Source organism: Elgaria multicarinata, chromosome 4, assembly GCF_023053635.1.
Source record: "Elgaria multicarinata webbii isolate HBS135686 ecotype San Diego chromosome 4, rElgMul1.1.pri, whole genome shotgun sequence".
NCBI lineage: Eukaryota > Metazoa > Chordata > Lepidosauria > Squamata > Anguidae > Elgaria > Elgaria multicarinata.
In genome coordinates, this window is record NC_086174.1 from 36,636,360 (window position 1) to 36,780,538 (window position 144,179).

The 144,179-nt window shown below is 43.6% G+C and overlaps 4 protein-coding genes across 6 annotated transcripts; all 4 read left to right on the forward strand.

Annotated features, from left to right (window-relative positions):
- Positions 1–248: 248 nt before the first annotated feature.
- LOC134397431 (mitochondrial amidoxime reducing component 2-like) lies at positions 249–10,590 on the forward strand. The gene is made up of 7 exons (XM_063124084.1): positions 249–534; positions 3,761–3,934; positions 5,265–5,427; positions 6,640–6,780; positions 7,691–7,752; positions 7,830–7,901; positions 9,188–10,590. Exons 1-7 carry the CDS (start codon positions 269–271, stop codon positions 9,312–9,314), a joined length of 1,005 nt encoding a protein of 334 aa, XP_062980154.1. The 5' UTR covers positions 249–268; the 3' UTR covers positions 9,315–10,590.
- A 1,976-nt stretch (positions 10,591–12,566) lies between these two features.
- On the forward strand, positions 12,567–31,531 carry LOC134398314 (mitochondrial amidoxime reducing component 2-like). 2 transcript variants are annotated; one of them, XR_010025409.1, is made up of 9 exons: positions 12,567–12,659; positions 19,215–19,388; positions 21,998–22,160; positions 24,191–24,331; positions 24,614–24,675; positions 24,838–24,909; positions 27,150–27,257; positions 27,711–27,793; positions 29,320–31,531. XR_010025409.1 is itself a non-coding variant. In XM_063125585.1 (8 exons), the coding sequence occupies exons 1-8, from the start codon at positions 12,649–12,651 to the stop codon at positions 27,730–27,732; spliced, it is 753 nt and encodes a 250-aa protein (XP_062981655.1). In that variant the 5' UTR covers positions 12,567–12,648; the 3' UTR covers positions 27,733–29,213. The 2 variants fall into 2 exon arrangements, 1 of the variants encoding a protein (XP_062981655.1); XM_063125585.1 differs by lacking the exon at positions 29,320–31,531 and having other exon boundaries at positions 27,711–29,213.
- Positions 31,532–31,756: 225 nt separating this feature from the next.
- LOC134398143 (mitochondrial amidoxime reducing component 2-like) lies at positions 31,757–49,713 on the forward strand. Its single transcript, XM_063125388.1, has 8 exons — positions 31,757–31,828; positions 32,747–33,141; positions 34,808–34,981; positions 35,133–35,295; positions 36,346–36,486; positions 43,297–43,358; positions 43,693–43,764; positions 48,757–49,713. The coding sequence occupies exons 1-8, from the start codon at positions 31,757–31,759 to the stop codon at positions 48,884–48,886; spliced, it is 1,209 nt and encodes a 402-aa protein (XP_062981458.1). The 3' UTR covers positions 48,887–49,713.
- Positions 49,714–102,111: 52,398 nt separating this feature from the next.
- Positions 102,112–112,279, forward strand: HLX (H2.0 like homeobox). 2 transcript variants are annotated; one of them, XM_063125586.1, is made up of 4 exons: positions 102,112–102,765; positions 105,243–105,422; positions 106,491–106,675; positions 111,233–112,279. In XM_063125586.1, exons 1-4 carry the CDS (start codon positions 102,213–102,215, stop codon positions 111,629–111,631), a joined length of 1,317 nt encoding a protein of 438 aa, XP_062981656.1. In that variant the 5' UTR covers positions 102,112–102,212; the 3' UTR covers positions 111,632–112,279. The 2 variants fall into 2 exon arrangements, with proteins under 2 accessions (XP_062981656.1, XP_062981657.1); XM_063125587.1 differs by lacking the exon at positions 105,243–105,422.
- The last annotated feature ends 31,900 nt before the right edge of the window (positions 112,280–144,179 follow it).

Sequence of the window (144,179 nt, forward strand, 5' to 3'; positions counted from 1 at the left end):
CGTTGGTGTCTCTGTGTGTGTTGAAACGAATCTGTGCCCTTCGGGAGGGGCAGCAGCCGCTCGAGTAGTAACTCATATTCCCGCCCAAATCCGCATCGGCCTGGCACAGCTTTCCGCTTTCTCACTGGCTTGGCAGGCGAGCGAGCAGCAACTCCCCTTCTCAAAACGGCGCTCAGAAGGGCGCCGCCTGCTTCCCCTTATAAGCCGCCCGTCCCCCGCCATGGTGTTGTTTTCGTCCGCGCCGCCGCCCCCCCAGTAAGCCGTCGCCATGGTAGACTCGGGCCTTCTTTCGCTGCCCAAGCCCCGGCTTGGCTGGTTCGGCGCCTCCGCCGCCCTGGCCTTGTTGGCTGTGCTGGGCACTGCCGCGGCTTGGCGCTGGTGGCGACGGAGCCGCCCTCGGGGCCAGCTGCGGCTGAAGCGGGTGGGGACGGTGTCGGGCCTCTTTATCTATCCGATCAAGTCCTGTCGGGGGGTGGCCGTGGAACGGGCCGAGGTGACCAAGCTGGGTCTCCGGAGCGGGGACATGAGCGACAGGTAGGTGCGCCGTGAGAAGGGCTTCCCCGCTTTCGTGTGGGCGTTGCAGCTACTCCCCCTTTACAATCCCACGACTATTGGACTTTCTGGTTCCCCGCAATTCTTGAGTTGGAAAATTATTGCATAATTTCAACTCCCCCCTTCCAAATCTTCCCAGCCTTTTGGGGACTGTGTACACGGGCATTTAAGAAAACGTACAGTCTGATGCATGTTCAATCTGATGCATGCATGCTCAATACTCTTCGAGGAGTGTGCATGAGATTGAGATCTTAGACATCGATGCTGTGCAACGCTTCCTCGGGAGTAAGCGCCACAGAAGTCGATGGGGTTTGCTTCGGCTCCGAGTAAACATGCGTAGGATCTTATGGGACTCCCGTGTTAGCGGTGGTTACTGCATAATTATTCCTCCGTTCTACTCAAGCGTTGCGGTTAAGGCACTGATAGGAAAGTGGCTTTTTCGCCATCTCTTGGCACCTTTATAGGAGGCTAATCGATGGGAGGAGCACTGGAAGAAGGTAGTTGTTGTTCCCAGTTATGTGGCTGGAATCCGTACCTCGATTATTGTACAATGTGTCTATTTCCCATGCTACTTTGGGGATTATATATTATGTCATTCTCTGCCAAAGTCCCATACACGCTTTCCAGAGAAAAAGTATTTTTGAACTCTGAGAGTAAATATGCTCTCAATATACAAAAGTACATTGTTGGTGATATATATATATATATATATATATATATATATATATATATATATATATATAAATAAATAAAAATGCTTGGGACCATGCTGTAGTCAATGGTAGTTCTTGATGATTGTAGTAGTACTAAACAAGTCCAAGTGTGATGTGAAGGTTATAACTGACTCTGTCTGTTTGGAAACAGAGAGGATTTAAAACAGTAAACAGAGGCACATACTCAGATCAAAATTCCTTTCTGAAAGTACTAGGATAAATTTAATCTCCAGGCAGGATTTAATAATAGTTTAGCCTGGGGCTTGTCTTGACAAAGGGTTTGCCCCGGGGTGGATTCACAGTAGTGACAGGTCATCTACATGACGCAGCCGCCATTGCGAAGCCATCCAGAGGCAAACCCCAGAAACTCTGCTGAAAAGAAGTCGGGCACTTACCCCAACTTTTTTGGCTGCGGAGGCATGTCACAGGTGATGGCATCCCCTGATTGGTCACCATCAACTGGACAGGGAAGGGACCTCCAGGAGCACAGCAGAGTCCCGTGCATCCCTATAAATAAATTTAAAAAAAAACAGGTAGGGGGAGTGAAAAGGAACGGCCCCCACGTGTCCTGCAAATTAAAAAAAGGGGGGGAGGAGAGGAATAGGGCCCGTTCCGCCCTCCCCATTTTTTTATCTGTATCTGCTAAGCTGCGCAGATACAGATAAAAATAATAGGGGGGGGGAGGAATGGGCAGCCAGAGGGAAGTCAGAGGGAGGAGAGGTGGTTCAGGTCCCTCTCTTCATCCCCCTCTGGCTGTCTTGTTCTTCCCCCCTCCCCTTCCTGGTGCTCAGTATGGCGGCAGTGGTGGCGGCAATTCCGTACTTGCATTCCTTCCCGTGCAGATGCTGGGAAGGAACGCAAATGCGGGAGCCCGAGGCCTCGCAGCACCAAAGCACCACCATCAAGATGAGGGCCAGGTTTGCTCAAGGTAAGATAGGGACCTAATCCTTCATTATTTCTTGGAATGGCAGCTTTTTGAACCTTAGGAACTTTGTCCCTGTTGTTCCTTCTTCTCTTACACACCTTTGTTAAGCACAAACTCAGCTGCTGGCATTTTCTTATTTCTTATTTTTGCTTTCTGTCCAGCTGGGTCCCCTATCCCTGGGGGGGAAAAAGCCTTTCCACTCTAGTTAATATGCCCCTTCCCCTTAGAGGTCCTGCCTGATCTGCTTTTCACCCTTTTAACAGAGTTTCAATATGCAGAAATCACATGCCCCCTAAACAATATCACCTGCCACATATCAAAGTGAAACCCTGTTAAAGGGGCATCTATAAGAGCTAGTTCAAAATTTGACAAACATTCCCCACCTGCAAAGCACTCTTTCCAAGTCTGTCAAGACTTATCTATGGAAACCCAGGGGGAATCTTCATGGGAATGCATTAAGAATCTCTTTCAGCTTCTCTCCATTCCCTGACCCCCTGAAGTTGGCTTTGGTCTGTTAGCAGCACACTAAACTGAAAAAAGCGGACTATACTCGTCCCAAACCAATCACTTTCACAGGTCACACTGCACTCTAATCCCCCCTACTTTGGGGTGAAGCAGGCAGAGTCCTACCAGTCTAAGTAAATGTCATTAAGTATGTATGAGAGGCTTCGTCCCTGCCCACCTCTTTCCCTGCTCAGGGACAGGAAATGTAAGGCATATCAGGCAACTAGAAAAAAGACGCAGAACTTTTTGTCTGGAAGTTTCCCTACATCCCACCGACAAATATGCGTGCCAGTCTGTCTCTACAGAAACAAGACTCCCATACTTCTAAAGCGTTAACTCCTTAAAGTGTTAAAGCAGTGAGTTTTCACATAGCCCAATGCTGGGTGAGAGTCTCTGTAAAGCCCACTCCCGCCCCATTCTGTGCACGTTTACTTGCAAGTAAGAACTAAATCTCACTCCCCTGTAGTGAATCTTTAACACATCCAAGTGCATACGGACCCTTGGTGTATCACCATATTGCTAAAGGGCTAAAGCAACTGAATTGAATAGGAACTGGATAGTTCACTTAATTATAATTGGCTGAACATGAACAAAGGTGGATTTTGTAACGCAGGGGTGTTGAATTGCTTTCATCTTGAAGGCTGAATTCCATTTTGGAGAAGCTCTCAGTGGATGCATTCCAGTGGGGGTCAGGCTGAAGGCAAAAGCGGGCAGGGTTGAAAGTAAAATTGGCTGGGGCCAAAATATACCCCCCCACACACACACCAGCAGCAGCACATTTTAGTTTAAAGCTCTAAGTGCCAGGAAGGAAAGAGGCATTTCATACTTTTAGAGTGGGTAAAAACTGCAAAAGCTGGGAAACCACTAAACCATTGGCAAGTGGGGGCAAAGGGTTAGGCCTGGGAAGAGGTTGTGGCTGTCTGGAGAAGCCCAGAGGGCCTGATTAGGACCCCAGGTAGGCCAGACTGGGCCAACAGGCCTCAGGTTCTGCACCCCTGCAATAAGGTTTAGTTGATTTTCAGTTGTGTTTAGTGTCTGTTTTTAATTCACTCTGTTTTTAATCCAGGTGTTGGCTTGTAATAAAGGAAGATGGGCATATGGTGACTGCTCGACAAGAGCCTCAGCTTGTGTTGATTTCTGTTACTGGTGAAAATGGTGGCCTAACTCTGAGTGCTCCAGAAATGAGTGACCTTCATATTCCTGTCAGGCCACCAACCGAAAACCCAGTCCATAACTGCAGGTGCTTCAGACGTCTGCCAGCCTCTTGCATCTTTTACATAATTTGTAATATTTCCAACCTCCAAACTGCAACTAGAGAAGTTAAGATGTTAAATGGTCTAGAATTGATTTAAAAGGCAGTCCTCTGTTTTAAAATTATCTACACGGCCGTGTCAAACTTAGTGAGAGGGCTCCAGTGAAGAAAATTAATCTTTGGCAATACAACTGGTTTAAAGTTTTGAGCCTTACTACCAGTTCTGAAGAGTTGCCAGTAGTGTCTCCATGAATTGTGCTTCCAAACGTATGTGTATCTATTGTGTTGCTGGGGAACCCCTGGCCCGTGGCCATATGCAGCCGTCAGAGGATTCCCATTCTGCCCCTGAGAAAGAAATGTTTCCCTTTTCCAAATCCAGCACAGGAAAAAAACACATTTCAATTTGCAATTTGCATTAGGAAAAGAACACATTTCAATGGAAGATTGTCCCTAGTGGGAGGAGTGCGACCCAGACTGTGGGGAAGGGGGGGGTCAAAGGGTTAAAGCACCTTTACTCCCACACACCAGGGTTCCAGTGTGGATTAGGCCCACATGGGGAAAATCATTCCATTGTAGTGAATGGGAGATATTTTCCAAATGCAAAGTCCAGTGGGTAGGCTTTTATATGTGTGTGTGTGTGAGTGAGTGACACAGAGAGAAAAAGCATGTGTTAGCTTGGCTGCACCCATTTTTGCCTCCATGCCCACCCACCACTGGCATGTGACCCCCCCCCCCCCAACATTATCTCAATGGAATAAGACCCTTGTGGGGGGAATGTTCCTCATCCCTTATCTATAGGTTTTCTACATTTGATCCTGAATGAAATCGTGCTTGTTGAAAAGGTAGAGTAGTAGTGTGGTACATCATAGTAATTCCTTAGATTCATGGATTTTTTTTACCCCTAACAGGGCAAATACCAGGTGAAGGAGGATTATATTTGGGAAATGATGAGGGGGAAAAAGACTCCAATCCAGATCTGTAATTCTAATCCAATTCACAATCCCCACAACAGCTTCTGAAAGAAATTTAAAGAGATGGGACACCTGATCACAGATTTGACATCTCATCTAGTTTTGCTCTTTATCAAACACTTTCCAGTATTAGAGGGTTTTATTAGTGTTGTGATATTCACTCAAAAGCTTGTGCTTTGTTCTCATTTAGTCCAGAATATACAGTGAATTTATAGTATAAACTGGAAATGGCATTTTAAAGAAGTCACATTTTGTTGTTGTTTAAAGTAGTGTCTGTTCTCATTTTTAAAAATTATAATTGCAGTGGCTAGCAGAAAACTCATTGATGCCTCTTGCAATTCTTTCAGGCTGTTTGGCACTGATATCCAAGGCAAAGACTGTGGAGAAGAGGCAGCTCAATGGATCACAGCCTTCCTGAAGTCAGAACCATACCGTTTAGTTCACTTTGACCCAAATATGGTTCCAAGGAATTCCAAAGATTTCTTTGACACTTTTCAAGCAGATGATAAGGTCAGGAAACAGTTTTGTAGTCATCTGTCTTGTGTGTCACAGCCATAGTTTTCATTGATCAAGGCATGTGATTTTTCAATGTATGTTCTCTCGTTTTATGAATTTGGAATGATAAGTTTATTGGTCATAATATGGTATTTTTAAAAAATGGTTTGCAAAATAATAAGGTTTACATGCAACACCACAAATTGCCCATCCCTGCTTTACAATGAGGGTAGGCTTCATAATAAATTTCCATGTAGCTATTGGCCAGGGCATTACAGACAAAACCCAAAGAAGAAATGGAACTAAAAGTGAGAAATCTCTCTAATAACTTCTGAAAACAAATCCCCCTTCACTAAGGCTGCAACCCTCTGCTCCCTTGGGAGGGTGTGGTTCCCACAAGATCCAAAGCCTTCCCATGCACATGCCCCCAGAATGGGGGAAGAATGTACGGCAGCCCTGGAGCTGGTGTTATTCACTTTCATTCCATTGTAATGAATGAGAAGAAAACTGTTCTAACGGGGGGAAACCCAGAAGGGGGTGGGAAGAAATGCCACTCCTCCTTCCCATTCTTTCACCATGTTCGCATGAGCCTGGTTGATCTTTGGAAGGTGGTTCCTCCATCTTCATATTCTATCCCCACCTGACCCTCGCTCGCTTTGCCTGTGATCTGTGATTAAAATTGTATTGCACTGTAATTAAAATTGGGTTGGGTTCCTAGAGGCCATAAACATGTAGTCAGAGGGCTTCATTAGTAAAAAGAATAAAAAACGGATCACAAGCAGGTCAAATGCGTTTTGACAGTTTTTTCTTCCTCAGTGGCCTACAGAGACACAATAAAAAGATAAAGAGAAAAATAAATACAATAGTAACACATTATCTGTATATCTTTTGTTATGGAGAAAAATAAACATGGATTTTTTTAGAATGTTTTTAGGATGTTTTAACAATGTATATTATGTTCTTAATTCAGTTTTATGTATTTCATATTTACTGTTGTTCCCCGCCTCAATCAAAATAGAGAGGCGGGAAAGAAATTATTATTATTATTATTAATTATTATTATTAAACTAATTGTGCTCGAAGCAGTTCACAAAACAAACAAATAGTCACCATAATTATCATGCATTACAATAACACATTAACTCAATTTCTAACATATCAAAATCAAAATGAACTTTACAGTTATTTGGTTGGCTTTATAGTTCTTACTTTTTAAAATATCTCTAGATTGTCTACCCTGATTGTAGTCCAGTTATGGTACTCTCTGAAGCTTCATTAGGAGAGCTAAATTCCCGATTAGAGAAGAAAGTTCAAATACGTAACTTCAGGCCAAACATTCTGGTCACAGGCTGTAGCCCTTACGAAGAGGTAATTTGTAAAATATATATTTTTACACAAACAGTAATGTTGTACTTTTTGTATGTATATGAATATTTAAATGCCAGATTTATTGATAAGTATTAGCCAGCTGATTGCATAATCTAGTGAGGGAATAAATGCTAGAGTTTTCAAATGTTTGACAGAAAACCTTTAGTACTGTTGTTCAATTAAATGGCCCAATGTCAGATATTTTTTCTTCTATCCTGAAGGTTAGAATTATCTATTTTATCCAAAGGCCACAATAAAGTTCCAGTCTTAAGTAGGTTAAGTAAATTAATTGTTTAACTGTTGTACAGCAAACAGGCTTTCATTTTCTTCTTATGGGGGAAAAAAACAGTGTAAGTGCCACATTTGTCGGGTAACTTATTTACCCTGAAGTATGTGAGAAGTGGGAGGCTTGCCAAGGAGTTGACAAGTAAACTGGAGTTGCAAAAGAGATTTTTTACTTACCTAAGTTTATACATATGCTTTGCAAATTGAACATTAAGTCTAATAATATCATAGCCAACTTAGATTTTAACATTCTTACATTTATTGCATTTGCATAAGAAACCCATCATGTGTATAAAACATGATTGAAAACTGTTCATGTGTCTTTATGTGTAGAAACTGTGTGTCTTTACGTGAAGAAAGCTTTCAACACATAAATGTTTTGTAAAAGTAAAACATTATAAAGTACAAAAGACGAGGCATAAACAAACCTAGAGCCATGAACTGGACCCATCAATGCAGTGCTACTTCTACCTCCGATATTTCTTACAGAATTTACACTGCTGATGCAGGAAATACCTTATATATTTAGTATATAATGATGATGCAAGTTGTATGTGCAGTAGAACTGCTTAGTGCCAATATGAAGTAAAATGCAATCTAAACACAAACCATTATATTTTCAAAGGATACCTGGAATGACATTGTAATTGGTGATGTAGAAATGAAAGGGAAAATGGGCTGTCCCAGGTAAGCATCTTTTGATTGTATTTGAAGGCAAACATTATCTGAGGTTGCTGTTATCTAATTCTGTACTATCCTTGTAGGTGTATTTTTACTACTATTGACCCAGATACTGGGATCATGGACAGAAAGGAGCCTCTTGAAACCTTGAAAAGGTAATAAAATCTTTTGGGTTTCTCTGCTACACATATGGCAGATAAACCAATGGTTATTGTACCCAGTTCTTCTTAAAAACAAGAACGGCTATATAAGAATTATGCACCTTGCGGTCAGTACTACAAATCTTTGTTTGCTAGTATGATATAGGATTATCTATCCAATTGGGGCTGAAAGTGGGAAAGTTGTTTGCTGACGTCTCTATTCTGAATGTTTGTTAATATGAAACCTATTTACGAAATGACTTGAGGTATTTTATATACTATATTATTGATGACAAATTTACTTTAGCATTCGTAATGATCTAATGTTAATACTTGAACCAAAAAACTATGTTGTTGTTGTTGTTAAAATAATAACAAAGAAGTTAGTACATGGGCTGGAGCATATTGTCTACTCTTCCAGGCAATAAGCAGAGATGGTAATGGTATGCTAATGTTGTACAAGATCAAGATGCCAATCACCACCAAGTAGTTTTCTTAGCTAAGATTTGAGCTGACCACTTTTAAAAATGTAAATGAAGTGCCCTAAGACTTGTAATATTAACCCGCTCTTTTTACACTATACTACACTATTTTGCAAGACATAAATATTAAAAAAAAAGCCTACCTCTAAAATAATTTGGTTTCACTTTTTCCTTAATGCTTTACACAATAATTCTGATTGATTAATCAACAATTTAGCACTTCATTCTTCAGGACCTAAAATGTAAGTAGGTCCCATTGACTTGAATGCAACTTGCTTCCAAAGAAATGTGCAATGCAGTGCAATTCTGAGCATATTTACATATAGGGACATAGAACGCAACTTTATGCTGAGTCAGACCACTGGTCTATCTAGGCCAGTAAAGTCGACATTGACCAGCAGTGGTTCTTCAGGGCTTCAGACTAGAATCTTTCCAGCCCTATGTGGAGATGCTGAGGATTGAACTTTGGATCTTCTTCATGTAAAGCATGCATGCTATCACTGAGCCACTGCCCCTCCCAGTAATACTCAGAACTCAGTCCCACTGATTTAAATGGAACTTATACCCTAGTGTGTTTAGGTTTGCAACCTTAATTTGGCAGTGTTTTGATCTAAGGAGATCAAAGGTGTATGTGTTCTGTATCTACTCCCAAAACAAGTTGTTTCTGTGATTGCCAAATTTAATAACAGCTTGGAACTTTATTTATGTTTAAATATCCTGGGTATGTCAGTTTCTTACAGCACATATGCTTTGTTACCTCTTCACCTGAAAAAAAGGCTATTTTGTAGGTGACTCATTGTGATCTAATCTTCTCTGCAGTTATCGCTTGTGTGATCCTTCTGAACAGCGTATCTACAAATCACACCCTCTCTTTGGGTGGTATTTTGGAATTGATAAAACAGGAACGCTTCGAGTTGGAGACCTTGTGTACAAGATAACCTGGTGATGTAAATGCCTCCTAAGTGGAAAGTACTTTTTTGTATGTTTGAAGTGCCTTTTGTGAAAACTGTGATTGAAATAATTGTTCAGCTGCCTTTCTACTGAATATTTCCTATTTTACATTCAGCAATAATGTATATAATATTTTATTGTACTGTGCAGTTTTAATTAATGAAAAGATCATGGAGTTTGAAGAGAGCAAATTATTACAATAGTAATCCTATACATATTTACATGGGGGTAAATTCCATTGATGTCAATAGGATTTACTTCTGGGTAGACATGTATAGGATTGTACTTTAAGGGTGCAATCCTATGTATGTTTAAACAGGAAAAAAGTCCTAAAACTCCCAGCATTCCCCCAGATAGCTAGCTGGGGAATTCTGGGAATTACAGGAATTTTTTTCTGTGTAAACATGCATAGGATTGCGTCTTAAGTGATCTGACTTGGGAAATACTATTTGAATGTATTTTTTATACACACTTTCCCCCCAGATTCTCAATAAATGTTTGTCTACAATCCTGTTTTGTAAAATCTCTTTTATAACTGCTGATAAACTAAATTATATATAATGTAGTCTTTATAGCTTATGAACTTGGTAAAAGGATGTGGTGTCCTTCCTTGTTGGTGTTTTCTTCACAGCCAGATTTATTTCCATTCATAAAAGGGATAAGTAAACCATAAGGCAAGCTTCAAACTTAGTAGGAATACTTAATAATCTTCCATAAGTATGTAGAATTAAGTATCTAAAGGCTTACACATATGCAACTGGCCTTCAAACACATACCATTTATATTTGTTTTATACTCTATCAGAGAAAAGGCTTAAATCTGTTTGACTTAACTCTTCTGTAAACACTTACCTCGAACTTTGTCACAGTTGCCCAAGTCATACCTAATGATTAACTATGGGTTAAACAATCCATAGTTAGTTGGGGGCTGTGTGGTAGCATGTGTGTGCTGCCCCCACTCCCCATTCTGCTTTGCATCTGCTTTCATAAATAACCCAGGAATGCCCCATACTTGGGTTGTTTGATATCTACTTTGAGGCAATAGTAGTATAATTCCCAGAAGATTGTCAGTGAGAGAGGGAAGTAATCACGGAACTGAGTTTTTGAATATAATTGCTTTTTTCTTTCTTTTCAAAAGCAGAAGTTAATGTAGCTTGAAAAAACTGATTTCAATGTAATTAAATAGGCAAATAAGCATTTATATACATGTTTATGCACTTGCAGTCCATAAGGGACTTATTTTGAACTAGCCAAGCCATATTCCAATAAAAGTAAAATACACCACCAAACTGCTCTAGTAGAAAAGGTTTATGCCTATTTAAACTTGCTAGACTTGTTCTGAGATTAGATCCCTATGATCTTCTAAGCTAAGGCCTCCGACCTGTTGGCTCTTCACCAAATGACACTATCCTATTGTGAAGTTGTGAACAATGTTTCATACTCATTGCATTGGTGTTGTGCCATGGCCCAATGAAGTTGTTGCTGGAGCTGCGTCATGAGTGCCCATAGAAAAGTCAGATATGGGCTAAAAGGGCATGAGATGGTTGGAGAGAAGGGTAATGATAGGCTTATGTTTTTCTATGTCATTTTGACCAGGTTCCCCCCCTCCACCCCCACCGCTGCAATCTTATCTGAGAACTTGTGCTCACTGCAACACCCAGTGGTGCAGCTAGGTTACTTTAGATCCTGGACCTAATGGTCTTATGGGGTTTCTTAGGTGATCATGTTGTTACTTCATTTGTGAAGTGCACAGCTAACATTTCTCTTCACACCTAACTGACTAGGCTTTGTAAGTGCTTCTGCATTCCTGATCATTACTATTGCTTGCCAACTTTGATTTAAAAGATAACTCTGAATGTGCAGTTTTGTATTTAAACAGTTAAATCCTAGCACTGTCATCGCTGCAAGGATTTTGGTTCTCGTTATCCCTAGTCATTTCAAAAGTGGCAGGGCTGAAGGGCCCTGGATTTTGGTCCTGAGGTTCGGCCCCAGCTGCACCACTGGCACAGACTCAGCCGTAAAACATGTGAAGAAATGATATTTTCTGAACATGTGCTGAGCATTTCCCCCCCACAGTAAATTCCCCCTTACCCATTTCACACCGTAGCATTACAGAAGTAGTTTCTGCTGGTTAAGCAGCTTGAGTCCTACACTGTAGTTAGTTTGATTATAGACACATACACACAATCTCTTGTTTTAGTGCACAGTGTGATCGATGCCACTGTTAATGAAAAACAAAACAAAACTAACCACTGCACACCCGGCAACTCCTATCAAAGAGCAAGGCAGGATGCATCCACCACGGACTACATTTAATGGTGAAATAGGTATTGCAATTTGTTCACTCCCCCCCACACCAAAACTTTTAGATAGGAGTATCTGAAAAGTGTGTGTGTGTGATTTCTATAATCCTCATCAACATCAATTTTCAAGGCAGTTGACAAACATAAACAGTGTGATTCTATACATGCTTACTTTGAAGTAAGCTTCATTGAGTTCAAGAGCCCAATGGGATGCTCAGATCAGTGCAGTTAGGACTGCAGCCCGATTCTATCAGCGGTGTTAATATGCTATTACCATATAGAGGGGAAAAAGTATTGGTGCACCTTTAACTGATTTACTGTGGCCAAAGCTTTTGTGGACTAGTGGCCATTTGATAAAGTGAGCCACAGTCCACAAAACTCCACAGTATAGGCAGTCTTATAACCCACTTCAATCACTGGGTTTTTGAGTAGGCATGTAGGGCGCCCCAATACTGGTGTTGAAAGTTTTTGTGTTTCCAGCATGTGACTCTTCGCCTGGAGTTTGGTGCAGAGGGTGGACGGAGTCCGTCTGGCTGGGAGAGCGTGTCAAGGGACAAGGAGGGGTAGGCAGGGGAGAAAAATGGCGCCGTGTTTGGGTTAGGTAAGACTTTCCGAGACGACCTCGCCTTGGTTTTTTAAAAGGGGGAAAACTCACCACCCGCACCTGAGAATAAAACCTTTCCCGCACACAGTGGGAAGGCGGGAGGTGGACGCCCAGGAGGAACCGCCCAGCAGCCACCAAGCGGGGCTCTCCTCGCTCCCTCCCTGCGTTAGCATGGATGAATCCGCTGGGCTCGTCCGGCTCTCGCTGCCTCAGGGGCAGCTTGCTTGGCTCTTCACCGCTCTCGCTTGCGCTCTGGGGGCGGCCGCGGCCTGGCGCTGGCAGCGGGGTCGTCGAAGCCGTCGTGGGCTGCGGCTGAAGCGGGTAGGGACGGTGTCGGGTCTCTTCATCTACCCGGTCAAATCCTGCCGGGGGGTGGCGGTGAAGCGAGCCGAAGTGACCAAGCTGGGTCTCGGGAGCGGGGACATGCGCGACAGGTAAGTCCGTGTGCGTGGGAATGGGCACGGGCAGGCGCCGCTCCTTCCAACCGATCTCCGCGTAGATGCGCGGACCGTGTGACCGCCACTCGTCAGCTCTGCGCTTGGCAGGATGATTCAGACGACCGCGTGATCCCGAGTCGAGATAGTCTCCTCTTTTGCTGGAGAGATTGATTGCTGGAATCAATGGGGCCGAGGGCGGCGGGCTTTAGAAGAACACCTCCAGAAAATAGGGGGGACCCTCAAGAGTTCCAGCACCTCCTCAACGTCGTTTCCTCAAATCCCGGAAATTTATTTATTTATTTAGTACATTTCTATACCGCCCAATAGCCGGAGCTCTCTGGGCGGTTCACAAAAATTAAAAACATTCGAAGTATAAAACAACAGTATAAGTATGAAACAACAGTATGTCTCCGTGTGTGTCCTTTGTCCCTCCCTGCTATACTTAGCCCCGTCCCCAAACACAGAGCCAGCCTGGTTTGGTTACAGCTGGGGTAGCCCCCTCTCTCCTCCCCATAGGCCTGGGGGGCTGCACGGATTAGCCCGCTGGATCGACCTGATATAAACGCGATGGGGGAGGAAAGCAGGTTAAGGTTAGGGTTAAGGTTAGGGTTGCTTCTCATAGCTTGTGTCCTTAGTACTTGAAGGTTACCCAGCGGTGATCATGATTGACCAGGCTGAGGCACGGGGAAAGAGCCTGGCTGGGATCGTAAGTGGAAAGTCAACAAAAATTATTATTATTATTAATTTATATAGCACCATCAATGTACATGGTGCTGTACAGAGTAAAACAGTAAATAGCAAGACCCTGCCGCATAGGCTTACATTCTAATATTTATTTCTTACCCACCTCTCCCTCTGGATCGAGGCAGGGAACATCATTAAATACAAAATCACAATAAAACTGGTTAAAACCTTATAAAGCTGATGCAATATTAAATAACAATTGGACATGTTAAAAAAGCATCTGGGTAGGCCTGCCGGAAGATATCAGTCTTTATAGCTTTCTTAAACTCAGCAAGACTATTAAGTCGACGAATCTCCCCTGGCAGGCCATTCCACAGTCTGGGAGTGGCGGAAGAGAAGGTCCTCTGGGTAATAGTTGTCAGCCTAGTTTTGGCTGACTGGAGTAAGTTCTCCCCAGAGGACTTGAGTGTGTGAGGGGGATTGTATGGGAGAAGGTGATCCCGCAGGTAACCTGGACCCAAGTCATATAGGGTTTTAAAGGTAATAATCAACACGTTGTACTTTGTCCAGAAACTAATTGGTAGCCAGTGGAGTGATTTTAAAGTCGGTGTAATATGGTCACCCCCATGTGTACTGGTGATCAACCTGGCTGCCATATTTTAAACTAGTTGAAGTTCACTCAGGTTATACCATGTGGATTTACAATGGGCAGTTGTAAACTCTTTGTCAAAGACAATAATTCAACAGTTTAATGTGGTGTGTGGTTGATTCCCATTCTAGTCTATGTATATGCACTGTGCCACTGACTACTGCTAGCCCTCTTATGTGGAGTCAGTTGTTGATAAAGTGAGTTTATGCTAATGCAGCCCACTCTTCTGTTTAGCCTCTTAGTATCTTCCAAACTAAACCATTGAGTTACTGACTTTAAGGTTTGGGCTTTTTGCTTCACGGTGGCTGAATGCAAGCCTCTTATTGCACAATTCTCTGTTCAGAAAGGAATCTTCTAGGCGACAAGTGTGTTTCAATCCAACTTGTATTTGTATTTCTTGAGATAGTTAGGTAAATGCACCATTACCCAAGGAGAGAGCTGTTCAAGGAGCTCAACCATACTTCTGCCCACCTTCAGAATGGTTCATATTGCTTGGGGCGGGGCTGCATGCTCTGCGCACCCACCAGTCATCCTTTGATTCATCCCTTTCCCTGCTGGGCACATTTGGTTTAAGAAGGATCCACTGACAAATTTGTCTGCTGCAGGGCTGTGGCCACCAGCAACTTGCTCATTCATGCCCAGTCTGGGGCAAATGTTACAAGTAAGATGCAGCATAAAAGGAAAATGAGTGATTGGGTCCATGGTTTGGGGTGGGGGGGGGCAGAATGTCAGGCTTGGTAGCTGAATCTGGCCCTTCTGGAGTCTCAATCTGGCCCTCTGGGGTTCCCTGGAGGGCCATGAATCCCTTCCCTGGCCCCACTCCATTACTCCAAAACACCAATTGTTGGGTGGTGTCCTGGCTTTTGTGTTGAATTTTCTTCATTCTAAAAGGTTGAAATTCCTCTCTTAAGACTTAGTTACTGGCAGTGGACCTGTTCAGACAACACGCTAAGCCATGGTTAGGCCGCTAACCTTTTTGTAGTAAGTGGTTAGTGAGTGTGTTGAATGAGCAAGTTGCTGGTGGCCACAGCCCTGCAGCAGACAAATTTGTCAGTGGATCCTTCTTAAACCAAATGTGCCCAGCAGGGAAAGGGATGAATCAAAGGATGACTGGTGGGTGCGCAGAGCATGCAGCCCCGCCCCAAGCAATATGAACCATTCTGAAGGTGGGCAGAAGTATGGTTGAGCTCCTTGAACAGCTCTCTCCTTGGGTAATGGTGCATTTACCTAACTATCTCAAGAAATACAAATACAAGTTGGATTGAAACACACTTGTCGCCTAGAAGAGGGCGGTGAGAAAACAGCGAAGAAATGTCACACACGTTGGAGGAAGGAACGCATTAAATTCACTTAAGACGGAGTAAATAACAGCGCTCAAAAGCTGGGAAACTGCGATTTGAAAGTAAGGCTGTGTGTCTCGAGAAGCTTTCGGGTGCGGAAGCGGCTTCACAAGTACGTGTAGATCGTCCCCAGATTTCTCTATGTAGAATTGGGGTTGGTTTTACTCTGGTTTTATATATTTTCGTTTTAAACTTAAAAGATTTATATTTTATCATGTTGTGGAATTGTATGGTTTTAAGTTTTGCCAGTTGCCCAGAGAGCTTCGGCTATTGGATGGTTTAAAAATATAATGTATTAATGCATCAAGAAATAATAAATAAATAATGCTACTTAAGTCACTGGCTCTTGCATGCCTGGATTGTGCAATTGTAAAAATGTCTTTTCTTCTCTCTCTTTCCCCATCATTGGCTTTTTGTTTACCTCTCTGCAACAGTAACACTCTGTTCCTGTGGGCTTCACATCTGACTGGAGGAACACCCCCTATTTCCCCCAGCCGACCTCCACCTGGGCTACCATGGCCATTCAAGGGCCCATTGGGGCTATCCATGGTTGCCACGTAGTCCTTACTTTAAAAATCACTTTATAGCTAGGGGGCCACCAACGAGTCATAGTTGCAAATGTTTTAAAAAGTTCTCTGTTTCTACAACACTGTGCTTATTCCCAAGTAAATCAGGTCAACAGAAACAACCCCATTTTATTGCTGTATTCATGATGGTGATATGATTTGAGCATAGGTGTGCGCAGAACATTTCATTAGGATATGCACCAGGGATTTTTTTTAAAGGCAAACATTGATTGAATATTTAATCATAAAGGACATTCTTTTTATTCATTTATTTATTAAACACTGTAGATACTGATGCCCTACTCTGCGTTTGGCTTGCCTGCCTGCAGGAGGGCTGTTGCAGGTGGGGGGGGGGAGAGGAGGTACTCCTCAAGCCACAGCATTTTTTGGGTTTTGTGGTGATGTGGTGACACTGGCCAAAGGAGGGGCTTCGAGCCTCCAGTATACAAAGTTCTTCTCATAGCTCGGAACCTCCAGCATGTCGTAGCTCAGAACCTCTGTGCATGCATTGCCATGCCACACCTTAGCATATATATATATATATATATATATATATATATATATATGGGTTTCCAGGATAGTTTACAGCAGCTACTGAAGGATGAACTGAGACTGCAGCAGTAGAGGAAAAGCCTGGAAAAAAAGATGTTATTTATTTGTTATATTTCTATACCACCTGTGACATTACCTGATGCTGCCAGCCCTTGTGACATGACCTGCCCTTAGGAATGTCTGCCTCTGCTTTAGGACAGCTGTCCTCACTGTCCCGCAAGCCTACACTGTACTGCTTTCGTCGCCAGCTGAAGACCTTTTTATTCACTCAGTATTTTAAACACTTAATTTTAACTTAAATTTAAATTTTACTGTTTTAACTCTGTATTTTAATCCTATATCAACTTTGCTGTGTGGTTTTATCCTGGTTGCGCTTTTTATACTGTATTTCGTAATTGTGTTTTAAACTGTTGGGTGTTTTACTGTGGTTTTAATTTTTGTGAACCGCCCAGAGAGCTTCGGCTATTGGGCGGTATAAAAATGTAATAAATAAATAAATAAATAAATAAATAAGCTTCAGCCCCTATATTCACCAGGTAAAAGAAACACCCAATATGCCTAATTGGTTCTCTTTACCAAATCAGGAGAAGTACTCAGGAAATATGAACACTACCGGTAGCACAGAAAGATGAACAAGATGTAGGATTTTATAATTTAAAAACAAACAAATTTCATTTAATACAAGAGATGTGATATATAATCAGTCATTCAGTTCTTGGTCTTATCCTGCCTATTCTACTCCTTCTAAGTCCCACTAACTGTAGAGCATCATCAGACAAGCGTTTTATAGCTCACTTGTTACTGGCCAGTCACAGATGTTCACGGGTCTTTTTGATGCCGCTGCCTGCCTGCCATGCTTCTCCTGCTCCTTCTGCTCTTTTTTCCTTCAAAAAAATAAGGCCCAGAAAATCTGATTTTTTTTTTACTATAACGAAATCTGCTGCCATTTCCTGCTGTGTGCAGGAGAATCAGTGCAATAAAAACGTCCACTGAATGGGCCTCATGGTTGTTGCTTGCTTCCTTTTTCTTCCCCGTGTGAAGAAAGAAGAAACTGTTCATCCCTATTGTGGGACAGAAGCAGGAGGGAAAGCAATGGTAGCAAAATGTACTTTTCTCCCTGTATGATGCGGTGGACTGTTTCATCAATCCCTAAGGCCCTATGGCCAAAATCCTATCTCTACAATTCTATCTCCTATCTAACTAAGAGCGTTGTCAGATGCGTTTTATAGCACACTCGTTACCGGCCACTCGCAGATGTTCGTGGGTCCTTTTGACAATGCCATCCGCCTCTTGCACATCTCCTGCTCCTTTCCCTCAATTTTAGAGTAACAAAATAAACCTCTTTTAACCTGACTCTTCTGAGGTTGCACTATAAAATGCCCACTAGAAGGTACTGTCCCCATTGAAATCTACAGGCCACGTGGTCGCTTGTCTCTTCTCCATGAAAAGTGCTCATTTCAAACGTGGAAGAGAACCAGAAAGAGAGCCCACAGCAAGGAAACACAATTTCCACCTGTCTAATGATCTTCTAACTGTCTACTCATGCCCTTTATATACTCAGTCTCCTCTCACACACTCAAGTCCCTCCCACCTCTCATTCACTCCTTGCCATACAATTAACCCTAAATTACCTGGATTCTATTTAATACAGCAAAAACATACATTAATTCAGATACAACATGGGCCTTAGCTAGACCTAAGGTTTATTCCAGGATCGTTCCGGGGTCCCTGCCTGCTCCCGGGATATCCTTACATGAACAGGGAAGACCCCGGGACGATCCCGGGATAAACCTTAGGTCTAGCTAAGGCCATGGTAAGCATTATGATTTTGTTGCACTGCCCAATAGCTAAAGCTCTGTGGGAGGTATAATATTATTTTTCAGCATTAGGTTAAAAACCGTTTAAATTTGTTGATGAAGTTGGGTGGCATTCCTGCATATTTTATGGATCTTCTTCCTTTTTTAGTGTGGTTTCATTAGCTTTTTTAATTTATAAAATTACATCTTGTAAACCATCCATAAAAGGTGGTATATAAATATTTTAAATAAATAAGTAACAAGAGTTACAACACTTAGATCAGACATGTGCCTTCTGTGTTTCCATGTACTAGATTAAAAAAAAGTGGGATCAGAGTCTAACATATCGAGTGGAAAAGAATTTTTGCAAAGGAGTTCTTGAAAGAGAATGTAACAATTCTTTGAAGGCATAAAGTCCCTCTTTTTCTTTCTACATTACACCGTGATACTTCAACAACATTAGCATTGTACCTCTTAATTTTATATGTTATGCCATGTTGCTGCATCCTGATGATGAACATATTATTGGAAATGAAGTCCATCTGTTTTCAAAGGATGCAGTGTCAGACCACAAGAAGAACCGTGCTGGATCAGACCAAGGGTCCATCTAGTCCAGCACTCTGTTCACACAGTGGCCAATGAGCTGTTGACCATCTGACAACTAGTACTATGAGAGAGGGAAAAATGTCTTCTCATCCACATTCTCCACATCATACATAATTCTGTACACCTCTATCATGTCTCCCCTTACCCTCCTTTTCTCCAAGCTAAACAATCTCAGTTGTTGTAGAGCATCATCACACAGGGGAAAACCGCACATCTGTAAGTGGGCAGTAGCGAGCGTGTGATAAAATGCTCATCTGATGAAAGCTCATAATCTTCCCAATGTGTTTCGGATTGGGTTGATAGTATGATATATAGGAGCTTTTAACTTAAAAACAGTATATACATGATTTCTAATTCAGGTGTTGGACTGTGATAAAAGAAGATGGGAATATGGTGTCTGCAAAGCAGGCGCCTCGCTTGGTGCTACTTTCTGTAACCTGTGAAGATGGCTATATAACCCTGAATGCTCCAGAAATGAAGGCACTGAGGATTCCTGTTGAACTCCCCAGCACAAACTCAGTCTGGAATTGCAGGTATTAAGGAGGATTATTTTCCCCTTACTCCATGGAAAATAGAGCATTTCTTTTCTTTTTTTTCCTTTTCTTTTTTTCAATAATTTTTTATTGTTTCATAGTTCTGGTTACAAAGGTCAAATAATACATCACCTTTGTAAATTCAGAGTTCATACAAATATATATATATATATATATATATATATATATATATATATTCATTTATTCAAGCATGGATATAGGGTGTTTAACATTGATTGATTTAATTTAATTCCATTTAAATTCAATTTAATTTAATTTAGGGCCCTCCGGAACTCAATTTGAATACCCATCGTTCTATATATGTCGATGGGAGGGGGGGATTCTCCCATCTTCTTCTTTATTCACATAATGAATTAATTTCCTCCATACCCCCTCAAATTTATCATCACTTTGTTGCCCTTGGACTTTCCTCAATTTTTGTGTCAGCTTTTCTAGGAGGGCAATCTGCTAAAACCTTTGATACCAATTATCAATATGAAGCCCTTTGCCATCCTTCCAATGTTTAGCTATCAACAATCTAGACGCCAATAATAGGTGGCTTATTAATACCTTATTTAAAAATAATAATAAGAAAATAGAGTATTTCTATTTTATGTTGTTTCTTTTTTAAAAAAATGTACTTAAAATAATTGAATGTCAAATAAGTATGCAAATGTAGAAAAGAAAACTTATTGTCAGTTTTCTATCATTGTAAATGTTTTACAGAAATACAATTAAAATAATGTAGTGTATCTTATATTGAATACAAGTGAAGAAACTATTAAATAGTTGCTATTATTGTTATTATTATTATTGATCTCAGCACTAGTGCTAATGATGTGCACTAGTGCAAACCAACACTTGTGCAACATAAGTAGCCCTTGCTAGGGCAAAGGAGAAAAGCGATGAATTTCAGCATCATTAATGTTAGCATTGAGGCACAGTTGTATACTATCCTATATATTCATCACCAACCTACAAATTTAATTAGTTTAATTCATTGTTCAAATATCCATTGCTGCTAACACTTCTGGTCTGCACTGAATATTGAATAAATATATACCAATGTTTCTAGAGAGTCTCCACTGAATTACACAGATATTTATAGCTAATAATTTTATTCATAAGCATTATTTTCATATTCTTCTTCATCATACCCCATCAGCAGGCAGTGTAGCTGTTCTCAGTTCCTTTGCCTATTATTATTATTATTATTATTATTATTATTATTATTATTATTATTATTATTATTATTATCCTGCCTCTCCCTCTGGATCGAGGCGGGGAACAACACCAAACACAATATAATACATAAAATTAGTTAAAAGAGCATATAAAACCAATACAATATTAAAATAATGTTCACAACATCTTAAAATTCTTAGGTTTAAAATTCATCTGGGTAGGCCCCACGGAAGAGACTAGTCTTTACGGCTGTTTTAAACTCAAAGAGAGATTTAAGCTGATGAATGTCCTCTGGCAGGCCATTCCACAGTCTGGGGGTGACAGAAAAGGTCCTCTAGGTATCAGTTGCCAGCCTAGTTGTGGCTGACTGGAGTAAACTCTTCCCAGAGGACCTGAGTGTCTTCTAATTTGTCCTCCCACGTAACTGAAGAGTGCTATTAATGGAGATAGTTGAATCTCATACCTATCCTATCACATCTTTTATAGCCTGAAAAATGTCCTTTCAGTATTGTTTAACAGAGATACGCCCTCCAAATGTGGGCATATCTCTTCCATACTACACAGGTATCTAATACGTTACCTGAGCAGGAATATGATACCACATATTTATTTATAATACCACATATTTATTTATTACATTTAATTTATTTATATATTTTGATGGTGTATCTAATGCATGCCCTGCTGTTTTAGTACACATATATTTCTAAATCAGATATAATAACATTAAATTCTTTCTACTAATACTGTTTTGTGGTATTGTTGTCCTCATTTGTGCCTTGCAGTATATCATATATTTGAAGTCCCTTTTGCTTATCTGATAGTCTTTTCAAATACCATAAGAAATCTACTCATATTTGTTCATCTAATAAAATTTTAAATGTAGGTCCTAATTTGCAGATATTGATAGGATGGCAGGTGCAAATCAGAGTCCCTTTGTACAAGCTGATATATAACATTATAACTTCTCCTGAGACATAAAATCTATGCGATAGAGAGGCATCTCTTGTTCTCTAAACCCACTTGTATTTATTACAGCTGTCAAAGGAGAAATACTCAATGCCAGAAATAACTTATATATCTCAGATTTTCATTATTGTTTTTCTAGTTTCATTTGAGTAAGTTTTTTTAAGCTCTTGCTTGGCCCAGATCCAATCTTCTAGTGGAATCTCTTTCCCTGTTTTTCTTTCCGGATTTAAAGATAAGTATTAGATTAGGGTTCATGTAGTGTGTATGTTAGAAGAGATGTCATATGGCTTCTCCCTTGCCTACTCCTCTATGATATGATAGTTCCAGTCATCCTCCATACATAAGCACAACACAGAAAGCCAAAACAGTGGGAGCACTCATAATTTTGAAATGTGATGAATTATACTGAATGCCCAGCTTTCAAACAGTTGCAAAAATGTGTCTTGTGATTTTAGACGGTTTGGAATAGAAGCTCAAGGTAGGGACTGTGGAGATGAGGCAGCGCAATGGATCACCACCTTCATGAACATGGTGCCGTGTCGATTGGTGCATTATGAAGCAAACATGTTAACGAGGAAGCCAGGAGATTTCCTGCCTGCTTTTCCACCTACAGATGAGGTCAGAAGACAGTTTCCCTCAAAAACAGATGTTTAATGTTTGCTAAAGTATTGAGTTGCCATTTACTTTGTGCTTCCTGAATTTGTGTATTAAAGAATGCATGTGTGATTATTAGTTTCAGATTGCTATCCGTAGCACTGCATACTTGGAAGTCAGTTCTGTTGAAATCAAGGGGATTTTTGTCTTAAGCTAGACCGGGCGAAATCCCAGGGCGAACTCCAGGATTGTCGCTGTGCGTCCACATGACACACAGGGGATTGCGGGATCAGGGAGGGATGATCCCTCCATTGCCCTAGGATCTCGCCCTCCACTTTGAGTCCAGTTTTTCTGCGGTCCCAGGCTGAACCCGAGACCGCGGAATGTGTGGCCCGTTGCCGTGGCTTGACCCAGCTCTGTGCAATTACTCTCGCGGAGCTGGGAGGAGCGCTGCGCCCATGGGGGTAGGGTGGGGGAAGCAGGGAAATTAAGTTAAAATTTAAAAAACCCTTATCTTTGCACACGAGCGTTTGTGCGCTCCGTCTTCTTTAAAAAATAAAAAAATGGCGGGCGTGACACCTCTCGTCCTGAGGTCATCGCGCCTTATGTGTAAACGGAGGAGGGATCTTGCATTAATCACAACACGAGAACTTCCCTCCTCCGTTGTGGGATATAAGGTAGGTCTAGCTAAGGCCTTAGTGTGTTTGGAATCATGATGAGAGCATTGTATATGGTTTCACTTGCTAGGAGATGAATGAGATCAATTACTTATTGGTGTAGATCAGCCTTGGCCAACCTTGCCCCCTCTAGATATATTGGACTATAACTCCCATGATCCCAATCAGCAGGTCCAGTGAGGGAGATGATTAGACTCAGAAAGTTATATAACTTGCTTATATTTGGGAAATCTAATTTCCACACATCTTTATTGCATCAGAGGAAAGCTCAGCTTCCAGGCTGAGGGTAAGATATTAGACTATGTAATTAAGCTCTAACTAATGGATTTTCTATGGTCATATTTTGTATGTCTTAATCATGTGTATACTGTGTATGTTATATCTGCTGTATTTTTCTAAATAAATAATAGTCAATTTATAAGCTAACTACACATGTTAAACCTTCTGTTTATTGTGTATCCAATGATAATTTGATTAGTAGGTAAAGCAGCAGTTTCTGCAGCTGAAACTCTCCCCACGGCCTGAGTTCGATCCCAGCGGAAGCTGGTTTCAGGCAGCTGGCTCGGGTCGACTCAGCCTTCCATCCTCCTGAGGTCGGTAAAATGAGTACCCAGTTAGCTGGGGGAAAGGTAATAACGGCCGGGGAAGGCAACGGCAAACCACCCCGCTATAAGGCCTGCCAAGAAAACGTCAGCGAAAGCTGGCGTCCCTCCAAGAGTCAGTAATGACTCAGTGCTTGCACGAGAGGTTCCTTTCCTTTTTCAGGTATCCTATACTTCCTGTCTAGTGAGATATCACAACATGGTTTAATTTGCTTTTAACTGTGTATATTTATTATTTTATACTGTATGTTTTTATCTGTACGCCGCTCTGAGATCTTAATGATATAGGGCGGGATATAAATGTTTTAAATAAATAAATAAAACACCTACACAGTTGAAGCAAAGAAAAGGTGACTGAATCCATAGTATAGTCATGGTGCAGAAGGAGATAGCAAAACTATCACACTGTGGTTAGAACCTGTCTTTAATTACAGGTTTAGCTATCCTCACACTCATTTTTTAAAATTTCTAGCAGAGGAAGGATATTGCAATGGCATGATCATATGGTGCCACTAGAGTTTGTGTTTATTTCTTAAGAAATATAAAATAGGTAAGGTAATGTCCTTTATTGGAGAAATTTCTGAAATAAAATAGTGCAGGTATTCAAGTTGCACAGAGCTCTTCGTCTGCTTATTGAAAAGTCCTATATAACTTAAGATTATATTTTCTTATATATGCTGGTTTCATGCGAAATATCATTTTATCTATTTTGTAGCTAAACCCTGAATAGCATGGCCATTGTCCATTCCTGTTTTTTTAATATTTATTTGTATAGGTTGCATATGCCGAAGGCAGTCCAATCTTACTAATTTCTGAAGCTTCCTTGGAGGATCTAAATAACCGTCTAGAAAAGAAAGTTGCAATAACAAATTTCCGGCCAAACATTCTTGTTACAGATTGTAGTCCATATGAGGAAGTAAGTAATGTGACTTGTGGATGCTGCTTTTATTTGAAATCCTGATTTCTGTGTTATAACATTTATTTTCCCCAGAAGATTTGTAAGAAGGTGTGTAGCTTCAAGAGAATCACTGTGTTTGTTCATAAATAAATAGCTTTTCTAATATGATCTAGTTAGTGTTTTACTTTTAGAAGCAAACTATGGACATAGCTGTCTGCTTTAGCTGGCACGAATTACCGGAGAAAGGTTAAATGCAAACAAGTTAGTATCTTCCATGATGCAATTTTTATTTTTCTGTAGGATGCTTGGGTTGAAATATTAATCGGTAATGTGGAGTTGAAAGGAAGAATGTCTTGTCCCAGGTAAGAGAGCAGAGTTGGGGTCTTTCCACCCGCTATCACTTGATCCCACATCTCCACCCATTACAAGTGCTTTCAGTATTTGTAGAAATGCTCCTTTTTGGATAAAATTAAAGTTGTTCTTGAGGGAATGCATGTTAATTTTAATGTTTTCTATCACCACAGATGCGTTTTCACAACAATTGATCCAGATACTGGGATCATGAATGGAAAGGAACCACTGAAAACACTGAAAAGGTAGTAGATATATAACTGTTTCTTTTCTGTACATTTGTGTGTCTGTGCAGGTTCATACTTTCAAATTTAGCAGTTGTGAATGAGGCAGTAATGCTATACTCATTTACCTGGGAATAAGCCTCATTTAACTCAGTGCAACTTACTTCTGATCCCTATGTGCCTTTGATGTTTCATTTTCTCTTCATCTCCGTTTTGGTGCCTTCCCTCCTTCTCTTTTGCTTTTCAATCAGCTGTATGATAATTTATCAGTGTTTAATAGCAGCAATCAGTCAAAACACAAACTATTTAGAATAAGTTATATAAGCGCTTGCAGCTTAGAAGAGTTGTATGCTTTTTTAAGGCATGTCTGCATGGAGCTCTTGAAAGGGCTCAGAAGAGCATTGATATATTTCCACAGCCTGCAATACAGACAAAAATGTGCTGGTTCAGTACTTCTCCCTTTTTGTATTCCTGACAGTCCATGTAATTAAAGAGGATTAGCCAACTTCCGGCACTTGATTGGTTTTCCAAATTTTTATTTATCTCCCAATATTTATGAATCACATAAAATTTATGTCTTATGGTGATATACAAAACAACGCAGTATAAAACCCTAATGAAATATTGTATATTATTATTGAATACTGAGGACATGATCACCATTATGGGAAAGCTTCTTACTGCTAGAGAGTTCCAGAGAGTTGAACTGTAATGCTAAAGACCCTGTTCTGAGCCAATTTTAATGGGGGTGGTGGAGATAATGCAACCTTTTGCTATATGCTTTTCATGCTTCTGATTTAGAACCAGAACACATAGTGCATAACTGCTTTGTAAAAGGTGTTTATATTATGCTCTATTAGTATATACTGTAAAACACGACCATTATTATTATTATTATTTATTTATTTATTTATTTATTTATTTATTTATATAGCACCATCTATGTACATGGTGCTGTACAGAGTAAAACAGTAAATAGCAAGACCCTGCCGCATAGGCTTACATTCTATTAAAATCATAGTAAAGCGATAAGGAGGGGAAGAGAATGCAAACAGGCACTGGGTAGGGTAAACAGGCACAGGGTAGGGTAAAACTAACAGTATAAAGTCCAAACAGCATCAAGTTTTAAAAGCTTTAGGAAAAAGAAAAGTTTTTAGCTGAGCTTTAAAAGCTGCGATTGAACTTGTGGATCTCAGATGTTCTGGAAGAGCGTTCCAGGCGTAAGGGGCAGCAGAAGAAAATGGACGAAGCCGAGCAAGGAAAGTAGAGACCCTTGGGCAGGCAAGAAACATGGCGTCAGAGGAGCGAAGAGCACGAGTGGGGCAATAGTGTGAGATGAGAGAGGAGAGATAGGAAGGAGCTAGACCGTGAAAAGCTTTGAAGGTCAACAGGAGAAGTTTATATTGGATTCTGAAGTGAATTGGAAGCCAGTGAAGAGATTTCAGAAGTGGAGTAACATGGTCAGAGGGGCGAGCCAAGAAGATGAACTTAGTGGCAGAGTGGTGGACAGAAACCAATGGACTGATGTGAGAAGAAGGAAGGCCAGAGAGAAGAAGGTTGCAGTAGTCCAACCGAGAAATAACCAGTGCATGAACAAGCATCTTGGCAGAAGAGACAGACAAAAATGATCGAATCCTGGCAATATTATACAGGAAAAAACAACAGGATTTAGCTACTGCCTCGATATGAGGAATAAAGGAGAGCGAGGAATCAAATATAAAGCCAAGACTACGAGCTTCCTTGACCGGAGTAAGCGTGACATCATTGACAGTAAGAGAGAATGAGAGATGAGGAGAAGGTTTAGGAGGAAAAACAAGCAGTTCAGTCTTTGTCATATTAAGTTTCAAACGACGATGAAGCAGCCAGGCTGAGATATCTGAAAGACATGCCGAGATACGATCGTGAACATCAGGAGAAAGTTCCGGAGATGAGAGATATAATTGTGTATCATCGGCATACAGGTGATATTGGAGGCCATGAGATTGAATAAGCTTACCCAAGGGCAGCATGTATAAAGAAAACAACAACAGGCCAAGCACCGAGCCTTGCGGAACCACTACTGAACAGCCTCTTTGCATACAAATGTTACATTCTAAGAAATGATTCTGCCATTGTAACACTGCTAATGAACTAGATGTTCTTTATCTACCTTATAAGCATGTTCATTCACAATCATTTTACAGTCCTTTTGTATTCTATACGTTTTTATGTCAAGATTATTTTAGCCTAATTCTATGTCATTCCCTTTTCTCTGATTATAGTTATCGCAAGTGTGATCCTTCTGAACAACATGACTTTAAAAATAATCCTCCCTTTGGATGGCTATATGGAATTGATAAAACTGGAATAGTCGAAGTTGGAGACCCTGTGTACAAGATAATATAGTCATGGAGATGTCTGTGTAGTGAAGTACACTTGTGCAAATAGATTCTGCACACGTTTTATTAAGATATCTTTCATACATCTGCTGGTTAGGAAGATTCTGTATGAAGTCTTTAGATCTTATAAAGTGGGTTGGGTTGTTTATTTGCCTCACACATGTGCCTTCATTGGTAAATGCTTTATAATTGTAATCACAAAAGGAGAATTGGGCCTTTCTACCTTATTCGTACTTTAATCAGTGTTTTTAACAGGTCTGTTCCACATTTATGGTGCATAGTCCACATGTATTTCCTTGATGTAGCATTTCTATAGCAGAATATTGCATCTGGGACCTTCACAACAGGGTTCCCATATTGCATGGATAGGATATAGTGCTGCATTTAGGAACTGGAGGAGTTTCATACAAAAGCTAAAGTATTCCTACTTTGCTTGATCACAAGGAAACAGCCTCAAATATGGTGAATGTTGCCATTTGGATCATCCAGAAAAGCTAGTATAAAGGAACTGAAATTTCAGTATAAAGGTAAGTCAAGATAAAAAAATTTTTATGATGCTTTGGTCACCTGTTACTAAACAAATGACAATTGTCTATTGTACCAACTTTGTGAAAAAGTGTATGGATGTTGAGCATCCTAAAGCTATGAATGTCAGCAAAATTTGAAAGAAAATTCTTTAAATAATATGTTAAGAGTTATTGAAAGTAAGGAAGAAGCAAGAGAGTTTCCACTCAATGGGGCAGCATCCAGTGGTATTCTGCAAACTTAAATAGTGCTAGCGAAGCTTCACCAGATTTTTCCATTTCACAAGTGGCTGCGCAATATGCTTGCACAACTGATTGTGCAACTGTAAAGTGCAATTGCTTGAGTAACTGCATTTGCACAAGCGCAACTTTAGTTGGATTCTCCTCTGGTGCATAGTTCAGAACCTAGTTTTTGCTAGTGCAACATCATTTGTGCTAGTGGAATGACACAGTTGAATATTGCCCCATTGAAATCCTCATCTCAGAGCCTTTGATTGTTCATGACCTGGGTTTCAATACATAGGACACAAGCTGCATTATTCGGTGACTAGAGAAACAATGACCAAGTTGCCAACTGGAGGCAAATCTAGTGGCTGTTACTCAGATTGCTTCAGAGTATTAAATGTACTGCAGAATACACAGCCCCTTTCGACCCAGTTAAAAAAACAGCACAACCTTCTGAAAACCTTATCCCCCCCAAAAAAAGAATAAAGTTTTCTAAGAGCACATTTTCTTAATTTTTTTTTTTAAAAATCCTATATATAAAATTCACAAGGTCTTGGCTACTAATAACTGAACATTGCTTTAGTACAATATACTCTCTTTCTTGCTGAATTTTCAATCAAGGTTAAGTATATTCTTTACTAGTTCCTCAGGAGCAGAAATGGCATAATGGTCTGTGGTTAAATACAGTAAAATTTATTCAAGTGGGTAGCAGCAATGGCCAATGTAATTTTGTGCATGGTTTTAGGGTGTCTATAATGATCCCTCCCCCCGGTCTATAGGACTTCGTGAAGAGAAGTAGGGGAACTCCAGGTGAAATATGGTGCTGCACCACCAGAAGTGGCTGTTTTTCACATTCTATTGCCAATTTGAGTGGGGGTCGTGGGGGTGGTGAGGAAAAGATATACCTTTGCACTGGAGCTAAGACCATTCAGTGCATTGTGCTTTATGGCTCATTTGTATCTTGTTTTATGCCATATTCATAATTATGTACTATAGATAGAATTTAAGAATCTGTCCCTTTGTATTTCTTTTTATCTTTTCTTGGTAATATTTCAACATATTGTCTAATTCTCAGGGAAACTGCTCTGTAGTATTTTTCAACTGACTGACTATTTCGAACATGCATCTTATGTTTTACATATGAATTACTCTGTTTATTTGATTCTGTTCAATTTAGAGTTTAGATTCTGCTCCTGTTATTAATTAGCCTGGAAGTAAAACATTACCTGTTAACATTTCATCTAAGAACTGATGATAGCTTGGCATAGTTATTTTTCTACATTTATGTTCACTCCCTTCTGTAGAGTTTTGAGAGCTTTGAAACGGCTCAGGGAAGTTGCCATGTGCCTTAAGAAAAATCTAATCTCTGGATCATAGAGACATCAGAGGCAGTGCTACTCTAGTGTGGTGATGGACAAATGGAGTTAAGCCTGTCACCTAAACCAGTAATCTTCAACGTTTTCAGAAGCAGGACCCACCTTTAATCCAAACATGCATTTGGGGACCCACTTACAGTATTCTTCTTATTTTTTACCTTCTATTTGCAAGCTGATAGTGTTGCTATTGTGATCCATCATAGGTCGTGATGCAGCCCGCTAGTGGAAGACTAATGTCCTAAGCCAAACTGTTATATAGAGGAGGCCCTTTACACGGGAGGCTTCTGCATATCTGTTTAGTTGAAGAGAGGGATTTGCATCACCTCTCTTGTTCACTGTTGTAGAGCTGTCTTAGCTGACTGTATGAACTAGGGGTAACTCTTTTCTAAAAGTGGCATCACACTTTACATGGCAGTGTCATTTGCCACAAGTATACCACTGTTTCCTACAACCAACACAAAGATAATTGCTGTGCATATACTTGTCCACTCAAGTAGATCCTTATCTACTTCCTCACATCTCACATACTTAAAACTATAGAATTTACTACCACAAGTTGTCGTTATGTCCATCAATTTGGAAGGCTTTAAAAGGGGATTTAGACAAATTCCTGGAGGATAAGGCTATCAGTGGCTACTAGTCCTGATGGTGCCAGTATCAGAGGCATTCTGGGAACATGACTTGGAAGATGCTATTGCACTCATGTCTTACTTGTGGGTTTCCTATAGGCAGCTGGTTGGCCATGGTATGAACAGAATGCTAGACTAGATGGATCTTGATCTGGCTTTTCTTCTGTTCTTGGACATGACCTAATCAGGGCCATGTACATCTATGTGTACACCCATGTGTTCATGGGTATTTTAGAAGCATATTCGTTATTCCACTTTGCAGGGTTCCTTTGGAAACAGTGTTGTATTAACAGCAAACATGACTGGAATGTAGGGTGCAAAACTGTTTTAAACATTTGGAACTTGCACAATTCTAGTAGGGGCCAGGTGAGCTTTGGGACAAGGGAAACTGATTAGGAGAAAACTTTTATGTACTTGAATTGTTAAATAAAACCTACTTGTCTCAGGGAAAATACCAAAAGAAATAAACTCAAATCTGAAGATAATTGTTGTAGATTTTAAGTGTTAAAATGTAATGCTTCAGTGGCTTATTAGTACCGCTTGTTACTGCAATAATAATCTCTAGTGCAACTGTGGCCTTAGCTAGACCTAAGGATTATCCCAGGCAAATGGAGGGGTTGTCCCTGCCTGCTCCCGGTATCCCGTTTGTCATTTGGATGTACAGGGACAATCCCGGGATATAGGCCTGGTCTAGCCATGGCCTGTGATTTCTGCGAGTGTGCTTAGAACTCCAGGTTTATATGTTGATCCTATGTATTTTTCTTGGAAGGAATTCTCAAGGAGTTCAGTCTACATAGGACTATTAGTCTTACAGTCTGAACATGAGCATGTTTACTGACAAGCAAGTCCCATATAATTCAAGGGAATTTAGTACTGCACCAATAACCAGTTTGTTCATACAAAGGGAGCTACATCAGCCAAGCGTTTTTTCACACACTCGCTGCTGCCCACTTACGGATGTTCGCACATCTTTTAGAGGACGTCATCCGCCTCCCACAACTGCCTCCTGCTTGTTTTTCCATTGCAAAGTAGACCCCTTTTAATCCGTCTTTTTTAAAAATGGAACGTGCTGCCATTTCCTGCTGTGTGTAGGAAAGGCAGTGCAATATAAATAGCCCTTGAATGGGCCACGTGGTTGTTGCTGCTGCTTCCTCTTTCTCTCCCCATGTAAAGAGACTGTCGCTGTTGTGGTACAGCAGCAAGAGGCCATAGTGATATTAGGAAAATGCGAAAATCCACCTGTCTGATGAAACTCAATGTCATCCTGTGGAAGTCGAAGTGGTTCATGAATTAGTATTGTGTTACTGCTGCCCACTGAAGTTGATTCATTCACTGCATTTTTCCCATCAAAGGAGCAATTTGCTGATGTGTGTACCTAGATACCTGTAATGTACAGAATGTTTTGTACATTACAGGGGATGTAATGTATAGAAGTCTAATATTACTCTAAAGCATATGGCATGATGAAAAACAACAAAAAACTTGTGGCACCTTAAAGACCAACAAATTGATGCTGGGGTATTTCATGAATAAATTTGTAAAGTCTTTTAATGTTCTTCAAGGCTCTTTGTTTTTTTTTCTGCAACAGACTAATATGGCTAACCCTCTGGAAACATATTATTTATTAATTATTTACAATATTTATATACCACTCCCTATTGAAAATTTCTGAGCGGTGTACAAGATAAAATAAAAACAGAATAAAACATTTTAAAATAGATTTTAAAAGAAGCAAAATGTACAGCGAACATTATGTAGGAGGCTTTGGAATTGCAACTCCTTATAAATGTATTCTCCCTTTTTGTGTGGTAAATACACTATGTTGTTGCAAAAATTGATCAGCCAACATATCTAGATTTGACCTAAGTCCCCCTCCCTTTTTTTTTTTGCAAAGAAACTGTATGTATATGCTATGTGTACATTTTTCCACACCGAGAAGGATCCTGGAACTAGAAAATATAGCATATGAATCAGGAAACTTCTAATTGGAAGGAAGAGACATCTAGCTCGGTGTTTAAACCATTTTTGTGCCTATACGGGAGCTGTCTTCAGTGCTGGAATGGGATGGAGAAAGAGTAGGGGGGGAGGTGTCTTCCATAGTTTATGTTTATCTCCCACTGGAGGTATTTGTAGTGAGAGTAGCTCTGAATGGAATTTGAAAGTGGCAGAATTAAGACATGTATAAAGTCCCACAGATCACCCTGGATAAGAAGGCCTATTAGGCAAATAGTATTTTGGCTGCCCTGGAAGGAAAGGGGCAAAAAGTTTCTCCTAGAGAAAATGGTGGAAAGTCACAGCAAAGATATACTAAAATTCTGGCCCTGTTCAGACAACACGCTAAACCATGCTGCTTAACCACAAAATGGTTAATGGAATCCAGCATGGTTTAGCGTGTTGTCTGAACAGGGTCTCTGATTTATTGGATTAATTATTATGTTTTTAAGTCCTGGGTATTAGCTATTTCCAGTTAAGCCGATGAGAGAGGAATTATTTTATTCTTGCTGCCGTTTGGAGCGAGTGTCCTTTAAAGAAGAAGGCTTCTGCAAAGTGATGGGGTTACAAGCAAATAATGCTTGTTGCCAAAGACACCAAGCCGGCTATAACACTTTAAAAACGGTGTGAAAACGGTATATGTAATGTGTCCTGGGCCTGAACAGTTGTCCTAACCATTATAAACCGTTATAAGCAGTAGTTTAGATGCCAGAACAAAAGCGGATCCCCGATAGGAAACCAGAGCAACAGCACGGATAGAGCCTGCAAAGCGAGGAGCTGGCGAAGGAAGGAGGCTGGCTCTGCTCAGGCCCGCCTCCGAGAAGTTCACTACCGTGCGACACAGTCCCCTCAAGCACGGCAGAGCCCTGGCTATGGGGTTCGTTCGCCTCTCGATGCCGGCGTCGCCGCTGCTTCACTCGCGCCTGGCTTGGCTCTGCGCCTCCGCGGCTGTTGTGGCCTTGGGGGCCGCCGCAGCCTGGCGCTGGCGGCGTCGAAGCCGGCGGCAGCTGGTGCAGGTGGGGGTCGTGTCCGGTATCGTCATCTACCCAGTGAAGTCCTGCCGGGGCTTGCCCGTGGACCGCGCCGAAGTGACCGGGCTGGGCCTCCGTAGCGGAGACATGCGCGACAGGTACGAAGGGGGAGGTGGTCGTGGGAGTTGGGCGCGAAGAGGGCAGCACCTGGGTTTTGTACAGGCTTTCAGTTTCCCATGAAAAGCGGAGGGGTCGAAATGATTCATACGCCTGTTTTGGGGCCTCCTTTCCTGCGTGGCCTGCCTGCTTTCCTTCCTTTCTTTCTCTGGATTGCATTTGGCTACAAGTCGTGAATGGAAAAACAGCCAACAGTCTTGTGGCATCTTAATGAGTGACGAACGGATTACGGCAGAAGTTTTTCGTGCTAGACTACAGATCACTTAGCGCCCTTTGATCTCCAGCACGCCTGGTTGTGGCGCTGCAATTTTTTCAGGTGGTGATAGGACCGCATGCAAAGCAATGAGGCCCAAGCCAGCACAGCCAATGGAAAGCTGACTTCATAGGCCCAAAACAAACATTACTTTTTATGTACGTCTAACAGTTACATTTCTTCCCTTTTTACACTACAGTAGGTCGTGTATGACCATATGCAAAGGAGGACAAGGCTCCTGTATCTTTAACAGTTGCATAGAAAAGGGAATTTCAGCAGGTGTCATTTGAATGCATGCAGCACCTGGTGAAATTCCCTCTTCATCACAATTGTTAAAGATACAGGAACCCTGTCCTTTCCATAAAGTCACCCTATTATGATAATCTACACCTCCACTATACTTCTGCTTCATTTCTGATGCATGCATAGACTAGGTTAGATTGCAGTGCCCAAATGGGAAAGGGATTTTTTAAAGTGTTCATCCCAAGTACCATCATAACTTTCTATCCTGCTACTAAACCCATGTTGGATTTTTTTTTTTGGCGGTGTATCAATGTTATTTGTGACATCATTAACTGTGGACACTGGTGTCAATATCAGAGCTATGTTGGACCAGGCCAAGGGTCCATCTAGTCCAGCATTCTGTTCACAAAGTAGCCAACCAGCTGTCGACCAGGACCCAAAAGCAGGACATGGTGCAACAGCAAGCAACTGGTGTATATAGGCTTATTGCATCCCTGTTGTGAGTTCCACAGCAGGGGTACAGCCTCAGAAAACACCCAGCCCATGTTGAGATGCAGAGAAAGGCTTCTCCATGCAACTATACTGTGCCAATGATGATGCTTGGGCAGAAGACTGGGATCTACTAGTAGATCTCTGAGTAATTTGCGTTCAAGGATCAAGATAGAGTTTCTGCCATCCAAGAGTTCTAGCAACGTCAAGTAAAGATAGAAGTAAAAGTAAATTGCTCTCTGCTGTGCTCTAAGTAAAAGCATTACTTAGAAGTAATTGCTTTTTATCAGCCTCAGTCTTTCTCACCTGTATAATAAGAATATTAATGTATTGCCTATGACCCGGTTTTGGGCAGCTCTGATGGTCAGTTTTAGAGTTTGTCTTAGAATACCTAATTTGTAGTAATTCCAGTGTAGATTTAGTGCCTGAATTGCTCATGAGGAGTGGTAGGTAATTGGCTGTGCTCATTGAACCACCATTTTTCATCTGGCTCTGCCTTTCCAAGTTACCATTTTACTCCTGGGTCTAGTTTTTGAAACGGGCTTCTAGAAAAACAAAACAGTTGATCCTACAAGCCTGAATCTGCCTACCCCCTTTTTTTCATGTCCTGCCAGCAATTGAAGTCTAAATGATTAACATGTTTTCTTCATATCTACTGATAGGTTTTGGCTTGTAATTAAGGAAGATGGACACATGGTCACAGCTCGTCAGGAACCTCGCCTGGTTCTGGTTTCTGTAAATTCTGAAAATGGCCACTTAATCCTGAAAGCTCCAGAAATGAAGGAACTGGCCATCCCTGTCAAAGTCCCTGGGAATAATCCGGTGAAGGATTGCAGGTGTTAAATGCAGCGGTTTTCGTCTCTGTTTTTCTTTCTGTGTTGCTCAAAATGTTATTTCTGTATATTTTATTATCCTTGCCTTATTTTTATTTAATGAAGGATTAGTCTGGACATATAACACATGGCTCTATTTTCTAATCTTCAACAGGGTGTTTGGGCTTGATATTCAAGGGCGGGACTGTGGTGATGAGGTAGCTCACTGGCTCACAACTTTCTTGAATTCACAACCATATCGACTGGTGCATTTTGAGACCCACATGGCACCAAGAAAATGTAACCTGATTGAGAAACCTTTTCGACCTACTGATAAGGTTTGGCAAATATTTTTTTCTCGTGAAGATTTCTCTTTTACTATCCTAGTTTTAAATAAAATTCCTTGCCACATATTTACATCTGAAATCATACTGATTTAAAGAACAAAAGATCATAAGAAAAGCCCTGGTGGATCTGACTAAAGGCTTATCTAGTCCATCATTCTGTTTGGCACAGTAGCTGACCCATGGGGAGTCTACAAGCAGAACAAGAAGGCAATTGCACTCTCCTGCTGTTGTTCAGAGTTTGCTGCTCCTGAAGTTAGCATATATCCATCATTACATTAACCATTGATTTAAAGAGCTGTTTGGTATTGTAGAAGCAGAGGACAACTGCAAAATGATTTCATCCCATTGCAGTATGTTTTGTAGGTTCCTTTGAGAGGTTCTCTTAATACAATTTCAACACTAAACTGGATACTTTTCTCTCAAAGCACTTTTCCTTCTGTAGCTCCCACTTTAGTAGCTTTGAACCTATGATGGTGCCAGTAAGCCAGACATCTTATAAAACAAAGGGGAGAATCTCTGTAGGTCTACCTGAAGCCTTAATTTTGGTCTTAACATTGTGAGCTGCTGTGAGTGTCAGTTTTTGATGGCAAGGCAGGATATAAATTAAATTAAGGGCTCTTTGTTCATGGATAAGCTTTTATGGGCTAGTCATTGCATGTTTATCCTGAATCTGGCAAAGTCTTGCATGTTTTCTAAGTGTTGAAGGGGTTGAGAAGCATGAACTGGTGGGACTTTGCAAAGCTAATAAGAAAAGACAAGGTAGATGGTTGTTGTTAAAGAATCCAACTATGGAACATCTTCACAATGAGAAATATTCCAGAGGTATGCCAGCGAGCTGCTAATGAATGTATTCTTGTAGACACAAAGCTAGACAGCTAGTGCTCTTCAAATGTTTGGATTACAACCCCCCCCCCCCCTAACTTCTTACCATTGGTCATGCTAGGTGGGGCTGACGGGAGTTGAAGTTGAAAACATCCACAGGGCACTAGGTTGCCTTCCATGCTATAGACACTTGGTAATATCTCTGTATCTTTGCAACAGATTCCTTATAGTGACTGTGGGCCACTCTTAGTCATCTCAGAAGCTTCAATGCAAGATCTAAATACTAGAATGGAGAAGAAAATCGATATGCGGCATTTCAGACCGAGCATTACAGTTTCAGGCTGTGGTGCTTATGAAGAGGTAAAGAAAAATAATTGTTCGTGCAGTTCTTAAAACAATTCATCCAAAAGACACTCTTTTTTATTTTATAGAAGCCTTTGCTGAGAACATTAGGAACATACCTGAGTTATAGCATAGAAACTGTATTATCTCAGGATGTGGTTAATTAATAGGATTTTACATTACTAAACTTTACAACATGTGTAGCTTAAGATAAAGCTATCGTTTTAGTTCCTGGTCTCGTTACAGGACTTAAGAAAAGTAAAATGGTCTTGAAATGGTTTGTGTGCCAACACTAGCACCAGAGAAGGAACAAAATAAGGGATCCTTTTGATTGGACTGACCTGTATTAGTGAAAGTGCAGGCATATTTGCAACCCCTAGAAGGGCTTAAAAGCTGAACATTTCATGACATTGTGCTTTAAAAAAAGGATCTCTCTCTTAGGGCTTGTGTACACATTCCATGTTACTCACCATTTATTGCACCAAGGTTAATGTTTACACAACTAGCAGCAATATCAGCAGATAGTTCACTAGAAGTAAGTAAGCCGCTACCATGGTGAAATTACAGCCCATATTATGTCGTGGCTCGTGGCAACTACTCTAGGGTAAAACTAGGTATGTCCTGGGTGAAAACACTCCATATAAGTACACAAGCTTTTAAAGGCTTCTTAGAAGAACTAAGAGCTAGAATACACTTTAATCCACTATGGGGGTACCTCTGAAAATGACCTCAAAAGTTCTTCACACACGTCTCCAATGCTTTCATTTTCTTTATGAGCAAATGCTTTGCAAATGGTTCAGATTTAGAATCCTCACAGCCTAAGGTTACCTCATTGGCCTTGAAATCCCCCAAAGTAGTGTTTTAGTTGCCGTGTTATCTTTGAAATGTTATAGGCCAGGAGGAATCAGGATTTTCCAGTGCAATATAACAGGGCAGCCTCCCAATCCAGTGCCCTCCAGTTGTTTGGAATTATAACTCCATCATCCCTGACCATTGTCCAGGCTGGCTGTGGCAGATGAGAGTTGTAGTCCAAAATACCTGGAGGGTGTTACATTGGGGGAAGCTAGGAACATAGGAACCCATGCCTTATACTTAGTCCATCATCCTAACCCAGTATTGTTGACGCTGACTGGAATCAACTCTCCAGGGTTTCAGGCAAGTGATTTTCCAGCCCTACTTGGAGATGTTGGGGATTGAACCTGGGATCTTCTGCATGGGAAACATGTGGGCTCCCACTGAGCTGTGGCCCTTCTCCCTGTGGCTATGATACAGCATGCCAAATCTAGGCCAAGAGCACAGTGCCAAATTGGCTCAGCATTACAAATGCTGGAATAATGTCATAATAATACTAGTCTTTGTAAGGTGTAGGAATAATGTAGAGAGATGTAGTGTGCAAAACAGAAACAGTGTATATTTGATCACTTAATCTCACCCCTTACTGGTTCAAAAGACCATAGTTTTGTCTGGAGACAGATGAACCCATCAGCATCTTGGCCAGGAAGTGAAGGTAGTACAGTGTCAGCACTGGGACAAATACAGCTGGGTATGTGGAGGGTAGAAGGTGCAAGTCCTGGAAAAATTGGGACCAGAGTCATGATAGATCACTGCATTGAGGGGTCTAGGCAGAGCCTAGGAAGCAGCTTCACATCAAGGTAGTAAAGGATATCAACAGAGATCCAAACATGATTGAAAGCAAGAGTTTAAGCTGAAGAGTCCAATTAAAGGGTTACGGGTAAAAAAGATATAGGAAAGCATCAACAGGAGGGTAGGTAGGTGCATATGGAGGGTGGTGGGTTGGGATGACAGTAGGCTGGTAACTAGGCAGAGAGACAGAGTAGAAAGGGTAGACAGAACATAAGGACCCACACAGGCAAGAAAATAGTTAGGCCTATTGGCAGCATTTAAAGCCAGTTGAACTAAGGAAGAACCAATGGGATAACTGTGGGGTAGAACCATACTAGGATCTGGGAGGACAATGCCACCCCTTCTTCCACTCTGCAGCCTTAAGTAACTCACCACAAAGGGGCCCAATGCACAATTCAGGGGGCTCCTGCTTTGAATGCTGGCTGATCCTGCCAGACAGGCTGAGCTGTAGAATTAAAAGCTGGATTCAAGTCACAGTCAGGGACAGTTGTGGGGTCAGGGACAGTTGTGGGGTATCACTTTCAAAGGAAATTCAGTTATGCAGTGTTCATAGAATCATAGAATAGTAGGAAGGCCATCAAGTCTAACCCCCTGCTCTCAATGCAGGAATCCACCTTAAAGCATACTTGAAAGATGGCTGTCCAGCTGCTTCTTGAACACCTCTAGTGTGGGAGAGCCCACAGCCTCCCTAGGTAATTGGTTCCATTGTCATACTGCTATAACACTTAGAAAGTTTTTCCTGATGTCCAGCCGGAATCTGGCTTCCTGTAATTTGAACCCATTATTCTGTGTCCTGCACTCTGGGATGATCGAGGAGAGAGCCTGCCCCTCCTCTGTGTGACAACCTTTCAAGTATTTGAAGAGTGCTATTATGTCTCCCCTCAATCTTCTCTTCTCCAGGTTAAACATGCCCAGTTCTTTCAGTCTCTCCTCATAGGGCTTTTTTTCCAGACCCCTTATCAACCTCCTTGCCCTCCTCTGAACCTGCTCTAGCTTGTCTGCATCCTTCTTGAAGTGTGGTGCCCAGAACTGGATGTAATACTCAAGATGAGGCCTAACCAGTGCTGAATAGAGGGGAATCAGTACCTCATGTGATTTGGAAGCTATACTTCTATTAATGCAGCCCAAATCACACTTTTGGCTCATGTTCAGCTTGTGATCTACAACACTTCTTTCTCGCTTGTAGTATAGCTGAGCCAAGTATCCCCCATCTTATAACTGTGTATTTGGTTTCTTTTTCCTAGGTGTAGAACTTGGCATTTATCTCTATTAAAGTTAATTATGTTGCTTTAAGCCCAGCACTCCAGCCTATCAAGATCATTTTGAAGTTTATTTCTGTCTTCCAGGGTGTTGTCTCTCCCACCCAATTTTGTGTCATCTGCAAATTTGATAAGCATTCCCTGCACCTCCTCATCTAAGTCATTAATAAAAATGTTGAAGAGCACTGGGCCCAGGACTGAGCACTGCTGTACCTTGCTCGTTACCTCCCCCCAGTTTGAGAAGGTACTGTTGATAAGCACTCTTTGAGTCTGATTCTGTAGCCAACTGTGGATCCACCTAATACTTGTTCCATCTAGCCCACTTTTAGCTAGTTTGCTAATCAGAATGTCATGGGGCACTTTATCAAAAGCTTTGCGGAAGTCAAGATATATTATGTCCACAGCATTCCCATAGCCCACAAGGAAGGTTACCCGATCAAAGAATGAGTTCAGATTAGTCTGGCAGGATTTGTTCTTGACTAATCCATGCTGGCTTCTGGTAACCACTGCCTTATTTTCAAGGTGCTTACAGATTGACTTCTTTATAGTCTGCTCCAAAATTTTCCCAGGGATTGATGTCAGACTAACTGAGCTATAGTTCCCAGGCACCTCCTTTTTGCCCTTTTTGAAGATAGGTACAATGTTAGCCCTCCTCCAGTCATCCAGCATTTCACCTGTCTTCCATGATTTTGCAAGGATAATAGACAGTGATTCTGAGAGTTCTTCCGTTAGCTCCTTTATTACTCTGGGATGCAGTTCATCGGGCCTTGGAGATTTGAACTTGTTCAAAGAAATTAGGTGTTCCTTGACGATTTGTTTATCAATCTCAAACTGCAATCCTGCCCCCTCAGCTTGTATTTCACTTTTGCCAGGGTTTTTTTTCATAGATTCGCTTTTGGGAGAAGACTGAGCCAAAGTAAGGAATTGAGCAGTTCGGCCTTTTCTTTGTCATCTGTTATCAATTTGCCATCCTCATTAAGCAGTTGAACCACCACTTCTTTCCTCTGTCTTTTACTTTTCACATATTTGAAGAAAGCCTTTTTGTTGCTTTTAGCATCCGTTGCTAATCTCAGCACATTCTCAGCTTTAGCCTTCCTGATGCCATTCCAGCAATTTTGTGCTACTTGTCTGTACTCTTCTCTTATAGCCCGGCTTTCCTTCCACTTCCTATATGTCTCTTTTTTTGCTTTCAGGTCATCTCTAAGCTTTTTGTGGAGCCAGATTGGTTTCTTCTGTTGTGTTCTATCTTTTTTCCTTGTTGGAATTGTTTGTAATTGTGCCTTTAAAATGTCCTTTTTAAAAACTCCCACCCAACTTTTCTCATTAGGGCCACTTATTTATTTATTTACTTATTTATTTTATATTTATATACCACCCCACAGTGGTGGTTCACTTGCCATGGGACCTTACTTATCATAGTTCTGAGTTTATTAAAATCAGTTTTCCTAAAATCCAGAGTATGTGTATGGCTACACTCAGCTTTTGCTTCCTTTAAAATGAAGAATTTAAGGGCTCATCTACACCAAGCAGGATATTCCACTATGAAAGTATATAAGAGGTAGGAGCCACACTACTGCTTTGTAGCGGTATTGAAGTGCACTGACAACTGTCAGGGCCCATGACACATACCATATACCCCTTTCATAGTGCTATATCCTGCTTGGTGCAGATGTGTCATGGTCCCCAACAGTTGTCAGTGCACTTCAGTACCACTATAAAGCAGTAGTGTAAATCCTGCAATTCACTTCAATACTGCTATAAAGCAGCAGTGTGGCTCCTGCCTTTTGTATACCACTTTCATACCGCTTTCATAGTGCAATATCCCGCTTGGTTATTGATGTGGTCACTTTCCCCCAGAGTTCCCATAACTGCCACTTTATCCACTAAGTCATTCCTATTGGCCAGTATAAAGTCAAAGATAGCTGATCCTCTAGTTCCTTCCTCCACTTTCTGTAGGAGAAAGTTATCACGCACACATGTCAGGAATTTCTTGGAAGGGCCACTTTTGGCAACAGATATTGGGGTAATTGAAGTCCCCCATCACTACTGCATCACACTTCCTTGAAGAGATCCTAGGTGTGTCAGTATGTTGCATGCCAGTGACCAGCTAAACAGTTCCCTGATCATCTAGGTCTTATTAAATAGCATTAGTGCGTTTTGGTGCCCTAATAGTAATTATGTGGGTCATGAGTTAAAGGACTGGGCAACAGAACCAAGAGATGTCTAACTTTGATTACTTTTCTGATAAAAAAATAACTATCAACATTTAAATATTTAATACCTAGCATCACCTTTTCTTATGTGAATACCTTTTAAAAACAGGTATTGGAAGTATCAGGGCGAGGTTTACATATGTTCGGTGCTCTTCTAGTCTAGCCTAATGTTAATGTGCAATTCAAAACTACATCCAGCATGTATGATATGGAACGAATTGGTATTGGTATCTTAATTTCAAGCTCCTGATCCTCATTTTGTAACAAATATGCTCAGATTGTAATGTGTCTCATTTGGGGACTGCAAATTAAGTAGTTTTAACTTTATATGGGTAATATTGCCATCTTGTGGTGAAGCATGTAGAAAGCAGCATTGGTGCCATGCCAAAGTGACCTCAATTTCATGCTCAATAAGCTCTAACTGGAAGTAGGAGAATGGGATAATTTTGTTGCTTTTTTAGTATTGTAGTAAATAAAAATATAATGGAGGTCTTCAGCATCTTCGTTGTAGCTAAGAGAAAGATGACAAAAGTGGTCTCTGAAAACCTATGTCACAGCAAAAACCTTTAGTATTTAAGGTACCACAAGACTCTATTGTTTTTTGCTGCAACAAACTAACACATGTACTCTTTTTGGAAAGAACATAGAAATATTCCTGTTTAACAACCTCTCCTATCCTGAGGGCCAGAAACTACCATTTTCCTTTTCTTTACTGTTACCTACATTAAGCAGTGGGAGATCACACCTTGTTAATTACTTTCTTTAAAGACTGACCACCGAGGGCGGCAGCTCAGTGGTAAAACACTTGCTTTGCATCAGAAAGTCCCAGGTTCAGTCCTTAGCATCTTCAGGTAGGTCTAGGATGTCATGTCGTACAGTCAAGGCTGGCCCAAGACCTCTTGCTGCCTGAGGTGAAGGACAAGAAGCTGACTGGACTGGCAGTTGACTCCCACTTCAACCATGTCTCCATCACACCTGAGGGCAGCAGGATAGTTTTGGAGACACAAGGAAAGTTGTGTGGCACACACAGTTCTGCCTTTCTACGTCTCGGTGACAGTCCCTGCCCCCACCAACCCACGCACTCCGCCTAATTATCTGGTGTCTGAGGTGGTAGCTTCAGGCCAGCACTGCCTATAGCTGTGATGTAAAAAAATATCCCTCTGTTGTCAGCTTTTCTTAGTCAGGGCCAGGCAAAGCTGGTAGTAGGCCTGGGCCAGATGGGAAACGTAGGCCCCATTTCACACTGCTCATTAAGTATTTTTAATCAGTTCTAAATATATATGAACTAGAACAATTTATTAAAAAGGTAATGGCAAACACTTTGCGTGGTCTGAGCACTGTCCGAACTATTTTATGACCCCTCAGAAACTGTCTAGAGGCCCTAAGTTTACTCCCTTACTGGCTTAGAAGAATGGTCCACATAACTTACTATCCATTCTGCTCACTATCTTTTCCAGAGGATGCAAAAAAACAAAACAAAACAAAAAGGTAATAATTTGCTATTTTAGTCCTGTGGTTTAGGAATTGTTATTATTTTTATATTTATTTATGTCCTGCCTTTTTCCCAGTAGGTATATCTCCTCCATTCAATAGAAAAATGAATCTCCATTTCAGGTTTATGCATCTGCACTTTAGCAAATGGAAAACATATTTGTTTGAACCTCATGAAATGTTTTGTGTGAAAGTCTAAGTTGTTGATTAATTTTCCTTAGGACACCTGGGGCAAGATTATAATTGGGGACGTGGAAATGAAAGAAGTGATGGCATGTGGCAGGTAAGTTTGTGGCTAGCTTTAAAAGGGTATTGGATAAATTCCTGGAAGAGAAGTCTATCAATGGCTACTAACCCTTATGGTTATGTGCTACCTCCAGTATCTGAAGCAGTAAGTCTGTGTGCACCAGTTGCTGGGGAACATGGGTGGGAGGGTGCTGTTGCACTGTGTCGTGCTTGTGGGTCCCTGGCTGGCAGCTGATTGACCACTGTGTGAACAGAGTGCTGGACTAGATGGACCCTCAGTCTGATCCAGAACGGGTCCCTATATGTTCTTAGCAAGGAGAATAACCAGCTGATCATACCACCTACAAAACCTTGTTTGCCATTCATTGCAGGTGTATTTTAACAACTGTTGACCCAGATACTGGCATCATAGATAGAAAGGAGCCCCTGGAAACCCTAAAAAGGTAAAACATGACAATCATTAACAGTTACATGTCCGGAATAGTGCTAATGTAGTATTGGTGGATCAGTGTGACACTGATTCTGAAACTTAGGCTGTCCTCTTGTGCACACTTACTTGCAAGTAAGTCCCATTGAGTTCAGTGGGACCTACTTCCAAGTAAATGTGTATAGGATTGACCTCTGTATGTTGCTTTATAAAACTTACAACTGTAGCCTGTATTTTTCTGGGTAAAATGTATTTGTATCCAGCAAGAGTTAGATTGCGCATCTGGCGATGGTAATACATGCTTTAATTCCATCACATCTGGATTATTGCCTTTGAAGAGTGCTCAGAAATGGTAGTTAGTCCAGAATATGGTGGAGAGATCGTTAACAGCATCTAGGACTCCTCTGCCGAAACATTTGCACTGACTTCCAATCTATTTCCAGGCAGATTCAAAGTGCTGGTGATAACCTTTAAAACTCCCAATGGTTTAGGGCCAGTATATCTGAATATCCCATATGAGCCTGCCTGGCTATGATTATCTTTGGAGGCTATCTTATATATCTCACTGTTTTCAGACATATGTTTGCTTGGGACCAGTCAGAGTACATCTTCTGTGGCTGTGCCGAAACTTTGGAACTCCCTCAGAGGGAGGTGTGCCTCCCCCCCCCATTTAATGGTTTTCTGGAGGTTAATAACAATTTCTTCTTAGGAAGGCTTTTGGCTTCTAGTTGGTAGTTTTATTGGTCTGGTTATTTAACTGTCTCAATTTTTAAAAATAACTTTTACTGCTGCTGTTGGTGTATTGCTGTTGTTTTTTCTTCTGTTGTTTTATTGTCTTAATACTTTTGGAACTGATGTTAATTTAAGGTTTTGCTTTCATTGTTAGCCATCTTGAGCTCTTTTGACGAAAGGCAGAATATGAATGTTCTAAATTAACTGCTGTTATCTTTCTTTCTTACTGCATATGTTGCTTGGGCTTTCTACATTATCTCTTACAGTAAAGTTTAAGCAAGTGTTCATAATTTGAGGGAACTCAGTTGGGTTTACTCCTGGGTAAGCATACAAAGGGTTGTGGTGCGAGTCCGAGATTATATTTTGCTTCTCAGTTTTGGATCCGGGTATTAAGATGTGGTCATGCTACCACCTGATGACAGTATCTTCCTTTGCTGCAACGTCATAGTTCATGAAACTGGTGCTCAGAAAGCAGGAAAGGCTGCAGCATGGGAAGAACTCATTGGCCTCATTCAGACAACATGCTAAGCCATGCTGCTTAACCACAAAATGGTTAATAGAATCCATTAACCATTTTGTGGTTAAGCAGCATGGTTTAGCGTGTTGTCTGAATGGTGCCATTCTGACACTGTTTCAGTTCATTGGCAAGAATTCAGTCATCTCACAGATGGCTCCAGATCCCCATGTATGGTTTGCATCTTTGCATAGCTGACACATCACATCCTCACAGTTCCATGCAGATTCTATGGCATATACCTGGTCCCCAACCAATGATTAAAATGGATGGAGGTACTATCTAAGGCAACAGTAAGCAATTTGCATCCAGCTCTGTAATTGTTTGATCTGCTGAAGGACCAATTTGGGGTGAAATGCAATGAAACAAGATTCAAATCTGGATCTGCTGTGGATCAGGGCTAACCCATGAGGGGGACAGTTTTTGCATGCTGGGGCGCCACACTCATCCCTAATGTTGAGTGGAGCTATCCATGTGGATGTTCCTAGTTACTCATAGGCCTCATTTACACCATACAGGATATTGCACTATGAAAGTGGTATATAAAAGGCAGGAGCCACACTACTGCTTTATAGTGGTATTGAAGTGCACTGACAACTGATGGGGCCCATTGACACATACATATACCCTTTCATACCACAATATCCTGCTTGGTGTGGCTCCTGCCTTTTATATACCGCTTCCATAGTGCAATATCCTGCATGGTGTAGATGAGCCCGTAGAGTATCACTGCCAGCACTGGTCATCTCCAATTACAACTGGAGCTGATAGGAAGCTCTCCACTAGAGCAACAGGCTCCACTTGGCAAATCATGCTAGATCCTACAGACAGAAGGTAGTATCTAATTGTGCCCCAGTGCTAGCACTAGCAGAAACTAATGCCTGTGCAACATAACTAGCACTTCCTAGGACAATGAGGAAAAGTGGTGATTTGCTGCTGAAGTTCAGTGTCACTAGTGCTAGCACTGGGCACAGCTGGATACTACCCAGGATATGGAGAGTTATCACACAGAAGCAACCTTTTACATGATATGTAGACCCGTCTCACAATGGAGTACTACTGCATTGTGAGTACTACTACTTAGCATCCGTAGAGTTGGTCAGGACTGTTCAGTACAAGGTCCTTAGAAGAGCAGAATACGAGTGGCCTTCTGTAGTATCATTGAAGTACAGTTGAATAAGTACAGTTACATCACTGATTAAAATTGGCCCACACCTATTATTCATTTATTCATTACATTTCTATACTATTCCACAATGAGGCTGTCTGAGCTTCATGATTAATCAACTTAAGCTTTAGTTGATTAATCACTGTAGGCCAATTTTGATCAGTCGGTCTTAAAATTAAGGTCACACTTTTTTAAAAACAGCTATGTTGGCTCTGGTAAATTATTATAACAAGAAATGTAAAAGAGCACATTAAATATAGCAGTTTCTTCTAGCACTGAATAGTGGCTTTTGTTTATTCAATTGCAAGTTATCTCACAGTTCCTTCAGTATTTCAAAAAAGCACTGATATGGAAGGTTTTGGTAATATACAAATGTATTTAATTTTATTGGCTACTTAATCATCTGCTTTTAAGCCTATTAATCAGCTAATGATTCTTTGATTGGTTGACAGGTCTAATGATAACACAGAGGATCTCCCAGTTTACCTTCTTGTAATCTGGCCTGTCATAGAGCAACATCCATCTAAATTTGCTGTAATAAAGTTTGACGATCTTATGTGGCAAAGTCAACGTCCAGGATTTTACTGAGCCTTTAAGCCATTATAAATATAACTGAGTGTAAACTTTCAAGGGGGGCACCATAAATTTGGGCAAGGGAGGGTCCTCCATGATCATCCCAAGGGCTCATCTGGCAAATGCAAAGTGCCTTCCGTGCCTGTGTGGGGGAGAGCCTAGCAAGACAGGACACTAAATCTCAGCTGGGTAAATGGTCAAAAGAAAATAATTCTCCTACCGCTCTATCTCCCAAAATGTCTAAACAGCAAAAGTGATTCTCACCCCCACACCCCCATCAGTTAATTGACAATATTGCAGCAGCTGTGGAAATAAATTAAAAGATAGCCCAAGAGGTTTTAAAAGCAGTTTTTAACTCTTTCAGCTCTCTTCATGGTTCCACTGTCACCCAATAGAATAAAATGAGACACTGTTCTCAAAAGATGGAAGATTTGACACATAGGTTTTAGTGTCAATGTGACAGCTACAGACTTGGGACTTCTTTGTATGTGAAACACTAGATTTTTATGACTGTTGGAACCAACACACACTGTTGTTATGTTCTGTCTGTGTGAGATTCTTAGCACCCTATTAGACCCAGTGAACCTGAATTTCCTGGGTCTTATATCTAAATTGTACTGAAGGCTATGAATTTAAGAAATGATTTCCTCCTAGTTCTAATAAAATCGGCAGTTATCTACAGTTATCTGCAGTTACCTGATTGAGGAGAATCCAGCAGCATTCTCAAGGAACTATCCAGCATGCTGAACCCAATCTCCAAAATAGGTTCAGTATTTTGCACAGCTCCTTTAGAGTTCTGACTGAAACCTAGAGCAGATTCAACTGACATCGGAGCCACCAACCTCCACTGTGGATAGGGAACCTCTGTGGGCCAGATTAATCCTGAGGGCTGGAGATTCCAAATCCTTGTTCTACAGCGACCATTTGGCAGCAACGTGGTAATGGGCCTTCTCTTGGCGTTGCCCACCCTCTGGAATGACCTTCCCACTGTGATACGTCAGGCACTGACAGTAATGCCCAATTCCAGGCCCGATTCAAAGTGCTGGTACTAACATTCAAAGCCCTAAACGGTTTGGGGCCAGGTTTATTTGAAGGAACGCCTCCTCCCATATACCTGCCTGGACCTTAAGATCACTCCCAGGGGCCCTTCTCCATGAGCTCCTGCCAAAGGAAGTGAGGCAGGTGGCTACTAGGAGGAGGGCTTTCTCTGCTGTGGCACCCCGGCTGTGGAACGAGCTCCCCAGAGAGGTTCGGCTGGCGCCTACACTGTATTCCTTCTGTCGCCAGCTGAAGACCTTTTTATTTTCTCAGTATTTTAATACCTAGTAACTTAAATTTAAACTTTGCTGTTTTAATTCCATATACCTATATCAATTTTTGTTGTGTGGTTTTATCCTGGTTGTGCTTTTTATATTGTATTTTGTATTTGTGTTTTTAGATTGCTGGTTGTTTTTATGCTCTTCATGATTTTAATTTTTGTGAACCTCCCAGAGAGCTTCGGCTATTGGGCGGTATAAAAATGTAATAAATAATAAATAAAAACAATAAATAAAATAATGTACTTTTTGACATTTATTAAAACTGTTGTTGTTGTTGTTGTTATTATTATTATTGCTGCCCTGGCTTTTCCCAACCATTAATTGATTAAAGGTGCAATCCTATCCAACTCCCAACGTTCTCATGGCTGGCTGGGGAACGCTGGGAGTTTTAGGACTTCTTTCCTACATGCGTAGGATTGCACCTTTAATTATTCCAAGCCTTCTTTATGAACCCTTGTAATATTGGTGGGGTTATGGCGCCAGCAAGGTTCTGCTGCAATTTGTAATACAGTTGCTTTTATAGTGTTTTATTGTTTTATAATCTACTGTAAAGCACTGCTGGAATTTTTGAATGGGAAGTGGTATATAAATATTTTAAACAAATAAAAATAAATACGTTTTTACATACCCTATGAATTCACTAGGGATTTGAAGTGGTCTTTTGCCACAATTTCACTGATAAAGACCCTTTGTTCTTTGCAGGTATCGTATGTGTGATCCAGCTCTGAAACATATCTACAAATCTGCTCCATTGTTTGGAAGTTTTTTTGGAGTTGATAAACCCGGAACCATCAATGTTGGGGACCCAGTGTATAAGATTATAGAATGTTAGGGCACGGGGAGCTTCTAGGAGGGCAGGATTGTTTCTCTTGAAATAATGCTTCTTTGTTCAATAGCTGCAATATTAAATCACCATAGGCTCAATCCAGCCAGATTTCAGTATTTTAAAGTCTCACTGATTTTACTGATGGAAAATTTAAGCACTTGCATATCTCTTCCATTTAAAATCATTTGGCTCGTTTGTGCACAGGTTCTAATTTTACATTGCTTAGACAAAAAGTAATAATTGTATCCTTTACAAATTTATCTGCTGTTCCCAGATAATTTTTAGTACTAAAATGTAAAGCTGATTTTTCAAGATGCTGGAAATGCTTTGGAAAAGTAACAGAGAGTCCTGTGGTACCTTAAAGACTAACACATTTATTGTTGCATAAGCTGTTGTGGGCCAGAGACCACTTTGTTAGTTGCATGGTTTTATCCTCAGTTTACAAATATGTGCTTTTTATTGTTTGATTTTAAACTCCTTTTATTGTTGTAAGCCAGTTTGGAGCCTCTGTTTTAGAAAGGTGGTATATATTTAAAATCTGTAAATGACTCACTCAATCAATATGAATGGATCACATCTGCACAGGACAAAATGACGAACTGCACTAAGTATGTTCAGATCTAATGTTTTAGACATACTACAGCCAATATGCTTCCCACAGAGCTTTGGTTGATGGGCGGTACTGAAATATAATAAATAAATAATTTCTTGCTACACGGAAGACCCTGTGCCTTGGCGGACAAGTTGGATTATATAGTTTTCTATGATAACTGGTAAACTGATGAATTAAGTATGTCTGGTAAGACGGTCTGTTTAGAGCAGCGGTTCTCAACCTGTGGGTCGGGACCCCTTTGGGGGTCGAACGACCCTTTCACAGGGGTCGCCGAAGACCATTGGAAAACACATATTTCCGATGGCCTTAGGAAACTGTATTGACTGAACTATGTCATGTGTCATCTTTTGTATTAAAGCTATTATGTACTATTTTCATTAGCAAACCATCCCATGACAATGGATCGTGTAGAGAAGAACGAAAATAATTTTATGGTTGGGGGTCACCACAACATGAGGAACTGTATTAAAGGGTCGCGGCATTAGGAAGGTTGAGAACCACTGGTTTAGAGGAACAGATGACACACATCCACAAGGTCATTTGAATTTAATTAACAACTACATTTACAGACACTATGATTTGATTTTAAAACAGGTGGTTCTTGTGTTTATATACTCTTTCAAGCCGTTTTGGCAATTTTTGCGTTGCAAGCCCAAAACGCAGATCTGGTTGAGCTCAAGAAGTATGCTTAGTAAGTACACCCACTTACCCCAAAGCAAGCCCCATTGAACTCATTGTTTACTTCTGAGTAGACATGTATAGGAATGCTGTGGCGATACCCACCTTTCTGTCCCTTAGGTATGTCGGGTTTGTATGTCTAGTGAGTGTGGAATGTTTGACTGAGTGGGTGTGGCTAGTGATGTAGTGAGAGAGGGGGAGGGAGGAGTATAAATAGGTTGGCTGAGGGGATTGTGAGCTTAGTTTTAGGTGTTTGGTTTGAGTGGGAGTTTTAGTCTGGGAGTTTTAGTCTAGCTTGTGCTTCGTGAGAGTGTTTGGTGTGAGGAGTGAGAATTTTAAGGGACTTGGGATTGTTATTTTGAATATAAAAATATGCAGGTTTGATTTAAATTGAAATACTAAAGATTTGTTAAATTTCAATAAACTTTACTTTGTGTTCTGTTACCACAAACCACGTGTCAGCTTGGAGTGATTACCTGCTATATTACACAGTGTAAAAATATCTAAAAATACACCTGCTGTTCCGTACCTCAGTAATAGAACCTATTTGCCAAAACCCTTCACCTTGTTCCCTCACATATAGGGCAGAGGTTGTGCTGTTTTTACCCTTTCCTCAGGCTTTTCAAGAAGTAGCGCTTAGCTTGAGAAGGGTGTGCTAGGCAAGGCCTTCTGTATAAGGTCGGTGTCGTCACAAATGCACTTGTGAAAGTGGCCTAACTTGAATGCAATCCAGTCTTTCCTGAAAGCTGCCTATACAATTGGTTCCAGCTGATATCCAAAAATATTAACTTTATGGGTACCCAGTGCTGGTTTTTTCTAACACAGAGAATCCTTTTCTTAAGGACATGACATCCACTTCGTTCTTAGTTTCACCTTGAGGTTTTTGACTCTTCAGGTAGGTCATCTGTGTATGACATCCTGAGTTACCGAAGTGCCTTGCATACATAGCTTTAGGATGCATTCCTATATCCACTTACTAGGAAGTAAGCTCCACTGAACTGAGTTTGACTTACTTTTGAGTATACAAGTAAAGAATTACACTGTTAGGGTGCAATTCTAAGGGTGCAATGTTTAGACAGCATGTTTAGAAAAAGTCTTGCAACTCCAGGAATCCACAGCCAACCATGCTTTATTTCTATCTAAATGGGCATAAGATTGTACCCTAAAACACTTATTAGGGGCTAAGCCTAATAAGAGGATTGCTTCTGCATAAATTTTATTTATTTAAAATTATTTTTAGGCTACCATTAAGGGTAGAAACCTCTCAAAGTGCCATACAGGATAAAAAAATCCCATACAAAAGTATACAAATATACAAAAGTATATACGGAGAGCTGGGTGGGGGTAGACGTTACCCAGCTTTGCCCACCTGGTTATTTGTTACAGCACCAAACCAAGCTGGGGGGCTGGGGAGAGGGAAGGAGTCACCATGATCAATAAAACTTCAATCTCATTCACCAGGGCTTCATCTTGATGAGCACAGGAGGAGAGTGCGTTGCTCTTACTCTCTGCAGCATGATGAAATCGGCTCTGCTCCTTCAGTGTTATACGGCAGAGCTGGCTGTCCCTAAAACCTGTAAAAACATACTTCTGGGTAGCGGGTGGGGCAGAAGTAATATCTCCCCCCTCCTCCCCCCATTATGCCCACTGTTCTGAGAAGAAGCAAAAATTCCAAGTTATCCAGGGCAGGATTTGAAGGGAGAATTTCTGCATTTGTGGAGGGAGCTTTTATCCTTTACTTTGCTGACGAACAGCTGTGCATCTCCATTTTATAAAAATAGAGATCTGCTGCATTCCCTTACAGTTTGCTCCAATGGGGTGAAATGGGGGGTGCTCTCCCTATGAGAGCACCCCCATATCAATCTAGCCCCAATAGAGCAAATGGTCAGGGAACGCAGCAGATTTCTATTTTTATAAACTGGAAATGCACAGCTGTGCATCAGCAAAGTAAACGATAAAAGCTCCCTCCACAAATGTGCAGTTTCGGTTATAAATTGGTGTGAATTAATGCAGCATCAGAGTAGTTAATTAACACAACCCTGCCCTCTGGCCAGCTTCTGGCAACCAACTGGGTTGCCATCTACCCCCAGCTCAACCCCAGAGCAAAGTCACATGGTGGAAGGGCTGTGGTGACCTCAGTTTGAAGGGAAAAGTTGGCTAAGTTTCCGGCTTTTTTACTGTGCAGTTTTGATAAAAAGCCCTGCGGTGGCTGTGAGTTGGTGGCTGTGTTGTATAACTGACCCAGCGCCACTGCAGAGCTTAGGAAACATATAGACAGCCCCCAGGAAACCTCTCTGTCCTGGGATAGGCTGTGAGGGCCTGTGCCTTGTATTGGGCAAAGAGACAGATTAGGGATGCTATTGGTGTACCACCCACTCTGCTACCCAATGTATTCCCTACTGAGTTGGCTGAGGGAGTCTTGCATGTGGTGTTAGAAAACCCTAGGACTCTGGTCCAGAGAGATTTCAACATTCATGCTGAGGCTGCCTTAACAGTACCAGCTTGGGACTTCATATCCTCCATGACAACCATGGGACTGTCTAGACTGTGAGTGATTCAACAAAGAGGGCAGAGCATACCTTTGACTTGGTCTTTGTTACCCTTACCGCATCCTCGAGTAGCCGTCCAGACGAGCTTTTCCAAGTGGTTTGGGGGATGCTTACATCAAATCCAGTGAATCCAATACTGGAATGCTTGAAGCCCACGGCAGTGAGCTTGCAAGACACTTCGAGGATAAAATCACTCATCTTCATGCTAACTTGAACACCTCTATTGATGCAGTGTCTCTTGAGATGTCCAGTGCATCGTTTTATGCTGCTCCATTTTACTACTGCTTGATGATGATGAAGATGATGTACTGTACTTGGAAGTGTTTTAACGCTGTGTTTTAATGTTGTGTTTAATGTTATATATTAATATTATATTTTAATATTGTGAACCGCTGATAGATTTTTTTTAAAAAATTAGTGGTATATAAATGCTACAAATAATAATAAATAGGCAATAATAGACAATAAAATACTATAAAACATGAAAGGATTGTTACATCATAGAAGTGTGGTAACCCCCACAAGTTTCATATGGATAGTTATGCTGGCATAAACTTTGGTGAGTAACTGCAGAGATAAGAAGAAAAGGAGGGAAAGCACCAGTACACAAACTAAAGGACAAATGAGTAGTCCCAAAGCAATTAGATATTTCACAAGGTGCTGTAAGACTAAAACACATTGGGATGGATCCAGACATAGTCAGAGTAGACCCCTGGAAATGAAAGAGATTGAAGTTAGTCATGACTTAAGGAGTTTTATTGCATGCTTGTAATTGGGCACTCACAGATTTTTGTGTGTCCTATTCACGCCTCCTGCCCCTTCTAACCTCCTTTGCACAACAAAAAGACTCCGGTAAATCCGATGAGATGGAACTTGCCACTATCTCTTGTTGCGTGCAGAAGAAGCAGTGCAATCAAAATGGGCCACGTGCACATTATTTATTTATTTATTTTAAAAAATTATATCCTGCCCTATATCATTAAGATCTCAGAGCGATGTACAGATAAAACTATAAATATGCACAGTTAAAAACAAACCACAAACCAAGTTAAAACAAAATATAATTTAAAAGCAGTTAAAACAGTTAAAACAATGTCCCTGAGAAACAGGAAGTAACAAGGGACAAAAGTGTAGGTGGAGAAGCGACGGTAAGGAAATGCGATCTCCCCCCTTGGGTTGACGCTCCCACTTAAGTCCCATGGATTCCAGTGGGTACACTCTAAAAAGTCATGGATCCAACTTTCTGCATTCTCCAGTATCCTGTGTTGCAAAATGATTCACTTAAGAACTCACTAAAATACATTGGCCCTTATGAATTGTCTGTCTACCTGCCTACCTACCTACCTACCTATGCACCTAGAGGTCTCCTTTTTGTTTCTTAACTGTAAATGCAGCATACTAGGAATGCTGGCATAAGGGTCAAAACAAAGACACTGGAATGGAGCCTTGTGCAAATCCACCATCCTTGCCTCTTGCTTTGTTAGATCATTTGAAATGGCAGCCTGAATAAAATGGACTTGTTAGCCTCTGAGCACATGCTTTGTGGGCTTCCTGTGACAGCTGCTGGGATCTTCTTTCTTTCATGGGGCTCTGGTTAGCATCACTTAAGAAAGCTTTTGGTAAACAACTGCCTAATTGATCGCTCAGCTTTCACATAGCTACCGCCGTGCTGTGCTCCCATCTGTGTACTGTTCCTGTCATCCTCATGCCACAACACTGGAGGAATGATGACTGTTTCTTGGAGATTCTTCTGTGGGCCCAGTTGCCAAGACCAAAGCTGTAATGGTTTGTTATTATGACCTTTTGTTATTCCATTAGGGGCTCAATTGCTTGGAGAAAAAAAAGATGTGTGCATACTTTAGGAAAGTTTTCACCCTTTCCATTGACCTGACATCACAGTTTATACTAGAAAATGTATTAATGACAAAGTAGTGTTTTCATGTCAGGAGGACCAACTTTAACAGCTATAATCTGCCCTTAGTCGTCATAAATATAAATGTATTGGTAAAACAGATCTTGTTAATGCAGCCAAGATAAATGCAAAGCTATATTTCAAACCGATTGAAGCACCCCGTGTGTGTGTGTGTGTGTGTGTGTGTGTGTGAGAGAGAGAGAGAGAGAGAGAGAGAGAGAGAGAGAGAGAATGTGTATGAGAATGTGAGACAGCTGAAACACTATTGTCAAATGGCTGTTAACATGATCTCACTCCAATATTACTTGGGCTTTTTTAATCTTTCTTTTGTAGAACAGTAATTATCTACTTTGTCGTTCTTGAAAGAAGAGACCAGTCTTTATGCTAAAGAAAAGACCACCTACAGAACACCCTACACAACTTCACATTTATAATACATGATTTTCTCTATCCCTTTGAGGAGTAACTCTATGGGCTTTCTGGTTTCCTCTGCTGCTGTACATTCTCCTCTTTCCATATTTTTTATTATTATTATTATTATTATTATTATTATTATTATTATTATTATTATTATTATTTATTTATTTATTTATTTATTTATTTATTTATATAGCACCATCAATGTACATGGTGCTGTACAGATTACACAGTAAATAGCAAGACCCTGCCGCATAGGCTTACAATCTAATAAAGTTGTAGTAAACAATAAGGAGGAAAAGAGAATGCAAACAGGCACAGGGAAGTGTCAACAGGCACTGGGTAGGGTGAAGCTAAACAGTATAGAGACAGAACAATATGTTCCTATGTGTTTCAGCTGTTTGTGTTAGGGACAATTCCTGTGTTCTGGTTATTGTTATTTGATTGCTTTTTATTTTACTTAAGAACAATAAAATCATCATCATCATCATCATCATCATCATCATCATCATCATCATCAAAAGGATAATATTTATTTATTTATTTATTACATTTCTATACCGCCCAATAGCCGGAGCTCTCTGGGCGGTTCACAAAAATTAACTATGTTGGATGGCCAGAGAGATCATGCTCACAGTTTCCATTTCAGAGAAGGACAATAATGTGGCCCATGAAATCACTTAAATCAAATAATTAAATATTGTCAGCACAGTAGTATTTTATGCTTCCTTTCCCACAACACAGTAGGAAGTGCAGGGGATCCTTACAAACAGGGCTGCTCTTATAATAAATAAATTGCCAATTTATTTATTTATTACATTTATATACCACCTCATAGCCAAAGCTCTCTGGGCGGTTTACAAAAGTTAAAAACAGTGAACATTAAAAACAAATATACAAACATTTAAAAGAATAAAAAGCAATTATTTATTATGGGTTGGATCCAGACAATGTTAGTTGAAAGTAGTTTCCAGTGAAGTTAGTCATCTTAATGTATGTCTCATTGATTTAATAAAATAGTCAATTGACTATTTTTCTTGAGCGATGAAGGCTTTCCTCTCCAGCTTGAACAGTGGAGTATAGTGGGCTAGAGTGGCAAAACATGCTCTAGCCCTCTATGCTTCATAATTTTTCAAGAATCTGAGAGAAATGGCAGAGTAAGGTGGGCCAGAGAAGCTTCCTCTCCTCTCAGGGAGGAGGACTATTAAAAAGTTAATGGGGAAACTGAAAGCAGTGTGTGTGTGTGTGTGTGTGTGTGTGTGTGTATAAAAGAGACAGTTAGACATTGATGAGGGACACACATTTGTATCTGTCTGTGTGTGGGAGAGATAGTGACCTGATTCAAATGTGACAATAACTAAGAGTATGGGTTGAATCCTGGGTTGTCGTTATGTGCCCACAACTATGGTCAACTATGGGTTAATTATGGGTTGTTAACTGAACAAACCAGGAAGAGAGCCCATAGTTTGTTATTAGGTTGTGAACTCTAGGTTGTTCTAACTGTGATTTATCATTATGTGTGAACCCAGAACCCTGATTTGTTCATTTTGCCAGGCTTCAGAGGTGGTGGGCAAAAGTGGTTAAAGAAAGAAAGAAAAAGCAACCCTGCCTGCTTTGTATACTAGTACCACACACCACAAAAGCACTTGGGATTCAGGGAGGGAGTGGGAGAAGGCGGAGGGAATCAAACAACCACAGAATTGAAAAACAACAACCTGTACGTTGTCCAATCATCTGGCAGACAAATAATGGATAAACTGGGTAAACTCAGCGTAAGGCAACGACCCATATTGACCTGGTTTGCATGACACAACAGGCCACCATAGCTTAGTTTACCTGCATTGTGCCTGGCTTGCTTTGGCTTGTTCTGTTGTACAAATACAGGCGGCAGGGGTTGTTTGACGGTTAGATAAACCTCAAATACTGTAACTCATGCCTTGATTTAGGGGTATTTTAGGGCTGTCCAAACCTCAAACAACTTCACTGCCTGAGTTCGCACATCACGACAAGCCATGGCAAACTAGGCACCTGCAGGTACCATGCAAAAATGGCACCCATGGATGCCCAGCACAACATGACACATCCCTTGTGGGTAAATTAAGCCATGGTGGACACTCGGGATGTGTGAACAGGTCCATTCTTGATTGTTGTTACATGTAAACTTGCTCAGTGACTGGGAGGAAGTGTGTGTGAAGGGGAAGGGGGATCACTGGCCACCAGGAATGTGCTGTCCTGATGTGGCTGCATTCTCTGTATAGCGAAATAATGTGGTGATTGGCTAAAGGTTATCATAGTTGTAGAGATAAGCCTTCACACGGACTCAGTTGCATGGTCTCCAGGCGATAAAAGATAATGTACAGACCAGCCCTGAGCAAGCCCTCAAGACTATGCGATCGGTTCATTTCTGTTTAAGGAGAAGAGGGAAGCACAGTGTGATATGATGGAGTACGTATGGGGGGAGGGGAAATAGCAAATGTGCCTTTGATTTAATGGGAATGACAAAGGACATATTTAGAGGCTCGGTTTTTAGACCTTAATCCCTTTGGAAAACAATACGCCTCTCAGGAATCCTGGAAGTAGAATAATGGGACTCTGTTTGTTTAACTGCTCTATTATTTAACTACAGTTACTTAAGTCTCTGGAGGGAAGGATGTAATAAATCTTGAAGTATTTGTTCTGGTTTATGGCTAAAGGGAAACTGTATGGCAGTAAATCAGATGGTGTAAACATTTGCAGTGGCATATTTTTCCTACATGGGGGCATCGTGGCATTGGGAAAGGCAGACTTCCAGGGCCTGATCCTCCTGATGTCTGTGTCCACAGACGTTTGGAACGTAATGGGTGTGTACAGATGTCATCTTCAGATTCTCGAAAATTTCATGGTGCAGCAATAATAATAAAAAAGCATCCTTGTCCAAGGGAAGTTATGTATAAGCCAAAACTCTGGGTCCACATCTGGAAGTTTGGATATAGACATGTCGAAAAAGAAATCCATGAAAAAAATCAGGCTTGTGCAGGAAGGTGAATGCGCGTCAATGTAAGCCCCTGTCAAATTTGCTAGGACTTATCTAGGACCTTTTAGGAACCTAGGAATACTGAGTCAGACCATAGGTCTATCTGGCCATTATTGTTGGTACTGACCGGCAGTTTCAGGCAAGAGTTTTTCCTGCCCTACCTAGAGATGCTGGGGATCAAACCTGAGACCTTCAGCATGCAGAACGTGCTGTGCCAATGCGCTATAAGGAGTGAGGTCTTCTATAGGACCCTCATCCCAACTATAGGGAGCCTCCCTTTTATGTAAGTACAGAGCTCTCTGAGGAGCTGAGCAAATGACTGGTCATCTAATGGCGTTGGGTGTTCTGGCAAGCAGGTGGCTGATGAGGCATGTCCCTCCCGTTTTAAGGTACTGTAGTTTGCAGTGTCCACAGCTTCTTAGCCCCAGCCAGACTGACAACAGCTGTTGCAGCTTCCAGACAGAGCTTACATGCCAAGCTTAAGTCCTGTCTGTGCTCCTTCTTCCTGCTGCATCCAGTCCCCTGAATGGCAAGGCTAGGTACTTGCTAATGGGAATACTTTCACCCTTACAGTGCCATTGAGGGATTCCCCCTGCTCAGAGAGGTGATTCTCCTCACTGCGTCCCGGCAGGGGGACATCTTCCACCTTCTCAGATCTCCCACCACCATCCCATTGCCATCCCAGTTGTCAGTTCAGGTTCTATCTCCCCTACAACCTCTCGAAACTCTCTAGGTTTGCATGCTTAGAACCGGCACAGGTTTGTTTTTTAAAACTGCAGTAGTTGCTTAACCCTTAAGGTGACATCTTTTGCCTCTTTGTATGCAGCAGGGGCACTCCCCTGCCCTTCAACACTGACTTCTCTTTACATTTTTCTTTGCACATCCACAGAGGGCGCAATTTCATTTCCCCTGAAAAACTCTGTGCCACTGTGGAAACTACATTGGCAAAAAGCCTTATTCACCATGGTTAAAGCCGTGGTTTAAGGTGTCTTCTGAACAGAGCCATCATATCTACACTTAACCTAACAAGTTCACTACTACAAGCATATGTGGTTGCCTGTCTTTACACACTACATTTTCAAACGTTAAGATATAGAGCATCGTCACACAGGGGGAAATCGTGATTGCTTAGCGTCCCTCCTCTGCCCACACATTTGTTCCTCATTACTTGCTCTTTTGAAAGGGCAAGTAAACAAACTGGACGTGGCCCATTCAGTGGGCCGTTTTGGTCACGCTGCTTCTCCTGCACACAGCCGAAGATCACGGCAACTTCCATCTTTAAAAATAACTCAGACTTACTGGGGTGTTTTTTGTCGCGTGAAGAAGACTAGAAGGGGTGGGAGGCACGCGGGAGCTAGACATTGTCATGAGCGGGACCCGCGAAAACCTGTGAGTGCCCAGTAAGAAGAGTACAATAAAACACTCGTCTGATGGAGCTCATAGATGTGTATACTTGTTCTTCTATTACCATCAAATGCTAGATGCAATGAGAAAGCTATGTACATGGAATTGTCACAGACTATACATTTTACCATTCGACCCCATACTTTTCTTCTCTTTATTTCCATGTGTCTATCTGTCTATGTATCAGTCTGTTTGCCTTTCTATCTGTCTGCTTGTTAACTGAGTACTGCACTTTATGCATCTGATGAAGTCCACAAAAGCGGAAAGCCCCATCACATCTAGGTAGCAGCCCACAGCTCCCGTCACTTCTCTGTCATCGCTCTGATGTTGCTTCCTGAAAACAGGAATAACAAGGCCCATTCAGTCCGGCAGGAGAGAGCAGAAACCAGACTTTTTCTGGGGGGTTTTGTGGTGCAAGGAAGGCCAGAAGGGGCAGGAGGCAGACACCGTCATGTTAGGGACCTGAGCAAACTGCGTGAGTGCCCAGTAACAAGCATGCAGTAAAATGCTTGTCGGATGGAGCTTTGAGCATGCTCAGTGACCACAGAATGCAGAGTGACTTTGCGGGTTTGGGGAGCGGAGCAGAGCAGGGGAGGAGTAATGGAACAGAGTAGCCTGAAAGAAGGCAGAGCAGGCTGGAGCACTGCCTAGGAGCAGTCCATACTCCAACAATTTGTTCCAGATCCCTCTTTTTTTTTAAAAAAAATGTCATCCTAGTATCATCTGAAAACAAAGGGAGGAGTAAGGCTTCCTTGCCTGCCCCCCTCACCCCCCTCAGCCCTGCAGGGACCACAAGTATGAGATTCTCAGCCACAATGCAAAATGCATCCCAGTACATTTTGATTTCATTCTGCAAACTCAGAGCCAAAAATGTCTCTTGCCTGACTGAAAAGGGCTCAATTTGCTGTGGCTTAAAATTCGTAGAGGATAAGGCTATCAATAGTTTCCAGTCATGATGTGTATACGTTACCTCCAATATCAGTGGTCACATGCCTTTCTGTATATCAGTTGCTGGGGAACATGCGTGAAAAGGTGCTCTTTCACTCATGTTGACTAAATTGGCCTTTGGTCTGATCTAGCCTGGCTCATATATACCAATTTGAGTTACAGTTTATTTCCCTTCTTCAAATGTAGAGGGCAGCCAAGCCCAGCAGAATTGCTCAAAGTAGAGCAGAAAAAAGAAGAAAAGTCTTCAGATGGAGCTGGATTTGTAAAATCTCCATATATTTTAAACAAAGTCTTATTTGGAGACAGGTTTATAGCATTCCAATGGGTTTCTGCTTCTCTTGGTCACAGGCTCATAGCCTCGGGTGCCCTGTGTCTGGACCTCCAGGTATTGAGGGTAGTGAGGATTGCTGTTCATGAACTGCCATCTGGTCAGAAGAAGACTCTAGCCCATTTTTGCATCTGCTGAATATGGTTCTGTTTCAACGCTCTTAAAATGAAATATGCTCTGTGGGATTATACTTACCCACCTGCACTACATAGATGTCAAATTGATGCCAGGGAATGGACAAGGCTGTTTCTGTTATTGAAATTGTGTACTGAAATCGTTTTTAGGAACTCAGATTGTTTTAAATTTCACGTATTAAACTTTTTTAGGCTATGTTTTATTATAATGTTGTATTTAGTACTGTTGGGTAGGGTTTATAATGTTGTGGTTTTGTGAGTTGTTGTGAACCACTCAGAGAGCCTTGGCTATTGGATGGTACAGAAATTTGTTGTTGTTGTTGTTGTTGTTGTTGTTGTTGTTATTATTATTATTATTATTATTATTATTATTATTATTATTGCCTTTCCTGCATCTACTAAACATGAGGAGGAGGAGGAGGAGGAGGAGGAGAAGAAGAAGAAGAAGAAGAAGAAGAAGAAGAAGAAGAAGAAGAAGAAGAAGAAGAAGAAGAAGAAGAAGAAGAAGAGTTTATTTCACCTTAACTCATTCCTCATGCTCATCTAGGGTGGACCATATGAAAAGGAGGCCAGGGCTCCTGTATCTTTAACAGTTGCATAGAAAAGGGAATTTCAGCAGGTGTCATTTGTATGCATGCGGCACCTGGTGAAATTCCCTCTTCATCATGACAGTTCAAGCTGTAGGAGCCCTGCCCTCTTGACCAGATACAAAAGAAATTCCCTTTTCTATACAACTGTTAAAGATACAGGAGCCCTGTCCTCCTTTCCATATGGTCCACCCTAGCTCACCTGCCACTTATTTCAACATAAACTTGTTCCTTTCCATTCCTGCCTGCATATGAAACAGGACCCCTGCCCCCTATTTCAGATCACATGCTGGTTATCTTTCAGCAACTTCTACTTCTCTCATTATTTGGGCATAACAAGAAGAAATTGCAACACATGACATTAAAATACACATCTTTTTTTGGCAACACTTTCAAATGTATTCAGGAGCAGGCCTTGAAATTTGCAGCGAATCCTGCTATCTCCCTGCACTTCAGTCTCTTAGCCCACTTCTCTGCTTAAATCTGAAACTAGTGCGCAGTTGGGGGCATGTCTACATGAAGGGTTTGCCCCGGGGTGGCTTCACAGTAGTGGCACATCATCTACATGACGCAGCTGCCATTGTGAAGCCATCCAGTGGCAAACCCCAGAAACTTCGCTAAAAAAAAGTTGGTCACGAACCCCAACTTTTGGGGCAGTGGAGGCTTGTCACAGCCCAGGGCACCCCAAGATAGGTCGCCATTGGCTGGACAGGGAAGGGGACGGAGCTCAGGAGACCCCTGTGTCCTGAAGAAAATAATAATTTAAAAATGGAGAGGGGGAGGAGAGGAACGGGCCCGTGCCTCTTAAAAAAAAAAAAAGGGGGAGCGGGGGGGAGGGGAGAAGAGGAACGGGGTCCTTTTCTCCCCCCTCTTTTGCTAAAAAAATTGTTATTATCTATATCTGCACAGCTGCGCAGATACAGATAATTAAAATTAAAAAGATGGGGGGGGGGGAAGGAACAGGCAGCCGGAGGGAGGTCAGAGGGAGGAGAGGTGGTTCGGGCACCCTTCATCCCTCTCCTCGTCCTCCTGGCTGCCCCTGGCTGCCTCATTCCTGTCCCCTCATTCCTTTCCCCTTTAGTGCCATGGGGAAAATTCGCACTTGTATTCCTTCCGGTGCAGATGGCAGGAAGAAATGCAAGTACGGGAGCTAGGCGCCTGGTGACACCAAAGCGCTGCCATCAAGACAGGGGCCAGATGACACCAACTTCTTTTCTTGTTGAACGGTATGATATTCAACTTAGCCTTTAAGATGTTGAGCTTTCACATCTCCCACCACTGGAATGCAACACACACACACACACCGCTAGAACTTCTCCAAAATTGAATCTGCTAGAGGTTCCCTACCCCTGTATTAGATAGTGTCAGGAGGCTGCCTCAGGCTGCAGATTCTTCTGTGAATAGAAGGTCACCATTATTATTATTTATTACTTATTGCATTTGTATACTGCCCCATAGCCAAAGCTCTTTGGGTGGTTCATATAAGATACCATTAGATACGGCCCTCTCCCCTATGAATGGTATTACCCACCCAGAGCTTTAAGAGATAATGGAGGTTGTATATTTAAAGCCATTTCATAGAATCATAGAATAGTAGAGTTGGAAGGGGCCTACAAGGCCATCGAGTCCAACCCCCTGCTCAATGCAGCAATCCACCCTAAAGCATCCTTGACAGATGGTTGTCCAGCTGCCTCTTGAATGCCTCTAGTGTGGGAGAGCCCACAACCTCCCTAGGAAACTGATTCCATTGTTGTACTGCTCTAACAGTCAGGAAGTTTTTCCTGATGTCCAGCTGGAATCTGGCTTCCTTTAACTTGAGCCCGTTATTCCGTGTCCTGCACTCTGGGAGGATCAAGAAGAGATCCTGGCCCTCCTTTGTGTGACAACCTTTCAAGTATTTGAAGAGTGCTATCATGTCTCCCCTCAATCTTCTCTTCTCCAGGCTAAACATGCCCAGTTCTTTCAGTCTCTCTTCATAGGGCTTTGTTTCCAGACCCCTGATCATCCTTGTTGCCCTCCTCTGAACACGCTCCAGCTTGTCTGCGTCCTTCTTGAAGTGTGGAGCCCAGAACTTTGTCCCACTGTATGAGATCTCTGGTCTTTGAAAAGCAAAGTGGGCCTCCTTAAAGAGGCCCGAGCACTTAGGGAGGCGATCTCATCTATTCCTCCCCCTGTGCTCAGTAGCCCCCCCCCTTTCACCAAGTAGTAGAAAGCCCATCGACGATGAAGGGAGGCAGCATTTCAGGAAGGCTGTTCCACATTTTATGATAATCTGCAGGAGACCTGTGCTTGTATTTCAGCAGGGCTGGCCCCACAGTTAGGCAGAGTGGAGTGGGCAGCAAAGTGTTAGTTACTTAAATAATTATAATTGAAATTTTACTGCCTGGAAGGGTGAAAGGCACTTTTGGGTCTGCCTCCCTCAGGCACCAAAATAACGTGGCTGGCTTTGGGTGCTACGCACCTTGAGAGTGGTGGCGGTCAGGGCCGGCGCTTCCATAGAGGCCAGTTAGGCGGCCGCCTAGAGCGCCAAGGTAAGCGCCCCCGGAAGTCGCCCTCCCAGCCTATCGCCCTGCTCCCCAGCGTCCCTGGCTTGGCTTCAGCTGGGCGCCCACCCAGCAGCCGTAGCCAACCCGGGACACTGGGGGGTGGGGACGGGCGATTCCACATTCTGACATCCGGCATGCGCATCGGACGTCAGAACATGGAGCCGTCTAACTGCCCTCCCCCAGCTTCCCGGCTTGGCTTCAGCTGGGGGCTCCCAGCCAAACCCAAGATGGGACGCAGGGCAGGGGGAAGGAACGGCTCCACGTTCTGACTTCCGGCGCATGCCGAAAGTCAGAACGTGGAGCCGTCTGACTGCCCTCCCCCAGCTTCCCGGCTTGGTTTTGGCTGGGGGGGGCGGCGGCAAATGGACGGAAGGACTTCAGGAGGACTTCAGCCAGGAGGACTTCAGGCGAGGGACAGGTAACCTGTCTCTGCCTACCTGGGGTGGGGGGGATACGGTGGGGTGGTGGTGAAAGCAGCTCACCTTGCCTAGGGCGCAAAAAAGCCTGGCACCGGCCCAGGTGGCGGTGAGGCATTTGCTTTTCCACCACAGGCAATGAAATGTCTTGTCAATCGCATGCTTGCCCATTCTTACCCCATCAACAGGGGCTTCCAGTCCATTCAACTCTGCCTGAGAGACTCACACGGGCCTCTCATGTCCTGAAACCCCCCACCCCTTGAATGGCCAGCTTTTTCAAGCAGTTCTGTGTTTGGTTTCTAATGCCAGCTGGTAGACATTGGGATTGGGTGGGATAGAAATAAAATGTTACCACTGGGATAAATAATCCTTGGTATTTAATTGGTGGAACTGGAGTGAGAAAGCCAGCAAGGGTGAAATGGGGAGATAGCCAGATTCTAAAGGCCAGGACACTTTATTTAGAAGGGAAGTTGTGTAGGGAACTTTTGCTATGGCGATACTGCTTATAAAACTGGATGTTGCGAAACCTTTGACAGTTTAGACAGCTTTAACTGCTCCCCAGACAGCTTTATAATCTGATTTAAAAATTGCTCCCAGCTGTTACAAATGTATTAATCGGCATGATAGTTTTGTTATGTTGCCTGTATTAATCGTGGGAGATCTGGGTTTGCAAACATCTGGATGGAAGGGATCATCAGAACAACAAAATTAAAATGGGAAATGTATTGTGGCTGATATTTTAGGGCACAAACTGCTGAGATATTTTCCTGTGCCAGCCCTAGTTAGGACATAGGAGTTGAACGAAAGTACAGTGTTGAATCAGTGCCACTTTCATTTCAGCTGGGCAGCAGACATCTTTGATTCTGAGTTTGCAGGATGTGATTGAATTATTTTGGGGCTGGTTTTGCATTATGGTTGAGAATTTAACATCTGTGGGCCCTGTGTTGTGCTAGTTCTTTGAGGGCCCCTCAATGCCCCACTTCCCTCAGCGAGTCTACTTTCTCACCAACAATGTCACCAGCTGGTCTTTCTCATTATTGCTACCTCTTGCTTGCTTGACAGGCAGAGAGCCAGTGAGTAAGGAAGTAGTAGGATCTACTGCTCCTGCTGCTCCTCCATTCTCTTGGCCAGAGCGAGAGGCAGGTTGCAAGCAGGTTGCAATGATGAAGAGGAGGAGCAACTCCAGGGGGATGTTGTTAGTGGGCCCCTCCTGGGATGTGGCCCTTGACAAAAGCCCAAGCGTGCCTAGCCTTTTCGTTGGCCATGGCCCTGTGGCCCTTGTTTCCTGCAGAGCTGGGGGTGAAGGAGCCTTTACTCCTCTCTTTGTTATCAGATGACACTAGGATGTGATTTTTAATCAGATATGTGGGATCTGTAACAAAATGTTGCAGTATGGAGTGCTCTTGTTCAGTGTTCCAGCCTGCCCAGCCTGCCTTTGTTTAGGCTACTTCATTCCATTCCTTCTCCTCCCTGCTCCCTGACCCCACAACACTCACTCTGCATTCTGTAGCCACTGAGCAGGCCCAGTCCTCACTGAGGTTCCCCCAGCACTTTACGGGATATCTCTGCAAATTTCAGAGTTGCCCCAAGCCTGCTAATAATTCCCTCTTGCGTATGGATGGTGCCATTTTGGCTACAAAAGCATCCACACTCAGAATGAATTTACTATGAGTATATCAGGTAGGCTGCTACTGACATGAGTTACTTGGGCCAGATCTACACGTCGTAGCGAAGGCGCTTCCGTGCGCCTTTTTAAAAGACGTAACCTAAAAGAAGCGCCTCTTTCTTTACTGTGTGTACTGTGAGCTAGGCAGCGCCGCCTGCGGAAGAATCTCTACCCCATTCAAAGACGCTGCTCTGCTCTGGCCGCTTCCCCCTCGCGTGTTCTTCCATTCGAATAATCCCCTCTCCCACCCGGCGGCTCTTCTGGCGCGTCCCTGCGGCGGCGGCTCCTCCTGCAAAACACTTTTCTCCCTCGGTGTGTTTGTATTTGCGTTTGCGTGCGCGTGTGCGAGCACACACTGAAGAGAGTCCCGGGGAGATGACACCGCGGGGGAGAGTGAGAGGCAGGAGCTGAACTCGTCCGCCGCGTGCACGCAAATGCAAATACAAACACATCGAGGGAGAAAAGTGTTTTGCAGGAGGAGCCGCCGCCGGCGGGACGCGCCAGAAGAGCCGCCGGGTGGGAGGGGGGATTATTCGAATGGAAGAACACGCGAGGGGGAAGCGGCCAGAGCAGAGCAGCGTCTTTGATTGGGGTAGAGATTCTTCTGCAGGCGGCGCTGCCTAGCTCACAGTACGCACAGTAAAGAAAGAGGCACTTCTTTTAGGTTACGTCTTTAAAAAAGGCGCACGGAAGCGCCTTCGCTACGACGTGTAGATCTGGCCTTGATGTCATGGAACCTTTTACAATGACCGGTCAAAGGTTCCTATCAATGATTACAAGGTGAGCAATTTACAATATTTAACCAATCAGCAACATACTTCTTCCTCTTAGCAACTTTATGCTATTTCATAAATCTTTAATTTTCTTTCTTTTTTAATAGTTTCTTTTTTACTCTTTTGAGGCTGTATAGTTCTCTCCCCTGTGTGTTCAAGTTCATAGTCTAATTTTTATGAATGGGCTGGTTGCTCCAAAACAATTCTAGCCCCCATTCATTACATGAAGGTGAGATATTATACTGCTTCTGCTAGTTCAGGGCTTGCAGGGTATCATCAATGCTTTGTGTCCTTTTCAATTCTATGTAAGTGCAGAAAGATCACAGAGTTTGGAATTGGTTGCAGAATTCCGCATGTAACAAATGCCCCAGTGCCTTAAAAAAAAGAGGCCAGTTTGGGATGGGAGATTTAGAGCAGGAAAGCAGTGAGGGAAAGAGGGAGAGGGTACTGAACCCTTTCTTCGTGTGCTCTTTGCACATTTGCACCAACCCCCATTGACTTTTCCCCATTAAATTCACAACATTCATACACGGAAGTGGTGGCTAAAGTTTGGCCTTCAAATGCCCTGGAGTTTTCCACTAGAGAGAAATGTTGCCACTGTGAGAAATCAAAACAAAACAAAAAACACCCCATACATTTCAACCCTGGTTTTACCTTACCACTTTGAAGTTGTTATAAAAATAAATCTCTTTGGATATATTAATAGAAGTTAATGGAACCCTCAAACACAGCCATGTTTTTTTCCTCTCTACCAGCTCAATAAAACATATTGCTTTTTCTCCCAACCGGTATTTTTTATATTAGCTACCTCTAGAAGAGACCAGCTCTTGTGCAGTAAAATGACTCCAGATGGAGACCTTGGTGTAGTCCGTTGACTCCACATGCAATGTAAACACAAAAGAAAGGCTTATGCTTCTAGTTCTCATCTTTATCCAGGAAATAAGAAGCATGTCCGTTGGCTTAAGGAACTGTAGATTTATTCGACTAAAAATGTCTGTTTTACTATGTGCTTTTCCATCTGCTTCCAGAAAGGCCTCGAAATGAGAGTTTGGTGAATGGACCTTGTATACTGGTAGATACAAGTTGATCGACAGTCTGTGGAAAGTAGTCCCAAAGGACTCTGGGCTACAGTGAGATTCCATGGCCTACCACATCTGGCAGGTCAACTTTTCACTGGCTTTGAAAATCTCTGCAGTTTTCTTCCAGCTGCCTGCACCACTCCTCGTACATCCCTGCCAGAAAGGGAAGTTATTTTTCCCCACTTAGCAGATGGGAACATTCGAAGAGCAGAGAAGAGATAGCTGAATTCATGAAATCAGCTTTGGTATGTCAGCGGCACACAAAGCAAGAAAAGCAGAGTATACACTACCCAAAAAACTTGCTTTCTTGGGTCAAACTCCACTTTAATCCATTTCACTTTGGTGTTGGGTGGGTGGAGTCCTGCCAGTTGAACTGAATGCCATCAACTGGCTAGATCCTGCTTAGTGAATGAGAGAAGCTTGTTCCCTACGCCTGTCCATACTCCCCTGCTCAAATAACTTTACTGGAAATGCTGAATTAAGCCCTTGTAGTTTATGCTACATCTTTCATTCACCATTGAAATATTGTGCAAGGTAAAAAAAAAAAGCGCTACTATGGTATTGTGAATGCTTGAAACAGTGTTACTGTGAACAGGAGAAAGACGCTAGATATTGTGAATGGGAGAGCAGGCTACTGCGCTATTGTGGATACTTGAAACAATGCTACTGTGCTATTGTGAATGGGAAAAAGAGGCTAGATGGTGTGAATGGGAGAACAGGCTACTGCTGAATTGTGAATGGTTGTGAATGGGAAGTAGTGCTAAATGCGAAAGAAGCCTTTGTACAAAAGCACCCTACTGTGAATGGGGAAAAGAGGAAATGGGTGGGGGGAATGCCCGCCCCTGATATAGGACACAGAAGCAGCCCATAGCCACACCTAGGATTTAATCTGTCAGAAATGACCCAAATGTACTCTCTCTCTCTGCTGTGTAGATTGGGCCTCGGTCACATTTTCATTAGGGATATCCATTGGATGTGCTTGAAGCCCAAAGCCTGAACCTAACTGGGCTCCCACTGTCCATTTTTGGTGCTTCACAAAGTGAAGTGAACTTTTCTCCAAAGTGACCAGAACTGAAGCTGAGCCATTTGCAATTTGGTTTTGAAAAGGCAGACACTGACCCTGTTCAGACAACATGCTCAGCCATGGTGGTTAAGCATTTTGAGCTAACCACTATGGTTAGGAATGATCTTGTGGCTACATAACCACAATTTAAAGATACTTACTAACTGTTTGCTGCAAAAGGGTTAGCGACCTAACCATGGCTTAACATGTCATCTGAACATCTCCAAAAAATAGCATCTTTAACTATTTTGTAAGAAACCATTTTAATAAAGTACACTATTTATATGAAGTTTGGAGAGGCTCCTTTGATTAGCTAAACAGTGTCACATGAAACAGTTGGGACTGTGAGATGGGGCTTGCAGTGTAGAAGTAAATTACTTATGTTTAACATCGTCATTATTATTAAAACGACAAATTTTTAAACTGTACTCATTTCTGTATGGTAAATGTTACACCATTTCACATTCCTGAAGATAGCTAATTGCATATTATCATATGAGACTCTGTGTTTGCAGCATTGCTATGTTTATGTTCTTGTTACATAGAGTTTCTGACAATTAATTGTAATTGGAAGTTACCACACCTGGTTGTATTTTCAAGACACAAATAGTCCTATGTCAACTTGAGACCTTGTGCTTTCACTTGCCACATCAAGTGTAGTTTGGTGTACATGTACTTACACTTTTGGTATATTAATCATGTTCTTATCCTGAGTTTCATCTTTTTTTTTGCTAAAATTGTGGTTCCATTCATTTGTTTTGCCATTCTTCCAACTCTACCAGGCTTCTTTATGAAAAAAAGAAGAAGCTTTAAACTGGTTTTCAATCATCATAAACAACTTAGCTCCTGCACCTATCCTTCTTACATTTTGAAGGTTCTTGCCTGGACTCGAAGTACCTGAGTACCCTAGTCGAAGCGCAGGGCTGGCATCAAGGGTGGGCATGTTTGGACCCCTGCTGAAGGCCCCACACTCCTGCAGGAGCCACTGACATGAGGCCTATAGACTTGCTCCACCTCTTCACCATGGCAACCTACTTATTCCACTGCCTCTTGCTTTCCCCCAGATAATGGCGGTGATGAGAAGGCCTGCTTTCTCACTGGCTCTCTGCCTGTCAAGCAAGCAAGTGGTAGCCATCATGAGAAAGAGAATGAGGAGCAACAGTAGCTGGTGACAATGGCAGTGAGAAGGTGGAATGATTGAAAGAGGGGGCTCATTGAGGCTGTCTCACCCAAGGGCCCTCAAAAACCTGGAGCTGATGCTGTCATAGAATCATAGAATCATAGAATAGCAGAGTTGGAAGGGGCCTACAAGGCCATCGAGTCCAACCCCCTGCTCAATGCAGGAATCCACCCTAAAGCATCCCTGACAGATGGTTGTCCAGCTGCCTCTTGAATGCCTCTAGTGTGGGAGCGCCCACAACCTCCCTAGGTAACTGATTCCACCGTCACACTGCTCTAACAGTTAGGAAGTTTTTCCTGATGTCCAGCTGGAATCTGGCTTCCTTTAACTTGAGCCCGTTATTCCGTGTCCTGCACTCTGGGAGGATCGAGAAGAGATCCTGGCCCTCCTCTGTGTGACAACCTTTTAAGTATTTGAAGAGTGCTATCATGTCTCCCCTCAATCTTCTCTTCTCCAGGCTAAACATGCCCAGTTCTTTCAGTCTCTCTTCATAGGGCTTTGTTTCTAGACCTCTGATCATCCTGGTTGCCCTCTTCTGAACACGCTCCAGCTTGTCTGCGTCCTTCTTGAATTGTGGAGCCCAGAACTGGACACAATACTCTAGATGAGGCCTAACCAGGGCCGAATAGAGAGGAACCAGTACCTCACGTGATTTGGAAGCTATACTTCTATTAATGCAGCCCAAAATAGCATTTGCCTTTCTTGCAGCCATATCGCACTGTTGGCTCATATTCAGCTTGTGATCTACAACAATTCCAAGATCTTTCTCGTTTGTAGTATTGCTGAGCCAAGTGTCCCCCATCTTGTAACTGTGCATTTGGTTTCTATTCCCTAAATGTAGAACTTGGCATTTATCCCTATTAAATTTCATTCTGTTGTTTTCAGCCCAGCACTCCAGCCTATCAAGATCACTTTGAAGTTTGTTTCTGTCTTCCAGGGTATTAGCTATCCCACCCAATTTTGTGTCATCTGCAAATTTGTCAAAGTGGATAGCCTCCAAATTGGTCCAAGCAGAATTTGGGTTGGAGTCAAATCTTGAGATCGGTGCACACATCTAATTTTTTTTAGGTTTGCTCCAATTAGTTGCAATCTCATTTACATTAACATCATCACATTTTGCCATCACCAACTTTGTCACTGTTGTGACTCAGTTGTTGTTTTTTTGGTGGCAGGTCATACAAACAAGATACAGTTTGCCTTGTTTATTAACAATTCTCGATGAAGTCTCTGTTCAGCAAAGTCAGCCTGTCTACCTAGTCAGCATGAGGACAAGGCCAACACAATAATTCTGCCTTGTTTATCTCATTGAACCTTTCCTCTCCACTTGGCCATCTGGCAGCAGAGATGTTATTTGCAAAGATAGTCTCAGTGCAATCGGTTGCCTTTTAGGTGTTTAGAAGGAGTTCAGAATGGAGATGGCCTTGTGAAAAATAAACCAAAGGAAGTTGATCAAGACAGTCACTGCTTCACAGAACTACTGTTCCCAAAGTTCCCTGGGGAGAGAGATGGTTTACATTTGGAGTATAGACACACCCTTTGAGTTTTACCGCTGGCTGATAAGGAACAGTTTCTAGGAACTGCAAAGGTGTATTGCCACTTTTGGAGAGACTCAGGGGAAGAGCTAGCTTTGAGGGGGATCTGAGCAAATTGCTTTCTGGGGGGGGGACACCCCTGTTCCAGCAGATCTCCCTGTTGCCAGCTATTGCTGCTGTCAGACACTCCCCAGGGATTTTCTTTTAACACCCTACTCAGGGTGGTGGCAGTAGCAGCTTCTCCTAACCTGGCATGCCATTTTAGAACTAACCTTTTTTTAATGTACATTTTGAGTAGCAGTGATCTGAAAGAATCAGATGCTGCTTTTGTGGTGGGGAGCACAGCCAATGAGAGCACAGAGGAAGCAAAGATGCTGTCTTTATGTCACTTCTGTGCCCTTATTAGTTGTGTCCCCCAAAGGCAGCTTTTGCTTCAGATCACTGCTAGTCAAAAAAAATATGTTAAAAAAGGGTTTCACCGGCTGCCATGGTGCTTAGCAGGGCAGGCTAGAAGGAGAAGGGAAAGGACCCATCATCACCAGTTCAGGTGGTTGTTTGGTGCCCTTCCGGACACTGGGGTTCTGGACCTGTGCCCTGTGATTCAACCCTGCCTATGCCACTGCGGAGACTGGTGCCACTTCTGGAAAAGCACTCCTGCCACATGTCCACCACATTCACACACATATGGTGAACTTGCAAGTGTACATGTGTAACTATGAACATGGGAATAAAGAGACCTTTGGCAGAGGTGCAGTGTACACACAAGAGTTATGCGCTGTGCTTTAGCAAAGTGAGGGAAACAGCTCCTTCTGAAGCGGAAGCCAGTAGAGGTTGAGTCACCTCTCAAGCCCAAACACAGACTTTATTTTTAACTCACACATGTGCATGTGTTACAAAAGAGAGAAAATGGCCTGGTTAATATACCAACCCCCTCACATAGGGCCCCATGCACTACTTCTAATAGGCCTAACTGAGATCAAGATTAAGGGAAAATGGAGGTTGGGGCAGTTAACTGTTGCCAAATAAACAGTGGAAGATGTCAAGAAAGGGAAGCTATGCGTACAGTGGCCAATTATTAATTGCTTTTAAAAAAGGAGAGAGGAAATGCATCACCAAAAAAGAGGACAGTGGTTTGGATAACATTTGCATGTGCTACTTTATATGTTTAGGTGCTCATTGTTGATGGTTTGTTAACTTTGGCCCTGTGGGGGTGGGGGAAGAGTCCAACAGGAGCAGGCCGTGATGTTTCTTCTGCCTGCTCCTGTCCCCTTGCTCCTTCTTCTTCCCCACAGGGCCATGATTGCCCTGTGGGGGTGGGGGAAGAGTCCAACAGGAGCAGGCCATGATGTTTCTTCTGCCTGCTCCTGTCCCCTTGCTCTTTCTTCTTCCCCACAGGGCCAAGATGACAGTTTGCCCTGTGGGGGTGGGGGAAGAGTCCAACAGGAGCAGGCCATGATGTTTCTTCTGCCTGCTCCTGTCCCCTTGTTCTTTCTTCTTCCCCACAGGGCCAAGATGACAGTTTGCCCTGTGGGGGTGGGGGAAGAGTCCAACAGGAGCAGGCCATGATGTTTCTTCTGCCTGCTCCTGTCCCCTTGCTCTTTCTTCTTCCCCACAGGGCCAAGATGACAGTTTGCCCTGTGGGGGTGGGGGAAGAGTCCAACAGGAGCAGGCCATGATGTTTCTTCTGCCTGCTCCTGTCCCCTTGCTCTTTCTTCTTCCCCACAGGGCCAAGATGACAGTTTGCCCTGTGGGGGTGGGGGAAGAGTCCAACAGGAGCAGGCCGCGATGTTTCTTCTGCCGATATATCCAAATGTGGTACTTGCAGCCATGATGGGGAGACTGGATGGAGGCTTAGCTATTATTAGGGGTCTTAGGACTGTCTCCTTTCATATAAATACATGTCCAAACCCTAAGATCAACTTTGAAGGCTCTTCTCCAGGTGCCCCTGCCAAATGAGGTGAGGCAAGCAGTTACTTAAGAGAGGGCCTTTTCAGTAGTGGTGCTCCAGTTGTGGTACGCCCTCTCTAGAGAGGCTCACCAGGCACCTATGTTGTGGTCTTTTCGGGACCTGTTGAAGACTTTTTTATTTTCCCAGGCTTTGGGTGTGAGAATTAAAAGTTGTGTGAATGCATTTTCCATCTTTGCACTGCTGCTGGCTTTTATCTTGGTTTTAGTTTGGTTTTCTTCTATTTTAAACTTAAGGGTTTTATACTGTATTTTACTGTGTTCTACTTTATGGTTTTACATTTTGTTTTGTGAACCACCCAGAGAGCTCTGGCTAAGGGGTAGTATAGAAATGTAAAAAAAATAAATACACCAACCAACCAACCAACCAACCAACCATCCCAACCAACAAATTGATTAGAGCCACCATAGTTTGATTTTAAAATAAGCCTTAAGACTTCTCCTTAGATTTGACTACATTGAAGGGAAAAAAATGAACACGGAAGGTGACAAGGGAGACACAGGGAGAGGAGATAAGGAAGGAAATCAGCTAAAACCTAAATAAAAAGCCCAAATAACTGTACATTCTCTGGATTTATTACTGTGTATGACTCAGTTATTTCCCCTCTCAAAAACTGGAATCCCATTAAGAGTTTTTCTAGCTTAATGCCATTGAAACTGGAATGTCACATCAACCTTAAAAATTGAATGATCTATGACAGTTAGTCTTCCCCTCTTCCCATTTCTAATTTTATCATCATCTTTCTTATTATTAAAACAGCACAGCATATCAATGTAATAGAGCATGGGAGTCATTATTTTGCTCCCTGTCCATTTCTAACCAGTTATGGAGAATATTTGTATGGGAAAATGTCTTTATTCCAATTCTTCATCCTGTGTATTTCTTCTATTTTTACTTCCACCTTTTGCCTCAAATGCCGGTATGATTATATTTCACAGGGAAATTAAGTCCCTGCTATAAAACTAGACATATTCTTGTTCTCCAAGGAAAATAATGCTTAGCGTTTTTGGAAGTGTGACAGGATTCTACTCCCAAATGTGTCTTCCATCCAACTGGGATGGCCAAGAGACCGAATGTCATTTACAGCAGCCTTTCCCAACCTGGTGCCCCCAGATCTGTTGGATGACCATCCCATCATCTTCAGCTATCACGGTCAATGGCCAGGTTGGCTGGGGATGATGGGAATTGCTCCCCAATGCATTCAGAGGGGACCACATTGGGGGACAGCTGGTTTAAAGCTATGTTCTAAGGTATGGATTGGGGATATGTACTGGATTTGGCTAAAGTTCGAAGCTTGAGCCAAACTGGCCCCTTTTGGACAGTTTCTGGTATTTCCTGACGGCTTCCTTCTGAAGTGCCCAGAATTGGAGATGGACCCTGCACAAGGCTTTGTTCATGATTTGGCTTTGGAAAGGCAGACAGTGGCCATGTTCATATGATCATGGTGGGAAAAATAAACCACAGTGGCTTATTTCCCCCACCTTGCATACCAATCATGTGTTGGGAAGATTAGCATAAGTGCCCTCAGCAACGTGACTTCCTGTGTAATGTGAACCCAGCCAGGGTAGCTTGTTGCCAAAGTTAACAAGCCACCCAAGAACTCTACAACAGCCCATGGGTTTGGGGTGGCTTGTTACCCATGGCAATAAGCCACCCTGGCCAGGTTCAGATCACTTGTGAAGCTGCACAGCCATGGGTAGTTATTCTGTGACCAGCATAGGCAATATGGTTAACAAGCCATGGTGGTTTATTAACCACCCTTTGATTGTGTGAACTGGGTCAATGTCTGTCCCCAAACATAGCATCCTTTGCTTGCTTGCTTTAAATGCTAATGGGTAGATGGAGGGAGGAAAGAAGTGGGGTTGAGTAACTGACAGGTCTACCTTCTAAGCACAGGACATGTTTTACCAGAGACTCTCCAATCACTGTGCTTTGAGGCACAGCAATGATAGGACCATGAGATAGCCATTCTTCCAAGTCCATCAAACTTCACTACAAGAAAACGAGTTTTTCAATCATCATAAAGCTGGTTTTCCATCATTACAAACTTCCTAGCTCTTGCACCTATCCTTAGGAAACTTTATAAGTTTCTCCCCTGGAGGCACCTCTATGATGAATGCTGTTTTCATACAAATTGCCCAAAAAGCCATGGTGGGAGGGAAGGGGAAACTAATCAGGGTTTCTGTGCTCCCCAAATCTGAGTACTGGTCCTCCCCACATCTGAGTACTCCCCTTTGACAGAAATAATTTTACCTATCCCCAAGAAACTTTGAAATTTTCTTACTTTGGGCTACCTCTGTGGTGTTCGTCATTTTAAGAAAAATGGCCCACAAGGAACATGGGGGAATGCCTCCTCTGCTGAAGATCCTCAAAAGATCAAGGCTGCTCTTGTGCTAAACACCATGCACCTATGCAGAAGGGGCAACTATCATTGTAAATTTCATCCAATTCTGTAAAGGAATTAAAAAGTTATTGGCAGTTCCTATTTTTCTGAAAGTTTGCAAGCCTAATCCCCTCTTAATGGGCTACTATTTCTGCAAATTTCATCCAAGTCTGATGAACAGAAAAGGGTTATACTGTAGATGTATTTTTTTTATTTCCTGTGATAGTCAATGGAAGGCACAAAGCCTTGATTTTTTGAAACTCGACTTGGGTTCAGTCCCTGAGTTGAAGCAAACAGCCTCCAAAATGGGCCAAGCAGAATTGGACCATTTTCCAAAGCATTAATCTGGGGTCCGGCTCAAATACAATGAGCTCAGAATGGTGAGCTCCATCACAACTACTCTCACCCACCCACTTTGAGTCTATGGTTTCCTCTCCATTTCCTTAGCGAGTCTAGCACTGGGCACTTTCACATCTGTGCATTGTTGCGCTATTTTAGCTCATGTATCTTTTCACCTGTATTGCTACTGTGCCAGCAAAATCTCCCACCCTGCAGTTAATTTTTCATATATTTTTTATATATTTTTATTTCCGTGCAAATACAATAGTACAGCAGCCTGAAACTGTGCAATTTTGGAAAAACAACACACTATGCTTTCCCCCAAGATCAAATTAAACAATATAAGTAAAGAGAAAGTATTACAATTAGTTTTTGGAGAAGTTTGTGCTCAATGTTGGCATGGTAACAGGAAGCCAACTTTGTTCTGGTCAGGAAACCTAGACATGTCTACTCAAGAGTAAGAACCATAGAGTTGAATGGGACTGAGTCCAGGTACAGCCTTACTTGCCTTCTCCGGGGTGTTCCAGCACCCTCTCTCCCTCCCCCTTCATGGTTGAGCAGTTGAGCAGAGAACTGCCTTGCCCTCCTCTTTTGTCAGTGAGACTGTTCTTCAACACACATGCCCCCAACAAAAAATGGGATGGTCCAATATAACTCAATGACAGCAATACATGGAGGGAAAAACAGACTTTTATTGCACATGGAAGGGGAAAAATGGACTCTTCCTGCTCCAAAATAAGATGGAAAAGGGAGGGGAAGAGGCGAGATGAGCACAGGGCCAGATCTACACCAAGCAGAATATAACACTTTGAAAAAGGTATATGTAGTGTGCCCTGTGCCTGAACTGTTGTCAAAACTGTTATAAACTGTTATAAAGCACTAGTGTAGATCCTGCCCAGGACAGGGACAACTTCATGTGAGTACTGCACTGCAAAAACACATACCAGGCATGGCAAGACTGTAATAAATCACTGGTGTGATGTTGGCCGGTGAATGTGGATATGAGCAATCTCACTTTATCCTCACAACAGTCCTGTGAAGTGGATTTGGTTGAGAGACCCAAGGAAACCTTGATGACTGTGCAAAGCCTGGAACCTTGGCCTCCCCTAGTTTAACTATCTAAAATGTACAGCATGAAAGGAAAATAGTGGTTCCAGTTTGATCTCCTTCCCCTCCCAACCACTATGTTGCTACAGCCTTAGATACCTTATATGTTTGATATGCCAAGAACTTTTGTTAATAATTGTTATAAGATGTCATTTATAGAGCATAACCATGTTCTATAGAACAAAGATAGATCATTGGGGAGTTGTCAAGGCTGAGAAAGAGCTCATTCCCACCATCTCTGCGCTCCAAATAATTTTAGAAAACTAGCGTCTTGGGAGCCTGTGGAGGTACATGTAGAGACCAGGAAACAGAGAGAAGGGAAATGAAATGGGATTGCATTAATGGGGAAAGTTTAAAGGCCTTATGGAGAGCCCACGACATTCTTTCCATGGATTTTAATAATGCCTGAATCAACCAATAGTGAGATTTGTATTTTCATAGCACTAAAGACCTCCCAATTATCCAATGATCCCCCCCTCTCAGACCCTGGAATATTTGGCTATGTCCTCCTCGTATGAGACTGCTGCATCCTCAGTTCAGTACTTTGGTTCCGAATCCAAACCAGAACATGGGAAGTGCCTACCACCAGGCTATATTCCCTGACCACTGGGGGCGTTACTAGACGAGGCTCTAGCGCGCGTTACCTTCCGCAGTCACGTCGAGGCTTCCAGATGACGTTCACGAGGATCCGCCGTTATCCTGCGGTGAAGCCTCTTTCTCCCGACTTTAAAAAAGTGAGTTTTAGGGCGCCTTTTCCTGCCGTCCCGCGGTAATTTGGAGTACGTGTGGGAGGATGTGAGGTCACTGCGGTCCGCACTGGGCAGGAAAAGGCGTGCTAAGGGGGAGTGGTCAGCGGCTTCGGTCAAGCCGCCTCCGCCATTTGCGCGCAGTCCGCCAGCTGGGGCAGCGCGGCGGAGCGGCTTTTTTTTTTTACTCACCCACTGACAGTTTGCGCAGGAACGGAGGAACGGAAAAGTGGCTAGTGTGCTGCTGGGGTGTGTGGGGGATGGGTGGGGGATGTGCGCCTGTTCTAGTGGTTTTTTTTTTATTTCCCCAGTGACAGTTTGCGCAGGACCGGAGGACCGGAAAAGTGGCTGGTGACTCCTTGCGGTGGGCAGCTACCGTGGCCGCATAATGGCGGTGCTGTACGCTGCCTGAGGGCAGAGCTGTTTGTGGGCTGCTGCCATGGCTACGGCCAGATGTGGGTTGGCTCCTTGGGATGGGGCAGAGGGCACAGAGGCGATCATCGCCGCCGACACCTCAGAGGCATGATGGGAGATGTAGGCACAGAGTGGCCATGCAGACGATTGACCTCGGGTCATATGACACCCGCCACGACCCCCATCAGGAAGTGAGCGCATCAATGTTGACCCTCAACAGCACCAGCAGCACTTCAGCTGGCACTGGCACTGCCGCCGCTGCCGCCGCCAGGGCCGGCGGCGGCATCGCTGACGGCTGCGCAAGTTTGCGGTCTTTCGGACGTGCGCAAACCGTGCAGCGAGCGAAAAAAAAAGCTGCGGCAATCAGGCCGGTGTGGCTGCGCAACCGTGCTCGCGGCGGCAGCAGCACAACCGGCGCAAACTTCCGCCACAAATCGAAGGCAGGTGTGGATCATGAGGCGTCACGGCTGAACGGGAAAAGCCGCTTTCACCGCTCCTCAACGACGGAACACCCGGTAGGTCTAGCAACGCCCTGGGTGTCTTGGTAAGTGCAGTCCCACTTAGCTCCTGCACTTTCTTTGGCTCTGGCCAAAGGAAACAACTGAAGAAAGGTCAACCAAGGAAACTTCCTTGTACTACTAGGTTGGAGTTGGTCAGATGATATTATATACCCTTATAAGAAGAGCCCCGCTGGATGAGAACAAGGGTCCATTGAGTCCAGCATCTTGTTTCCAACAATGGGCAGCCAGATGTCTTTAGGAAGCTTACAACTTACTCCTCATAGGTTGTGATTCTATGTCCCATTAAATCCAATGGGGCTTCCTCCTAGGTATGTAGCTCTAGCAGGAGTAGGGAACCCAGGTGTTAACTTCAACTCCTATCATCCCTACTAGCCATGCTGCATGAGTCTACTGAGAATTGGGGTTCAACAACATCTGGAGGGACACAATTCCTGCTCTACCCACTTACCTGGGAGTAAGTCCCGTTGGACTGAATTGGACTTACTTCTGAATAGGCACATGTAGAATTGCACTGTTAGTGTGTCTTGGACCAAATTTACCAAGCAGCAGTAATGGGTGCCTAGGAAACCATCATTCTGATGCTCCCACAGTATTGGGTGGTATCAACTGATCAATTCCATTTTTAAATTAACACTATTAGGAGTGCAGATAAAAGGAACTTAATCTGGTAGGAATTTTGTCATATTGCTGAAGGTGTTTTAAAAGCAAGGTTGCTGCTCATCCTGTTTATGCGCATCCCATTCACCTCTGTAAAGTGGTTTCTTTGTATCATTTCAACAACCTGAAACAAACTGTTAGGTGGGACGTGACAGTGAAGTGGGGGGAAAACATGGGTGCACTATGGAAGTGATGGCACATACCATGGGAAGTGATGGGCCTGTCAAATAACTTCCATCTCATTTAAAAATGATTATTTATCTCTAGCCTGATGCTGCTCCCCAAAGGCCAAGCAAAATAAATTCATTGTTTTGTTTATTTTCTTAAAAAAAAAAAAAAACTAGCAAGGAGCTGGCTTTGGCCTGCACTTGAAAAGGGAGAACATCCCAGAACCAGAGATACTAGTGCTCTGAAAGCCTTCTCCTGTTGGTGGATACCAATGCAATTGTTGACAAGGAGGACACCGAGAGCAAGATCTCGTTGTAAGATCTGAATGGTTGGTTCATATGAGAGAAGAAGCTCTTTAGGTCACCTGGCCCACCTTTGTACACACTACACATGTGCAGTGCACTTTTAAACACAATAGCAATGAGAAGCTTATGTTCTTGGATTTGAGTTATGAAGGAGTTTTTATTTTTTTATTTCTTTCCCCTGCCAAAGACAATAATTCCCCCTCCCTTCTTTCAAAATAAACACCACATTGGAATGCGCTGCAGCAAATGGCTCAGGCTTTATTATATTTCATGCAGCTTTCTAAACAATTTTCAACCCTGCTGGCGCTCTGTCAAACAGAAGGCGACCAACAATAGCAAAATCCCATTAAAGCTGAGAAGGTTCCTTCCTGAGGTGAACATGGCCAGAAATAGTAATCTTGGCTGGCTTCTCGATTTGGCACCAGGGGACTAATATTGCATGTTCTGCTAATGGAAATTATCTAATTTCATCCAACTTCAGCTCCGGAGAGAGCAGGGCTGACGCACAAACAATCAATATAACAACATTCTTCTTGAGGAGCTGAACAATAGACGGGTTGGTGGGGTTGTGACTAGCAGCGTCACCCCCGAAGAACAAACAGAAGGTGTAAAAATAGGCATCCGAGGCATAGACACGATGGGCTGTTGGGCATTCAGAGGGAAGAATGGTTTGTTGCATTTTCAGCTTGGCACATTTCATCAGATGTGCAAGGGAAGGCAGTCAAAACCCCACCCACCCCCAAATAACAACACAATGCCCACACTACTTTTCCATCTGTGTCTAAATGTACTAAGAAACTTACTGCACGTGCCTTCTTGACATCAACCGTGCAATCCCCACTAGCAACCCAAAGTCATTTCCCACTGAGCAACTCTTACTAGGACAGGCTGAAGAGAATTCAAGAGGTTTGTTTGGTTTTTAAGAGTGATTGAAAAATCCACATTTGTTAGGCATATCAAAAATAAAGCAGTCCTCCCACCCTCTTTCTCTCTCCACTGCCCGCCCAAATATCTACAGATTTGGAGCCCCGTTCTAGAATATTCCTTATAGCTTTTTTTAAAGGTGGGTGGCCACTTGTGAATTGTCATAAAAGAGGAAACACATCACCAAAAAAGAGGATAAAAGAAGACATCTATTAGCATAAAATTGGCACCTACTAATTTATATGCATAGGCGCAAATTTAGAAATAATTATTATGATTTCCACAGAAATACAGTAAATTCACAGAAGGCTTTTTGTGTTGCCCTGGGGCTGTAGAGCTGAGCGGAAGTACACTTTGGCTCCTGCCACCAGCCACTGGGGGAGGGTGTATGCTCTGCTTCCCATGAAGAATATCATGGCATGGGAGAGGGAATCCACTTGTAGGGTGACCAACTGTTAGGATTTCCCTGGATTTGTCCAGGCTTTCTGTTTCTATCTTGGGTGTCGGGGGGGGGGGGAATTTTCTTTCCCCTTTAAGGGGGGGAATGACGCACTTCCCCACCACTAAGTGTACTCTTGTTGGGTTTCCCAAATATGGTGACCCTACCCACTTGGTCACATCCATTAGCCAAAAAGGGCTAGCATCTGGGATAAATAAGATAAAGCAAGATTAAAATATCAGGAAAATAAGGAAGAAGAGTAACGATGAGATTTCAGGAGAGGAGAGATTATAGGTGCGCCCAGGCAGACGGCTTCAAGCACTACCAAGCAACAATGGATTTTTCAGCATTCTGGCTCACATGAAGAGCCTCCATAGAAACAGGAGGCCATCCTCTTCAGACTGTCCCCCTCCATGAGTTGTGGGTGACAAACATGATAAGGGAGTGGGGCCTGGAGCACTCCTTCTTGTTACGCATTGAATTTAAACCCTTTCTGAACACCTGAACAGGGCTATAGGTGGTCTTATTAAAGGGGGAAATAGGTTGTAACTAGGGATGGGAGAACCAGGAATGTTCAAGTTGGCCAAGATCCTCCAAATGCTGCTTCAAAGCTTAATTCACTTCTGTTTCATTTGCAACCTGTTTTTCTTTTCATTCGATTGGGGTAAGTGTGCACTCTCCCTCACCCCTGGTCATTAACTGGGTGAAGGCACAGCTGGGTTTGCTCCTCCATCGCCTTCCCAGCACGGAGAAGGCAAAGGAGGATCAGTCACTTCCCCCACTCTCCCTTCTGAGGAAGGCAAGGCCTTTGAGCAGGGGGAGAGACCTTGCCTGAGGCCTTGCATGTCGTAATGGACCAACCTGTCAGACCAAATTTGGCCTGTGGGCTGGAGGTTCCCTACTCCTGCTGTACACCATTATCTCAAAGTAAGTGCCATTGAACTCCATGGTGATTACTTCTGAATAAACATAAGATGGGATTGCACTGTTTATTTATCATTCCAATCTTTTCCTGCCAGGGAAGGAGTGTAGAGATGTGGTTGTGGATTTTCTGCCTCAGGTGGCAAAATAACTTGACTGGCATTGGGTATTAGGCACCTTGACATGTTATGTTGGTGGTGAGTGCCATTTGATGCTTCACCTCAGAAAACTAAGGGTGCAATCCCATGCATCTTTAAATGGAATAAATGTCCTACAACTCCCAGCATTCCCCAGTTAGCATGACTGGCTGAGGAATGCTGGGAATTGTAGGACTTTTTTTTCATTCTCAACATGCATAGGATTGTGCGCTAAAAGTCCAGTATGCCAGCCCTGTGAAGCAACATACATACGAGGGGTTTCCAGGCAGTCCCCCCATCCAGACCCTGGCCAGACACAGTCTTGCTTATTTCAGCAAAGTAGCTCCATCACGTGCCCTCATTTAATGAACCCGAGGCTTAGAACAAACCTGCATAAGTGCCATTAATGGCGGTATGGTGCTGCCAACCCTGAAGAACAAGCAGGAAAGAAGCAGTAATAACAATCTTCTATGGTATGGTGGATTCAAGCCCTCAGGGGCTTTGATGTGCTTTTCATTATATGCTGAAGAGGCTCAGGAAAGGCTGTTGTCCTCTGTGCAATATTCAATTCATGAATATTTCCATGGGCAGGAGACCAAACCAATGGATTGTACAGCCATTCCCCCAAATCCCTGCTTCCAATGCGTGGGATCCCAGGAATTTGCTGCTGCTGCACTTTGGGATGCATTTTGGTGAAGGGCAAAGGTTGAGAGAGAGCATCAGGCCAGTTTGCCGTTTTACAAGTGGACAGATGCACCGTGGTTATTCCGCTCAAAGGGAGCATTGAGGGGGAGCCTCTCTCTCTCTCTCTCTCTCTCTCTCTCTCTCTCTCTCTCTCTCTCTCTCCATCCTCCCTCCCTTGTTTAGCGGGAATGAGCTCAAGCATTTAAAAGGCCCACAGGAGTTCGGCAACAGGAAACAGTTAGCAGTCCATGGAGTTGAGAATGAGGTGGTAATCAGTTGCCAAGGACTTGATGGACTGTTCTGTAGATTTGGGCCGGAAGGCAACCCTAAGGGGGCTGTATACAAGCTACACAATTGGACTTGTTTCTTAATTTAAGCCATAAGAGTCCCGTCAAGTGGGCAGTCTAAGTACGTTTGACTACGGATCTATGGGTTTTGTTAAATCCCTTTGGCCCATGTTTCATGGATTGTCAAGCATCTTTTGTTCCATCATCTGCTTATTGATGGAATCTGATTATTATTATTTTAGCCAGAACTTACGCTAATTTGCATTAGCACTAATTTGCACAATTCACATTAGCTAATGTGCACTTTCACACCTGTGCTAATTTGCATTTGTGCAAGTGGGCATAAGCGCTAATGCACAATCATACTAATCCAAATCAGGGCAAATCCTCCCCAATAGTGAAAAACTGCTCTGCAAGTCTGTGGAATCTGTGAAACTTGAAAAATGTGATTCGTCTGTGGAATCTACAGGTCAGATGCAAAGGAATCTGGACTGATTGGAATCCATTGCAGATTTGTCTGACATCCCTAGTTTTACAATGAGGTAAAAGAGGGAGATAGTAGGAATTCCTAATGGTCTGGTGTTACTTATCTTGGATGTGATGGCTTCATCTAACTAGGTCAACACACACACACGTTGGTTTTAATGGTCATTTAACACCAAATGGATCATCAGATGGAGGGAAGGAATCACGTTCCTGTACTGCGGGCTCTCTTTCTGGTTCTCTTCTGTATTTGAAATGAGCACTTTTCACGGAGAAGGGACCAGTGACCATGTGGCCTGTAGATTTCAGTGGGGACTGCGCACTCTAGTGGGGATTTTATAGTGCAACCTCAGAAGAGTTGGGTTTTTTGAGGTTTATTTTGTGATGCTAAAACTGAGAAAAGGAGCGGTAGACATGCAAGAAGTGGATGGCATCATCAAAAAGACCTGCGATATAAAATGCTATAAAATGCTCATCTGATGACACTGAAAATGGAGAAATGTAGGGCCAGTTCACGTTTGACAAACCAAACTGGTACTCTGCATGTGAATTGAGTGGACCTCTGCAATCTAAACATAAGCTTAATGACTTCAGATGAAGATGAAGTCACAATACCATTGACTCTTCCAGCATAATTGCTTAGCTTATTCTAGGCAGCTTTGTGGAGTAGTAGTAATGCACTGAGTTGCAACGCTGTCCCTAGACATCTTGCTGCCTGAGGCGAAGGGCAAGGTGGACACACACACACATATCTCCACTACATTCCATGTACAGAACCCGACTAGACTGATAAGAGGACAGTATCCTCTTTCACAGCAAAGAGCAGAAGAGTTGCTTAGGAGGTGCAGCCCATATGGCATCCCATTGGTCTGTCCTCCATTTCCCAATCCCTACTCCCAGCCCCCAGCCTCTGCCACCTGAGGTGGCTGCCTCACTCTGCCTAATGGTAGGGCTGGCTCTGTTGGGTTGCATCATTGGCACATGTTGAAGCTATTGCACAACTGTTTCAGCACATTGCTGAATGCTGCATGACTTGACTAGGGCCAGACAAGACCATTGCCAAAACAGAAAATGGATTTTCCCAGCAACAAGGAGGCAGCAGATTGGTGCAAAATTGGGAAATGGGCCAATCATGTTATCCTACCCTCAAAGCTCCACCCACATGTCAAAATCCAACATAACTCCCCCAAAGACACACAGCCATAACGCGGTGCTTGGACCTGATCTAAAAGTCCCGGTAAATCCCGAAAGCAAATATGCGCATTATTGCAGTTAAAACCCAGCGCTGAGGTGAATGGATGGCTGCCTTATGTAACCTAAAATGCAAATATGTGCATTTAGGTCTGGGTAAAGAAGCCGTATAGACAAGCCCCTTCTCTTCCTGGGTCCCCCTGGGGCTCTCAAATCTCCCCTCTTCATGGCAATTAAGCTTAGAATAAAACCCTTCCATTGATTGGACTCCAAAGCCTTTAAGTGCCCAGCAATGGCCCTTCTAGAAGTGCTCTGTTTGGAAGCACCCCAAGAGTTGTGTTCCCCAGGCTGCTTCCGATGAGTTGGCTGCTTCTAAACAACAACGAGATAAAAAAGGATAGTTACAAAAAAGCACAGGGCAGCCAGCATGACCCAGCTCCATCTATTGTTGTTCTTTACCCTGAACATGTGCCATTACTCACTGGCAACCTGACAACACCCCAGCTCCTTCCAACGTCTAATAAATCTGAATTATAAGTAAAGAGCATCTGAACATTTGACCTTTTGTGTATTATTTAACCATTAAGGAAATGCCTGTTGTTGTTTCTGTTGCTGCGGGAAAATGTCTTTGTCCAAACTCATATTGAAAAGACCTTTACTTTGGGAAGAAGAAGTGTGTGTGTGTGTGTGTGTGTGTGTGTGTCAGAGGGGTGATTTGTTCGTTGATTTCCCCCCTCCGTCCTTTTCATCACAGAAGCCCAACTAGAGAGAACAGAGTATTCTTTGAATGGCAAACTGTAATGTTACCAGTTGCCCAGCAGATGACCCCACAACATACCTTTTCCCAAACAGTGCTCTACTTTGGAAGTAGGGTGTGTGTGTGTGTGTGTGTGTGTGTGTTTTAAGTGAGATATCTATTAATTACAACCACACCACAATCATTAACTATCTTTTTTTAGATCTTATTTGTGGCCAGTTAAAATGTAGTATTGTTGTTGTTGTTGTTAAGGGGTTGCAGTCCTTTCCTCACAGTGTTTGAGGCTTTTTAATTTAGAAAAAAGAAGAGTGAGGGCTAAATACCATGGTCTGGAGAAATTGGCTTCTCTTCCTCTCCCAGAAAACATGAATCCAGGATCACCCAATAGAAGTGAATGGCAGTAGATGCAGGACAGGACAGAGACACATGATTGCAACATCCATAGTTGGGCAATCTGGACCATCCAAAATGCCACACAAGAGGTTGCCAGCTTTTGAGTTCTCCAGAGCTCTTCATCAGGCTGGGTGGTAGGAGAGGCAGGGGATGGGGGAAGAAACAGAAAAGGACAAAGGTTAGGTCAAATGTCATGGCCATGAGACCTGCAGTTTAGACCCAATCTCAAAATGGAGATTGATGACTGAATAAATTACACCTAGGCATTGGATGACACCTAGCATTCTGGGATGAAGAAGCAACAGCAATTTCTGAAAACATAAAGCCCAGCTATAACTCTGATCTGCCTCTTGCTCTGGGCGAAACACACCGGTTCTTGGGTAGCCAGAGAGCAGAACTTCAGAAGTGAAGAGAAACATGACAATCTTTAAATTAGCAAAGGCAAATATTATTTTAGGTGGTGCATTAGATTAAGAAAAGGTCATTTAATCCAAAATATGTATTATTTGTTTATTACATTTTTTAATCCACCTAATACATAATGTTCCCTAATAATGAATGTATTTCCTAGTGGTTGGAGGGGATGGAGCCCTCAAAATGCAAAGCTCTTTTCAAGTGGTAGAAAACCATCTTCTCCTCGTAGTAGATTCTGCCCAGATCAATCAAACACAAGAAACAAAGATAGCTGCACTGGTTTATGAGAAAAAGAAAAATGCAGCCCAAAATGCACCAGCTGGCAAACTCTTTTGTGGCATTTTGGTTGGTCTTAATAAAACTTTTGCTCAATTGCAGATTTTGTATTTATTTCTGTCTCCTCTCTCTATCATAGACCAGTACATCTATCTATCTATCTATCTATCTATCTTCCTTCTTTCCTTCCTTCCTTCTTTCTGTTTTGTTTTGTTTGATTCACCATCAATTCATTGAATTCATTGCTCCAAGATGTGGTAATGGCCAATTAGTGAAATGGGGATTAGGCAAGTTTGGGGAGGAGACAAAAACTATCATTATCATCATGGCTAACACTGAATGCCAGTTCATGGAGTGGGGTGGGGAGCAGCAACAACATGGGAAGGCAATTATTTTCATGCTCTGCTTGTGGGCTTCCTCTATGCCAAGGGTGCAGAAGCTCAGGCCTGGGGACCAAATCCTGCCCCCTTGCAGTCCCAATCCGGCCCTTGCAGGTTCTCCAGATAGTAGGTCCCTATGCAAGTTAAGCATACAAATCCTCTCTAGTAAACAGAGTAGGAAATAATGAGAGATGGTGATATGGACAACCTGGATTCAAATCCACACTCAGCCATGGAGCTCACAGGGTGACCTCATACTAGTTACTATCTCTCACCCTAACCAACCTCACAAGGTTGTTGTGAGGATAAAAATGTGTGTGTGCATGGGACAGTACTGTGCTTTGATGTCCTGGGAGGAAAAGCAGGATAAAATATAAATCTATTAAAATAAAATATTATGGGAGAAAGCCTTGGAAATCCAGCCACCTGCTGAATTTATAACTCATAAACCCATATTGTAATATGAGGCTGCACGAGAGTGGCAAAAGATATGTGCATTTTGCATGTTTCTGTGGTTTTTTAATTTGTGTATATTGTTTTTAGATGTTTTATCGTATGTGAACTGCTCAGAGAGCTTCTGCTAAGGGGCGGTACACAAATGCAATAAATAAATAAATCAAGAGGAGGGAAGGCAGTGGAGGCTGGTGGCTCTGATTTTGGTGGGGCTGTGAATCTATGGTGGGTTTTAGTCAGAACCAGCCAGAACTGTAAAGGAGATATCCAAAGTGTTGAAACCTATTCCCAATATGGGTTCAGCACCTTGGATAGGATTTTTTTTTTAGAGTTCTGGCTGGTTCTAACTAAAACCCAGAATGGATTCATAGCCCCACTAAAAGCGGAGCCACCAGCCTCCGCTAAGAGAAGGCCAAGCCAACCGCAAGAACTTAACCAAGGGCTGACTGTGTAGGTTTCTTGAGTGCTTCACCGAGGGTTTTGCAATGAAGATAAAATGCGTATGAGGGTAATTGCAAGAAAGTTTATTCTGGCCACGTGGGCCAGCGTGGGCTGCATCCAGCCACTTCAAAGAAGTGTTTTAAACAGCACTCAAGCGAAACAACAAAAAAAGGAGAACACCGCAGTTCCTGATGCAAGAATTCAGCTGGATAACACTGAAAACAGGAAATGCCCGCATTTTTGTAAGGAGGCATATATATTTAACTTACTACTCTACAGATTTGCAGGTTCCAGCTGTCTATATCACCATAGTTCTGAACAAGGCTTTGGCATCGAGGTCTTTTAGAAATTGCCTTACGGGAAAATTCTATTAACATTGGGAGGGATTTGCTTCTGAGTAGGTTTTAGGGTTGGCAGCTCATCCCCCTCCTCCCTGTGTTCCCCGCTAGGCTTCTGTGCCTGGCAAACAGAAATTCAGCCGCTCAAGTTTTTCCAACATGCATATGCCCTGAAGGGAAGGGAATCTGCAGCTCCTTAAGATCTTAAAAACACAGCAGCCTCCCCAGAATTAAAAGTTGTCAACCGTGCATCTATTATAGCCTATAAGTTTTACTCGAAGTATTTCCTTCTGAATGCAGTGGTGCACTCTTCTGTGATAAGTGTGCATATCTATTTAAGGCATTTATTTATGGCCTTTAATAATAATAATAATAATAATAATAATAATAAAATAATAATAATAATAATAATAATAATAATAATTAAAAAATGAGCCCAGCTGCAGCCTTTCTGGGGAACATGGGTGGGAGGGTGCTCTTGCACCGTGTCCTGCTTGTGGGCCCTTTATTGACATCTGGCTGGCCACTGTGTGAACAGAGTGCCGGACTAGATGGACCCTTGGTCTGATCCGGCAGGGGCTCTTATGTTCTTATGCAGCCCAGTCCTAAACAGCTGAAGAAAATCCCATTGAGTGAAATAGGCCTTGCTTATTCCCAAGCAGCTATGCATTGCAGCCGTCCTTCTTTAATATGAGTCATACATATTCAGTGCATACAGTGGGACTGACTCCCAAGCAGGTACATAGCGATGCAGGCACATAGCCTCTGTACGCTCACCCCGTTGAACCGCCTTCCAAGTAACATCCCGATCCTGTGCAGAGCCAGGTGCGCCTAAGCCCAATGGAAGTGACAGCTGTTTCAAGGCACGCTTAACATCAGGGTGTGAGCTCGCTTTATTATTTATTTATTGCATTGACATTCCGCCTTTTTTCCTCCAAGGAACCCAGGGCACCTGCATAATCCTCCTCCTCTCCACGTTGTCCTCACAATAACAACCCTGTGAAGTAGGTTGGGCTGAGAGTCTGTGACTGGGCCAAAGTCGCCCAGTGGGTTTCCATGGCCGAGTGGGGGCTAGAACCCGGATCTCCAGACTCCCAGTCCAACACTTTAGCCACTGCGCCACACTGACTATCAGATTTTAGATTGTAGGGAAGGCACACCCTGCGCTTGGGGCCACGGACTTTATGTGGCCCTGAGTCAATGAGCTCAGGCTTTAATCACAGCGTGATCGTTGGACCATTAGCCCCAAAGCAGAACTGACTTGAATCGCCTCGATCCTTCTTCGTGCAGTGCAATATCTTTACTCAAAATTAAGGGCTGCGAGGCAACTTTGTTTGGAAATGGCGCATCGAGCCTGGGCGAGATATCCCAATGGTCTGACTCAGTATAAAGCAGATTCCTACGTTCCTCAACAACAACACCACCCTCGTCCGGGCTGAAAAAGTAGCAAGAGTGTTGTGGCCCGTCACCCCTGGCCGCCTTTCCAAAGTCGTGTTGCTGGGGGAGCGAGCCACTGCATCAGCAGATGAGCAAAACCCTGGCAGGATCTACGCTACTGTTTTAAAAACAGTTTAGAACAGCAGCGACAACTGTTGGGGCCCAGGACACACTCCATACACAGTTTTCGAACCGTCATATCCTGCTTAGTGTAAATCTGTCTTCCTTGGCGCGCAAAGTTGCTCTCTTATCAGAGTTGCTCTCTTATCAAAGTTGCTCTTTTATCTCAGTCTGTTTCTCTACTGGACCCCTGGCTGCCGCCACCAGTATTTACTTTTATTTAGGCACTGGGTGCTGTTGTGTATATATAATAAGCTGCGTGACACCTTTATTTGGAGATGGCACATTGATCTTTCAGAGGCATGCAGGGCTGGTTAACACGTGCATACCCTGGCTGAATGATGAGCATGCACGTGTGAAGCAGCCGTGATCTTCGCTTCAGGGCCCAGTCCTGCCAAAGTTCATGCAATATTGAAGCTGCAATCCTACGCTCATTTAAGCCCCTTAATATTCAACGAGACTTTCTCTGCATAAATTTGCACGATAAATTATAATCCTACCTCCTTAATTTGGGAGTGAATCCCATTGGGGGAACATGATCGAACTACATGAATAGGATGCTATGAATAGTAAAATATACCCCGTAAATATACTCATAGTGGTGCGTAGGCTTGTAGATCAGAATTGTACCCCTTTCGGCTTGATCCTATATGCTTGTTTGCATATGGGATTATTCACAAGTAAGTCTGTGTAGGCAAACATCCTTAAAGCTCGTTTCCTGGCAGTAAACAGACATCATGCTGGCTGGCTGTGAACACACGTTAATAATACAAACGGTTGTTAGAGAACAGGCCATATCCATGCATGCGTTTTAGCGTGTAATAAGCAGGCGTCACTGGAGATGCAACAATAGTCAGAAAGCAATAATAATAATAATAATAATAATAATAATAATAATAATAATAATAATAATAATAATACAAATACACATCTTGAGCTGCAAAGAGGAAGGGTGGAATAAAATTATACTAAAGACATATAATAATAAATGAAGATACCAGTGGGGGAGAAGAGAACCACACTCAAAGATTTATGTATCTGTGTTCTCGGCAGAGACAAAAAGAAAAGAAGAGAGGGAAAAGATAGGGTCGGATAGATATTACAGCAATAATGGATGCAGAGCACATGTATGTATACTTGTAATAAGCCCTACTGGAGTCGCGCTTCTGACACCTGAAAATCCTAATACGCTGTGAATCTGAGAATTTGTTCATATCATTCATTCAACCCAGAGCATTTTTATGGGCGTATTTTTTTTTTAATCAATTGACTGCGCTATAGAGTGAGACTACCACCCTGCTCCTAAACAGAGTACTGCATTGATTCAGGACAAAAGAAAAATCGTGTTTATTTCAATCGGACTTTACCATGGCGGTGTCAGGAAGCAAACTGTGTCCTAAAAGTAATAGTTTGAGCGGCAAGCGTCTCCCATTGATTTCAAAACGAGAGGGTGGCTCTGTTTAGCTATGTTTACATGGTCTATATCGACCATGTAAATCGACTATTTCATCACATTGACCAGGAGAAGGCAATTTGGCGCCTTGAAGATTTTTTGGGATTACAACTCCCATAATCCCTGAACATTGGCCATCCTGGGTAGGAATGATTGGAGTCCAATATATCCGGGGGGTGGGTGGGTTGCCAGGTTCTGGGAGGCTTGGGCCATAGCTAGACCTAAGGTTTATCCCTGGATTGTCCAGGGGTCAAACCTGTTCACCTAGGTGACACACAGGGGATCCAGTGCTCAGGCAGGAGGGCAACCTGGATGATCCCAGGATAAACCTTAGGTCTAGCTGTGGCCTAGAAGAAAATGAATAGAACAAACCCAAACCGAATCTACATCGCTCCTGACTCCCTTCCAAAAGCTCTCCCAAGGCCTCTTTCCATGGCTCCCATTTGCCTGGCTGGGAGAGTTCCTCTCCGAGTTCATCTGGACTTCTCTGCGACGTCCCCCGGATGGCAAGATTAAAGGGGAAAGTCGCATCTGTGTATTTATGTTTGCTTTGCTAGAAGCGAATTGATTTCCTTGCGTTTATTTTCGTCGTTGTAATACACACAGGGGCGGATTTGCGTCACCCCAGCAACTTGCTGGTCGAGATAAAGTTGCATAAATATTGAAAAGGGAAGTGCTCCGGCTCATTATAAAAGCCCCCCCCCTCTTTCTTTCTCTCTCCGGAAGAAATAAGGATTTCTGCTGGATCCTAAAATACCGAAGCCGCTTCTATTTTGGGCCACCAATCTCGCAGGCGCATCCGCTCATTAGGGCGACTTGGAGGAGCCTATCAAAAACAGGAGGTGACCTGAGCTTCGGCAAAGTCACTCCGCTTCCTGCTTATACGACTTTTCTTCCTCCTCCTCCTCTTCCTCCACCACCACCTCCTCTTCTTGGGCGAAAGAAGCCGGAGGGCTCTTGGCAGAGACTTACAACGCAGGCGCTTACCCAGAAGGACATCCCCATGAGTTCAGGGGTGGGTGAGCTTGCTCCCAGGTAAAGGGGTCGAGGATCGCAGCCGGTGCAGTCTTGTTCTGAGCTGCCCCGGTCGGGGTCAGGATTCTGAGATTCACACGCTCAGAACAGAAGGAGAGCCGCAGGAGTCACTTCGGCACAAGGAATTGTGCAAGAACAATAACACTGAACAACCCTCCGCCTGAGCAAGCTTTTCGTGCAATTGGGCTCATTCGCCAGGGCTGCAGCCAGATCTACACCAAGCGGGATATGACACGTTGAAAAGGCTTTGAAAACTGTATGTGGAGTGTGTTCTGCACCCCAACAGTTCTCACTACTGTTATAAACAGTTTTAAAGCAGTAGTGTAGATCCTGCCCTAGACAACAGGGGCAGGCAACGTGGTGCTCTCCAGAGGTCTGCATTGCAGTTCCTACAATCCCTGCCCATGCTGGCTGGGGCTGATGAGAGCTGTAATCCAAAAGATCTCTAGGGCAACAGGTTGCCCACCCCAGAGCTGGTCAGGAAGTAGAGAACCGGATGGTTTAGACTTCAGCTCCAAGCATTTCTGGCCATTGTTCATGCTGGTAGTAGCTCCTGGGACATGAAGTCCAAAGCATTTGGACAGCTGTCTTCTCCAAAGCCATTTAACCTGGGAACAAGTCCAATTGAAATCAGTGGGACTTACTTCTGAGCAGAGATGTATAGGATTGCACTTCCAGTCTATAATCCTAAATGAACTAGAACCTAGTGCCTCCAGTTTCGGTAGGGCAGTGAATCCACTCTGGGTTTCAGTCAGAATCAGCCAGAACTCTAAGGAGCTATCTAAGGTGCTGAACTCTATCCCCAAGCACCTTGGATAACTCCTTGAGAGTTCTGGCAGGTTCTGATTGAAACCTAGAATGGATTCACAGTCCTACAGAAATCAGAGCCACCAGCCTCCACTGCTTGGGTATAAACCCTATTGGATTCTCTGAGGACTAATTTCTAAATGAAAATGAGCCTAAGGCATCACTGGGCCTCTCAAGCTCTCTTGCCTAAGCGTTTCCCATACCCCAGATGGTTAGCTGAATTGGCATTTGAAGCCAGGTCTCTCTCGCAAGACCCGGTCTGTATTGGATCTTCTAGGATCTGTTTAAAATTTAAATTCTGGTGGTCCTTTTATTCGCAGGAAAGCCCTTTTATTCTTGGGCTCTTATGCATGGTTTTGAATGGCAGCCTTTAGGTTCTTCCATAACTGGAGCTGGCAAAAGTTGTAGCAGGAAGCATGCGTGGAATGAAATATTTGTTGTTTACTGAGGATGGATAATGATTACTAATCCCCACTGTAGGCTTGCCTTCCATGAATCCTTTCCCAACTGAGGTTCTTCAGAGGTTGGACTACTACTCCCATCATTCCTGATGGCTGAGCATACCTCCTGGGGATAATGGGCATCATAGCTACTCACCATCTGGGGACCCTGTGTTGGGAAAAGCTGAATGGATATGTCCAACACACACACACACACACACACACACACACACACACACACACACACACTGCACCACATGTAAAACAGCAACACCAAACATAGATGTTTGTTGAGTTTTGGTCTTGAACCAGCTGTTAGCCATGAAAGCTAAATGGAATCTCCTCCAGAAAACTCTGAGTGCCAGATGCTGGGAATCTTTGTGGCCTTCTTGTGAACTTCCTAGAGAAGCATCTGGATGGCCACTGAAAGAGATGCAAAAGGCTGGGTTAGATGGACTTTTGTTCTGATCCAGCGGGGCGATCCTCATGTTTTTAGGCAAAGTGAAATGAGATATTTACTAGGCTGATTATTTGAGTAACTGGCAGTTATTGAAATAGTTCTGTGCAATTCCCCATCAGGGAAAATAATCCCAGTAAAATCTTACAAACCCTGGCAGTGCAAATGGAGCACAACCCACTTGAAAATACTCCTGTCCTGCACAACACCCAGAGAAATGAGGGGCTGCTCCACAAGTGCGCAGTGGCTGGACTCCTGTTGAGGTGCTCTTGCACAAGCACAGTTCTTGTTCTTGAGCATTTCAGTGAGAGAAAACGTCCAGCTCAAAAGATGGGTTGTGGGCCCTTTATTTAACTGCAAGCTCATTTGATTCAGACCAAAGTCGAGGGAAGGATTATTATTATTTATTATTTATTTATATAGCACCATCAATGTACATGGTACTAGAGCAACTTACCAAACCTTGATTGCCATCATTAAGGCAGAAGGAGTGGAAAATATCTAATGGTAATATTTTGACAATGATTCCCTTTGGTGATCCTGCTGACCAGAAATATGAATGGCATTAACCCACCTCCCCACCCCAAAGTCTTTCTGTATCAGGGTGTTACCAGAATGATTTGCTTTCCCACTGTGATAGTGTATGTCCCAGCAGTTGCAGTTTGATTTACAATCTCAAAACCATCAATGACATGTATATCCACCTTTCATCCTAGAAGCTCACCCCATTTTGATCCTCACAACAATTATGTAAGGTAGGTTCTGATGAAAAACAGGAAACTTTGTGGCTGAGCAAACATTTGAACCCGGGTCTCACTGATTCTAGTGCAACACTCTTACGACCACATCACCATGGTTTGAGTTAAACCAGTTTCAGGCAGCCAATGAACGAAACCTGGCATAAATAGATCATTTGTAAATGTGCACACTAAACAAGAGTTGAAAAGTAAGCCCACAGTACATATTTAAATAGGATCGGATCATTGGGCTACACTTCTATGAGGATTTCAGTGAATCCCAAAGCAGCAATTCTGTGTATTTTAAAGACTAACTAATATACTCTTTATTTTCTTTTTCTTTTTTTGCTGCAACCAACTAACACAGCTACCTCATACATGACCCCTTGGCTCCACCTACCATGACGTGACCTACTCTCTGCACCACCAGGAGCCTCAATGGGTGCCAGCCCCCACTGCCTACCTCTCTGCAAATTCTATGCATATTTGCAAGAGAGTAAGTCCCCTTGAAGTTAGTGGAGTTTTTGTTTCGTTTTTTGTTTACTTCTGAGAAACCTACCTAGGATCAGGCTACAAGTGTGTCTAGAGATCATAAACTATTGGTTCAGGTCCAAGGAGATAAACTTTAAATATTTGGAACAGCACCACTAAGTTCAAGGGGACTTTCATGAGCAATTGGATGCACACTTACTTGGGAATAAGTCCCATTGATCACAGTGGGATTTCACACACACCCTTGAGCACAGCTGTAACCCAGTCTTCTGCTTCCAACAGTGCAAGGTGAGGATTCTCACAAACAGACCAGAAAGGTGCTGAGCAGCTGCTGCTGTTTATCTTCAGTCTCAGGTATCTAGAGGTTCCCTGCATCTATCCATGGGAGCTCTAATTAATTATCATTGCTGGTAACAGTGGATGGACATACTCACCATGAATTTGTCCGCATTGATGGTGCATCATCATCATCATCATCATCATCATCATCATCATCATCATCATCATCATCAAATCACTGTGCTTTTAAAACCCACCAAACCTAACCGGACAACAATACTTCCTCTCCTACTAGACTCTGGGCGAAAAGTCGCTACCTTTTTGAGAGAAACGAGACATGCGGGGGTTGTGCGTGGGTCGCACAGACTCCTCCGAGGTCTTTTTAAAAATAACATATGGTTCCCTCCCCGCCAAGAACTAGCCTTTGCAGCATTCCTAGGCCGGGCAATTCCATAAGGCATGATGAGGCCCAGGCCTAGGTCAAACTCTTTATTGTAACATATTTGGGAGAGTATTTCCTATAGGGCTATTTTTAGATATCCTTAGACATTTAAAAGCTGATCCTGCATTTCTCGCTCTCTCCCCTCGTCATCTTTCCGTTCCTTTATCCAAAATATCTCCCTTCCCCCTCCTCCCCATTATCCAACACGTACAAAGCAGATTGGGTCCGGTTACAGATCGGTTTCCTTTTGAGCGTGGAGACAAAGGGAATTCCCCCCCCCCATTTTAGAGGACCTGCCAATGGCTGGGAGATGAGAGGCCCGTTTCCGGGTTGGTGGGAGTTTTCCGACTAGAATGTGGGGCCCAAATCAAAAATGTTAATTTTATTTTAGACCTCGCCTCGCCGATTTTTCAGAGGGGGTTTAATTTCGCCTGTTTGGGTGGCTTTACTCGTTCTAGACAAAACAATAGTATCAGGCCACACAAAACAGATTAATAACTGACAAACTAATTCACGGTCCAGAAGCGCTTGGCTCTAAATCGATTTCAGTTCAGTTGCGACATGGCACTTTACATCCTGAACCAAACAGATTTACTTGGAAACAAATCCATTCCTCACTGTGAATCATATAATTCAAAGGAAAATGGGTTTAGAATCGAGGTGCCGGGCTGTTCTGCTTCTGGGAAGAGTTTCGTTGAAACATGACAAACAGACACCATTATGCCCAGCGAATCCTAGCAGTACTTCGCTTTTTGTTGTTGGTAATGATTTTACTAGAAGGACAATTGTGCTGGTGTGGGCACAACTTGTTCCACCTCTGTCTTTCCATCCCATACACCGGTTTGAAAATAAAATGTTTTTACTATTTGAAATCCACCCCAGCCCCTGCGGTCAGCAGTGAATTAAGGTTTTATTATGTTTTCGGTTTATTTTTTATTTTTTAAATGAAGCACTTTACCCCCTCCCATTGGACTCAAATCACTGAATGGCAGATCTTCTGTTGACAGTCCTGGAGGAAGACTGAACCAATACAACCCAGTCTCCAATCTGAATGAACTGGAGTACTTAGCCCTGATACAAGTGCCCCAGTACAATCGTATGTATGTCTACTCAGAAGTAAGCCCCATTCAGTTTAATGGGACTTGCTCCCAAGTAAGTGTGTATACCATGCATACTTTACATGTGTAGGATTGTACCCTAACTGTACAATCCTGTGCATGTCTACTCAGAAGTAAGTCTCATTAAATTTAATGGGGGTTACTTCTGGGTAAGCTGTGTATGGGACTGCAGCCTAAATCACTTCTGACTGCAGTGGGAAACAGTTGAGTCGACAAGCTTAACTCTGCCATGAAATCATATGGAATTCCAACGTGTTTAACTTTGGCTGGATCACTTCCCCTAGTCTTTAGCCGCTCAGATCATGAAATATTTCCAAAGGACTTCAGTGCTATTTACTTCCAAATAACCATACTTAGAACTGGTTTACTAATCCAACATGAACTCATTCGAACCTAAACACATGTTCTTGGAAAACAAACCCACTGAATTCGCTTATATTTATATTTAGGATTCCTCGAAAATCCTCCTGTTTCATTATAACGGGGTATGGGATACGGCTGATATGTCTGAAATCCTCTCTTTTATAATTCGTTATGTTCGGACTTTCGAAGACGAAGTTTTCCTACCTACGTCTTCGTGAAGAATGTGTTTTTGAGAGCGAGAGAGAGCGAGAGCGCGCGCGCTATTTTGCCGGCTTTGGATACGTTGGTTCGGGCTGCGATCCTAAGTATACTTCCGTGGAAACTAGGCAGTTCCGTTGAAATCCAGCAGCCGGCGTTGAGGATCGAACGAAGTGCCAAATGGGGCTGGCGGCGAAGTCGCTCCGCCAAATGTTCTTCAAGAAGGAATCGATGTTTGTCGTTTCTCTCTCTCTCTCTCTCTCTCTCTGTGTGTGTGTGTGTGTGTGTGTGTGTGTGTGTGTATGTATATATATATATATATATATATATATATATATATATATATATATATATATAGAAATTATGCAATCGAGTGCGCTGCATTTTGAATTTCAGACTGCTCGCTTCTATAACAATTTAATAGGCAACTCCAATCACGTTTGATCAGAGGTAAGACGCACAGCAGCGAGTAGCAGCTTTCCAAAAACGGCAAGCAATTTTTTTCTCTCCTAGCTGTTGCAAGGTGAAATGTATCTCCCTGAGTAATGAAGGGTGTTCAATATTGTGCATCATTCTGAGGATCAAATGGTGCATCATTTTGATTCTTATTAGCAAAAAGAAAATGCACACACCTGTGCAGGCCTTCCAAAGCATCCTTTACTCTGAAGTAAACCCCACAGAATAAAAGGGACTAACTCTCAGAGTAGGTATATAGGATAGCAATATATGGATACCTCTGTTTTATGCATTAGGGGGAAAATCTCATAGCCATAGTAAATGAAGTTAGAGGGTCAGTTGAGCTCTGTGGCCGTTCAGAGGAATACAAGTTAAACTTTGTTTATTTTCATTAGTGTTTCATAGCATTTTATTGTATATTTATTGCCTATTTGTGTATTTCTGTATGTTTTTTTAAAATCCTGTAGCCGCCTTGTGAAGGTTTTACCTTTGAAGGCTGCCTAAAATAATTTTAAATAAATAAAATGGGGTTGTATACAGCGTTAGTCCTACTTAGAGTACACCCATTAAAATGAATGGGTCTTCAGTTAGTCGTGATTAAACTCATGACTAACTTAAGTACTATTCATATGAACAGGTCTACTCTAAGTAGGACTAACGCATGAGGATTGTATGCCAGGGGAGAGTAACAGGCTAGCGACAAGAAGGAGAGTTAGCAATGCATCAACATAAATTTTGCACTTCTGACAGATGAAAATGAAAAATCTAATAATGACTTTCCTGAAATATTTTAATGCTAGGAAATGTCTTCTCAGTGCCTGATATTCGCCATGGCATCTTGAGATGCTGCTCTATTCTGCCAGCCTGACGCCTTTCCTGCATTAGGAACTCACTTAAATAACAGGAACAGAATTGGGGTTACTGGTGCTTCTAAGCCAGTCAGCCTAGCATCTTGACATAGCAACAATGATGTGTGTGCGCGTGTGTTAAGTGTCAGCATCGTCCAGCGATAGCTAAGGCCATTTAAGTCTCACTGATGTCATTGAGAGAATGATGGATGAGGCTAACTGTCCTATTGAATCAATGAACTTCTAAAAGTAACAACACACACATAACTTCTGGCTGTTTTTTTTTTTTTTTTTTGGCCTTTCGTTTACTTTTCTGCAAGCTCGTGGAAAATCTTGTCATTTTTCTTCAACATTCGGCCATTTGTTTTTTAAAAATGTAGAAATGTCAATTTAATTAACTTCCACCAGATTTTTTTTAAAGTCTCATCATAAATTCTACTGAAGTTAACAGAGATACTTCCAATTCCAAATAGCCTCTTTAGGATACCGGTGTTCATATACAAAAATGTTCATTGTTCAAGTGGTCAAGCAGATTGGAATTACAGTCTCTGTCTCATTTGCATGCATACCTTAATATTGAGTATCATTACGCGATTGCCTGCATTTAAGGTGGCAGTCTTAAATCTGATGATTTTATTTAAATGTAATAAAAATCTTTTCAATGAATTATCATCCAGTCAGCATAATCTCCTCATTAGTAAAGAACTTGTTCTAATATTTCTGACCAACTGAGTCATATCACTGGGCTTGAGAACATTTCGGCTTGCTTGGGAGCTAGATTTATAGTAAATATATTGCAGTACTATATAACTGTGGATGGTATTAGTAAAATAAGGGCACGACCCAATTAAAATTCACCAATATAAAATATCCACTCATTTGAATGGGAGAGCTCAGCACTGATTAACTCTCTCCCTTTGAACCTCCTGGAACACAAATTTGGATGGATGGTGTCCGAAATATATTGCATATTCTACTAAGGTTCTCAAGACAGTAGGCATGATAGTCCTTTGCAGCAAAAAGAACAAAGAATCACAAATTTATTCTGCTATAAGCTTTCGTGGACACAAGGAGCCACAAGACTCTTCTTCGTTTCTAGTAAGACTGTGGTCCTAGGCTTATTTGGGAGCAAGCCCAGGGACTTTCCAGTAAACATGCATAGGAATGGGTTGCACGCACATATTTTATTTTTTAATATCATAAAGCTCACCTATCTGGATCAAACACACCCCAACTATATTTTTCTTCTGTAAAAAATTCTGAAGCCAATAAGGGTATTTGTGCTAAATCTCCCTAGGGTTTTGCCATATATTTTAACACTATTTTTTTAAAAAATCACGATGAATTCTTTTTACAGTTCCCCTTTCGAGCTTGCCTCTTATAGAGCCCGAGCATTGGTCTACCTAGCTCAGTATTGTTTGTTTACACCGCCTTGCAATGGCTCTCCAAAGAGCAGCAGTTTTTCCCAGCCCTCTCTGGAGATGCCGGGGAAATTAAACTAGAGACCCTTTACATGCAAAGCATACGACCCAAGAACTCAAAAACTCCATCCGTTTTCAGAAATGGGCGGACAAAACACCACAACAGACCTTTAACGCCCCCGCCTGCAAGGCACATGTTAACAGTGCAATTTTACACATGTCTGTGAGTTTCAAGGGGACTTACTCCCAGGTAAGTGTGTATAGGATCGCAGCCCAAAGTCTTTATAACGAATGTTGAAAGGAGAGGGCCGTTCCTTTAAATACCCACAGGCCTGAGCGAGGCCTCCTCCCTCTCACTTCCCCCTTGAAGGGATGGTGGAGGAACAAGAACTCAATCCGGATTCTTCAGTACCGTTCGGAAGCGGTAGTGAAAGAAGAGATCGGGATTAGGCGATTGGCACCACCGCCCTGCGTTTGACGCATATAAGCGCCCAGTCGCCCTTGGACAGAGCGGAGCAGCTCGAGGGAAGCAGGCTTTTGAGCGGCAGTCCGCCTTCTCGTAGGAGGCGTCCTCAGAAGAACAGCGGGCGACTCAGCGGCAAAGAGAGTCCCGCCAGGGCATCCCTTTGCGCGGCGCCGGGGGCTGCAGCAACCCTGTGGGCAGCAGGGCGGAGGCGTGGCTCGCTGCTCCGCGGTCCTTCTTTTCTTGGCCACACCTCCGCTGCTCTCATTGGTCACTTCCTACCCAATCAAGAGCCGGAAGAAGTTTTTGCTCTTTACACTGTGTTAAAAAAAAAAAAGAAGACGAAGAAGAAGAAGAAAAAGTTTTGGGAAGTCGCTTTGCCCGAGCGGTGTGGGCGGGTGGATACTTTTCATTTCTCCCCCAATCCCTCCTCCTCCTCCTCCCAGAAAGGGGAGTTTCTGCTGCGCGTGTGCGTGCGTGTTTGGTTGTTGTGATGTTGTTTGACGCGCCTGTCTTTCCCAGCGGCTGGCTGGAGCGCTGCGTGGCCTCGTTTCGCCTCCGGTGATGCGCCCAGGAGGCCAAGAGGCATTTCTGCGCTGAGATCTCTCCCGGCTTGGCTGGCCGGCGAAAGGAGTCGATCGCGGCTGGCTGGCTGGCTGGCTCGCTGGCTGGCAGGCGGGTGGGTGGGCAGGCGGGCGGCTGGTTGGCGACGGGCGATCGCTACCTGCCTGCCTCTCGGGAGCGTAGCCGCCACATCGACGGATCCGGCCGAGCGCGGAGCGGGCGGCCGTCGGACCAGCGAGGATGTATACGGCCGGATTGGCCCCCTTTTACGCGTCCAACTTCAGCCTGTGGTCGGCGGCGTATTGTACCCCGGCGGGCCCGGGCGCGGGCGGCTGCTTCTCCTTAGATCCATCGGGGCTCAAGAAGCCGTCCTTCTGCATCGCGGACATTTTGCACGCCGCCGCAGGAGAGGCATCGGCGGTGGACGGCCTGCCCGGGGGCCCCTCGTCCAACTTGGCCGCCCACTTAGGGGCCGTCCATGCCCACGCGCAGTTCCACGCCGCGGCCTCCCCGCTGAGACCGACCCCCCTGGTGGCCCCGGACACGCCGGTCGCCTTCGCCGCCAGGCTCTCGCCTCTCTCGGCTCCTTACCACCACCCTCCTCCTCAGCACCAGCGCTCTCCCAGCGGAGGCCCGAGCGGAGGCGCCTCGACCCCGGGCAGGGGGCAAAACGCGCAGACCCATCCTCCGGGCTCGGCTCCAGCCCCCTCCAGCAAAGACTTGAAATTCGGGATTGATCGCATTTTGTCCGCCGAGTTTGACCCGAAACTCAGGGAAAGCAGCACGTTGAGAGGTAGAGAAAGCCGGGCTGGCGTTTGGAAATACACCCCACCCCACCCCCGCGCACGTTCTTTTGAATTTAAGTTGCCCTGTTAAATGTGCGGCCGGAATGGGAAAGGGGTGTTGTGGTCGTGTGGATGGGCAGGGAAGCCTCATTCATTCCAGTGGAGCCTAAGCAGCTGTGCTGAGCCGGCCTTTCCTGCCCCCCTGCAGAGGCAATGGACGACAAATCCTATTATGGGAATTGTAGTTCAACACCTCTTGGAGCGCACCAGGCCAGGAGAAGGCCGTGCTTATCTACCGTGTGTGAGTGCACGCCTTAATGGGATAGTATCCAATGTCAGTCCTACTTAGAGTAAACCTATTGAAATGAATGAGACGTAAGTTAGTCGTGACTAGAAATAAAATTAATAATAACAATAATGACTAACTTAAGTTCCGTTCATTTAAATGGGTCTACTCTACATAGGTGCGATCGATTTATCGGCCTAAAGTGTGATTCGATCTCTCTTCCATTATTGAAAAATCTGGAAGATCCGAATTCTATAGCTCATTTACTGAAATGGAAGTCTCTCTGCCCCCTTCCCCGCTCCGAATTAGAACACAGGGAGTGGAGGGTAGGGAGAAGTAGTCCATGTATTTGACAAGGAGCAGGCTTGGTTTGGCTAGCCTTCGTCAGCTCCTGTCTTGTTTCCCTCATTCTTTCATCGCATTAGTCAATTTCATGTAATCAGGTTGACTTCAATAAGCAGACCTTTTGGGGCGGGGGAAAGCCCGGGCGGTGCTGTTGCTCAACGCACGGAAGGAGTGAGTAGTCGTTGAGCAACTGGATTGCCTAAGGGTGCCATCCTTTGCATGTTTAGACGGGGGGGGGGGAACCCCACAACTCCCTGCTGGGGAAATGCTGAGTGTTGCAGGGCTTTTCTTTCTGTCTAAACGTACATAGGATGGCGCCCTAAAAGTGTCAGAAATCGTCGGGAGAAAATTCAGGCCCGCGTCCCCCATCCGCAGCGTATTTCCTTGGAAGTAAGTCCGGTTGGTTTCCCCATTTGCCCTTCAGGCGGATCGGAGACCACGGTCCTTTGAAATGCCTGCGACTAAAGCGTCGTCGGGACGTTCCAGGCCCTTTCTGCGATCTTGAACCCTGAAAAGGAGGAAGTCCCATTGAACTCAGCAGTGGGGCTTACTTCCGAGTAAACATACGCAGGATGGCCCCGCACGCCTCAGGGCTCATCTTCCAGGTGGTGGTGGGGCTCAGGCTGCGAGGAGAAAAAGAACGTGACCCGCCGAGGGCAAATTCACCCCACAGCCATCTCTCTATAAATAAGACTGCGGCTCCGGTTGAAAACAAGACCCGATTGCAGTCAATCCTAAATATTCCCACAGCTTAATCTAGAATAAATATGTAGCCAGGATGGTTTCACTTCTCTTTTTTGGGAAATAAGTCAACGACTTAATACCGCCTTCCGCCAAAATGTGTTATTTTTCCGGGTTTTTTGTTTGTTTTCTTTTAGTTAATTTGGGGTTGATCTCTGAGCTCGTTTCTTTGTTCTCGGGGACCCACAGCTTGATCCACCATACGGTTAATCAAACGGTGGCTTTGGATCCAAACCCGCTGGGCCCTAAATCCTAAACGCGCTTGGCTGGGGGAAAAAAATAACACACCCTGGATCCCAGGGGAAGTAATCTGCCAAGTAAATAAATTCGTGAATCGCTCTGGACGACAAATCCAAGAATGTTGGGTTAAGAGGGTGCTGGATCCCGGGGTCAAAGACGCGTTATTAAAAAATAAAAACATATGGATAGTCTTTTGCTGGCCTTGGTTGGGGATACGAAGTACAACGGCTAAAGAGGAGCTTTGAACGGCATGAGGGAAGCTGTGTGCTTTCAGTCCTTGGCTGTAAAGCGTCTCCCTTCCCAAATAATCTTAGTTTGCCACCTCCGCTCTGGCTCCCAGATCTTCTTGGCCTCGTCCTTTCTGCCACCACGTATCCCTCGGCCTGGGCGAGTGGGCTGGGGCAGGATTGCTTATTTGGGAAGCAAAGGACCCGTTTTTCCCCCAGTTTCTGAGGCTGCAAGGGAAAGTGTCCGGGCAGAACCAAAGCCCCCCCTCCTCCCAAAAGCCCTAAACTAGCTTGACCCGGACGGCAGTCCCACTGATTTCAAGCGGGAGGATGGCAGCCTGCCTTGAAAGTGGACGCGCCATTGAAATGAATGGGGACTGGCCTCCAAGTAGCATCTCTGGAACTGCGCGCTGCGTGAGTGCGCGTAGAAAGGCAGCAGCTTAAGGCTGCGATCCTGGGCCTGCATCCTTGGGAGGAAAGGCGGCGTCCCTTTCAAACCCACCGGGTCCTGCTGCCCGCAGGTTTCCTTCTAACACTCCCCGCGCCTGTAGGGCTCGGGCTGCCAGTCGCTGGAAGTCGCAGCAGGAGCGCCCTGCGCCTTTCTTCTCGCCGCCTAACAGAGCTCTCCTTGTTCCTGTGCCCACAGATCTGACCTCCTTATTAAGCACCAGCCGCCCAAGCGGGGTTCATGTCCCCGCCTTGCAACCTCCGGCCGGCCAGTTCTTCGCGTCTCTAGAACCCATTAACGAGACCTCCGGGGTCCTGGGGCCTTTAAACACAACCCCAAGGAATTCAGTGCAGCACCAGTTTCAAGACACTTTTCCAGGTACGACCCCACGCCTCTTTTAAACCCAGCCCTGGCACGGGTCAATCCAGCCCCAGCCGCCGTTCCCAGGGTGTCACTCAACCCGGCGCCCTCCAGATGGGTGGGACTACAACTCTGGGGATAATGGGAGTTGTAGTCAAACACAACTGGAACTGTAGTCAAACACAAGCGGTTGGGGAAGGCCAGATTTATTCTTCCAGGATCGCGTTTCTGCGCACCCTTGCTTGGGAGTAAGAAGCTTAGAATTCGGTGAGGGCTTACTTCCCAGTAAACCTGCCCAGGGCTGCGGGGGGCGGGTGGATTCGCTCAGGATCCCCATCGCCGGATCCTAACCACGACCTTAGCTTCAACAGAGCTCACTTCTAAGCAAACTTTCTTAGGATCGCAGTATGGATTGGGCGCCATTAGCAGTTTTCCCTGGTGGTGCATTTTCAGCCCCTTCGGCGTACATAGGATCAAGTGCATGAGAAAAGGCATACAGGCAGCCCTGAAGGACGAGCATGGGTGGGCTTGTAAGAAAGCAGGCGGGAGTTTGTCCTTCTCTGCCTGATCTAAATGGCCTCCTTCCCCGGTGTAATTATACTTGGAACAAAATTCCCGTGGAATCCACCGGGTGCGAACGCAGCAAAAGGGATGTAGCAGAAGTCTGGGAAGTCTAACAGGTGACTCACCTTTCAGGGAGAACCAGTGCATGGAAATAGTTGGGGAGGTGGAAAGGGGCATGCAAAATAACTTGATTTCCAAAGAGTGACACCATCCAAAGAGAGAGAGAAAAAAGCCCTAAATCCTTCAAGGAATAATCTGGGTGGCTGGGTGACGGAGCGATTTCCTATCAAACCAGCAGCAGCCCTAAAGTGTGATCTTGCAAACACGTGAAACGCATCGGTAGGCCTTTCCCTACGATAGCAACGGATCTATGATTGGCAAGCATGCGGACTCTAAAGCCTTTCGAGGCGGCTCCCCTTGGATGGGCTTCACTCCTTCCTTTGCGCGTGGGCGGCCCAAGGGCCTCGGCTGTTGCGCGTCCGGATCCTAAATCCGCCTCTCTCCTGTTGTTCAACCCTCCAGGTCCTTACGCGGTGCTCACGAAGGACACGCTGCCTCAGACCTATAAACGGAAACGCTCGTGGTCCCGGGCGGTTTTTTCCAATCTCCAAAGGAAAGGGTTGGAGAAACGCTTTGAAATCCAGAAATACGTCACCAAGCCGGACCGAAAACAGCTGGCAGCCATGTTAGGACTCACGGACGCTCAAGTAAGCGCTACGTTCTTTGGTCCCCCTTTGAGTACTCCAGCGGGTCCCAGAGAAGACATTTCCCTAGGACAAGCTGTTTTAAATTCCGATTATTATTGTTGTTGTTGTTGATAATAATAATAATAATAATAATAATAATAATAATAATAATAATAATAATAATTTCTTACTACTGCTACGAATATCAGCATGGAATTGTACTTAAGGACAGCAAATTCCAAAACGGGAATGGTGTTAATCTGTTACACAAACACACACGTGCCTCGTGGCACCTGACTGATGGAACGCAAGTGTTCCTGGATTGGAGCCCACCTGAGAAAGTGGCCTTTAGTGAGGTCCGCTGAGATGTAGTCCTCAACGCAATCCTGTGCATGTCTACTCCAAAGTAAGCCACCCCACTCCGAATTCAGCTGGACTGCCTCTCACAGCAATGTGTACAGGGCTGCGGCCTCACACCCCTTATTCTTTCCTCGAATCAGCCTCTTTCTTTCTTTCTTTCTTTCTTTCTTTCTTTCTTGTTCTGTAAGCTAAAAGGCAGGTCCCCGCCCCGCCTCGCTTACAATTAAAGCCGCGCTCCTGTGCACACTTACTGGAGAGCAAGTCCCCTTGCACTGAGTAGACCTTACCGCCAAACAGACATGCCCGGGCCTTCTTTAGACGGCGTGATTGCCAGAGAGGCAAGGGCTGCTTGAAGGGCTGCTTGTGCTTTCTCGCTCCCCCCCTCTCCTCCCCAATCTTGTAAAGGATTGCCGGGCTAATATGAGATGTTTCCACATTGCTTCGTGCTTAGTAATGCAGTAAATAACATGTCGATTCACTCAACGGAGCGGAGGGGGAGAAAAGGCCCGTAAATTAACCCCGAGATTTATGTCAATTACACCCGGAGGGTGTTTGTTTTGGCTGCTGGTGGAAAATGCCAGCGAGAAAAGACGACCTTGGCTGGGAAGGGAGAGGAAGATCAGGGACGCTGAATCGCTCGAGCGCAGCCCTGGTAGGAAACGCGGCTCAAGAGGCGTCGGAATCGCTCGAGCTGGTGGGACGGGGCTTGGGAAGAAGCAGGCGAGCTCTCTCCCCCCCCCCCCCCCCCCCCCGCCATGCGCAAGACACTGAACGATGCAAAAGAACCCAGGCCGGCTCCAGAGAATCCCGGGATGCTTCTGCAGATGGGGCTGGGTTTGGCCTTCCTTGGTAGAGGGAGGAAGGAAGGAAGGACACGCGTTTTTGTGCCCCCCCCTTTCATGTTCACCAATGCCGCGCGTGTAAGATCTTATATGAAGGGAAGGCCTGTTTTCGAGGCAGGAAGGAAAACTTTTAGATTTATTTATTTACCTGAGCAATTCTAAAAAGGGAGGGGTGGGTGGGTGGGAAATTCCATCCAGTTGGACTAAAGGATGGTCTTCTCGCGCGTGGGATGTCTCAAAAGTCTTTCCCTAACCCATACCCTTATTATTGAGGGAAAGGGAAGAAAAATAGGTTGAGTATAAAACCTCTGTTTGGAATGATATCCCATAAAAAGAGGGAGATGGAGGAAAAGAGAGAGAGATTTTCTCCCGGACGATAGAATCTATTTTATAGTATGACATATGAGAGAGAGAGAGAGAGAGAGAGAGAATGAGAATATCATTACAGAAAATATCCCTATATATTTGTGTGTATTTGTACGTTGAGGAAATATAATTTAATGCTTCTCTCCTAAACACACACAGCAAAGTTTAAAGAAATTGCACAGATTATCTTCACTCACACCAACACTTTACCCTATCTTTTTTTAAGGACCAGAGTGCCAGTTTGAAAATTGGCCCCGATCCAGCTAAAGTTAGTTTTAAAAAATCAATGAGAATTACTTCAGAGTAAACATGTATAGGAAGGGTTTGCATACAGCACTGAGAGTCATGGGGCTACATTTGCAGGATTGGCGTATATAGTTATAATATTTAATACATTTACCTTGGACTTGAAATATGCCCTACTCAACATGGTGGAACATTACTTCCAAGTAATCATATACAGACATTGGTTGCATAGTTACATTATATACATAGGGCCCTATCTGATACAGATTTAAAGGCACTGCTTAAAACTCTGTGTTGGATTGAGGCCAGTGCATATAGATGGATAAATTATGTAATCCCCCCACCCTGCAGAATACTCACAAAAATAATAAAGAGATCTGGGACATGATCCAGACCACGTTAAGTGCTCTCTCCAGCCCCATTAATTTTAGGGGGAGCATTAAGCTCTTATACTCATTTATCTATTTAGTCATGGAACTCATTGAGACCTACTTTTGAGTAGACGTATATAGGACTACATTGTTCATGTGTTTAACAGTACTCTCCTATACATGCCTACTCAGAAGTAAGACCCAATGAGTTGAATGGGTTAATTCCTAGGTAAGTAGGTATAGAATTGCAACCTTAACTTCTTCCATTGAAATAAATGGGATTTGGTTGAAAGGACTTAACTTTGGCTTGACAATGCTGTTGGTACCTATGGCGACAATAGTATCACCAGTTATACTTATACGTGAAGTACAGGTCAAGAATACAACCCTTTATCATCAAGGTAACATCTTTCTTTTCAAATCCCGTTTTGCTATGTTGTTATTGTTTTTAATCCCAGTGAGGGAAACTATAGAGCTTTATCACACCAGCCTTATACTGTGCAATCACTGTGAATTGCATGCAAAGGACTCAGAAATTTTCCACATCATAATCTGCTTTGATTGTAAAGTACTCCCATGCATCCTGCCTTAACTGTGCAATAAAGTAAAAAGATTCGCCGTATTTAGCCCCTACATTTTGAGCGTATCTTCCGAGCCACCGCTGGGGCGCAGGAGCAGGATTTTAAAGAAATGCTTACATCTGCTTAAGTTTTAAAGATAAAGACACCAAAATTGGCACAGTAATAGATATTAGGGAGAGCTTTAAACATACCAAATATGAATTGAATTGGGTCATCCGTTGATTTTTAAAGATTTTTTTACATTTCCCCCCTGTCCCTGGTAGCAAAATCAACAACCACCGCAAAAGCTTAGCGCTACGGGGATAATCCGAGGAAACAGGTACGTGGGATGAAGTTTATAGAATAGCCATAAAACCAGAGAAGACAATCCGAGTTCAATAGGCCATTTTGTTTTAAAAATACTTGATGTCTCATTCTCTCTAAATCCAGGCCTTGGATTCTCTTTTGCATGCAGGCATGGCAAATACTGCTATCTGCATAATATATTCTGTTCCGGTAGACATTCTCCCCCCCCCTCCCCATGGAGCTTTCTCCAGTCTATACCCGCAACCTCGTTAGAACTCTAAATGGCTCCTCGTGTGCCATTGAAGCCCATTTCAATGGGAACTTTCCCACTGGCTGCCAGAACAAACACTCGCTGATCCTGGCTGTATTTACCTTTGAGTGCAGGTCGGTCCCAGCGATTTCAGCGGGGCGCACATATAGGCTGATGGGATCACTCGAAAAATGAAAAATAAACCTCATTGCACACCCTGGAGTTTAAGCTGAACGGTTCTGTATTTTGTGACAGCCTATGCAATAGATTAAAGGATACTCTAATTAGGTTTTGCTGGGAGCCTCTGAAGAAAAATCAAGGAGGCAGGCAACTTTATATATGTACCCACGGTTTTATAGATTACATAGGGAATGACAGTGAAGAGGTTATTACGGAAGATCGAAATTAGGGAGAGCAAGATAATAATGATCTCTCTTCTCTGAAAGCACTTCCCGTCATCACTCATTGGTTTTTGTTAGGAAACCAGATATACGGGCTGGACTACTCAGTGTGTGAATCTATTCTAGAATAACCCCCACCCCAGTATTCAATCCGCTTTCATTCGAACATTTCTGCCAAAGGAGTTTGTGGGTCATTCTTCGCTAGATCTGCCCAGCAGCGGGATTAAGTCTTTGTGATGGGTAGTTGTGATAGCAGGAAAGACACAAGGGCGGGGAGGGATGAAGAATGGAGGCGGCACCGATTCCGTTGCGATTCGTTCGAACAAGGACACTGGTGAGGATGCAGCCAGGCATGGAAGACAGTATTAGCTGTGAGATTTACGTTGTACTGTATAAAAGAGGCGGAGGAACCCGCTGCAGATCGTTTACATCGGGTATAACTAACATAACTTGCAAGGCAATCGTATAGGCATATCTGCTGAGAAGTAAGGGTTGCAGCCTAAGACGTTTTTATGAGTATCAACAAATGACAACATTTAAAACGAGCTTATTTTTCTCACACTCGTAAGGGCTAGAAATTTACTTTCTAAAATAAAATAAAATAAAAGAAATATCATATATTACGTATTCTAGTTCCAGAATTTTCACCTGAAAAGGGTCCTTTGTCCCCAGTGTCGATGACTACTAGAATGTTTTACTCCTTTTAAATGTGAATAATTAAATCCCTCATTTTATAATGCTGGGCAGGGTACAAGGACGCGGGTTGGAAGTGGGAACCACCACTGCTCTTATCCTGGGTGGGGGAAATCCTACTGCCAGTTTGACCCCACCCGTCACCTGATGCCCCGCGTGGCTCTGCTCTGTGTCCGGTTGCAGGTGAAAGTTTGGTTCCAGAACCGGCGTATGAAGTGGAGACACTCCAAGGAGGCGCAGGCGCAGAAGGACAAAGAGAAGGAGCCGGCGGAGAAGGCGGCAGGGGGCGCTGTGCAGACGGTCGAAGGCGAGGCTGAGCGCAGTCCCAGCCGCTCAGAAGGCGAGAGCGAAAGCAGCGAGGCTGAATCCTTGGATCTGGAGCCCGGCAGCGATGCGGAACGGACAGAAGCCGGGGCCGCCGCAGACCAGCCCCTGCAGCGGCACAGCCCGGGGCTGCACCACCCGGCTGGATTGGAGACTGCGGTTCACCCCGAGACACCATCAGCTCCCACGGGCCTGGACCAAGGCAGAGAGCCCTTGCGGTGCGCCGAGCCCTCTTTTTGCTTGCGGGACTCTCCGTGACTGTCTTGCCTCGGTGTTCCAGCCAGGCTGAGAATCCACCAATAGCTCGGCTCCCAGTGATCGCTCCCGCTTCCACTTGGGAACTGGGGAAGTAGTCTCAACCCCCAAACTGTGGTTGGATGTGGGGGTACTGACCCCTATTGTCGGTGGAGAGAGGTGGGTTCGGAGGTAACTACAACCTCACAACTGCGGGTGGATGTGGATGTGGGGTACTAACCTCTGTTTTAGCTGGAGTCTGAGGTAATTACCCCAACTATGGAGAATGTGGGTTTATCAACTCCCAACAGTGAGTTGGCCGCAGCTATGGCGCTGCAGGAGGAGGGCGAACATGTGGGTCTCAAGAGATGCTCTGTACAGAATGTAGTACTTAAGAAAGGGAACCCGCAGACCTAGTCCCAGGAAGGCCTCTTCCACATGTTACTGGCAGAGAACCTCTGTTGGAGGAGCCCCTCAGGTCAGGGAAAGGGCAAAACCACGTCTTCATCCTTTTCCTATCTCCTCCAGCCCCGGAACCACCTCCTCCTCCCCCTCGGCCCATTCACAATGTGAAGTGTTTTTATCTCTCCTTACCCTTCTGACCATTTGCCAAATGTGTTGCTTTGTATAATCTGGCCAAGAAATACTGCACTGGAGAGGGGAAGAAAAGTAGACTGTAAATAAATTGTTTGCTAAATTTGTTACGTCTATTTTTGTTGCTAGAGAGAGCAGCCTAAATGGTTTGGTCCAACTTGGGAAGGACTATTGGGACACAATGATGCAATCAAGTCCTTAACTGCCACCGCCTCTGACAGAATATATCTATATATCTATATCTATCACACACAGACTTTCCTCCAATGGGTGATGAAGGGAACAAACAGCACCACTTTCCACATAAGATGACTGACTTTTTAAACTCGACTGAAGTTGATCTCGTTTGAGAGAAACTTTTAGATAAAGTTTCGGCTTGTGAGCTAAGAAAGCCATGGTTGAAACAGCAGGCAATGACTTCCCTTCCAAGGACTCAATCGTATGCATGTTTAGGAGTTTCTGGGAGTTGTGGGACTTTTTTCTGTCTAAGCAGGCATGAGATTGATGTGCCCTAAGAATTCTAAACTTTTACTGTAGTCAGCTGTAAATGATCTCACACTGCAGATAATCTATCCTCTGCCTTTAATATTTATTTATTTAAAACATTTGTACCCTGCCCTATATCATTAAGATCTCAGGGCAGTGTATAGTATCTTAAGTAAAAGTACTGATTTAATAATATACAATCTCATTTAAATATAATTAAAATAAATGAAAAGCCATAGGAACAATTGACAATACTCTTTCCAACCAGTCATGTCATTTAACGTGGTTGTGATAAGCTGCCTTGAACTAAGGAAAGTCAGGTTCCAAATAGCTGAAATTAAATAAGAAGTAAGACCCATTGAATTACTCCCAGGTAGGTTTGTATGGGATTGCAGCCTAAGTATCACACAGGCAGTTCTAAACATAGCTCCCAGGCAAACTCACAGCCAGAAGTCATGCATGTTTATTTGGAAGTCCCACTTTCTATGGGACAATCATAATTTCGTGTGGAGATGATTTCACCCTTAGTTTGCATACTTACCTGGTAGTATTGAAGCCCCATGAATTACTTCTGAAGGCACAGGAATACATAATCTTTGAATAAATATACTTATATTAGGTTACAGGTATAAGGCATCAGAGTCTAATTAAAGCATCCAGACTTTGTTATTTTAAAACGGTGACAGTCCAGGACTAGGCAAACTAGTGCTTTTCAGATGTTTTGGACTACAATTCCCCAAAGCCTCAACCATTGGCCATACTGGCTGAGGCTGATGGGAGATGTAGTCCAAAAAAGATCTGGAGGGCACTAGATTTTAGGTTATAAACAAATGGAGGAGGGATGAATCTCAAAATAGTTGGGGTCAGATGGGGGCAGGCTTCCCCTCCAAGAAATAGCTAATCCTTCTCCCCCCCCTATTCCTAGACCACTGAGGAAGGTATAATTATAACTGAATCATTAATTGGAAATTAAAATAAGATGGCAATTCTAAGCATGATTATTTATGTGAAAATTAACCTCACCAAATCGCAAATCGGAATTTACTTCAGAGAAAATATGTTTACGATGGGAGCATGAATTTGAATGTTCTTTTTCAGACATCTAGCACATGGGGCAAAGCTCATACACCCCTCCCCAAATAATGCACTTTGCCCCTTCTATGTGTATGTATAGAGATGTGTACATCAGACTTCAAAGCAAACAAACAGCACTGCTAACAAATAGGTGCTGGATCATAGAAGGATACTGTCAAACACCAAATAATTATATATGAAAAATGAATGAATGATGAAAAACTGTTTATTTAAACATTTCAGTATCCTCCTATTTTAGTAACACAGTTGGGATTTCAGATAAATGCTGTGAGCTAAGTTGAAGGTTTTAAGAACACTTCAGGTGGAATAATAGTAATGAGTTTCTTCTTTTTTTAATGGAAGACAAATCAGCAGCTAGACAGAAATTGAGGTTGCAATCTGTGCACATCATACACAGGCTATACAGAATATGCAGATACCACAGTCCACTTTCATGTATATTGCTTTAGAAAGAGAACCAGGCTGTAATCCTACCGTGGAGTAAGCCCCATTGAACACAATGGGGCCTACTTCTCAATAAAGATATGAAGGATCACACTGTTGTCTTCTAGATTCAGTCCATAGAACTGCAGTTGGGGTGAGGGATGATGCATGTTCCCTATCACTACCATGGGGTGTTAAAAGAGCCTTAGCTTTATGGATCTACAAGTTTTCTTTTCCTCCACACCCATGCACTATGGTTGCTCTACAGGAAATATTTCCAAGTCATAGAGCTTGCGGACAGCAGTATTAAAATGTTGAAATCGGTTGCTCAATATATTTTGGTCAAGACTGCTGATATTTTTTTGGTGGTTTCTTAATTGTGTTGCAAGGTCTGTTGTTGTGTTTCCAGTTTACTGGATGTGTGGCAGCCACAACACTTGCATTCAGTGATCTTAACTTGTTAGATCTTCAACAGGTGATGTTCTGCTTAATGAACTAGGTCTTTCCAGAAAACAAAGTCAGCTGTATTGGCCACAGGAAAACCACCAATATCCAGATAGTATAATATCTTTATTAGGCCAACTAAAAAATCACCCCCAAAATGTGCCAGCTTTTGAAATCTCTAGCAGGCTTTTTATAACATCTTGCCTGATGGAGAGATTTGGAATGATTAGACATGTTTAGTGATCTTTGAGTTGGCCTAATAAAAGTATTGAACTATATGGATTTTGGAATGGGTCTTATTAGTTGCCCTGTTTTTAAAGATAACAATTTGTCTAAGGTAGGTGCAGGTGAAGTGAAACAGTGACAATGACAACGATGTGTTGATTGGTAATCTTATTTATGTTATTATTTATTTATTTACAATATTCATCTACCGCTCCTCATTCAAAATTTCAGAGAGGTGTACAAGATACAATACAATAAAAACAGAATAAAGCATCTTAAGACAGATTTTTAAAAGAAGCAAAATGAAAAGTGAACCGTGAACCATGGCTGGTCATTAAGGAAAGGCTTCCTGAATAAGCCCTTGCATTTTAAAACCAGCTCCTTCCATTCTTTTGAGGGCTTGCCATGCCTTCATTTATGTTGCAATCCTGTACGTGCCTGCTCAGAAGTAAGTCCTCCCAGAATTCGATGGGGTTCACCTCCAGCTAAGTATGTTTAAGATTGCGATTTTATGATTGTGCAAAGTTCCCGAAGAATCCTAAACCAGATCCTCGGCACTCTTCTCTGAAAGCTCAGTTTGCCGCAATTTGCAAGGGGACTTGCCAGCCAGTGAGTTTAGGATGGGGTATTTGCAGTTAGCCTCAGAAGCAAGCTGAACCCCCCCACCCCCGAGCCCTGGTGTTGCTGTGATTTAAGTGAGTTTGGAAGTGCCTTTGCTCCTTTTTCTTTTTTAAAAAATCAGGGTTGGAAAGCATGTGTTTGGATTTGTTTTGTTGCGTGCATATCAGGAATATAGAACTGGGTTTAAAGCATAGAATGGCAGCGCTGCCGGTGAGTGGGGCGGTGTGGTGGGAGAGAAATATTAGTTGTGTGCTTCAGTGTTGAAGTAATACATATGGCTATCTAAACACCCCCCCCCACACACACACTTAAGTCCAGAGTCTAAAATTACCCAGCTACACCACTAATAGGGGGAAACTGCACCGGTTGAATGTCTGTCTGTTGTGCAGAGTCTTTTGCAGGAAAAAGAGTGACTACCCTAAGCCCAACCTCCCAGCTGAAGTGCTAAAACATATGTTGCAGAGGTAAATCCCACTGAATTCAATGGGCTTACTCCCAGGTAAGGCATGCAATCCTAAACTCTTAGCTTAATTGGAAACAAGCTCGGCCAAAATCAACGCGATTCTTTTCGTATTCTTATCTATCCCATAGCCCAGTAGGAAATGTAAGAATCTCACTGCAATCAATGGCACTCTTTATATTTAATGGCACCTAACCATGCAGGGCTATACTTGTCTACTCAGAAGTAAGTCCTATTAAATACAATTTGGGTTTACTCCCAGGTAAGTATGGATAGCAGCCTTCCCCAGTCTGGTGCCACTTTACCCAGATGTATTGGACTAGAACTCCCATCCATACTGGCTGGAGATAATGGGAGTTGTAGTCCAGTATATCTTGAGGTCATCAGATTGGAGGAAAGCAGGTGTATAGGATTGCCAGTCTAAACGTTTCTGGATTGTACCTCGAGTTTTTAGATTCCAGGCGCAGAAAATACTGGCAGCTGGCCAGTCTAAACACATTTTTAAAAACGCAAGTCTCGCTGAAATCAATATATGCAACTAGTAAACATCTTTAGCCTAAACTGCCTCTGATTTGGATTCGCTTACTGTAACCACGTACATTGATGGTGCTATATAAATAATAAATAAATAAATAAATAAATAAAAAAACAACATACTTTAGGCTAGGGTAGAAATCGATGGGGGCTTATTTCCAAGTAACGTGTTAGTTTTAAACTCAGTCGTTTTAATAAGTTTCAAGGAATTCAAGGATAGATTCTTCGTTCTAAATGTGATGAACTTTTGTGGAACCCCACAGTGGGATTTCCTTAAACATCTGTTTATAACTAGAGGTAAAATAAGTTCTTGTTTTTAATTTTACTTCTGTTTGTTAGTTGCCTTGGGAGAGGGGTTCACCTTGGAGACAGAAATGCAGGATAAAGTTATTTTGATCAAACCAAATTAAGTTTAAATTAGGATGTGATGTAGGTTAGGGTGCCACTGTTTCAAGAATTCCAGCCTAACTGGTTTGTGGGTCCAGATGTTAGGAGACCAAGTGTTCCATATCATAGACATGGCATTCTTTATATCGATGACTTTTTGCTCCCAGGAAAGCACAGTGGACACGATCCCGCTAAGGCTAAGCACGTTTAACACCCCCGCCCCCATTTCCAGGGAGTGTGGACTGTGTGCTTAATACTTCTTTTGAAAACCAGATCCACTTTAATGAGACAATCCTAGGTACGTCTAGTCAGAAGTAAGCCCCGTTAGGAGGTGCAGGACGTGCTCCCAGTTGTATAAGATTTCAGCCTTAAATGCTTCTATTTGGCAACAGAGTTCGCTTCGGTGGCCTGCCGAAAACATGCCCTGCTTTGCTGGGCTCTGTCTATCAGGATCCACGCGGCTATTTTGTACTAGTAGTGAAGCAAGTCGAGGGAAATCGTTTTTGGTGAGCCCATGTCCAAACAAGGCAGCAGAATGATCCGGAGTCAATCTATGGTTTGGGGCTGCTTTCTTTCTTTCTTTCTTTCTTTCTTTCTTTCTTTCTTTCTTTCTTTCTTTCTTTCTTTCTTTCTTTCTTTCTTTCTTTCTTTCTTTCTTTCTTTCTTTCTTTCTTTCTCTGTACAAAATGATGTCCGGGAATTTGAATAATAGGTTTTGTTTTAAAAGCGAAGTCCTAGGGCATTAACAAGTGGAAGACGAACGCATCCCTTGCGCCATAAAATTCTGTGAATGAGGCAGGGCGATTACATGAGAAAAGCTGTGACTGAGAGCTCTCCTAGTCCCTAGAAATATATTGGAGGGGTGTGTGTGTGTGTTTTGGAAAGAAGCGCCCGTCAAAAACCTTCTCTAGTTACCACAGTTTTTGAGCAGACTTGCAGTACAATCCTAAACTGGTTTACTCTCATTCAATGGGCTCTTACTTTGGAGTTTGCCTGTTTAGGCTTGGGGCCTAGCACGTGTGTTTAGCACTGAGGCCACAGTCCTAGTCACCCTTGCAAGGGGGTAAATCCCATTGAACGGAGTGTGCGTTCCTGCTGAGTATATTCGCATAGGGTTGGGATGCAAGCACTCTTAAACAAGTTTATTTAGACGGGTTCCCTTGAATCTAGTGGAATTTACGCCCAAGCAAAAAGTGCATCGGATTTGCAGCCTAAGGGGAGTATCCAATGTTAATCCTACTTAGGGTAGACCCATTGAAATGAATGTGAGTTAAGTTTGTCACCACTAAATTAACTCCCATTAGACTTAAGTTAGTTTCATTTATTTCAATAGGTTTACTCTATGTAAGACTAATCTTGGATATTCCCCTAGCAGCCCAATTTCATGCATGCTAACTCCGAAATAAATCCCACTGGTTTGAATGCGGCTTAATGCCAAGCAATTGAGCGTGGGAAGCCCTGTTCCCATCAGTGGGACTTCCACATATGTCGTAATAGCCATGACTATGATAGGGCTGCTGCCTTTCCCACGCGGCGCCCTCCAGACTTGTTGGGTTACGATCCCCATCAACCCCAGCCGATGCTGGGAATTATAGGCCAGCACACCTGGAACGCTGGGAGTCGGGTAGGGGATCGCGCATCCGCGGAAGGACACGACCCTGATACAAAACTTCCTTGGGAAAGCGCCCGCGATCTTTGAAATGTAACAACGCAAAACTGCGTTGTGCGTCGAAGTGTCAATGACGTGAATCGGATGCTTTCTGCGAGTTTGATGTATTTAATATTGTACATGTTATTATAAAAGCGAATAATACGTATTCGTGTTTTATGGATTCACATTTCGCATTAAGCAGAAATTTGGATTGGACGAAGCTCTGCGCTCCTGCTGAGCACCGAAACGTTTCTGCCCCACTGATTTCTTCTTCGAGAGATTTCAGTGCGCGCTGAACTCCCCAGTTCGAACTCAGCGGGCCCGGTCCCCGTCTACTCCGAAGTAAGTCCCACACAGTTCAGCGGGACTGACCCTCAGTTAGATATGGAATATGCAATGCCAGCCTCAAAGTGCTTAACTGTGCGTGGATCGTGGTGAATTCCCAAGCCCCACCGAAGGAAGAAAACCGGCTGGAATGAACCAAAGATTTCGACGTGAGTTGGGGAGGGTAACTCAAGTCAGGAAAGGGGCTGAAAAGATCCAACTACTTCCTCTTGGCTGTTTTCTGGGTCAGTGCAAAAATAAAATAAAAATAACAGTTTAAAAAATGTGGAAGAATGACCCAAAAAATTAAATAGAAAATGCCCCCCAAATGGTCTGACCATGAGTTTTTTTGTTTGTTTGTTTTTTGAGGAAGACCAGATCTGAAAAGTGAGGGCTCTAATTATTGAAACCACTTACTCGGAAATAGCCTTGCTAATCTCACTGGACTACTCACTGAAGTATGTGCGTTGTTGAGCATCCTAAATGCACCGGGCCGCAGTGGCTGCGTGCGACTGCATCCTCGCAGGAAGCACATTTACACCCGCCATCCCATGCACGTTTCCTTAGAAGTAAGCCCTACAGCATGCCACGGGATTTACTCGCGAGTAAAGGATAAGTAGCCAACTAGCCTTGTTAAACAAGGATATCAGTGGCATCCCCAAAGATAATGAACAGGGCGTTAGGATATCGATGATGATGACGATGATGATGATAAGAAGAAGGCTTTCTTAGGCTGCGATCCCACCAATCCGTCTGATTTCAAGTTCCATTGAAATCAGACGGATTTCCACGTTTACATTGCTTCAGGCCGGCGGTGCCAACGTGGCGGTGAATGGCTTTTCAGAAACACTTGGAGGAGAAAGATCAGAGAGCTCCTTCAAAAGGGAAAACGCTCCGTCTCCATCGCGGTCTTGGCTTTCCCTGCTGGGGATGGAGCAGACCCAACCAAAAGCTCCCTTCTAAAAAGAGGAGTCCAATTTATTCAACCCGATCCGGAGCAAAAAGTGGCTTTTCAATGCATACCTTTGGAAATTCATTTGGACAAGGCTCAAGGGAATCGTGAGCGTTTCTCATTTAATACTCTTGGGTTGGGAGCCCGCCCGCTCGCTTTATTGGGCACTCCAGCCCCACGAAAGCCGTGGGCTTGACTTCCTAGGAAAGCGGCGGCGGGGGCGATCGTATGTAGGGGGCACTTCATTGGGAGTCAAGACCCCTGGAATGACCGCCAAGTCGGACGTGTTCTAGGATCGGGGCGGTGCCGGTCTTGTCGTCATTGCTGGAAACTCTTTCCAAGCAGGCGGCCTTCCTCGCACGGAGCGGCCTCGATCCACTTCTCTTGGAGGAAGGACGACTGTGTGAAACTCGCACTTGACGGAGTCAATGCTAGTCCTACTTGGAGTAGACCCATTGAAAAGAATGGGACGAGTTAGTCAAGACTACTTTAAGTCCCACTCACTTCAATGTATCGACTCTAAGTAGAACTAGCATTGGATACTACCCCACATTCCCCTATACACACATACGTTATAAAGACCAAGTATCCGGCTACAGCTTTGTTTTCAGAAGAAAGGGGTCGCCGAAAATCGAATATCCGGGGCACCACTTCGCATGGCAGGGGAAGAGTTCTCAATGGGGGAAGGCAAAGTTTAACGCAGCACCCTAGTCAAGATGAAACTGCGATCCTAAACTTCTTTACTCTGATGGAAGTCCCACTCAATCCAGCAAGCGATTCTCTCGGGTAAGTGTGCCTAGGACTAAAGTCTATGCAACTTTATTCATACACACTATACACACACGTGTACACTTATCCGCACTTACTTGGGAGTCGAGCCCCTTGGACAGAGCGGGGTTTACTCCCGAATAAACATCCATTTTCTCTGCCTGCGCCGTTCCAGTCCTATGCATATTTACCTGGGAGCAAGTGCCACTGAACCCAAAGGGACTCGGTTCTGCATAAACCTGGGGTAGCGTCCGGGTGTGCGTTGATCCGCGTCCCATTGAAAGAGCTTTCGTGGTGCTCATAACAGGCAGGTATCATATGTAAAGGTGAGCGGGGGAAGACGCTGTTGCACCTCCACTCTCTCTGCATGGCTTCTCCTAGGAATAAAGTTGCAGTCTCCTGACCTGACAAAGGGTTATCTCAAATATTAGCCTACCTTACATCTCTTTCATGCTAATGGGTCTACTCTATGTAGGATCAACGTTGGCTACAACCCAGAGGCGCCTGTGGATTTAGCACAGCTGCTCACAGCGTGACTCCAAGGCCCACAACTCAGTCATCTTAAGCGGAAGGACATCACCTATTGAATTTCTGGCTTTTCTTGAAAGCACAAGTGGGGCTTAGGTCCCGATCCTCACCGCGTTTACTTGGACGAAGGTGCCATGTAACCGAAGACCGCAATTCTATGCGCCCCTCTCTGGGAGGGAGCCGCACTGAAAACAGCAGGACTTACTTCCGAGTAAGTATGCGCAGGTTTGGGCGGCGCTTGGCTTAGGCCTTTGGCCATTCTCCCTACTTCTTAGCATGTCAGCCTCGATCCCATGCGGAGTTAAGCATAGCAGGAGTCCACTGGATTTGTTTCAGTGGGCTTGTGATAAAGAGGGGCCATAGCTCATAGTCAGCGTGCCTGCTTTGCATGTAGCAGGTCCGAGGTTCGATCCCTGGCATCTCCAGGTTGGGCTGGACGTGATGAACTTAGGAGGGGGAAAACTCTTTCCAACTAAAAAAAGAAAAAAGAAGAAGCTTGCTATGGCTTGTGAGCTGGCTTATTTTTAATTGCCTCCCTGTTGTCCATTATCCGCTTTACATCAATGTCCCTGGATAATAAGTCAAGCAGCACGTTGCTGGGATTGCTCACACGCAGGGCCTCCCAAATCACTGAACTTGCATCTGAAGATACTCCAGGACTAAGCCGTTGTTTCCAAGATCGGAACCCCACTTCCTGAGCCTAACGGTAATACATTGGGTTCTATTCAATATAAGTCAGAGTAGACTCCTTGAAATGAATGGGCCTGAAGTTAGGCAAATATTGGATGCAACCCACAACATCTTGAGCCTCTGAAGTAAGCCCCATTGAGTTGCAAGGGGCTTACTTTACTGTAAATATATTTAGGATTGCAGCCCCCAGATCTCTTGAAATTCAACCGGGAGTAACTTCCGCGTATCCGGGTCGGAAGCAAAGAGCTAGGCGTGGAGTCGGTGGGTGGAAATAATGGGGATTTGCTTCCAAGTGAAACCGGCAAAGATCCAGGAACACGGGGCGTTTTTCTTCTATCAAGGGTAGAACAAACTTTTTTGCTTTAGTTAAGACTGTGTGGATGGAAAGGTTAAACAACTAGTCACTATCCCATCGAGTTTTGATTGTTCTGCAGTTCCCTTATTTCAGCCTTCCCTAAAGTGGTGCCGTCAGATGTTTTGACTTCAAGTCTCAGCAGCCCCAGCCAGCATAACCAATGGCCAGGGATGCTGGGAGTTGTAGTCAAAACATCTGGAAGCCAACCAGGTTGGGGAAAGCCTCCCTGGTTCTTCCCAGTCAAGGAAATAGACCAGGAAGCCACGTGATAATTGACCAGCTTCCTAACAAATCAAGACAAGAGATCAGCGTGGGAACTCTGCTTATGAATCAGAAAGCCTTTGTTCTGGAGTGAGTCCATTTCCCGCAATGGGATGGACCAGGATGTTTATCTGCGGAGCAGCATTTGGTATTAGGGTTCTGAGGGGAAGCGGAGGTTTAGAAATAACACTCCAGAGGGAGGGGTGAATCACGTCCCTTGGTGAAGGCAGAGATGGCGCTTAGAAGTCATTGAATAGTAAGGCCAACAGCTTTCTTTGGGTTTCATAAGCATTATACGCATTCCTTATAACAACCCTACAAGGCAGGTCAGTATTATATGACCCACCATATTGGATAGGTGAAAGAGAGAGAAAACCAGCCCTCCCTTGCAATATTGTGAGATGAGAAGCAGATCTACACCAAGCAGGCTTTAACTCTTTGAACAAGTTTGAAAACGGTATACGGACTGCGTCCTGGGCCCGAACAGTTGTCAATAGGTTATAGTTATTAAGCGGTAGTGTAGATCCTGCCCCTTTGACGTTTTACACGGCATCATCTCTCAGCTCTTATCATCTTCTGACTGACAGTGAGTAACTCTGTCTTGAACCGGAACTGTTGTTCGATCTTTGTATTCTGTCAACATGAAGTAATCTTCCTTCCTTTTCCTTCCTTCCTTTGCTTTGGCTCCCCAAACATACAGCCACCCTGCACATTTATTCACGTGCGCAGCCTCATCCTCAAGGCAGTGAATTAGAAGGCATTATTAGATTGGTCGCCCTTTGGGGGATCGGAGGTGGCTGGGGCCTTACTGAACCCTCTGAGGCGGTCAGTGGGCAGGCAGAGAAAGAACGGCTCTGGCGTCAAGCCCACGCGCGAGCGCGCATCGCCAGCCTAGTCAAGCGCGCTTTTATTGTGGGGAAAAGTTCGATTGAAATCAGGGCGTTTGGTGGATTGCAAGGGGTGTGAAGCGGTCAGGGTGGCAAACAACTCGAGGGCACGACCCTATGCATGTTTAGACAGAAAGAAGAAGAAGAAACCCCCCCCCCCACAACTCCCAGCATTTGCCAGCGTGCCATGTTGGCTGGGGAATGCTGGGAGTTGTAAGACTTTCCCCGTCGAAACAGGCATAGGATGGCGTCTTAAAACGAGTCCAGGTTGGGCTTGTGGACCCGGCTGCAGACTTAAATCTAGATTTTTATTAAGCTTCACATCAACCCTGTGAGGTAGGCTTAGGCTAAAAGATAGTGGCTTGCCCAACGAGTGAACTCCACCAGGAATGTAAGTCTGGGTTTTCCGTGTCCAAGATAACCCTAGCCATTACCCTGCACGACCCTCAGGTTTATCTATGCATCCATAGAGATAATGGGCAAGGTCCAATCAAAATGAAGCCCTTCTAGGGAAAGTTAAGCGCGTGCTTAGGTGTGTTCCATTGAAATCACTAGAGTTTAAGTTTGGCCCCATATACGAATCCCTATGGATCATCTCTGCACATATACACAGGAGGATATACAGACTAAGCAGATACCGCGTACACACCAGAATTAGGCTGCAATCCTGTACACGTCTACTTCCGAGTAAATATGCCTAAGATTACGCTAAGAAACGCCCACAGACCCCATCCCCTTTTCCTTCTTTTATTCATCCGGTATCAGGACTTCGTCCTTCACATTCAAAATGAACATTCGATCGGTTGCTGATCTGCGTTTAGATGCGAGCAGACTCGCTCCCCGGAGCGCTCTTTTCTCTCTCGGCTTCCGGCCCCCTACGGTTGCTGCTGCCTGTGGACTCGACGGCCTCTCTAAGACAAATGGTCATTTCTCTAGATATGTCAACTGAACGTTTGCCACAATTTCCCCTTTAAACACAACAAATTAAAAAGAAAAGAAAAGGATAATAAACCTTTTGTTATGGCTGGAGGGCGCGCATCAGAAATCATGGCGGTTTACACAAAAGGTTTATTCGCTTTCGAAAATAAACAGAACGGGGTGGATTCCAAAGCGAGAAGGCGCAGAAAGGCAACGCAAGCGAGAATTCCGCTCCAAAGGTTGAGCCTTCGAGCCTCGCTAAGCTTTTCTGGGCCCTGGACTCCAGCCGGGGAAATCTGAAGACTCCTTTGACTTCATAGGTCAGCGGTTCACGTGAGTGCATTTTGATTGGATCCCTTCTCTGCCGGGCCCGAAGCGTTCTGTTGGGATTCTCGGTAGCTCCTCCTCCTTTTCTCAGACTGCGAAAGACACAGGAGGCTGAGGGCCCCAGACAGTGGGGGCTGGTGGCTCCAATTTCGCTGGGGCTGTAAAATCCATTCTGGATATCAATCAGTACCAGTCAGAACTCTCAAGGAGCTATCCAAGGTGCTGAACCATTTGGGGGATAGGGTTCTGCACTTTGGATAGCTATCAGGACTAGTAGCCATTATAGCCTTATCCTCTATGCCTCCTATAGCTGGCCCAAGTCAATCAGCTGCCCACAGCATTCTGGATGACCAGCTGAAGTTTCTGAACACTTTTCAGAATGGGAGGTAGTCCAAATGGGATTTAACGAAGGCTAGGCATGTATCAGCCTGGCCAGGTCTGACCTCTCTAGGAACGAGCACAGTTGGGTCACTAGCCTCAGCTGTGTAAACACACCCCGAATCCTGGGCGACCAGCTTTAGGGCCTAAACCAGGAGTACATCCAAGCTGTGTCAAAGGGTGTGTCACCCCACCCAGCACAGTCTGAATCCCCTATTGTCTGATTTGACTTTTGACTGCGCAGGAGAACCTCTGTCTTGTCTAGATTAAATAGCTACATTTATTCATTAAATGAAAGAAACCTTGCAAAGGCAGGAGATTTTCAATATTTTCATTGCTGCAAAATATTGATCTCTCTCCAAACATCACAAGGTCCAAATAAATGGCCTGGAAGAGTCCTGGGTGGAGAGGGCGGACCACATCCCCTGTTTGAGTGATGGGATCCACCTTTCCACTACCTTGCAGCTCTTTCTTGGCTATCAACAAACACAGAAAGTGTGCTTCCCTGTAAACAGCAGTCCCCAGGGAAGCAGAGGAGGCAGCTTGGGGGGACGGGACTGGACGACGATGGACAGACGGACGGACGGTTGGACACACACACACACACACACACACACACACACACACACACACACACACACACACACACACACCCCCCAAAGGCACTATTCTCCTTTAGGTGGACGAAACCTTCTCAGCCCCAGTAGATGTAACGTGAGGCGAGGAGGCCAAGCCATTAAAGTGTGTTATTATTATTGATGGCGGTTCGTTGGGAGGTCCCGACTGCGGAGGTTGGGATTCCGGCTCCAGATCTCACCCAAGCAGTGATGTGTGCCACCTGGCCGAAACCAGAGATCCGTTAATGGATTTAGCCTTTGCTAATTGGTGTCTTAGGAGCAGAGGCTCCAAGGGAGGGAAACAATTTCCAGGGCTTAAAAAAAGAAAGCAAGAAAGAAATCCTGAAAGCAAGAGTTCAAATCACCAACCAGTTCTGCTGGGAAATGGACAGAAAAGTGCAGGCAATGTGCACCCAAGAACTGGAGGGGAGCGACAGCTGGATTATATATATTTTGAAACTTGGGGAATTGACCACTGTTGATTTCTTCATTTTAGCAGTCCTAGGGATAGTCTGTCCTGGAGGCAACCAGAAACAGAGGTGGCTTTCTGGAGTCATCCCATGAAGCTGATTGGTGGGAGATTCAGGATAGATAAAAAGAAGTTACACTATGGAATTCACTACCGCAAGACATTGTGATGGCAAGCAATTCAGATGGCTTTAAAAAGGGGTTAGACAAATTCATGGATGAAAAGGTAATCAATGGCCACTAGACCTGATGTCTCCATGCTACCTCCAGTATCAGTGGCAGTATGCCTATGTACACTCATTTCTGGGGATCATGGGTGGGAGGGTGCTGTTGCAGTCATGTCCTACTTATGATTCAATAGCTGGTTGGCCACTGTGTGAACAGAATGCTGGACTAGATGGACACTCTTCTTATGTTTGTATGAGGGGTAAATGATAGGACAGGGCTGCTGCCATTATCTGCTGCTTTATAGGTTTCCCAGAAACATCTGCCTGGCCACAGCTGAGGAAAGAATTGACATTTGGATCTCATTCAGCAGGGCTCTTCTTATTGTGCTTAATGCATGCTTGGTTTTAAACTAACTGCCTGCCCATTTACACCTGCAGAAATAAAACTGCTTTTGCCTTTGCAGTCGGAGTTGGTACAGCACAGTTACCAAGGCCATGGCACAGGATTCACAGAGCAGTTTATGTCCCCTGTGAAATTATTAGGTATCTCTCAGCTAGCTCCTGTTTGTATTTTCTATTTTCTGGCTTGATTTCACTCCCTTTCCTTCATAGCAGGCTTAGGCAACCTGGTACACTTGAGATATTTTGGACTGCAACTCTCATCAGCCACAGCCAGTATGGGCAATAGTTAGAGATTATGGGAGATGTAGTCCAAAACAGAGCCATATGCCAATGGCCTCTTGAAATTCTCCATCCTATTTGTGGGTAGAGAATTGGGGTGGGGGTGGGGTCAATTTCACTGAATTTCTTCAGCGGGGAGGGAGGAATAATTCTCAACAGTTTCTCACAAGCAGGGCTAACCCTTAGTACTGGTTGTAGCCCAGCTTCTTTCTTTTTTCATATTTTGTTTGTTTGTGTGTGTGCTGCCCCTGCAAGTGACAACAGCACCAACTATGTTGGCAGTCTGGCCCCCATTTTTTATCCACCACGTCACAGGTGTGACTGGGGAAGGGGAGATGCTGTATTCAGCTCCAGGGAAGAGATGGAGCTGGCACTGTGCCTAAGGGCTTCTCTAGTTGAGTAATTTATAGCATGTTCATGACTGGCCACTCAATTTGTGGGTCTATTTCATGATGTCATGAACATCCAGGTATCTGTTGCAAATTCTGCCACGAAAAGAACCACTTTTAAAGTGGTAATATCCTTAAAAAAGCAGGAACTTCTGCCAATAGATGGCACTGTCTTAATTGAAGTGAATGTAGAGGAAATTTTCCATTCAAAGCACTTGGGCGCCCCTCTCCACCCATGTAATACAGCTGATAACAATTGTGCCCAAAAGCAGGAAGCACAAACGTCCCTGGTAGGCAATGTGATTTCCCCTTAATGTAAAGACACCTTTATCCTCCAATTTCCTTGAAAGTTTTCTTCCCCCATGAAAGAGGCTTCCATTATTCTGCCTCATTCTCAGGGTGTTTTATAATTTATTTTTGTGATGTTTTTAAGCTTATCTAATCCCTGCGAGGTGGTTTCGGGTGCAGTTTGTGTGTTTTCTTTCTTTTACAGATTTCTCCATTACTCTAAAGCTTCCTAGGCTGTCTGTGCTTCTTGAGCTGAAAAAGACCTATTGAAGAGAAATGACCTTGTGATGTCTTCCTCTGGGCTTCAACTGAAGTGTATCAAGCTGAGGAGGTTACAGGCTGTCCAAGAGATGAGTGTGCAATTAAGAATGAGACACTTGTATCACTCCTCAGCAACCTCCCAAGTAAGGAAAGCACAAGAAGCCAAACTCATGAGAATGTCTCTGAAATTTTCTTCTCCTCTGCATTTCTTTTCAAACGCAATTTCTTTTCTATCAAATTGAATGTGGTCTATATCTGGGAGAATTTTTTTGGCAAGCATTAGTCCAAAACATTTGGATGGCACCAGGTTGCTTACCCCCTGCTCCACACTCTCCTTAAGAAACAGCAGAATAATTCAGCAGAAAACCAGAAGGAGAGGCTGATATTTTTCTCCCAGGCCAATCATATGCAAACTTCAAGCTTTCACCTAGTTGTGGAATATGCCCTTGTACTTCCTGGCAAGGGGTGTGGCCTAAGCTCCCTGTCTTCTCATTGGCTGCGGATGGTTGACCATGTAAGTGATTGGATGGCCCTTATTGGTGTGTCTGCTCTGGCTAGAGTCTTTTCTTTCCTGGTCCTATAACCCTTCCTAGAACATTCAAATGAAATGGCTTCATACAGACATTGCTGTTATGAACATTTGACTACCATAATCACTATCTGCATCACATTGTTATGCTTTCCCCAACTGGATTAAGTCTAGATGTGTTGGACTACAACTCCCATGTTCCCAGCCATCAATGATGGACTATACCTCCTGGCAATGATGGACATGGTAGTCTGAGGGTACCAGATTCAGAAAGGTTAAAGGGTGTGTGGTAAAGCTTGCCATATTAGAGGTAGAGAAAAGCCCACCAATGGGTTTCCCAGGTAGTTATATGGGCAAAGAAGAGGCCTAGATGACCCCCTGAGTTATGGAAGGTTTACAGTACTTCTAACCATAGTGATCTCTCATGTGGCTTTTCAGACAGACTCACTGCAAGACCCTTTTCTAGCCTGGGAGCTGATGGACAGGTTCCTACTCCCTGAAACTGACTAGAAAGCTTTACAAATCACTGTTGTTCATTGGACAGGTAAATATGTGACCAACTCTGGAAACTAAATATTCCGAGTTCAAGGAAAGTGGAGGACAATACCTGGGAAGAAAAGCTTGTTTACTACTTTGCTTAGCAAGTCTCTTGAGACTTGCAAATGAATGCTCAAGTTCTGTGCTTCGTGTGTGTGTGTGTGTGTGTGTGTGTGTGTGTGTGTGTGTGTATGTATGTATGTATGAGGGGTGAGGGAATCCCTCTGTTACTGATTAACACATTTAAGTATTCATCTTCAGCACTTATATGTCTTTTGTCTGTTCCTTGGTTCTTCAGACTGACTTTTGTTATTAAAACCGGACTATAGGTACTATAGGGTTAAAAAGTGCAAATCTCTTTACTTCATAATAACAATACAAGGAAAATATACTAAGAAAAAATAACCAAAGGGAATAACTTTTTGTCCTGTGCCTATAACATTATGTAGTTATAAAAACAATCACAACAGATCTGACAAAAATCAGGGCGGCAACATTTAATCAATCAGTTAATGGGATTAATGCAGTTAGGTCAATGTTTAAATCATTCAATGGAATTTTAGCATCTTTATTGCATTCAGGATTTATTTCACTCCAGGTCAAGATGTTGTAAACATCATACCAGACTGAAAAAGGGAAATTCTATGTTGGGGATCATTAGGAAAGAATAATAATAATTAAAAAAACCCTGCATATATCATAACAAATCTATGATGTGACAGCACTCTATTGTGTACAGTTCTGGTCACTGCACCTCAAAAGAGATATTGTAAAACTGGATGGGGTATAGATCAGGGACATCACAATGATCAAACAGCTGGAGCTGCTTATGAAGAAAGTTTACAACATTTGGGACTTTTGAGCTTAAGAAAAAGTGATGTAAGAGGGACACGACAGAACTGCATGAAAATTATGTACAGTGTGGAGAAAGCAGATACTTCAAAATACTAGAATCCAGGTTCATCCGATGAAGCTGAATGGTGGGAGATTCAGGACAGTAAAAAGGATGTACTTTTTCACACAGCACATAGTTAAACTGTAGAATTCACTACTGCAAGATATAGGTGATGGCCATCAACTTGGATGGAATTAAAAGAGGATTAGACAAATTCCTGAAGGAGAAGGCTGTCAATGGCTACTAGCCCTGATGGCTATTTGTTACCTTCAGTTTCAAAGACAATATACCTTTGTAGTTGTTTTTCAACCATTATGGTCATATCAACTTTACAGATGCAATGCAGATGCAAAACTCTACAATGCAAAGAAGAAAAATACAAAAAGATACTAAAAGGTTTTCATTAGAAGATGCCCATGAATATGTAAAAGTTAATTTTAATACAAAGAATTAAAAGAATTTACATTAAAAGGTCCATAAATTTATAAAAATTAATACTACTGATATGAATAAATGAATAGTTTATTTGTTTGTGGCACAAAGACCATTACAAAATACAAAGTTGCTAACATCGCAACACACATTATTTACAATATTCATAATCTTTAGGGTACAATCCTTTATTATCCACGGAGACAATCTGTAGACCTTTCTAGGGGTGTTCCGTTTGTCTGCAGCGCCCGCCCTTTGCTATCACACTGGTGACATGCATGTCAAAGTCACAAGAATAATTTCAGTGATTACATTATAACCTGAAGTGCTAACAGTCAATAACTGGCACTATCAGATAGGTGGGATCTCTGATGATAGTTTATACAAGGTTATTAAATCAAATGGTCCCCCTTACAATCTACGCAGACTGTGTTAAGAAAGTTATTTCTGATTTTTTGGGCTGCAGCAGCAAACTTTGCTACCTTGATTGTGATTGCTTTACTATGGTCCGCCAGCAGATCGCAGATAATGTCACTGGTGTCCCAACCCGCTCTTGCTAACAATAGTTCCTTTAGAAAACGCTCCCTGATTTCTTTGTACAGAGGGCAACGCAGAAGATAATGCGCTAGGTCTTCAATCTCCCCCAGCCACAGATACAGATCCGCTGGGCATGGGGGACTTTTTTATACTTCCCCTCCAAGAAAACAGAGGGCATTGTCTGGAAACGAAGGGCAGTAAAGGCCTTTCTTAGGGCAGGAAACGATAGGTCGAGCAAATATTGTGCAAAGTACTGTTCTTTCTTAATAAGACTAAACCATGGAGAGAAGGCCTGTAATTGGCTAGCTATTTCGTTTCCTTGGGCATCAGCCTCATAGATTCAATTTCCAATGCTCCTTTTGTTATTAGCTGATATTACTAATACTACTGATATGTTAAAACTTCATATTTGTATACCAGTTGCTGGGGAACATGTGGAGGGTCCTACTCATGTCCTACTAGAAAGCTTTCCAGAGGTGGACCACTGTGTGAACAGAAGATTGGACTAGGTAGGCCTTTCTTCTGATCCAGCATGACAATTTTTAGGTTCTTATATTTTTAATGGTACAATCCTATACATATCTACTCAGAAATAAGACCCAGTAAGTCCGACTTACTTCTAGGTAAGTGGGCATATGATTGCAGCCTGTTTGTGTCATGTGGAAAATCCTCAAGAAGTGTAAAATAGGCAACCAACCCATGCTCTGGTTCTCTCCCACTCCCACTCCCTCTCCCTCCCCCCCCTCTCTCACACACAGAGGGATGGAGAGAGAGAGAGAGAGACTTGGAATGAGTAAGAAGAGCAAACTGTATAGGGAACAATAAAACCACAGTCCACCTTATTTATTTATGGTGATGAGAAATCCATCGACCAGCCATGCATCTTTGTTTTCATGTCAGGGTAGATAACTTGGGGGTTGGGGAATCAAGTCAGTTATCAGACTTCAACAGTATTGAAAAGCTGCATTGCCTGTAAGAGTAATTAATAGAACCTTCTCCAGATGGTCAAAGTAGCTGTTTGCTTGTACCCTGGGAGATAGACTAGTCCCTGAGTTTATTAAAAATATAGGAAAGGGAAACTAGATTTCTCCTGCTTGCTGGTGGTTTCCCTCTCCCTCTTCCCCCAAACCTTTAACTCAGCAAGGGATGGGAATGGTTTGGGAAAGGAGGTGGCCTGGAAGGCCAAAGGGTTATTTCAGGTCCTTCCTGATATTGCTTAGAAGACAAGCTCAGAGATCAGAAGCAGGCACCTTAAAGACTGACACATTTATTATGGTATGAAGTGTGTTATCCTTAGAATGTGGTAGGTAATGTTATACGTATACACACATGGAAAAATACTAGTAAACAGTGAGGTTATACAAAAAGGCCTGTCACCTTTCTGAAAATCATCTGGATAAATTATAGTCTGATGTGGAATGGAAAAACCAAAGCAAGTTTGAAGGTCAGGGATAATGTAGCTCATAATTCCATTTTTCCTGAAAACATAAAAACGGGAGTTCTGTTTCTGTTCTGTTCTATTCTATTCATACCAAAATGATGCTTTAATTATGGAGGGAAAGATAAGGGTGGGCCCTCATTAAGATCCACAAGCCTCACCTCCTGCCTGACTCACACCAATTTTAGTCCTTCCCACTGCTCCTCCTAAGCTGCAGTCCCTCCTCAGAGGAGCCTGTTGAACTACTGCACTGAAATGAAAGAATTACATCTATGCTTTCATGACCATTACATTTTGGTGCCTGTTACAAACAACAACACAAACATCAAACAACCCCACATCAGCAGCAATAACCCTTTTCTTTGGTCTCCCAATGTTTGTGAATGGTCAAGACCCATCACCAGTTCGCAGCAGGGAATCCCAACTGAGATATACAGTGGATGTTTCAGCATGGTAGTGATGCACGGTGGATGTTTTCTTTTGCTTATCAAACTCCCCTTCAGCATCAAAGTCTCTTGAGCCATCTATATATTGTGATGGTATATAGGTGGTGGTGATGGAATTTATATGACTGCCCATCAGTGTATGCTCCCTGAGTTGCTCAAGAGTACATACAACAACAGAAACAATAACATGTAGCATAAAAACTGTCATAGGACCAGAAGAAGAGTCATGCTGGACCAAATCACAGGCTTATCTAGTCCAGCATTCTATTTAAAGAGTGATGAACCAGATGCCCACGGGATGTCCACAAGCAGCACATGTGCACAATAGCACCTTCCTACTCATGTTTCTCGGCAGCTGGCATTTACAAGAGGAAATATGCAGCCATCATGACTAGTAGCCATTGATAGCCTTATCCTCCAAGCCAGCAGAGGGTAATAAAACCAAAATTTAGCAGCTTGTAATATAAAACAGGACACCACACAGCCATTGAGTCCAGTTCTCTCTCTCTCTCTCCCTCTCTCTCTCCATACCTTGTTGAAGAAGGCTGGGTGAATAAAAAAGAACTTCACCTGGAATTGAGAAGGCAATAAAGAAGGCACCAGCCAAGCAGTTCTGGGTGGACTATTCTATCACTGGGTGCCACTACAGGAAGATAAAATAAATTCACAGGACCTAATCTTATATTCTGGGCTGGAACATATTCTCCTGCCACTTCATTCTAGATTCTCTTAATTCTCTTAATTCCAGAAGGGATTTTTCGAAAGCTTGTTCCTTACTTTCACAACCTTCACAAAGCAAAGAGGCCAACTACCCGAAGAAGTTGGCCCCCAGCCCAAGAAAACAGACTACAGCCCTCCCTTGTACAGTTCTTGATGTCCGTTAAAGTTTTGTTTACACTTCCCTTCTGCTCACTATATCGTAGTGGCAGAGCACATCCTTTGCAAGGTGCCATGTTCAACCTCTGGTGTCACCAGGTAGGGCTAGGATGGAATCCTGCCTGAAACCCTAGAGTGGATTTTCGGATGCATTTCTAACTACATAGCATATCCATGCCTGCAATTCTTTTATGTTTGATCTTTATATAAATGCATCTGTACAAATGCATATCCGTACGGCCAGAGCTCAGTGGTAGAGCACCAGCTTTGCATGCAAAAGGTCTGGGGTTTGATCCCTGGCATCTCCAGGTAGGGCTGGAAAAACTCTTGCCTGAAACCCTGGAGAGCCACTGCTGCCAGTCAGTGTTGGTAATACTGGCCTAGATGGACCAAGGGTGTGACTCAGCTTAAGGAAAGGTCCAGATGTTCCTGAAGCTTTCCTTGGAGCCAGGGTTCTTTAGGATCCTGATACTGTCTCAGCTTCAAAACTTTGCCTTATATTTCAGGACAATGAAAGTAAAGTACTAAAGTACCTAAAGTACTCTGGAACACTCTCTTGGAAAGCTCCCAGAGTGTACATAGAGTCTGTGGGAACCATGGGAAATAGGAGAATCTGATTGACAGGAGGGAATATCTGACCAGCGGGGGAGGAGGAGCAGGCAGCTGCCTGGGGACATAAACATGAGTGGATCTAGAGAGACAGATTGAGTAAACAAAGCAGGGTGGAGTTGGAGACCAGGCTGCTCTCATCAGCTAAGCGCAGGGAGGGACGGTGGAAAGATTCAAGCAGGAAGGCCAGGAAAGATCCTTCAATAGAGGTGGGGGGCAATGGAGTGGTGGATCCACTCCGGATTTCAGTCAGAACCAGCCAGAACTCTAAAGGAGCTATCCAGAGTTCTGACTGGTTCTGATGGAAATCCAGAGAAGATTCACTGACCCACTGACATCGGAGTCACCAGCCTCCACTGAGGAGGAGGGACACCGATCATGCTTTATAAAACAGTAGCTAAGAGGCCATCACAAAAGCCCCTCTTCCCTTCTGTAATCTGAGTACTGCACCCAAAAAGTGTCCCTATTGACATACATCCCAGAACATTATAAGCCAAGACAGCATTTTTCTTAAGGTCGAGCTAACATTTCTCTCAGCAAATTCTACTCCCCCCCCACACCGTCCCCCTGTCATTAATCCCAGGAAGGATCAGTTACAAGTCAGCTTCCTTGTTATTGAAATCTGGCCTGTTCCACTGCCTTCCTCCCTTTCTCACAGGTCTTCTGGATTAAGTGCTTTCCCCAAACATTCTGTCTGTCCAGCACACGATGTGTCCCATTGTCATTGAAGCTCAATGGCTCTCATTAGCAGGGCATCTGCACACTGAAATGGTAACGGAATCCAAAATGTGAGGTCTAGCAGCATCTGACTGCACTGCTAGTGAGTGAGAATGGCTTCCTATTGAAACCAACAAGTGGGACCTGCAACAAAGTTGCAGCATGGAGAGCTCCTGTTTGAAGATCCACCAAGCCAGCCATGGCTCATACCTTCTTCCAGTTTACTCCATTTCACTCACTCTCCCTGCTTTTCTGCACATCCCTGCCCAAATAGTCAATCAGCATTCAGTGTCCTCGAAGCATGTCCAATCCTCATCAGGGTGTTTTAGGGATCTCCACTCTGCCCAGTCCCCCGCCCCCAATTTTTTAATACTTCTGTAAACATGGGGTTCCCTCAGACCTGTGGAAACTTCCCTTTTGAATGTGGATGGTGCTGTTTTAGTTACATAATGATTCATATCTGCAACTGTTAGGCTTCTCAAAGTCCACCTTTACTGTCATTCCCCACATCACAATGAATTTAAAACTTTAAAGTGTGTGTGCTTTTGCAATTGCCACAGTCTTCAGGAACAAGATTTATGTGAGCAGTAACTTCCAGGCAGAAAGAGCATGCACACATCATATGCTTCAAGGAATGTGAGATGACTTTTGCCTGGAGAGAGGGAGAACTTCCTGAACTTCTCCATAATGTTCCATAGCAAAGCCTTATGTGTGGTGGCCCCCCCTTTCTATAGAACTCCCTGCCTATGGAGGTCAGGAAGGACTGTGTTGTTTCCAGTGCCTCCTGAAAGTATCTTTATTCCTTGCAGCTTTCCTTGACTGACCAGCCACGTATTTTACTGGTACCTTTTTAAAAGAAACAATTTTTATATGGTGTTCTATTTCTTTTATCTTTGTACCATTTTATCTTTTATTGTTCACCACTCTGGAATCTGTTTAGATGTGGAGCGGTATATAAAAACTGTCAATAAATGAATGAATGAATAAAAAATATCATCAACCATGGTATCCTTCTGGAAAGGCTGTCTGATTTGAGTGTGGGCAGAACAGCTTTGCAGAGGTTCTGCTCATACTTGAATGGCTGATTCCAGAAGGTGGTGTTGGGGGACTTCTGTTTGACCCCATGGCATTTATGCTTTGGGGTCCTGCACAGTTTCCCCATGATATGTAACATCTACATGAAATGCACTATTTCCTTTTTTCATCAGATATTGGTGAGAGAATGGAAGTCCTTAATCAGTGCTTGTCCACAGTAATGGACTGGATAAGGGCCAATAAACTGAAGCTCAACCCAGACAGGATGGAGGTACTGTTGGGAGGTGGTTTATCTGTCCAGGTGGTCGGTGTTTAATCTGTTCAAGAAGGGGTTGTACTCCCAACCTAAAGGATCATGTTTGTAGCTTGGGGATGCTTGTAGAACCAACTTGATAACTACAGGGACAAGTGTTTTCTGTGTCCCGGAGTGCCTTTTACCAGTGTAGGGCTGGTATGAAAGCTATGACCCTACCTGGATAGAGACAGTGATCCATGCCTTCAGTGATCCATGCCATGGTAACCTTCCAGTCAGATTACTGCAAAGCTTTGTATGTGGGGCTGCCCTTGAAAATGACCCAGAAACTATAGTTAGAACAAAATATGGCCACTAGGGTACTGACTGGAACTGGCCATTATGATCATATTACACCGGTATTGTACCATCTCAACTGGCTCCCAGTTCAGCTCCAGGCTCAATTAAAGATGTTGGTGTTAACCTGTAAAGCACCTCTTTCCATATGTTCCTGCCTGTGCCCTGAGATGGTCACCTGTGGGCCTGTTCCAAGTGCCCCTATATACTGAGATTAGATGTCTGGCTACATCTGAGCAGGGCGTCTCCCCCAAAATTTGTTTTCATTAATTAATGTGCATAGTACAACGAGCTTATAGTCAATAAATATAATGAAGGTCAGCCATACAAGCAAAGTAAATAGAACCTGTGTTCTCCTTCTCATCTGAGTTATATTAACAGTAGAATGTTCTTAGAGCACCCCTCATTGAATTAGATCTCTCCAAAGTGATGTTTGGGGTCCCTTTGTTGTCAAAGGCAATGAAGAGAACCTAGATTTCCATGAAGTAGTCATGTTTAAGCACCCCTCTCAGAACACTGCCATGCTGCCTTGACATTCTTTGTGTCTTTATAATTGGCTTTATATTATTCGTTTGTACTACGTATGTTGCTCTAAGAGCTTCCACTGTAGGGCAACTCGTACATTGAAACGATGATGGTGATGAGGAGCAAGTTTTCTGCTTTGCTCCCTTTGCATTCTGAAGCAATACAGTCCACTCTACTGCCGGAAGACTCTAACCATTGCAGACTGGTGGCTCCAGTGCCAGTGGGGTGTTGAATCCGCTCCCGGTTTCAGTCGGAACCAGTCAGAACTCTACAGGAGCCATCGCAGGCCCGGAGCTATCCGTTAGAGTTCTGACAGGTTCCGACTGAAACTCGGAGCGGATTCACTGCCCCACTGACACTGGAACTCCCAGCCTCCACTGACTCTAGCCCCTTATCCTGTTGCGGGGTAGATCCAGGCTCAGAGGGAAACTTTGACACACACACCCGCCCCCCGGAGGAACCAGGACTCTCCCCTTCCACCACTAGTTAGGGCTGGTGATGATTTTAAAAGCATGCGATGATCTAAGCCCTAATCCCAATATGATGCATCATTTGGACAGGATAACGATGCCACCTTGGCGGGGCCGGCCTCTTTGACACAAGCCATTGGCTGCAGCGCGGAGTCATCAGGGCCTTGATGGATGGGCAGGCGAGCCTCTCCTGGCTGCCAGGCCCTGATCTCTCTCTCTCTCTCTCTCTCCCCCCGAAGAAGAAGAATGCGGGCGGCCAAGCCGTCGGGCCTCTGAGCAGCGCGGGGGAAAAAAATTTATAGTCTGTATATCTTTGCTGGCTCCAGATATCGGCGCTGTAATGGATGGGTCTCTTGGACGAAGGCGAGCCGGAGATCTTCCCCGGCCAGGCTTCCATGTATGGTGCTGCTCTCCTGTCTCGGCCTTAATCCGCCCGGCAGGCCATAAACTTCCCCGCTTCAGTGCGCCGACGCGTGATATCAGGGCCGCTGTTATGGCGGGCGAGAGGAGAAGGCCTGAAACCAAGTGGTTTTATGAGGGTCCTCCCCGCGATCAGGGTTCCTCCCCCCCCCCTCCTCCAGCAGCAGCCATTAAGGCAATATTGACATTTTACTGTGTATAAACTGTGAACTTGTTTGGCCATAAAAGCTGGAGTGGGTGAAAAGGAGATTTCTTTCTTTCTTTTTTTTAAGGGAGTGTGATGGTGGGAATTGGGGAAGGGAAAGGGGGGAGAGAGACACTTTCCTCATAGGATGCTTGGGATGAAACGAAGGAAGGAAATAGACAGAAAGAAAGAAAGGAAGAAAGATCTTGTCACCAAAAAGTATTCTGTGCTGTAAGAAAAAAAAATCCAAACTCCGTATAGTATAATAGTTTACTAGGCCAATTCAAAATCAAGAAGCTTGCTAATTTTGGGGTGATCTTTGAATACGCCTAATAAAGGCATTATACTATAGGGTTTTTTTGGGGTGGGTGGGTGGGTGTTTCTTATTGCACGAAACACTTTTTGAGGACAAGGGCTTTCTGTCTGTCTGTCCGTCTTCTGTTTCCTTTCTTCGTTTTTTTCCAAGTATCCTATGGGGAAAGAGTCTCTCTCTCTCTTCTTTCTTTCCTTTTCGTTTTCTATTTCCTCCCTCCGTTCCTTCCCGGGAAAAAGTCCCATTTCTTTTCTGACTGGGACAGCAACCTTTTTGAACTCCGAGAGACTTACTCCCGAGTCACCATGGATAGGATCGGGCCTCACACCTGCAATTCGAACAGCGCAATCCTATACCCACCCACTGGGGAATTAAACCCCCATGAATTGGGCAGGACTTACTTTTGAGTAGACCTGCAGAGGCTGTGATCCTAGCCATGTTTAGCAGCTTCATCCTACCAGGGCTTCTGTTTCCCGGTTTCAGCCAATCGCCCCAGCAAGGAAAGTCGGACGCAGCTGGGAACTTGCCGCCCAATACTATGTAAGTTTGCGCAGAATTCCACGGTATTTACTCCGTGCAAGTGCGCATAAGATTACAGCTTTACTTCCCAGGAGACATCGGTCTACAGGCCCTGTTTTAAAGTATTTCCAGAGGGTAGCCTGTTGCAGCAGGGCGTCTGGTAGAACCTTAGAAGCGTAGAAACTAACGAATTTAGAGCGCAATCTTATGGAAGTTTAGACAGAAAAAAAAAGTCCTGCAACTCCCAGCTGAGAGTCGTAGGACTTTTCTTTTCCTGTCTAAACATCGATAGGATTGCGCCCCTTTTCTGGCATAAGCTTTCATCGACTGTAATCCTCTTCCTCAGTTTTATGGAGAGTTTTAAGCATCTAAGCACCCACCCACCCCTGATTACCCTAACTACTCCTATGCAAATCCCATCGATTGTAGTCCGTATCGCTTTCCCCAAGGAGGGGAGTTTTTCTTTCTTTCTTCTAATAGGTTGCGAAGCGCGCCAGTCCAGCGAACTCCTGGGCTAGGAGAGTTCTGCCGAGGAGGTAGTTAAAAGCAGTCATCGGAACTTGAGTGCATTTGGGTAGAATACAAGCCCGACTCGTGGGACCCCTTTGTTCCAAAACCACCCTCTGGGAGCCTCCATTCTTGAAGATAAGAACATAAGTGCCATGCTGGATCAGACCAAGGGTCCATCTAGCCCAGCACTCTGTTCACACAGTGGCCAACCAGCTATCGGCCAGGGATGAACAAGCAGGACATGGTGCAACAGCACCCTCCCACCCATGTTCCCCAGCAACTGGTGCACACAGGCTTACTGTCTCGAATACTGGAGATTGCACGCAACCATCAGTGCTAAAAGCCATCGATAGCCTCCACCTCCAGGAATTTATCCAACCCCCTTTTAAAGCCATCCAAATTGGTGGCCATCACTACATCTTGTGGTAGTGAGTTCCATAGTTTAACTATGTGTTGTGTGAAGAAGTACTTCCTTTTATTTGTCCTGGATCTTCCACCAATCACCTTCATGGGATGACCCCTTTGGGTTCTAGTATTTTGAGAGAGGCAGAAAAATTGTCTCTCTGTCCACATACCCACATTTACTATGGAGCTTAGCAGCGTTTACTGTCAAGCAAGCGGTCTTTAGATCCCTGAAGTTTATCAGAATGCTCTTGTTTTCAAATCAAAATCACCCATTGGAAAGGAGAATTTCTTTATTATCATGTATTCTGCACCATCCTCCACCCCTCTCTCTTTATTTAAAGTATTTTATGCTATCCTCAGCCAGTAAGGCTCCCCAAACGGCTTACATACAAATCTCATACCCGATTATTATTTTTTTTTTTTTAAAAAAAGCGTTTTGATTATGAATTTTCACAGGGCATTTCAAGCACCAGGTTTATGCCCCAATCGTAAACATGATTAGTTGGAGGTAAGTCTTATTGATATGTGCAGTGACTAAAATAATTTGTTTCCTTCCCAGCCTGTTAGTGGCTTTCAAAAATACAAATCAAAGAAAGAAAGAAACTCATCTACAACAAATAATCAATAATAATAATGGAACGTTTGAAGGATGACATGATGACACAACCACGCCCTCTTCCTCTGACTCCTCCTCTTCCTCTGCCAAAACGCCTCAGAAGATCATGAGGACTAGTCCAAAAGTAGGCTAGGGTTAGGGTTCTGGCTGGTTGTGATCCATGATTGCTTTCCCTTCTGCTTACCTAGAGAACGCGGTCAAAAGGTGATTTTATCTCATAAGGACTAACTCCTGAACGATCAACGTTAAGTTTTATCGATGTGCAGAACCAAAACATTATAAATTCATAGCTGAAGACGCTGGGGAGTGTGAGATAACCAAGCAAAAAAAGACCCATCTTCCACGCAGTTAAACACACACACACACACACACACACACACACACACACACACACACTCGTGACTTTTAAAAATCTGAATGCAAAAGAAGAGAAGCCCCCTCTCGAATAAAATGGAATTTTCTCAGACTTTAAAGTGGCAGATTTCCTTTTTTCCCCCGATCTTAAAACTCCCTCCACGCCCGACAATTTGGTTGAATTGTGGGAAAAAGGATGAACTCAAGATTAAATCGTGCATCTTCCGTTCCCGATCTGGCGCCCTCCAAATGATGTTGCACTACAACCCCCGTCATCCCCAGCCAGGCCGGGAGAAACTGCGCACTGCTTTGCCAAGGGCAGCTCTCTAATTTAGGGAAAAGAGATGGTGCAGGAGCGTGTTGTTTAATAAATAAATAAATAAATAGCTAGCAAAGACAGACAGACATATTTTTCATTGCTTAGGTCCCATTGATTTTAATGACCCATATATTGAGTTCTGCCGCTAGTCCACATGAACCTCCGCATTCTAAACTAAAGGAATCCGAAACCCCCAGCGACGCCGGACGCCAGAAAACGGGGGTCTCCGCTCAAATCCCGCATTTTGTCTCCATCGTGGCGAATGCGACGCCTCCCAGATGAACTTCAGCATCAGGCCGGGATGGAATTAACCCTCCCCTGCTCCCAGCCTCTTGTTATCAGAGATTCACTGGCTTATTCACTGACTTATGACACCCCCCCTTTTTGATGAACATATAGGATCATAATAGAAGTGCTTGATTGGTGCTCTCTCTGCATGGTCTTCTGCAGCACTGCAGAGTCGTAAGAGTCTTCCTGGACCATACCGAGGGTTCCTCTAGTCTAGTGATCAGCATTAAGCTTCCAGGAAACCCGCAAACGGGATGAAGACGAAAGGGGAAACTTCTTATGAACTAATAATGGCCCTCTAAACATCTGTTCTCCGTGAATTAATTTCTTCCTTTTGAGAAGCCCGCCTATTTTAGTGGCCCCAACATCACATTCTGCGGCAGCACGTCCCACAAATTAACAACTTTGAACCTACAGCTGATCCACTTTGACAGATGATCATATTATGATCAAGTATTATCTAGGGTGGAAAGGAGGACAGGGCTCCTGTATCTTTAACAGCTGCATAGAAAAGGGAATTTCAGCTGGTGTCATTTGTATGAACGCAGCACCTGGTGAAATGCCCTCTTCATCACAACAGTTCAAGTTGCAGGAGCCCTGCCCTCTTTTGTATCTGGTCAAGAGGGCAGGGCTCCTGCAGCTTTAACTGTTGTGATGATGAGGCAATTTCATCAGGTGCTGCATGCATACAAATGACACTTGCTGAAATTTCCTTTTCTATATAACTGTTGAAGTTATAGGAGCCCTCTCCTCCTGTACCTATGGTCCACCCTATTATCTAGAGCTCGTCTTTTATTTATTTATTTATTTATTTATATAGCACCATTAATGTACATAGTTCTGTACATAGTAAAAGAATAAAACAGCAACACCCTGCCTTCTAGTATTATCTTTCCATAACGTTCATCAGTTTTAAATTTGTCAACCAGGTTTTGTCCCTTGCCCCTCCACACATTAAAAAGCCCCCAACCCTTTAGCTTTTCCTGCTAGAGAAAGTTCTCCTCTAACCTCCTTGTTTAATTTAACCCGGGGCAAAAGTGCTAATCTTGTCGGCTTGTTTAGAAAGTGTGCTTCAAACACCGTAAGTGCCAGTAATAAAAATCTCAACAATCAAAATGCTTTTGGGTTCTTTCTAACCTGCCTATAACTTTCTGACTATTCTGCTGGACAAAGGCAAATGAAGAAAGTTTAGCCTGCTATATGAGTACGATGAGTCCGGAATTACTTCTGAATAGACGTGTATAGGATCGGGATGCCATAAGCTTTCAGGATCCAACCTGATAGCTAACTGTTAGAGCCAGTTTGGTGTAGTGGTTAGAGTGTTGGAATGGGACTCCGGAGATCTGGGTTCTAGTTCCCCACTCAGCCATGAAGCTCACTGGGTGAACTTTGGGCCAGTCAATGACTCTCAGCCCAACCTACCTCACAGGGTTGTTGTGAGGATAAAAAGGAGATGAGGAGGGTCCAGTACCTTCCAAAGGCGGGGATATAAATATAATAAATAAGCAATCAAACACAATTTTTTCGAAGGTGCTGCAATTGATTTCAATGGAACTTTATGTCTAAAGGCAATGTGTTGGAAGGAAAATGAGTGATAGAAGATGTTATTGATTTTTTTTTAAAAAAGTATTCCTCCCCTTAAATTTATATAGACAGCCCATAATACAAGTTCTCTGGGAGGCTCACAAAATGAACACAACATACAACATAAACAAAAACAAAAAAAGCTATTAAAAACTTTTTAAAAACCCCACACAACTAAAACATTTTAAAACCAAAGGCGCAATCCTATGCAGGTTTAGACATGCATAGGATTGCACCTTAAGAGGCCCAGATCATAAGAAGTCCCACGGAGTTCATTGTGGCTTATTATCAGGTAAGCGGCAGGTATAGGATTGCAGCCTTAACCTACATTTCTTTCCGTACCCCCGATCCTAACTACGCTGGACACACGATTCAGCCCAAAGTGAGAGACGTCGAAATCCCCTCGAGCCTTCTCTGCCATTGAAATGAACGGGACTTGGAGGCGTTTCCCTTTGGGTGGCGTGGACCGGTTATGGGGGAAATTCTACTGCATGAATAAGGTGGGAGAAATTCCGTCTATGCCAAGAATGTTTTTAATTGTCATGTATTTAAAATGTTTAAATGTTTTAGTATTGGAACATATTTAATATATTTTTTAACTTTTGTATATTTCTATTCATAGGTTTTAAATGTATGTTTTACATTTTGTAAGGTCGCCTTCAGGCTCAGTATTGGGCAAAAGGCGGGTTACTACTACTACTACTACTACTACTACTACTACTACTACTTCTGCTATTACTACTAATACCGCAACTTGGTTCAAACCTTTCCTCAATGAGCGACCTGTTAGAGCCAGTCGCTCCCTCGCAGTCTAACCTACCTTGCAGGGTTGTCTTGAGGCTTAAACGGGGGGAACCTAAGGTTTATTGTCCTGAGCTCTTTGGAGGAAGGGTAGGATATATACATTTATTTTATACCCCACCTTTCTACCAGGAAATGTCACTCAAGGCATTTGAAAAATAAATTATTATTATTATTATTATTTTATGTAATAAAATAATTTATATTATTATTAATTTATATAGTGCCATCAATGCGCATGGCACTGTATAGAGCACATGACACAAATATGATGAATGAATACATACATACATACTAGGATCGGCATTCAAATCTTTATTACAAACCTCGTGTTCCGAGGTGAGGGTGGCCACATGCATTTTTTACTAGGGAATTTCAGCGCAACAAGCGATTCCTGCTGAAATCCTCGCTTCTCTACAAAGAGGTTCAGGAGTCCCATCCTCTT

Coding starts and splice junctions, on each gene's coding strand:
- LOC134397431 (XM_063124084.1), top strand. CDS start 269: ATGGTAGACTCGGGCCTTCTTTCGCTGCCCAAGCCCCGGCTTGGCTGG. Junction 3,935..5,264: donor AACCCAGTCCATAACTGCAG/GTGCTTCAGACG, acceptor CAATTCTTTCAG/GCTGTTTGGCACTGATATCC. Junction 6,781..7,690: donor GCTGTAGCCCTTACGAAGAG/GTAATTTGTAAA, acceptor ATATTTTCAAAG/GATACCTGGAATGACATTGT.
- LOC134398314 (XM_063125585.1), top strand. Junction 24,676..24,837: donor GGAAGAATGTCTTGTCCCAG/GTAAGAGAGCAG, acceptor CTATCACCACAG/ATGCGTTTTCACAACAATTG. Junction 27,258..27,710: donor GTCGAAGTTGGAGACCCTGT/GTACAAGATAAT, acceptor CTTGATCACAAG/GAAACAGCCTCAAATATGGT.
- LOC134398143 (XM_063125388.1), top strand. CDS start 31,757: ATGTACAGCGAACATTATGTAGGAGGCTTTGGAATTGCAACTCCTTAT. Junction 34,982..35,132: donor AATCCGGTGAAGGATTGCAG/GTGTTAAATGCA, acceptor AATCTTCAACAG/GGTGTTTGGGCTTGATATTC. Junction 35,296..36,345: donor CTTTTCGACCTACTGATAAG/GTTTGGCAAATA, acceptor TCTTTGCAACAG/ATTCCTTATAGTGACTGTGG.
- HLX (XM_063125586.1), top strand. CDS start 102,213: ATGTATACGGCCGGATTGGCCCCCTTTTACGCGTCCAACTTCAGCCTG. Junction 105,423..106,490: donor GTTTCAAGACACTTTTCCAG/GTACGACCCCAC, acceptor TCAACCCTCCAG/GTCCTTACGCGGTGCTCACG. Junction 106,676..111,232: donor TAGGACTCACGGACGCTCAA/GTAAGCGCTACG, acceptor GTCCGGTTGCAG/GTGAAAGTTTGGTTCCAGAA.